We start from the raw sequence: 130,371 nt of genomic DNA on the forward strand, positions 1-130,371 counted from the left end.
TATTTGACGCCGACTGGGAGCACTGGATATGTGGCACGTGGTCTGCGCTGCTCTTCAGTGAACCACTTTGAGGCCAAATTGGGTCAGCGAGTAATGTGCCAGTGGTTTGTTCCGCTCTTCGATGAAGGAGTTTGACGTCACCTTGTGTGACTAGATACGCACCAATGGGAATGTGCCGCTACAGACTTATCTCAAAGGTCCAATAAATTTATGCGATACTCAGCTGAATTAAATCCGCGTCGCGAGAGCTTTTCGGGGACAGCAACCGGGCGCATTTGCAGGCTGCGCCACAAGTTCGCTAGGTATATGCCACTCTTCCATAAACCTCTAGGCAACTTGGGGCACTGAGTATGTGCTTTTGGGTGTTCGGCAAGCGAGGGAACAATTCTTAGCGTTCGCAGGCACCGGCGCGCCATGAGTCTCGTCTCGGAGGCCTCACGCGGACCTCTCGGCAACGTCACTAGATCGCGCAGCTTGTCCAGGAAAAAAGCGAGAAAGAGTAGCCCGGTGGCCGCATGACGCGTTTCTCAGCGTTTATGTGCACCGGCGTGCAACGCACTTCGGAGACCAGGCGCAGCACTCGCGGCGGCGGCGCTACACGGTGCCGATTGTTCTTGGGGATGGACGAAACAGGAATGCGGCTGCTGCATTATACGCCTCATTACTCGTTCGGGTCGTGACAATATGTTCTGTCGCCATATTTATTCGATGCTTAGCGCATTACCGTGGATAGTCATCCTGAGATGGTTTCCGCCGATAACGTTGCATAGATCACGCAAGCAGAATAATCTGACCTGGCACTTTTACTGTGTCCTCTACAGACATTGCTAATCATCATTAACCTTTGTCTCTAAACAAGTTTGCCGGTGATTGTTCGTCGTTTTTGTTGCGGGGATATCCACAGCGACACTAAAAGCCCACTCATGGATGAAAAAGAATGCGAAATACTGGGTGATTAGCCAGCTTATTCAGTGTGTGTGCTGAGAGTTAGGCGGCGCTATAATGTATACGGGGTCTTCAGTAGAGCGCAGTGTTTTCTTATTTCATAGACTTGGAGAAGAAACTGAACGGCTGGTCCAGTAAAAAGCAGAAAAAATTGTCCATATGTGTTTCTTGATATTAAAATCCTGGTAGCCTGCGGTATGCATACAAACCAACCCCGCTTCAATAATGAAACAGAAAAGAAGCGGTGTAATCCACCTCACAATGACTGTCGACTGTAATGCGTTTCACATTGAAGAAATATAGGCACACAACGTATTGCCACCGTCAAAACGAGTGATGTATGAGACATGTAGTGCAGCGAGACTACTTGTTCGAGTTTCCCTAAAAACAATCGTCACCATCTAGCCCCACCGCTTCGAAGCCTGCGCGTGGCATCCAATATGTATAGCTTGCCGGAGTATGTGAACGCTGAGAAAAGCGTCATGCCCACCGTGCTCCTCCCTCACACTTCTGTCTGAACTCGTTTCGCCATCTAATGGCAGTGCTGAGAAGTCCGCAGGCGGCTTCCGAAACGAGAAGCGTGGTGCACCGGTGCACGCCAGCACTGAGAAATCTTTCGTCGCTTGCCGCACGCTCAGTGGCACATACTCAGCGACATAAGTAGGCGACGCGCTCATTGAAGAACGGCACATATGCAGTGAATATGTGGCACAGCCTGATAATGCGTGGGGTTGCTGTTTTTCAGGAACCCTGGTTACGTGCGTTTGATTCCGCTGAGTATCGGATAAACTTACGGGATCTTTTTCATCATTGAAGCCCAGCACAATCCGAGTGGTGCACACCCAGTGCTCCCAGTCGGCGTCTGTTTTTTTCGAACAGATGTACATGCCCTCTACCGCATCTACAAGGGCCAATTACGACATGAAAGAAGTTAGTTGAAGAAAGGCACGCAAGTAGACATTGTCACATACTTTAATTGGTCCAGTGGTTGGTTTCAAACCCTGTTACCTTAGCACAGCAGCTTGATAGGGCACCCGTTCGTGCACGCACTACCCAATGAACAAACTAGGCGGGAAAACAGTTACATACATACCTACATTCATTCATTCATTCAGACAAACACATGTACATACATACATACATACATACACACACACACATACATACATACGTACATACATACATACATACATACATACATACATACATACATACATACATACATACATACATACATACATACATACATACATACATACATACATACATACATACATACATACATACATACATACATACACCCTAGTTACTGTTTACTGCATATCATATTGACCTCTAAGAAAGACGAGGACATGGGAACAGAACACAAAACGACGACATGTGTGAGCATGGAACGGTACTTTTCTTTATTATCGGTCACTATGATATGCAGTAAACACTAACTAGGCCAGACTATATGATATGGTCAAGATGATATGCGTAGTTGTATCGTTCTGAGCTTGACGAAGTGAGCCGTCGACACAGCCAGTGAACAGTGAACACATATATTTATTTATCTACGCTATTTATAGCGCACTCGGTACCTAATAGGGGGAGTGCGTTATCGTACATCCGGCACCAGCAGGCGGACGGCATGCGCATACGGAGGGTGCGCATGCGGATACGATACGAAAAGGGAAGACTTATCGTGTCTTCCCTTTTCACAGAAGTCCGGATTGTTTTAGCGCCTCTAGCCGATTTGCTTGAAATTGACATCATAGGCCAGACGTTCAGGGGCCCTCGATTGCCTTCGCGATCTACTAGGTGGCGTTGTCGGCGGGTTCTGTCGTCTTGCTCTTCCAACGCACACTAATGGAGACGCAGCTAATGGAGTATGTACGCTGCCAGACGGCGGCGTGTCTTGTTCATCGTCTGGCTCACGTGCTGAATGATCTGGAGTGAAGGTTTCTTTTGTGGCTAGCAAGTGCTGGCGGTTTCGGCGCAGTGTCTTCTGGCTCTCTGTGCTGATATAGAGGGAGCGTGGTGCAGCTGATGCCATTACCTTGGCTTTTTCTGACCACGACGTCCTCTTGGCTCGCACGCCAACATTATGCTGAAGGGGGGGCAAGGTATAACGGCTCCGATTTGTTTGCTGGTGCTTCGTTATAGGAAGCACTGGCTGGCGGTGGGAAGTCAGGTAGATGTGTGCGCAAACGCCTTCCTAGAAACAGTTTGTCAGGGCACTCCCCGTCTTCCAAGGGCCTGGCTCTGTAGCTAAGTAAACCAAGCCAGAAATCTTACTTTGCTTCGGTGGACTTTTAAGTATCCTTTTCAGCATGTACAAGCCTTTTTCTGCTAGTCCGTTTGAACGCCGGAACCGGAGACTTGAAGTCACTTGCTGAAAGTCGTACAGTTTAGCGAAACGTGCAAGCTCTTGAATTTAAAGTTGTGGACCATTGTCAGTGCACACTTCCGTTAGGATGTCGTGTCGTGAAAATATCGCTCCGAGCCCCTCAATCACGAAGTTGGTTGACAGGTCACGCTGTTGGTCAACATCTGGAAACTTAGACAAGGAATCGTGAGCACACAGGTAGTACTTGCTGCCGTATCGAAAGATGTTAATTCCAACGCGCAATCAAGCCTGCGAAGTGGTTGATCGAAGCCTTAACGGCTCAGCTGCCTGGTTGCGGGCATGCCTTCAACAAATAGCACAATCTTGTATTAACGCTTCAGTGTCCGAGGTGCACTTTGCTATGCCTAGGTGCCCTGCGTGAATTTTCTGCAAAATTTTAGCCCGAATTCGCGTGGGAATTACAACTTTTGCACCCTTGAGAAGTATTTCATTCACGACTGAAAGTTCGGAGCACGTAGACGAGAGTGGTCCTTCCACAGCTTGTCCGTCCTTTTTATTTTGAAACACTATCTTCAGATACGGTTCACATGCGGTAGTTCTTTCGCTGACGACACCACGCTGATGGCATGTACTTCAACGTCGGTGGTGTCCGTGGCTGTGCAATCTCGCGGAGCTGGTGCCCTTGACAGCATATCTGCCAGGGCCATCTGTTTGCCGGGAATGAACACGCTTGTGCAATCGTATTTCAAAAGTCTGAAAAAGAAACGCTGCGGTCGTGGTGTCATATCCGATAACGCCTTTTTTGTAATGTCGATGAGAGGCTGGTCGTCGCTCTCAGTTGTCACCAGGTGGCCGTAAACAATGCGATGGAACCGTTCGCAACAGAAGAGAAGCGCCAGGCTTTGTTTTTAAGTTTGAGAATAGTGCAGTTCCGTCTCGGTTAAAGATTCCGACGCATAGGCTACCGCTCTCCGTCTGTATTCACATGTTTGCAACAAAGCTGAACCAACACCGCATTTCCAGGCATTTGACATCACCTTTATATTCAGGTTCAGGTCATTAATTGGTAGCAGTGGTGCTGCGCTCCGGGTCTTACAAATATCCCGCCACTCTGTTTCACGGTTATCAGTCTATTCAAACTGTACGTCTTACTTGAGAAGCGACTTTATGAGCACAGTTCACTGTGCCAAGCTTGGTAGACATTTGCTGAAATAATGGATAGTCACAAGCATCTTTGCTATTTCCTGCCTGTCTCCTGGTTTTGGCATCTCTTGGATGCTGGCAATTAATTCTTCATTAGGTTTAATACCTTCGCTGGAAATCATGTCACCCAAGAATGCAATCTTCTGTGCAGCAAACGTGCACTTTCCAGCGTTAAAGGTAAGTTCCGTGATTTCAGCTGCTTTGCGAGCACTTCGTAGGCACATGGTCGCTACGGTCGCGCCCCAGATCAACACGTCTTCCGCATTCACTCGCACACCTGGTAGGCCGTCAAGTATCCCATTTAGAGCTTTTTAGAATACTTCGCTGGCTGCGGAAATGCCGCAACGAATTCACAAAACAAACAATAACGGCCAAAAGGCGTTCAGAACGGGAATTTTAGTTCATTACTCATCCAAATATGGCTTAATCCGACATTGGTGTCTAAACGTGACAGAAATTTCGCGCCAGTTAGTTCCCCCTCAATGTCCTCTCGACGAGACATCTGATAGTGTTCACGTTTCAAGCTATGGTTAATTATCATAGGGTTAAGGCACCCCCTTATAGCTTGCCATGTTTTTTGCGAACGATGACTAATGGGCTTACCCTGTCGTTCCGGCTGCTCATCTTCCGCACGATGCCCGTTTGTTCCATCCGGTACAATTATTGGCGCAGCTGCTGCTGAAGAGACAGGGGCACTCTTCAGCTGTCTGGACGATGGGCATAGCATCTTCCTGAAGCACAATTTTGTATTCCCGATGAAGGCGTCCAGTTCCGTGAAATAGGTGGGAGAACTCCCAGGCTGTTTCTTCGGAAGTGGTTGTGGCTATAGGGTCAACATTCCGCTAAAATTATCCGAAGCGTTCGCTGACCTCTAGTCCCAGAATGGCCTGGTGGTCTTTTTTTCACCACAAAGAAGTGTGCACTTCCCTGCAGGTTACTGTTGTGAAGCCAGCATGTCGTAAGTTCTGTGAGGTCAATCTCACCGCAGCCTACCATTGTTGTGAAGTCGGGGGTACGAGCGGCCGACGAAGTGCCCATCGGTGGTGCCGTGCCAGGTGCCGGGAGGAAGGGTTCCGAGCGGCGTTTAGGAAAATGAAGAGAAAGGGATATATTCATAATAAGGTACATGATTGAGATTTACAAAACGGCTGTAACTATCGGAGCACACTATGGTAGTGATTTAGCATGTCCGAATGTCACACTGTTTCTGACCGTCCTCTTCCTGCCGGCTGGATCTGCTTGTACCGCTGCATTGCCCGGTCGCCTCATCCAATCCGGCAACAGTAGACAGATGGCGTCGGGACACCGACGGCGTCGGGCCACCGATGACCTCAGGAGGCCAGTTGCCCTTTTCCTCGGAAACGCACGCACCTCACTTAGTACAAACAGGGAAAGATGGGGAGCATCCGCTGCCTCCGATTCCGGCTGGTCGTGCCAATTTGTGCAGCTGGCAGGTGTGAAGAAGCGTAGCCTTGCACGGACCTCCACTCCAACGTGGGCAGGCCGATTTGGGCTGCTGACACGTGTGAAGAATCCTACCATGAGGCGTGACAACTGTATGTCGCAGGGGTGGCATCCCCCGCTCTGATGGGCCACCGGGCACGACATTTCCAATGACGAGGGGTGCCGAGAACGTTGCCCCATTGCCACCCTTGCCGGAAGAGGCTCCAAGTCGCCGGCACCCAAGAAGACGACGGAGACCTCGAGATGCTAAATCCTGAAAGAACCAAAGAAAGTTTTTTTCCTCTCTCTCTCTCCCCAGTGCTTGATAATACCGCCGTTGTTCGAGCGCAGCGCAGCGCCGTTTTACTGACACCTACATACTTTTGCGATAAACTGATAGAGGTACGAGGTTCCCTTGGGATCCGGTGTCAACCTTGAATGTGAGGTTCCTTCCACCGATCGTGGCTTTCACAAGCCAGTCACACCCTCTCGGAAGGCTGTTTAGGGCTACATACAAAACGTCGAAGTCATCGCCTTCCTGCTGCACTTCGCCAATATTGGATCTCCCTTTGCAGCACGAGGCAAAATGATTTAGCTTATTGCACAAATGGATAGTCTTGCTGTATGCCGTGCAGCGCCTTGGCGGATGCATTCGGTCGCAATGGGTAGACCTTACTGGCTGACGTGGCACCCTCTTATTCGCAGTCACTGGGTCTACTTCAGGCGCTTCCTTTCATCTTGAACATATCTCCTTTTGGCGAGCTATGATTTCGGCCGCTTGGCGTAAGGCGATAGCACTTTCCATTAATAACTCATTTTCTCTGAGTACCTTTTCGCGCAGCTTTGGGGAATTCGTTCCGAAAACGATTTGGTTCAGAACCATGCCATTCGTTACGCCACCGAAATTACAGACCCTGGCCTGTTTCTTGACTTCCCGTAGAAACTGTTTGAACGGTTCAGCCTTCTGCTGCACGCGTGTACGAAACACGTACATTTCGTTAACTTAGTTTTCTTGCTCGCCGAAGTACCCCCGGAATTTTGCGAAGACTAACTTGTAGTGATGTTTGCTTTAGGTCTCCATTAAGGAAAAATTGTTGTAGATATATATGACATCTCCGCTTGCTACGCTTACAAGGAGTGCGGTTATTGCTGCTTATGACCTTGGTTTCTCTGGTGACGTTGCCTCCAAGAAAATTTCGAACCTTCGTTGCAACAGCTTCCAGCTTTTCCCAGTGTATCCGGATATGTTCAATGGTTCCGGAGGCTTGATGCTTTCCATGACAGCCGAGGAAGACAGAGGACGTCCGTCAGTGGCTGAGCACCATTAGTGCAATTCGCGAAGGGCAGGCTTCACCACTTCCGATACCATGCATTGTTCTGAGCTTGACGAAGTGAAGCCTCAGGGGTGAATCTCCGCATGGCTCCCATTGGCTGTTTGGATGCAGGCGCTCTTTCGACGCTAGCGCCAAGGTACAGTGTACTAGAAGGGGTTATTGGGCTTACTCAGCCGCTTCTCTGACGCTGTTAGTGTCGCATCCAAGAGGTGGCGCCACAAATAACTTCAATAGAAGCTTTGCTTGCTTAGTAACCCCAGCAGAAGCTTTCATTTTGCTTGCTCTGATGTTGATTTCAGCTCGAGGCAGTTCACACTCTTATTTGTTTTTAATCTTGTCACACTTGAGATTCTTTACATATCTTTTGCAAGCACTGTATTTGTCAGGCCACAAGATATATCCAACATTACCTTGTAGAAAATTACGACGCCGATCCTTCGTCGATTTACTGAAGGTCCCAATCGCTAGAATTTTTAAGCAAATAAGTCGCCGCCGACGGATTTTGCTTATCCGCAAGGGGCCTTAACATTTTTCGAATTATCAGGCAATCGTGAAAAAAATTAATTCGAAAAACAGTCTTGTTGAATTACAGTGTCGGTTACCAAGTATATGGTTTCATGTTATGTCAACTTTACCTAAAGTGATTTTGTATCAACATTATGTCCGGTAGTCCACTAGTGAATTAGAGGGAAAACTGTGCGCGCTTACTTCCTAGCCGATCTAAAAAAATGCAGCTACGCTACCCAGACGGGGGGAGGGGGAGACCGAGGGGGTTTAGCCTTAATTTTGAGCAGCAGGAGTCAACTGATTTCTACAAATTAATGACGATAATATATTGAAACAAGACCAGTGTAAATTCATCGGGTGTTCAGTTGCATTCAATAAGTTCAAGTTGCATTCCACACACCGCAGTAGATCAGTGGCCACGGCATTCTATATGCTTAGCCAAAACAAAACTTTATGGCCGAAATATTTCCGTATTTCACTTGAGTTGTTTCACCTGTGAGAGTAACCTTGTGCATTTATTATTAATCATGGCTATGGAGTTATACGTTTGCTTTCGTTCTGTACAGAAATATAAGGCTTTTGTCGATGTTGCAGCATGGCGCAGTCACTGCAAAGCTACTCATCTCTTGCATACTGTGTGCGACAAAAACACTGCAGGAGAAGAAATCACACAGAACGTCCTCTGGTCTTTGTACAGGAAAGCATTGTTCCACTTGCACATCTCGTCGCAGCCCGGTGTCATTGTCAATGTTATGGAACTTGATCATACCAGTATAAACCCTTATCAACCGTTATCGGTCGTTCGGTTATCATGTTCAACAGCGAACATGATCATCATCAGCCTAGTTACGCCCACTGCAGGGCAAAGGCCTCTCCCATACTTCTCCAACTACCCCGGTCATGTACTAATTGTGGCCATGTTGTCCCTGCAAACATCTTAATTTCATCCGCCCACCTAACTTTCTGCCGCCCCCTGCTACGCTTCCCTTCCCGTGGAATCCAGTCCGTAACCCTTAATGACCATCGGTTATCTTCCCTCCTCATCACATGTCCTGCCCATGCCCATTTCTTTTTCTTGATTTCAACTAAGATGTCGTTTACCCGCGTTTGTTGCCTCACCCAATCTGCTCTTTTCTTATCCCTTAACGTTACACCCATCATTCTTCTTTCCATAGCTCGTTGCGTCGTCCTCAATTTCAGCAGAACCCTTTTCGTAAGCCTCCAGGTTTCTGCCCCATATGTGAGTACTGGTAACACACAGCTGTTATACACTTTCCTTTTGAGGGATAGTGGCAACCTGCTGTTCATGATTTGAGAATGCCTGCCAAACGCACCCCAGCCCATTCTTATTCTTCTGGTTATTTCAGTCTTATGATCCGGATCCGTGGTCACTACCTGCCCTAAGTAGATGTATTCCCTAACCACTTCCAGTGCTTCGCTACCTATCGTAAAGTGCTGTTCTCTTCCGAGACTGTTAAACAATACTTTAGTTTTGTGCAAATTAATTTTCAGACCCACCCTTCTGCTTTGCCTCTCCAGGTCAGTGAGCATGCATTGCAATTGGTCTCCTGAGTTACTAAGCAAGGCAATATCATCAGCGAATCGCAAGTTGCTAAGGTATTCTCCATCAACTTTTATCCCCAATTCTTCCCACTCCAGGCCTCTGAATACCTCCTGTAAACATGCTGTGAATAGCATTGGAGATATCGTATCTCCCTGTCTGACGCCTTTCTTTATAGGGATGTTGTTACTTTCTTTGTGGAGGACTACGGTGGCTGTGGAGCTGCTATAGATATCTTCCAGTATTTTTACATATGGCTCATCTACACCCTGATTCCGTAATGCCTGCATGACTGCTGAGGTTTCGACTGAATCAAACGCTTTCTCGTAATCAATGAAAGCTATATATAAGGGTTAGTTATATTCTGCACATTTCTCTATCACTTGATTGACAGTGTGAATATGGTCTATTGTTGAGTAGCCTCTACGGAATCCTGCCTGGTCCTTTGGTTGACATAAGTCTAAGGTGTTCCTGATTCTATTTGCGATTACCTTAGTAAATACTTTGTAGGCAACGGACAGTAAGCTGATCGGTCTATAATTTTTCAAGTCTTTGGCGTCCCCTTTCTTATGGATTAGGATTATGTTAGCGTTCTTCCAAGATTCCGGTACGCTCGAGGTTATGAGGCATTGCGTATACAGGGTGGCCAGTTTCTCTAGAACAATCTGACCACCATCCTTCAACAAATCTGCTGTTACCTGATCCTCCCCAGCCGCCTTCCCCCTTTGCATAGCTCCTAAGGCTTTCTTTACTTCTTCTGGCATTACCTGTGGGATTTCGAATTCCTCTAGGCTATTCTCTCTTCCACTATCGTCGTGGGTACCACTGGTACTGTATAAATCTCTATAGAACTCCTCAGCCACTTGAACTATCTCATCCATATTGGTAACGATATTGCCGGCTTTGTCTCTTAACGCACACGTCTGATTCTTGCCTATTCCTAGTTTCTTCTTCACTGTTTTTAGGCTTCCTCCGTTCCTGAGAGCCTGTTCAATTCTATCCATATTATAGTTTCTGATGTCCGCTGTCTTACGCTTGTTGATTAACTTAGAAAGTTCTGCCAGTTCCATTCTAGCTGTAGGGTTAGAGGCTTTCATACATTGGCGTTTCTTGATCAGATCTTTCGTCTCCTGCGATAGCTTACTGATTTCCTGTATAACGGCGTTACCACCGACTTCTACTGCGCACTCCTTAATGATGCCCATGAGATTGTCGTGCATTGCTGCAACACTAAGGTCCTCTTCCTGAGTTAAAGTCGAGTACCTGTTCTGTAGCTTGATCCGGAATTCCTCTAGTTTCCCTCTTACCGCTAACTCATTGATTGGCTTCTTGTGTACCAGTTTCTTCCGTTCCCTCCTCAAGTCTAGGCTAATTCGAGTTCTTACCATTCTATGGTCACTGCAGCGTACCTTGCCGAGCACGTCTACATCTTGTATGATGCCAGGGTTCGCGCAGAGTATGAAGTCGATTTCATTTCTAGTCTCACCATTCGGGCTCCTCCACGTCCACTTTCGACTAACCCGCTTGCGGAAAAAGGTGTTCATTATCTGCATAATATTCTGTTCTGCAAACTCTACTAATAATTCTCCTCTGCTATTCCTAGAGCCTATGCCATATTCCCCCACTGACTTGTCTCCAGCCTGCTTCTTGCCTACCCTGGCATTGAAGTCGCCCATCAGTATAGTGTATTTTGTTTTGACTTTACCCATCGCCGATTCCACGTCTTCATAAAAGCTTTCGACTTCCTGGTCATCATGACTGCATGTAGGGGCATAGACTTGTACCACCTTCAATTTGTACTCTTATTAAGCTTCACAACAAGACCTGCCACCCTCTCGTTAATGCTATAGAATTCCTGTATGTTACCAGCTATTTCCTTATTAATCAGGAATCCGACTCCTAGTTCTCGTCTCTCTGCTAAGCCCCGGTAACACAGTACATGCCCGCTTTTTAGCACTGTATATGCTTCTTTTGTCCTCCTAACCTCACTGAGCCCTATTATATCCCATTTACTACCCTCTAATTCCTCCAATAACACTGCTAGACTGGCCTCGCTAGATAGCGTTCTAACGTTAAACGTTGCCAGGTTCAGATTCCAATGGCGGCCTGTCCGGAGCCAGGTATTCTTAGCACCCTCTGCAGCGTCACAGATCTGACCGCCGCCGTGGTCAGTTGCTTCGCAGCTGCTGGGGACTGAGGGCCGGGGTTTGATTGTTGTATTCATATAGGAGGTTGTGGCCCAGTACTGCACCAGGGTGGCTAATCCTGCTCTGGTGAGAGAGTGCGTTACCGGTTCTGGTCACCGGGATCAGGCCGCACTCCAGGCCTGTTTGTGCAATTTTCTCAACACACGTTTTTTTTGTATTTTCCGGTGGAGAATTGCGCTGCACCGGGATTTGAATCACGGTCCTTTTGCACTGGAGACGGATACTCTACCGTCCCCGCAGGAGTTAAATTAAAAATTGGAGAATGGGGTTTTGCGTGACAAAACCACTTTCTGATTATGCACGCCTTAGTGGAGGACTCCGAAAATTTCGACCACCTGGGGTTCTTTAACGTGCACCAAATTCTAAGTACACGGGTGTTTTCGCATTTCGCCCCCATCGAAATGCGGCCGCCGTGGCCGGGGTCCGATCCCGCGACCTCGTGCTCAGCAGTCTAACACCATGACCACTGAGCAACCACGGCGGGTCCAGCAGGAGTTGTACGCCTCATTTAACCTACAGTGGTGCCCAATTTGATCAGTCAAGGTGGCCCAATCTGAGCTCGGTTATACCGCATGGATGGCACTCGGCTAGAGAACCTGGTATTTATGACCTGCACATGTGTGGCCACACATAATTGAGGATATATAATTTTTTCTTTTAGGAGGGTTTCCGTACAGTGATAAAATGAAGGAAAAGACATTAAAAAAAAAGAAAAAAAGGGGGAGGGAAGAAAGGGGGGGAAAAAAAGGAACATAACTTGTGATTTGAACTCGTGATCCTTCAATTAAACTTGCCTTATCATGTTCGCGATGTTCGCTGAAGGATCGCGAACATGATAAGGCAAGTTTAATTAAGAGAGAGTTCATTGCGGCACTGGTGCCCACGACCATTGCTGTTAATTAAGTTGAATTTATAAACCACATTTAATTATCGTATAGTTATTTAGACACTCGAGCCGTTAACCTATGGTGCGAGTCGAGCACTCGACCTTTGGTGTTAAGCTGAATTATGGTTAATTTAGCGAAGCTATTGCAAAAAACACAACTACATTTGCTGAGGGGGGTATCCAGTGCATTATTAATGATTCGGATGCTTGTGTTGAGCTTGATCTTTACTGAAACGTATGCCGTTGTGCCTCTTGTATGGCTGATTTCAAAGAATGTATGGAATGTTCGGTTCCCTTTGCGCAGCGCCTTAGCGCCTGCCTTACGTGGGTATGTCCATTCATTGCCTTACGTGAAGGGCAAGTTTCTCATTCGGTAGGCATGGAAATGCTTACACATTTAATACCCACGCGACAACGTCCACAGCAAACCAACGCAGCCTAGTCACTTCGGCCAATGTGCTCCGGTGCAGCGCGGGCCGCTGCGCCGTTACTTCCACTTCTCATGGATGGATAGATGGATGTTATGAACGTCCTCTTTGGCACCGGGCGGTGGGTGGCGCCACCAAGCTCTTTCTATTATACTGCCTAATGTCCTACCTAGGTTAAACAATAAAAAAGGAAAGAAAAACACTGCGAACTCCCACAACCAAATTTTCTGAACCCTTCTAGCGAACTGTGATTTTGTACATCTCCGTTTTTTGTCGTTTCCCGAATTTTCTTTCACCAATCCTCCAATCGCCTCTTACTAATGCCTATTGCGGACATGTTTACTTTTCCACTGCTCCTGCGGAACCCAATGGCTTCAAGGAGGCCAGTGGTGCCTAAATCGCCCGCTGCGTAGACGCCTTCACATTCTAATAAAACATGCTCCATAGTTTCCCTAGCTTTACCGCAGCAAGCACATGCTTCTTGTTCATTGTTATATCTCGCTGTATAGGTGCGTGTTCTAAGGCATCCCGATCTCGCTTCGAAAAGTAATGAGCTTCCCTTTGAGTTATCATCAATTGTTTCTTTCCTGATTTCGTTGTTTACTCTTAAGTAGTTACTCATGGAAAGTTTCTTTTCTGTTGCCGCCACCCATGAGATTCTTTCAGCCTCTCTGACTTTCCGCTTGACGATCCTTGTTGCTGTGTTGCCCACGCTACAGGCGGCATATTGCTGGTAAGCTTCCTAGTTCTTTTCCTCCACTGTGAATCAATGTTTTGCTTGTACAGATACCTGAACGCTCTCCCAGCCCATTTACTTTTTTCCATATTTCTCAGTCGCTCTTCATACTCAATTTTACTTACAGCTTCCCTCACTTCAAAACCAGTCCAGCCTGTATCACCCTACACAGCTTCATTTGTAGTCATCCCGTGAGCGCCCAATGTGAGGCGACCCACTGACAATTGGTTGCCATCGAGTCCTGCTTGTACCCCTGATTTCAAGCAAAGAACCACATTTCTAAAAGTAAGTCCTGGAACAATTACACCTTTCCACCTGCCTCGGAGCACCTCGTACCTATTGTACCACTATAGCGCTCTGGGCTTAATTATGGCTGCATTTCTCTTCCCCTTCCCTGTTATTGTTTTTTACTGTTTCCGTAGATATATTGCCGTCGTGTATCCATATACCAAAGTATTTATATCCTGTTACCGGAGGTATTTCCTGGCCCTGTATCGCCACTCTCTCGTTACTGCATTCATTGAATACCATAACAGCTGATTTTCTAACACTAAATTTCAAACCTAAGTTGTTGTCTTCCTGTCCACAGATATTAGCGAGACATTGCAAATCACTTTGCTTGTTAGCCAGCCACACAGTGTCATCCGCATAAGTTAAACCTGGAAGCTGCTGCTCTACTGCTGTACCCGCCTGTTTGTATGAGATATCGAACCCCCTATTACTTCCTTCTAGCGCCATCTCCATGTACATCCGCGTACATCATAAACTTCATCCATGTGCATCACAAACAGCAGTGGGGATAAAGGGCACCCCTGCATCAATCCCTTGTTGGTATGAACTTCCTCCTCGCTCATCATCCCTTCCCATTCAACGCAAACGGTATTTTCTAGGTAACTGAAGCCAACGTCAGCGCCGCCGCTCGGGCAATAGGAGAAGCACATATTGTCGACGTTCGCGGAGCCACCGCAACGCGTTGACTCCGCCGGCGAGTAAGCTCACTGCCCCCTTGTAGCGCACTGTAGCCAAGCTCCCTTGCGGTTACCGACCCAACAAGACGAGACGTACATTTGAAGGATTGCCAGTCGTTTGTGCGCAGGCGCGAGTAAGAGCGGGCGTGAGAGAGAAAATCTGGGGGCTTTTGCTCCTTTAATATATGACTTTGCCTAGGCTAGGCACTACGAAGGAGGTTTTTTGCGCGTGTTCTATACGTTTATCCCCTAGACATGACGGCATTGTGGAGTGCGGTCGAGTTTGTTTACGCTCCGCCACTGGCTGCCCACACTTCGAGGACGCCCAATTTGGGGATCCCTGTGTCTGAAGCGGCAAGATTCTGACTGGTGCATAATTATAAGTGGTCAATTTTTTCGTTGCGACGATAGATTGCATTTTTTACAAGCACTGTTTCAGGAGGGCACATGTAACCGACAAACGGAGGCCTCAGGAGAGCACCTGAGGTTATAATAAAGAAGGCGGTGCAGGATCTCCAAGGTATCCAAGGGGTAGCGGGGTCATCAAAGCAGGAAGCAGGGCGGCACGTGGGTTGGGGCCGCGGAGGCCGAAGCGTGTTAGGAGGTGTTCGCATAAAAAAAAAAATTGGCTGTATCGCGGACAGCCGATCTTTTACACCCGCGCAGGCCTTGGCGAGTCCTAACCCACTGACCAGTCCTGCTTCTAGTTTTGGTGTCCACGTTGGCGCTTTTATGTACTGAACGCGTCGCCAATGATGCAAAATAATGACACGTGGTCGCAATTAGCAAAACAAACACGATTGAGTAAATATAATTACATCCAGCCGCCGACTTGTGACGCTAAGTTCAGCACTACCACGTCCCGTGACTTCTGCAACACCAGTCAGGGCTCTGCCTCTGAAGGTACGTCGGATAGACTTTCTCGGGCCTGCGGCGCTGGTTCCGAGTCAGTCGTCGTCACTGGCGCCTTTCAGCCACTTGCGTACAACCGCGATTGCTAAGGCGCTCTGCCTTCTAGATTTTCAACATATGGTGCTCGGGCTCTACAATGGTCGCTACTGCTTCCACAAAAAGATCTGTGATGTTATTTACAAGGTACCTCGCCGTAAGATGCGAGAAAGCTATGATCCACCATGACTGACTTAGCACGAGCGCTGCAGTGTCGAGACAGTCCGTCCGACACAGTGGTCGCCAAATCAGGCGCGAGTGCCTGCTTCTTCGCCTATATTACCGCGCCAGCAGCCAGCTTCCGAGTGTAAACAAACCGATCCCACTCCGCAATGCCGGCACGCCTAGGGACGAAGGCCTACAACACGCGCTAAGAAACTTCCTCCGTAGTGCCTAGCCATAGTCATATATTCGGGGAGCAAAAGCCCTCAAATTTTCTCTCTCGCACCGCTCTTAGTCGCGATTGCGCACCAACGTCGGCGATCCTTCAAGTGAACGTCTCGTCAACGACGCAAGGCAGCCGAAATCAATGCCTCCTTTACTATGTGCCTGCCGCATGAGCGGAAAACCAGATGCCAAACCTTCTCCCTTTTCTCCTCTCCACTTATGTCGGTACGAGCGCCACGTGTCGCTGGCGGAACCACTGGGCTCTACATCGCGTGGCTTCCAAAATCTTCCCCAGACGCGCACTCCAATCTCTAAGGCGATTAAGCTTCATCATAGCCAAACGTATGTTTACGGCCATTACAGGTGACGGCTATTCTTGTGCCAGACAAGCAACCTTTAAAACGCACACCCAAATGATTGTGCCGACCATGGTTTTAGGCGTCTGCCGCCCGTGATGATGGATGGATGGATGAATGTTATGAGCGCCCCCTTTGGAATGGGGCGGTGGGTTGCGCTATTATACTGCTTAATGTCCTACCTGGGTTAGAAAAAAAAACGAACGATGAATTCCCATAAGCATGTTTTCTGACCGCCTATTGCGAACTTAGCTATTGTACGTCTCGTTTTTTGTAGTTTCCCTACTTTTCTTCCACCAATCTTCCGATCGCCTCTTACTAATCTCTATTGCGGACATATTTACTTTCCCCTACTCTCGCTGAACCCAAGGGCTTCAAGAAATCCAGCGGTGCCTACACTCTAGAAAAGTTTACACCCTTTGGAGTGCCCCTTTTGCCACACAACGATAATCGTCATCTGCCTTGATGCGTTTCCTTTCTTGAAAACGCCGCGCCAGCTACTTTCCTGACGGGAATGCTATCATGCAGATAACGCGCATGCCGTTCGTTACTCGAAAGTACCCTCTCCTCCCCCATTGCTCAGAGCCTTCAAGTTTTTCCTATGTGTCTTGTGATAAGAGCGCGCAAAAACTGTAGTTCCTTCGAAATTTGGCGTGCAACAACAGAGCTTGCGTTGCACAGCTAGATTTTTGTAGAAAGCACCTTTCGCACGTTACGCGAATATTTTTCCGTGCTTCACTTCAGAAATATGCCCGTGGTTATCTTTACCTTCATTATTATTTTTTTCGCACATGTGACCTTTAAATGAGCTGAAGTGTAGTTGAATATTACGTCTGCCTGCAATTTTCGTCATGGTGTGCGAAAGGTTGGCAACGCAAGGCTCAACAGATGGTTTGTTGGTATCACACAATGGGATTTTCTTCTTTTCTGGTTTACTTCCATTTCAGTCCACAGCTACTGCATTGTTCGCGCGGTTATGCCTTCCACGTAGCTACTCTTGCGAAGTCTCCTTATCTGCGTATTGAACATACGGCGTCTCATGGTGGTGTGATTTCAATATGGCTTGGTTAATGCACATACCTGCGCTTCTGATTCTGAATACATTTTATTGCTGCACGTGGAAGCCTAGCAGCTCTTTTGCTTGGCTTTTTATTCGAAAATTATACATCACCGTGAAAAATACCTGCACCAGCTCAATCTTGTGCAGTTTTTTTTTAAATTGTATCTGCTTATTTCTTCATCCTTCGGTCAGATACGACCCGCCTTTAGTGCCTTGTGCTCAGTGGTGTTGCTGTATCTGCGCGGTCTGCTCCGAAGGAACGCTCGGCGAAAGGGCCGACGAGACGTGGACGCCCCCGTCCACGGGCAAAGTGGCTCCCGTCACAAACGAGGCATCGTCCGAGGCCAGAAAAGCGATGCATCGGGCCACCTCGTCCGGGTTCCCCAGTCTTCCCAGTGGATGCGCGTGCGTGGTCAGTCTCTCCAGCTTCTGCAAAGGCGTGACATTTGCAAAGCGGGAAACAACGATTGCAGTGAACCTTCTACATAGGTAGAAGGGAGTAAAAATTTATCCGCCCTCCTGTTCTCTGAATAAAATAACAATGCTTTCCGCCACACTCTGCTGCCCGAGCTGTATCACCAGACACTGCTGTGCAAGCTTGCACGTGTAACATCTATCCCCTTTTAACAGTAATAGGGAAAAAATGCCTTTCCCCTTGTTCGGAAATAACAAAGGCGCGCAGGGACTCGATTTCTGTGGCCAGGACAGTGTGGAGCTAGGTAAGCACGCTGTCGGGATTAACTGTTGCGGGTTAGACTGCACAGCTAACATATTACGTAACTTTGTGTGGGGGACTGGAGCCGTCGTGCAGTCCCCCGTGCTGTTTCTTACTGGAAAGTGAGAAAGAACGCCTAACTGCATCTCGTTAGATATATTGTTCAATGTCACAATATAGGGAACGAGGCTCGCCTTCATACCGAAGGAAATACATGCGCACTCTGGTGCGTACAAAGGAGTACGCAGCTAATAATTTATGGTACAGCAGTAAATACTGAAGCGACGTAAGATGGTATGACTGCAAACATAGACACCAGTGACATGAGAACGGATTAAGACGTTCACCTAACGTTGAGCTATCAGGAGTTTATCGCAGATGCACGAAAGCAGTCTCAAACTTAATCACCGTCACTTGTTCAGCGCTGCGGATCAGCAAGGCGAGCGGGCGCATTCGTGCGAAACTTCACTGCGGCGAGTTCCATGCTCTGAAATGAGCTTACCGAGTCTTTTTCTATACTGGTGGCCAATCAGCCGACACATTGCAATGTCGCTAGTTTCACCTAATTCACGTGATTTTTCTGAGACATCGGCACGATCTCTCTGACTGACAGGTACCGTTCGTACTTGCGCGGTCGTGCGCACTATTGGTGCTTAGAATTTAAAGATTATGAGTAAATGTACTCTGAAAGAATGTAGCGCTGAGAAATGCCACATGAAACATTGGAGCGTTTCGTCACAGTATTCGCAGGCGGATTTCTCACACTGGTACAAGGCACACTAATACGTATTTAAGGGACATCGCCTGTTTAAAGCTAGGCTTCACTTTCACAATTGGCTCACATGCCACGAAGTGAATAATTAGAAAAATAACTTGTAAAGATTAGCTAGATAACTGTGACCCACTGCGAATTCGTTCGAAAGTAAGAATGGCTTCAACTAATTTGGTTCATGTCACATGACTTCGCTGTATCCTAAGGTCAATTTTTTACAAAGTCTGCTTCCAATTGAAAAAATGTGCGTACGTTCTAAGCACACGCACACACACACACACACACTCACACACATACACTTCACATATATATATATATATATATATATATATATATATATATATATATATATATATATATATATGATTACGTATGAGAAAAACTAAAAACTAAAAATGTATGTTTACTGAAAGCAGTAATGTATTTTGAAACAACCTCTGTTATAATCAGTAGGCGATACAGTGGCCTATGCATAAAGCCAGATAATTGCCACGGTATTACTGTTTGACAAACTTAAACTACCCTTCGCGGCGCTAATCCTTGTGGCTTGTTTTACCAGAATAGCAGCCTGGGATTGTTGGTTTTCCCTCGTGTTCTTAAGAGCGCAAAGCTTTCCGCAACACGTTCCAGCAAAACATTACATTCAAATAAACGTTGTTGAAAGTCAACGCTCGTGGTGTCGTCTTCTCGTCTCGTTACCCGTCTACGTTTTGCGCTGTTAGCACCACGGCTATTTTTGCTAATGAGGAAGAAGCATTGCAAGCATGAGATTTTCCGGAAAGCTTTTGTTATTATTCTAAAAGTACGGGCTCATTCCTGCGCAGCAGGAAACACCCTGACTGCAGAGCGCCTTCGCTATAGTGATCGAAAACGAAAGAACGGTTCATCAGAACACAGAGGCCTGAAGATATTATCTGTGGGACAACGAGGAATGATGAATGCAGGTTTCCTTGTCGAAACCTTGTCTTCGGGGACGTTGCTTGTTCTACCGCTGCTAATTACTTATAGTGGAATCACGTGCAGCATTTTTTACTAAATCGCTTTAAGATATTATATCAGTGTTTTACGAAATTAATTAACACTTCAGTGACGCTGTAAAGGTGGCAAAAAAGGATCCCAAGTGCACCGTATGAGCTTACTGAAGCGTGTAATGTCGTTCAGTGTATCTTCCCACCCGGAAAGTGCGCTGCCTGAGAGGTGGAAAAAATACGTACACTCTAATGAACTTCTACTATTAAAAGCGAACAAAAGCGTAACTCTCTATCACTCACACACTTACACCCTTCTTGTGTGTAAATTGGATCTACGGTTGTGTGCTGACGAATTGAAACATTTTTTCACTTTTAAGGAAGTAAATTATTGTACAGTGTACCACCGTATTATCTTGCAAGCCAGTAACATGCCTGTCAAAACACGGAACGTCCCAGTAAATAGCTCCGTCTAATTGTACTCTGAGAGTTAAAGCATGTTTGATGTATCCACAAAAAAGATATCTCGTCCCCAACTAGCCTGGCTTCATTTGTCATATACTTTAAACTAATAATTCTTTAGCTTTGTGGAAACTGAAGTTTGGTTTTTACCTGAATGTTGTCCTCGAGAGTCGTTCCAGGCTTTATTCCTGTGGCCGTCCTAATTACGCCAGGGCTGGGAAAAAAATGTGCATGCAACCTTTTTGGTTGGGTATATTTCTTCTGTGTTTCAGGGTTTTCACATTTTACTTAGCTCCTGAAAAGCAAGCTCACAAAGGAAATAAGAAGGTACGACTGATTATGACATCTTAGGTTAAAAAATGGAACATTGGTGTCCCACATATAAAAAAAAGAGGAATTGCGCACGAGCCATCGATGACTATCGTCGATGTACGCGAATACCTGAACGCTTCAAGATACTCGATTCTCTAAACCAATATGCACTTTACGGCTATACTTGTTGCAGTGAGTATGGTTAGGTTGCGTTTGTTCTTTCATTGCCTTAGCAATGAAACCAGCAACCAGCACGTTGCGTTAGTGCATGTGGACAGTAAGGGCGTCTGGAAGTTAGCGTCCTGCAAAAAAAAAAAAACGTGCCGCGCCACTTAGGTGCGTGGGAGCCCGCATTCTGTGCGCTAGCGCAAGTTCCCACCCCCGGTCACCAAACAGGCGAAAGGCCAAATAAAGCTATTTCCTTTAAAAGGCTGAGGCGTATACTAATACGTCCTGCAACATAACGTTGCGCTCCACTATCTTCACAGAATGAAGCGCTCAAGATTGCTGAAGTGATATGGACATCACTATATTACAAGAGATAAATCTCTACAGCGTTAGCTACAAGCCCTCCGCGTATTACACCTGTAACATATTTTTTTATTTTCTCGCGTGGCATATATTACCACTATTGCTGCCCTGACGTGGGTTTATGTATAGAAGCTGCATAAGGTTGCTCGCCACTGCGAAAACCTACACAGAGCAGGGCAAGCATACTGAAGTCCCACCATCCACGCTACATTAGTTTGCCATCCCGACGACGTCCACCATCTCGCCCAATCTTCAAGTCGTCGTTCGCCCTACATCGTACCCCAGCGACCTTCGGGACTCTTTATTTGGTTTTTATCTATTTTATTGTCCTGTATTTGTCATTTCTCAGCGCTTAAGATTTCAGCCGTACCTACGTTTACTAAGGATGTGCAGAAATTTCGGGCCCGCGCTATTCTTTCCAACACTTGCGCAGGAATACACGCACAAATCGATGCCCAAGAAATCGGATATACAAGCATAGCCGATGCCGCTGTGAGGTAGGTGAAGCACCTTGTGCGTGCTACAGATGGCGTATAGTCTCAGCGTATGTGCGTGTCGCTCCCTCGTGTCCCTGTTTTCTTTTCTTCTTTTTTGCCTTACGTGCTTTCTTTCGGTGTATAGGTCCTTGGGTTCAGGAGTGACGCAACCAAATATACAAGTTGCATTTATTCACGGATTAGAAAGCTTACACGGTTAACTTATCTAACAGCTACTGGACGTCGTGTGGTGTAATTTTGCAATCGTGTCTGCTCCCTATTCGTAGCTGGTCGGCACGTTTTGGAAGGAGTGTCTGGGCACTGGGACCAGAACTGACGCGGTCACTCTCGCTAGGATCGAGAAATGTACTGATTTGCTATGTTTCTCTGAACACCGAATGAGACGTTAAGTTGAGCTCTGATTGGGCATCATACGTAGCGAAATAGCGGGGTCATCTGTCAACTAACGCGTGCGTGATTGAGTAAAGTCTGGTTTCGTCTACACAAAGGAAGATAGCAAAATGAAATGCCTGGCTAATAAGTTTGATAAACTATGAGTAATATTATTAAAACATATTTTTGTTATGCGCCGTTTTGGCCAACCACTTCCTAGACCGAAGTGGAAAACGTCTCACGTCGAAAATAACTGGCGCAAATTGGCCGTCCCATTGCTGCCTTTCTGTAGGCCGATGGTTCATTTTGTTGGGTTCCTTTTGTAGCAACGTGTATTACGTGCTTTATAGGTCGACCACTTGTGGAAGGAGCCCGCACATGTGGACTGCCACCAGAGCCTTGCGGGAACAACATGAGAAAGTTGCGCCTGCCCAAGGCCGCTTCCAGTGCCACAGTTTCTCAATAGGCAACAGAATTATTTGATACGAGGAAACCACCGCGGCTAACAAAACAACATGGGCTTTATCCATAAATACATAAATATTTCTCGGAAGTGGGACTACTTAAAATGATGCATCAGTTCTGAAAAACGTCGGCGTGATTACGGCATCAGTTTGCCGTGCAGGGGAACTATCAATATCTTTGTCCCTAATTTTAGCGGTTGTACGCTTGTGCTGTTTGTAGTCAGACCTCCACTAAATCTAAACTCATTCTCTTGGCATAGGTAACATGCACATCAATGGGCGGGATAAGCTGGAAAGCATGCTGGCTGCTGTTACCCAACCCTGCTGAAGTAACTATGCCGTCAAAAGGAAGGAATTGGGGTGCGAATAAAGTGCATTCCCTAGAATTCTTAAGTTCCCAACTTCTCTGACTTCATATCGCATATCATATTGACCGCAAATAAAGACGGGGACAGAGGGAGAGAACACATAAACAGCACGGGCGGTAACTTTCAACTGTTTTATTCACAGCAGCCCGTGGGCATATATAGGCAAATCGAACATGCGCAGATCGCAGCAAACAAGAATATACATCAGCTTAGCGTGGCAACCAATTATATGATATGCAGCAAATACCAACTAGGCCAAAGTGAAGTTCTTCTCTCAGTTCGCATTTGAAATTTGATGCGATTAGCATTCTCAGGACACTTCACACACTATCCTCTATCAGCCTGCCCTGCGTACCTGCCTGCCTGCAGCCCGGCCAATCACAATCAATCACAAACAGTCACAATCACAACCTGACATAATAGTTCACACGTATTAACATTTCCACAGACCCGTTCTTTCCGCGAACTATTAGCGAATGTAATGCACTGCCTTCAAATGTTTTTTTTTTTCCAGGACATCTACTTTCTGATTTCGAAAAAAAAAACATCGACCATTTCCTGCAAATTTCGTTCTTGATAATTTCATACTTTTGTGCATATTTTGACAACTCATGTACTAAGTTATGTTTACTTCTTATTTGTGCGCATAGAAGTGATTACACAAAATTTGTGCAATTTTTTCTCCTAGGTAATTTTAATCATGTTTGTTAGTCTATACATGTTTTTGACTACTAGGAAAAGGTGGAGTAAAATGCAACAAATATTTACAAATAATGGATATTTTAAAAAATTTCATTCAATACCATAAAAAACAGGAACATTCCTGTGGGTACAAGGTATGTGGTGCATATACATTGATGTGGTCCTGCTGTTCAAAAGCTTAGGAAAAAAGATACAGTGCCCCAACCTTTGGGGCAAAATGAGACACTGCCTCAGGCAAAACGACCCCGCCTCAAAAAATTTCATTTAGTTAAGTTCTTGCAGGCCAAGCACTTGAAATTCAGAGTGTGAAAATTTGGGCGAGCAGAATTTCACCATGTCTGGCGGATCACGAGCTCACTGACAACAACCACCCCTTCTTTCCCGCAGAATCTCTTGGATCAATTGCGAACATTTACATCAAAAGGAATGGACAACTACCGCCATTTATTGATGAAACATAGAACCATAATAAAATACTTTTTTGTTTTAGATATAGGTGGCTGGAAAGTAAACTTGTCGCTTTTTGCCCCGTGTCTCATTTCGCTCACAGTGTTCATTTTTTGCCCCTCCTGCTTCATCTACCGAGGTCCACTATGTGCTAAATAAAAATGACATTACAAAAACCTCGCAGTGCTTCTTTCCTGCCAAGAAAAGAATCAGTTTACAAGAAAATTGTATCTAAAGGGCCCGAATACCTTAGCCGCAGTTCACATCTCCACCCAACCAAGCAGTGGTGACTTAGCAAGCCGCATCACGAGTGGCGTAGCCAGAAATTTCGGTAACGGGGGGGGGGGGGGGGGGCTTACAATGCACCTCGGCCTCCTCCTAAGAGAAAACATTAGGTCGGATGCTCCCATCAAAATACATATAGAATGAGAATTCGTTTTTCTCGGCAACCACTGCACCAAATTTGATGAGGTTTGTTGCATTTAAAAGAAAAACATCCTTTCAAGTGATTTTTTGTTCCGAATTTTCGATTTCTCAATATTTTATTGAAAAGTGGCAAACATGGAAAAGTTTCAGGAAACGAAACAATGAAGTTTGCAACTCTGTAAATCTTCAATGAAAATTAATATCACAATTTTGTGAATTGCACTTTATAGTACATCTAAAGCGGACAAAATTAATGTTACACATGAGTCTCCAAAAATTAAGTATTATGGCAATACGGCTTTTGCAGAACCCTTGTACATAACACAACAAATTCATCTAGGATACAGATAGATATACCGAATTTGTCCGCTTTGAATAGTGTAATGGATGCCGTTTACAGAACCGCGATATCTGCTCCTGATGCAGAGCTATTAATTAGTAAACTTCGTGCTTCTATTTTCTTCAAAGTTTCGAATTTTTCAAAATAGTTTAAACAATGTTCGGGCCCTAAATTGAAATTCCGCTTCCCACAGACACTAGAATTTAACTTACTCTTTCAAATGTAACAAATTTCATTAAAAGCGATTCAGGAGTTATCTCAGAAAAGCGTTTCTGAGTTTTACATGTATCTGAATAAGCCACGTCGGAGTTGGGCCCGATCTAAAGGTTTCTTTTAAACAATTTGCCTAGGGATGAAATACATGAATGATAACTGCATTGCCATTGCCAAAGATGCTGCAAACGAATTCTTGAACGCTACGCACTGACAATACGTGGGGACGGGCATTGTCGTGGAACAAGGTGACCCCATTCGTCAATTTTTCACGTAGTTTGTTCTTGATTCCGACAGGCAGCCGATCCGGCGTTTCACTATATCGGAAACAATTGATTGTCTCTCAAGATTTAGCAAATTCTATCAGTAATGGTCCCTGTCGATCGCAAAATAAAATTCAACAACACCTTTCCGGCGGAAAAGACTGCCTTTGCTTTCTTTGGGGGTGGTGAATTCGAATGTTTCCATAGTAAGCTTTGCGGTCGTGTTTAAGGCTCGTAGTAGTGGTATGATGGTTCGTCTCTGATCACAATTGCCGACAAGAAATAGTCACCCTTATTGTGATACCGGATCAGATGAGTAAAGGCGGCGCCGAACGTCTCCGTATTCTGGCGGTGGTTCAAAATCTTGGGCATCCATTGCGCACACAAGAGCCGATAGCCGAGACGTTCATGAGTAGTGGTGTGAACTGTGACGGTGAACCGAACCGTGACTGATGTTCACATGCTCTGCCAGTTCATCGATGCTTATCCTCCGTTCTTCTGTCATCAGCTCAACAAACTTTGCAATTTTGTTAGGGGTGGCTTTGGTCCGGTCTGGGATCGTCTTTGCAACTTTCACGTCCTTCTTTGAACCGTTTGTTCTAACGCTTCACAGTGGCCAATGAAATGCAATGTTCAATGTACACGGCAGCCCTACGGTGACTAATTTCTTTTTGGGAAACACCTTCAGCTGTCATAAACCTCGCGGCACCACGCTGCTCAACTTCTGGAGCGTCCAATACGTCACGCAACCGTGTCCAACACAATGTATGAACCCACTAAAGAACATTTATCCTCACACCTGCGTGTCACTTGTGTAAATGAGAGAGCCTGTGTGCTACGCGCAGGCCTTGCAGATAATGAATAGAACCATAATTGCGCAGGGTGAGTAGGCTCACCTTCATTGGACTCGCCCTCGTACATTAGAAATGTGAAGATACAATGGAATATACAAATGCGAAGATACAGCTTGATAAAGGGCAAAAAGTGCCACTGGAAACAAAGTTCACTGCACGTATGCACAAAACCTGGCAACAAGATATCGAAACATACGGACAAGTCTTCAATAAATCTACGTATCTAAGTAAATGTCACAGTATATAATGGTCGAAAAGCGGCGAAATCGCTTTTCGAGCGTCAAAAAGACGTTCCAGACAAAATCCAGAATGATTTCCGGCGCCGTGGGTTGCTTTGGTCGGCGGTGCATGGACAACACGAAAAATTTTCGTGGGGGGAAACGGGTGGCAGCTGAAGCCCCATAAGATTAGCCCCCCCCCCCCCCTCCGGCTACGCTCCTGGCCATCGCCCCCTTTACTGCCCCCGGTGAGCAAAACGGTGTCCGATAGGCGGTGGTTCAGTTTCTTCCACTGAATGCAAACGCGCGGCCTTCGAGAAACTCAGAAAGACAGACTGGTTGATTTGCCGCTTCAGCTGTTCTTGGTCAAGTGGCTCGGACCGCTCGGGCATCCTGTGACATCACCAGGTCGCGAAATTCTCTGCTACTTACAGTTTGTGCGAGTTTTGCGAGCCACCAATACCAGCGCAACACTACGCGATAACGAAAATCGTGAAACGCGATATCGCGGGAAGCACAGTGTCGAGCGAAAATAACATATTTCGTTCACTCGCATCGATGGCAAGGGCAATGTCAATGAGTTCTTTTAGAGCTCAGCTCTTAATGGCCGTTGATGCAGCGAGCGTCGGCGGCGTAACTGAGGGAAGGAGCACAACAGTTAAAAGAAGAAAGAGCGAACGCGGCGCGGCAGGTCAAAGACGCGAGCCGCAAACAGCGAACAGGTGGAGACCATTGAGAGCGGTCCCATCAATGACGTGTGCGCGGGAAACTGGTTTCATGGAGATCGGCCCGACCGCTCATTTCCTGTCATTGTCTGCTCGCGTCAGCTCTCACTCGCGCTTGTTTCGCTTGCTTGGCTCGGTCACGTTCGCGTTGTTTTGATTGCTTTGGTTAGCAATTGTTTTGTTAATTTGATTGTATGCGCGACGCGAATTGTGCAGTACTTTGTGGAAGCCAAGCGGCACCAGCGATTACACTTGAACCTTCGACGAGTCGTGTATGTAAAAACCGATGCGCTTGACCTCTGGTACATGTCTTTCTCAAATTCCTTGCCTCAATATACCGCGAAATCAAAACACGTATACAGCTGCGCTCAAATTTCGCATTAGTGAGTATAGTAATCAGTGAATTTTTTTATAATATAAATAGAACTGGGCAAGCAGCATTTTCTTTCGGCTTACACTGCAATACAATTATATTCTTACAACGAATGGTTGAGTACTAATGGCAGAAGCTAAATGAGCAGTGCCTTCGTAATAGGGCAAGTACTTGAATGTGCCGGGGAAGTCTGTAATCGTGTCCTGCATTTGCCTCAATTTCTCGATTACTAAGGCTCTGTTCCCGATGACATTAACGCGTTCTTGATTCTCCAGCTCTAATCTATCACGTCAGCTTGACTTAATATTTGCCTTTAGTGTCCCTTTAACGTCGACATTCACCGAGTGAAGAGTTCTACAGGCATCTTTCTTCTACAATACGCTAGGCACTACTGGATTAGCAGCGCAGAATGTTAGATGTGGTATAACATATAAAAGAGTGACGGGACGAACGTAGTGCACGAGATACACAGTGGTTCCACTGCAGTTAGCAGGTAGCATCTTGCCAAGCAAGTAAGGTCGTGGTTTCATGTTTCGTGAACTATGGAAACAGTAAACGCAGTGGTTGCTTAGTGGCTATAGCGTTAGCTGCTAAGCACGAGGTTGCGCGATCAAATCCAAGCCACGCCGGCCACATTTCGATGGGGGCGAAATGCGAGAACGCCCGTGTACTTACAATTAGGTACACGTTAATGAACCCAAGGTGGTCGAAATTTCCGGAGTCCCCGGCGTGCACCACAATCAGATTGTGGTTTTAGCACTTAAAACCCTATAATTTAATTTGTTTTTAAAAGCAGGATAAATTCTACTTTATTACGTCAGACTGCAATGAGGCTAAGAACGCCATAGCAGGGCGTTATTCATTGAAACAAGGAGGAAAGGCGAAGCATATTTGACTTACTTGACTGCGTTCACACGTACACCATCAGCCGCATACTCTGCAAAAGGGACAATTAATGCAAGTGATTACGATAACCTTAAGAGCACCTGCGCCCTGGGCGTAGTCTTCTCACATCTTCAACAAAAATATAATCATTGCCAAATAGGCTTGCACACTTATGCACGATGTTCGTAATTTGGAGCCCTCATATATTGAGACTGTAGTTAATGTGTAACTATAGACGACGAACAGCGCAATGCGAACTTAAATCAGGTAAAGGGCTGTGGTCACTTTCTCACAGTGGCCGCGAGCCTCAGACTAGAAATATGCTACTAGACATATGCTGTGAATAATCTCTCACGTTCTATTGAGCTGCTTTGGTCTGACCAGCGTAGACGGACAAAGACTGGTTACTGCGAGGTCCGGTGCCTCTCATCAATCAGTAGTTTACTAGTTGCACTTGGAGATGAACAAACGATTTCCAGTGCCTCTGAAAGGCATGCGACGCATAAATTTGACCACCAGGACGCGTTGAGCCCCTTCACAATCAACGTCGTATTTAGTACAACAAGTAATGGAGGGAACTCTATCGGCACTGTATACGGGAGTTGCAATCGGGGTGTTTCAGCCAGCAAGAAAATCACGGGAGTTACATGAATTTTGCTAAAATTTTTCTTTCTAGCTACAAACGGCTTCGCAACGTTGTAAAGCGATAATTTTCAGCGAAGTACTGTGTCATAAATAATTAGGGAAACATTATCAAAATTGCCCGATGACAGGATTCGAACACAGTAGCTCTACACAAAAATCGGATATTGAAACTATCACGCCACGGATGCATGCACCAAGAAGAACCATACAACGCCCTTTGCCTTTCCTCGCGGGCGTTGCGTTGCGTTTCGATTTGGCTACGTCAACAGGCTGAACCGCTGCAATTAGTAGTGATTGTGTGTGTTCGCAGAGTGTCCTGCACATTGAAAACGTATTGATGGCGCTGAAATGTAAGGCAATGAAGGCAAATAAAGCGTACTAAGCGAAGTCGCAAGAACGTCTGAAGCCAGAAGCACGGAGATTTCTCAGATCCATGTAATTCCCCTCATTCACATGGTGGCTGAACAATGGTAAGCGCCAGAGTACCCTCTAGTAATTATTGTAGGAAACTCTATGGCAATCAACTCGCCTGCGACAATGTGGCTATGTCAAAGGGGTTGGCCATTCTGAGCTATCGGCACATCCGTTGATAGATTTAAAATTTTTGGCGAAACCATTATTAAGAACGCGGTGATCGTAGATGTAGCTGAAAAAAGCACTCTCCTCATACATCATTCGTATGTGTATATATCATTCGTATCTAAAAACAATATATCGTATGAAAGGGAGACACGTCGTGACGCACATTTTCCATCCGCAAGATGCCTCTCGAAACAGGAGTAAATATAGTTTCGCGATGATGCAGCACGGATTTTATTCTTTATTATTGGCACACAGTCACAACACTTTAAAGCTCGTGGCCCTCTTACAATAGCATTGCATTTATTTAAGTGTGCAAGGCAAATTAGTATTATGGCGCCGTGACAAGCAGGCCGTTTAAGCTGGTCTCGCCCGGTAGGATGGATCACTGAATCAGGCCGCAGACAAGCCTGAGTGTCCGAGCTGCAACCTCTTTGTCGTCCATGCGTGCGGCTTGATTCATCGGCACTTAGCCTGAACGTCATGCCCGTCCGCGGACTGAAACAACGATGCGTCCCTTCTCGTGAATCCAGCTTTAGGCTCGCATATAGATTATCCTTAAGACCTGGTCATCCAGCAGCACTCACCTAATGCGGCACACCGTGTGAGGTTGTCCAATGCCGCTTTTGTCAAGCAATAAGGCGTCGCATTCTTAATCTGTCGGAATATATGGAACATTGAACCCGCATCAGAAGCTTGCGAACACGTTTCACGCAATTCGCCTATCCTGAAAATACGCGTGGGTTTACTACCGTTCAGTGTAATGCTACCAGACTAGTATCTTAGTTTGGGCAAATGACTGGCCGTGAGCAGGCCATAATATAATAAAATCAGTTGAGACACCGGGTACAAACATGCGCACCTTGTATAGAAAACCAAGTTGGCGATTGCAATACCATGAGACGGCACTTCGACACAGCAGTTCATATAGCATTATTCGCGATGCAGACAATACTATACATATAACACTGCTACGGATAAAATGCTGCTCGATAGTTCTGTTAAAGCTCGTGTGAATAATAATGACAGACGCATACATACATAAAAATGCAAAGTCGAAGGTTGCTACGTGCTCGGTGTGCCAATGCAAGGGCAGTCTATGTGTTAATTTTCTTACGCATGTCCTAGATCAATCATCCAAAGGCACTATAAACACACCGAAAGTTAAAGCTCGCATATTATTTTTCACACACAACCACAGCTTATTTTTCAGGCGACAACAAAAAGTTTGTCAGAGCACCCTGCACCATATCGCACCGATCCTATGTAAAACCTTATTAATGACAACACAGATGCTAAGTAGTCTCTTGGTCTGCTGTTTTACGTTCTGGTTGATGTTGCCAGCCCACTCCTTTCCTTCTTTACCTGCCTGTACATTCTATGCACACCTTCGAACCGAATCACAGTAAATATAAATGTGATTTCTTAGGTCTTAATAGCGAAAGGTTTCTTTGCGACTCTCGCTGGGCTTTTTCACTGCGGCTACGGCCTGGCTTTTAGATTTCCGAATAGCCCAACCAATCACAGCGGAGTACGCACGCCGTGAGCGTCGCTTGATGGGTTGCAGACAACAACACCAGATGCCGGCCGTGCGGAGGACAAAAACAAAAAGAGCCAGAAAATTCGCCTTCACGTGTCCGCGACTGCACGGAAATGCGGAAGTAAGCGCTTCTTCTAGATTCAACTGATTAGAATTGCGGTACGTACGTATGGGCATGCTGCCTCTGAAACCATGATACGCGCAAGGTGTCCCTTGTGCTCGCCAGTAGTAAGCTACTGTGCTTAACTGTGTGTGTGTGTGCGTGTGAGTGCGTGTGTGTGTGTCTGTGCGTGTGCGTGCGTGTTTGTGTGCGTGTGTGTGTGCGCGTGTGCGTGTGTGTGTGTGCGCGCGTGTGCGCGCGTGCGCGCGCGTGCGTGCTTGCGTGCTTGCGTGCGTACGTGCGCGCGCGCGCGCGCGCGTTTGTGTGTGTGTGTGTGTGTGTGTGTGTGTGTGTGTGTGTGTGTGTGTGTGTGTGTGTGTGTGTGTGTGCGTGTGTGTGTGTGCGTGCGCGCACGTTCGTCTACTCCTGTTTCTACTCTTCATGCATTAACACAAAGCTTCGCTGTATATAGATTCCTACTCGCTGGATCTACTGCGTTTCTGTTCCTTCTGTTCCCACTACGCGCTATTTTACTTCAAGCGTCACACGTTGCGACAGTAGAGAGTCTTCGCCATTACAGGGCTCAACACATGTCATACACATCATCATCGCATAGGCATATGATGTCCATATCTAATACGCATCGCGAGTATGTGCATTGGATAGGTCCGCACACACACATATCGCTGTAAGACTCCCTTGTTTCGTCTACCAATTTGTTTACGCTTGCTCACTTAATCGCAATAAATATTTGGGCCTGGCGTTCCTCCGATGCCATCGACGATACTCGTCCGCGTTCCGTTTTTCTACTTCCTTATGAGTTTCTCGCTGTCCCGTGACCAGCGCCGATATTTCGAGACTACAACTTCTCGCCTTCGTTCATAGTATCGTGTTATTACGACATCGTCACCGCCACGCACCGGTGCCTTACTTCTCTCCATTGCTCGGAGCTTTCTGTGGTGCTGATACGGCTTATCATTCGCTGCGCACGGCGGCGGTAAGCGAACTTGCTTGCCTATCGAACAGGTTGCGCCTCCTTCTGCCATGGAGCCGATAAACTTGCCAGATACCGTAAAATGGCTCATTCAGGCAAAGATTGTTTCACTCTAAATAGCGTGTAGAAAAATCCACAATATATGGCTCAGCGGCTAGGATGCTTTCTCACATGTTGCTACCCACCATACCCGTCTGCTCTTGCGAAGGGGTGCCGAAAGATGGCAATGAGCGAGTCTCAGAAGAAGCATGTCTCCAATTAGCGCGAACATAAGAGAGCCAAATCTGCTGCCTGGATGAGCCAGTGACAGCAACTTTCGAGCCCCTGCGTAATTAACTTGAGAACGCCCTGGTAATTGCGTAATAATGGTGCGTGATATTAGCTACACGCGTGTGATATTTGATTGCTTGAACGAGGCGCGTGGGCCCCATCACTCGGAAAAACAGGAGGAAGAACGAACTGAGCTCGCGCTGTGAATCTAACCGGTGAGCACGGCAACCGCTGTTGTAAATAAAACCTGTAAATAGTTGCTCGTCTTCCTGACTCGTCCTTCGCGTAACAATCTAGTGGAGGGTGCCGGTCCCCGTTCTCGCCACGGAGCTCCGCATAGGCCGACCGTCCTGCTTTCAGCCATGGTTCCCGGTGACGACACCCGGTCTCCTATTCCTGCGACCCCGACAACAATGAACATTACAATTACCAATCTCCGCGACCTTTGAATATTCCCCGGCCAAGATAATGTCGACGTTGAGGACTGGCTCAACATGTATGAGCCTGTTAGCCAAGACAACCTCTGGGACCATACAATATTGCTACCCAAGGTCCTATTCTCCTTGGGCGCAACTCCTCGTGTCTGGTTCCGAAGACACCAGGACGAGATCTCTAGCTGGGATGCTTTCAAGGAGAAGCTCGTCGACCTCTTTGGAAACCCACCGGTCGCCAGCTGGCTGCTCGATAAGAGCTTGCTACCCGAGTTCAGTCTTCTACTGAATCGTATGCCTCGAACATACAAGACGTGCTCGCTCTTTGCAGGAACGTCGACGAGAAAATGGCCGAGGTTGACAAAGTCGGCCACGTACTTAAAGGGATCGCGGACGACGCCTCCAACTTGTTGGTCTTCAACAATGTGTCCACCATCGTCGCCATTTTCAAGGAATGCCGCCGCTTTGAGCTCGCCAAGAGCCGCCACGTCATTTCACAGTCCTCCCGGTTCCCTAACACGGCTGCGACGTCGTCTTGCGTTGACCTTACCGCGCCACCACCTTTTAATGAGGACGTCACACGTAGTGTTCGCCGCGAACTCGAGGCTAAAACTCTGCGCCGTTCCATTCAAGCCCACTTGAAATCACCATTGGGCAACCAGCCCCAGCGATCTCTCTCATCCCGGCAGTTGTACGGCAAGAATTTGCCAACATAAATTTTCCTGCTGCCTGCTCCGTCTCTCGACCTGACGCCCGACCGGTGCCGAAAGCTCCGTCTAACGGCGATCTGTATTCCCATCCCAGATACCGCAACCCTGCCGAGTGGAGAACTCCAGACGACAGGCCCATCTGCTTCCGTTGTCACCGCGCTGGCCACGTCGCTCGCCACTGCCGCCTCTCATGAACATCCCCGTATTCGAGTTCATTTTCCCTTTCTCCTCGCCCATATGCCTACGTGCCACGTTGCTTGCCTCGCCGTATGCCTCCTACCTCTGACGTATCCGTAGATGTTAGTCGTCCTGTTCGATCGCCATCACCTGAGCGCCGTCGGTCGCGCTCGCCTCAGCCACGCCACTATTCGTCGTCGACCAATTCTGGACCATCCCGGATGGAAAACTAGGCCATGCAGCTCTTGGCGGTAGTGCTGCATCACGTTCGTCCTATCCAAATCCTCCATTGACGCTCTTCACCAACACGAACTTAATTGATGTAGGCCTAGATGGTGTTCCGTTGACGGGATTAATTGATACTGGAGCACTTGTGTCCATAACGAGCGCTAACCTATGTCGTCGCCTCAACAAAGTTCTTACGGCTGCCATCGCACCAGCCGTACGCGTCGCTATTGGCGTCACTGTTGCCGTCAGGGGTACGTGCACTGCTCGCATACGAATTGCTGGCCGCCAAGTTCCAGTCCAGTTCACCGTGCAGACCTGTCGCCCTTATCACCTAATTTTCGGGCTCTACTTTCTGACGACGCATTCTGTCGTCATCGACTGTTCCACCGGTACGCTGTGCATCGAGCTTCGTCTTCTTTCAGACGTTCGCCCCGAACAACCGAACAACCTCTGCACTACAAGACAGGGAGCGTGATGCACGGAAGGTAGTTGAAAAGAGACTTGAAGCAGCCGAGGAAAAGCTGAACAGGGCCGCCATTGTGAACGAGAATGTGCGTGACAATAGAACGAAGACCTCCGACGCGACAGGCGAGGGAGTGTCACCAGGGTACGTAGAATTCGGGCAGCGTGATGAAGGGTTAGCTGGAAAGAGTGGCAGCTACCTCGAGGCGGCCGCGCGGAAAAAGAAGCAGCCCATGGGACAATGCCCCTTGTCGAGTCCGAATCACGCGGAAAAGGACAAAGGGAAGCAGGGAGAGGTAGGAGAAACTGAAAGGGTGATTATCGCCGGCGACTCAAACATGGCTAGTTGCGCAAACGCAATTGTGGAGAGGGTGAAAGGCGATAAAAGAGTGGTGGTAGGGACATTTCCAGAGCGGACACTGGGTTCTGTCATGGAGCGAGCAAAAGAAAAGTTCGCGGAAAATGCCCACGTGCGCTACCTTGTTATAGTAGCAGGTGGGCTAAATGACGTCCTGAACAGGAAAGGGACAGGACTAGCCCAGCGCATGGCGAAGGGGGTGGACGACTTGCGCGAGCTATCCCCTCAGGTGCAGATCGTGGTGTGCACGTGGCCGGAGGTGCCTGTGTGTGACAGTCACGTACACAGAGCCGTAATGGCTGCTAATGACGCAATATGGAAAATGAGGCGAGAGAAAGGCCTCGAGGTGGTCGAAGTAAACAGGGAAGTTAGACGGTGTGGTGGTTTTAAACAAGACGGGATGCACTTCATTTACAGTCTGGCACAAGAAGTGGGCTGGCGAATTGGTGGTTGCGCTGTTGCTTTTTTAGGGGGCCCGCGAGCGCTCAGGAGGCCAGAGTAGATAGAAATGAAGAAGGTCCCCTAGGGGAACATCTGATGAGCATCGCCGTCCATAGCAAGAAAAGGAGGAAAGCAAGAAAGAGAGCTCGCCATGCAATAGGCTACATAAACATGCAGGGCGGCAGAAGAAAGGAAAACTGGACAGAGATTGAGGAGCAGTTAAATAGAGAACAACTAGGGGTGTATGCGCTTACAGAAACGTACCTTAGAGACTCAGAAGAGCCGCCAGTTATTGAGAATTATGTTTGGGAAGGGTGCAACAGAACTAAGTCGGAAAGAAAGGGAGGGGGAGTCGGAATACTCATCGATCAGAGAGTCAAATGGAAAAGAGTAAACTCAGAATGTCAAGGGCATCTTTGGTGATCAGGTACAATGAGTGGGAAAAAAAACTTGGCTCGGAGTTACATATTTGTGGACCGGAAATAATTGCACAGAGAAGAATAAAGCGTTAGTGGAACGCATAAGAGCTGATATTAAAAGTTTCGTGAATGGTACTGAAATTGCCCTATTAGGTGACATGAATGCCCACATACAAGATTTAGATGGCTATACCGACAACAAAGGGCAGTCAATGCTGGACCTTTGTGAACAACATAACCTTGTTATCGTGAATACAGGGCCTAAGTGTGAAGGGCAGATCACGTGGGAAGTGGGAAACCGGCAATCGACCATTGTTTACTGTCTGATGACAGAAGGAATCCATGATAAGTTGAGAGAAATGGTCATTGATGAGGAAGGGTATAGCAGCATAGGAAGTGACCATAAACGCATCATAACAAAAAGGGGATATGTAGTTGGGAAAGAGAACAAGGAGCGCAAAATGGCCAGTCCAAATCTGAAGGCTGAACATATAGCAAATATAGTCACTAGAGTCGAGGAAGAAATTGGCAAATGGCCAAGTAAAAAGTGAGAATATCGTGAGCGTCTAAGTGTAATAACGACAGAAATACGGAAAGAGAAACAACATGTTCGTTGGAAAGGAAAAAAGAAAGCGGAAAGCTGGTGGAACAAGGAGATACGAGAAGCGATGACAGAACGACAGAAAGCATCTCGAGAGCACAGGCATGCAACGAAGGCGCAGTTGCCGCAGGATGAAGTAACCAGTAAATGGGAAATATACCTGGAGAAAAAGTCTATGGCTGAAATTCTGGTGCAAGCAAAATGAAAAGGTGAAAGTGAACGTTGGTTGTCAGAAATACGTGAGAAAAAGAAGGCCGCACCTAGAATATTTTGGAACCACATTAATTTATTAGGCAGGAAGTCAACAACGATACAACAACATATCCTAGACGAAGATTAAAACATACTGGAAGGAGAAGCGGCAATAATTTACATCCGAAAAATAACAGCCGAATCTTTCTAAGGCAACGACGAGGTTATATTTGACAAAAAAAAACAGCATGAAAGAGACCCAAGTGGGAAAGGAGCTCGTGCTGACATATTTCAACTGGAAGAAAGCCGGAGAGAAAATTCCTAAGGGCACAGCCACAGGGCTAGACGAGGTTCCCGTTAGGCTGATTACTGAACTGGAACCAAACAGTAAGGAAGCTCGGGTGGAAGCGGTGGAACAAACTTTAAAAGATATACGAATACCAGACAGTTGGCGACAAAGTAGAATGAATTTAATTTATAAAGGCAAGGGCGAGAAAGATAGAATTCACTCGTATAGACCGTTGACCATTACATCGGTAATATACAGGCTAGCAATGCATGCAATCAAATTAAAGCTTCAAACTTGGGCATAGAATAATGGCATTTTGGGAGAACTTCAGAATGGCTTCAGAATAGGTAGGCGTTTAGATGATAACCTATTTGTTCTTACCCAGTGTATTGAAATATCAAAAGTAGAAAGAAGACCGTTATGTGTGGCCTTTTTAGACATTACAGGAGCCTATGACAACGTAGACCGCAACATCTTGTGGGATATTCTGAAAGAGGAAGGCTTAGGTGACGATTGTCTACAATCTTGAGAGAGATTTACCTAGAAAATACCGTTTTCGTTGAATGGGAAGGGATGACAAACGAGGAGAAAATTCATTTTCAACAAGGGACTGAGACAGGGGTGTCCTTTATCCCCGCTGCTGTTTATGATGTATATGGTGGGGATGGAGAGGGTGCTAGAAGGAAGTAATATGGGGTTTAATCTCTCATACAAACAGGCGGGTAGAGTAGTTGAGCAGCAGCTCCCAGGTTAATTTTATGCGGATCACATTGTGTTGCTACCTAACAAGCAAAGTTATTTGCAACGTCTGGCTAATATCTGTGGACAGGAAGGCAACAATTTAGGTTTTAAATTTAGCGTTAGAAAATCAGGTGTTGTGGTATTCAATGAAAACAGTGAACAGACGGTGGAGATACAGGGCCAAAAAATACCTCGGGTAAAATAATATAAATACTTTGGTATATGGATAAACGAGGGCAATAGATATATGGAAACAGCAGATAAAACAATAACAGTGAAGGGGAAGAGAAATGCAGCCAAAATGGAAGCACAGAGCGCTATGGGGATACAATAGATACGAGGTCCTCAGAGGTATGTGGAAACGTGTAATGGTTCCAAGGCTTACTTTTGGAAATGCGGTTGTTTGCTCTAAATCAGGAGTACAATCAGGACTCTATGGGAACCAAAGGTCAGTGGGTCGCCTTGCATTGGGCGCTCAAGGGAAGACTACAAATGAAGCTGTGCAGGGTGATATGGGCTGGACTAGTTTTGAAGTGAGGGAAGCTCGCCGTAAAATTGAGTATGAAGAACGCCTGAGGAATATGGAAGAAAGTAAATGGGCTGAGAGAGTGTTCAGGTATCTCTACAGGAAGAACATTGGTTCACAGTGAAGGAAAAGAACTAGGAAGCTTACCAGCAAGTATGTGGCCTGTAGAGTGGGCCACACAGCAACAAAGACGGTCAAGCGGAAATTCATAGAGGCTGAAATAATCTCATGGGTGGCGGCAATGGAAAGGAAATCTGCCATGAGTAACTACTTAAGGGAAAAAAACGAAATTAGGAAAGAAACCATTTATGATAACTCAAAGGGAAGCTCATTACTTTTCGAAGCGAGATCGGGATGCCTTAGAACACGCACCTATAAAGCGAGATATAAGAAGGAACAAGAAGCATCTGCGTGCTGCGGTAAAGCTAGGGAAACTATGGAGCATGTTTTATTAGAATGTGAAGACGTCTACCCAGCGGGCGATTTAGTCACCACTGGCCTCCTTGAAGCCATTGGGTTCCGCAGGAGCAGTGGAAAAGTAAACATGTCCGCAATAGGCATTATTAAGAGGCGATAGGAGGATTGGTGGACGAATAGTAGGGAAACGACAAAAAACGGAGACGTACAATAGCGCAGTTAGGATTAGGGGATCAGAAAATTTGGGTGTGGGAGTTTATAGGGTTTATTTTTTATTTTTTATTGTTTAACTTAGGTAGGACATTAGGCAGTATAATACGAAGAGCTTGGTAGCGCAACCCAACGCCCTGTTCCAAAGGGGACGCCCATAACATCCATCCATCCATCCATCCATCTAGTCTTACAAAAAGAAGGCAACATGTCGCAGCGATAGTTTTGTTTCGACAAATAGCACTGCGGTTTGTTAGCTCTTACCACGGTTCATATCCAACTTGGTTTTCTCTTGCCTATCCGCTCGTCGGTGATTATCTTTCTTTACGTTGTAGCCGGTATCTATCTGTCCTCCATAGGGCGAATTTATTTTGTGAACCAGAGGTTTATTTGTTCTGAAAGTTTCTTCATAGAAAACAAAAATAATTTTTGTGACCTGGTTTAGCCGCATCTCTTGTTTCCACATTCCCCATAGTATAAAAGGCCACGATTTTATTTATTTATTTATTTGAACATACTGCTAGCCTCACATTTGAGGCTGTGTCAAGAAAGGGGCAGGATACATGTACAAGAGAACACAGTTGAAGTAGGCGCGGACATAGATAACTTTGGGTGAACAAGGCAGCACATAGGCACTCAATAATCATTATACAATTTCTATAACAGGAGCGGGGGAAATGGTAGTAAACGCCATGTTGGAAAGTCTAGCACACAGAAGAACAAAGAAAGAAAATGTAAATATTTTGAATGTGCAATGCACGAGAGAGAAGATTCAGCAGGTATTTATATCAGGGCAGGATACCAGACACTGAGAAGTGAATCAGAATGCCATTGTACGACGCAGCTCGCCTACGTGCAGATCGTAGCTACAGAACATTATTTGATAACTTGGCGATAAAAGTTTCGAGTAATGTGCAGGTGACAACGTCATCAGGCAACATGTTCCATTCACGGATTGCATGTGGAAAGAAAGAGTACCTGAGTATGTTGTTGTGAAATCTGTATTCCTTTAAGTGCTTGGTGTGTTTTGTTCGAGAACTACGTGTATCTGTATAGAGCAAGTAGCCACTCGCATTGATTTTCATACTGCCATTAAGAAGAATGAAAAGAAACTTAAGACGAAGTAGTTGAGCTTGATTTTGTATAGTGGGAAGTTCAGCTTACCCTAATATTTCTGTGGGGGAGTCAGGACGGCGATACTTATCAAAAATAAATCTAATCGCTTTCCTTTGTACGCTCTCCACTCTTGAAATGTACTGCTTATGGAAGGGAAACCAACATACTATTCCATATTCCAGTATAGAGCGAACTAGCGACAGGTATGCTAATCGTTTAGTATCTATTGATGCGGATCTAAGCGAGCGTCTTAACGCGTATAGAAATGCCAGTGATTTATTAACAATATAGACCTTTTTCATGCTTAGAAACATAGCTCCCAGAAGACTTCCAGTTAAACACACCGGAGCAACGCAAGTTACAATAGCCTAAAGATTTATAGGACCCTACATCTGGTACCAGTTTTGCTGCAGAGTAAACGTGTTTGACAAGTGAATTGTAGCGCTAAATGCAACAAAAGAATGCCTATACATGAGCTCGACATACGACGCACGTTTTTAATATCTGAAAACATTAAGAATATTTGCCTTTTTTCTTCTTTTTGCTTCTTTTTTTCTTGGCTAACTGGACTGTCAAAAATGGCTGACCGGATGTTCTGCGGGGTCATGAACGCACTGCCGCCACATTGCGGATGAAAAAATATGTTACCTGCTTGTCCCATTTAACATCTGATCAAATGATGACGTCTAAATATTTATACTCTTATAATTTCTTTAACATCTGTCCTTATACATAATACGGGTAGTACATGGGCTCTCTTTTATTCGTCACTGTCATACAAACAGTTTTTTCTGTGTTAATCACCATCTGCCACGTTTGGCACCATCGTGTTATATTTTCAAGTGCACTGTTTCAGATTATCTGGTCATCACGGCAGGTTATTTCCTTGTAGATAACACAGTCATCTGCAAACATTCTTACTTTGGCTTTAGTATTAATTTGTAAATCATTGATAAAAAGAAGAAAGAGGATAGGAGCTAAAACAGCTACATGTGGGACGTCAGATAGCACATCGCCGCAATCCGAATAGCAGTCTTTGAAACATACATATTGACGTCGACCTGCAAGATAACTTTTCATCCACTTGGTGATGATATCACGGAAGTAGCGCATAAGTTTCTGAAGTAACTTTGGATGGGAAACTCGATCAAATGCTTTAGATAGATCTAAGAATATCATATCGGTTTGAAGTTGAAGTTGAAGTTTATTTTCCTTCAAAGATGAAAGAGAGGACTGCAACAAACGGCGGCAAGCCTGACGAGGTCACAGTTCCCCAAAACTGCCGATACAGCAGTGAGCTACACATAAATAAATATTAACATAGCATGATAGTGAACAACATACATTGCATCAAACGACAGTATTACCATGAGAAATATTACTTTCGATACAAAGACAGTGCTCCACAAATCAAAGGCAGTATATAAAGACGGCATGAGGTCGCTAAAGAAAGCACACTCACAAACAACTTGACACAAAAACAAGAGATGCTTCGCTAAGTAACAAACAAATGATATTGAGTCAGTGCTGATTAGTAACGTTTTGTTGTCTTTCTTTAAATTTTTTCTTAGGGAGACAGAACATGACATTAAAGATGGGTTATTGAGAACGACAGGAATCTGGTAATCGAGTTTTTGTTTTCCGTAATTTTCCCTCGTTTTAGGGACCAAGTCTCTGTGTTGCCGAAGGGGGTATTTAGTAGGAGGGCGGTTTGGAGCAACGGAATACAAACGATTACGATGGATGTACTGTAACAGGCAAAATATGTAAACATGGTTTGCTTTAAGTAAATTATGTTTATGATAATGTGGTAATGATGGTACATTTTCCGGCCTATCATGGTAACCCTAAATAGCTCGCAATGCCTTCTTTTTTAAAAGCAATAACTTCTGAATATTACTTATTGTTGTAGTGCCCTAGACCAGTGCACAATAGGACAATTTGGAAGAAAATGGTGCGTAGTATATGGACACTTTTAGGAAAACGGGCACGACATCGCTGGTCCGGCAAAGACAACCAACAGTTTTATTAAGGTCCGTAAGAAGTTTTCAAATATGCGTGTTCCATGATAAATGTTCTTTAAACCAGACACCAAGAAACTTCTGAGTTGTTACCTGTTGCAGTTTTGTATTGGCGTATATTAGGTTAAGTGTGTAATGAACAAAGGCATTAATAGGTCTCAAAATTATGTACCTGGTTTTTGACAAGTTTAAACTAAACTTATTCGCCTGCATCCAAGCATACAATTTTACTAAATAGGCATTCACGATAGTTTCTAATTCCGGCAGAGTACGTGATGTGAAAAAAAATATTTGTGTGGTCAGCGTACATAACTAAATCTGGAGAATCAGGTATGTTACAGATGCCGTTTATATACAATGAAAACAAAGGTGGACCTAACATAGATCTCTGCGGAACCCCTTGGGTAATGCGCAAACGGTTCGAAACAAAATTATTTCATTTAAAGTATTGTATTCTGGTATTTAGGTAACTTTTCAGTAAGTTTAGGGCTATTCCGCGTATCCCGTAACCGTTCAGTTTACTCAAGAGAATTTCGTGCTTTATGCAGTCAAAAGGTTTCCGGAGGTCTAAGAACAGACCGAGAGTGCATGCTCCGGATTCAATGTTGTCAATGATCTTTTCTTTAACGGCGAGTAAAGGTTGCTGAGACGATTTATTCTTCAAAAAGCCATACTGAGAGGGGTCATTAATGTTATGAGCGGTAAAGAACTTTTCTAATCTACAATTAATGGCTCCTTCGAATACCTTCGATAACACTGATAACACGGAGATGGGACGATGGTTCGAGATTTCATTTCTATTTCCTCCTTTATATATAGGACAAACACGAGCAATCTTCAGTTCATCTGGGAACGTAACACTTGTGAACATCAGATTTATAATATACGATAGAACCTCGCATATTAATGCAGAAACGTACTTCAATGCTATCGCTTTGATGTCATCATGGCCTGCTGAGACATTGTTTTTTTTTTATTTTCCCAATGTAGGTAGCTACTTCTTGCGGGATCACAGGTAACAACGAAATAGAGTTAGGTAATGTGGTAATGAGGTTGCATACGGGAGCATTAGAGAGAGCTTGATCTAATGTAGGCTTGCCAGCTTCAATGAAGAAGTGGTTTATGGTGCTAGCTTGGAAATTGGGTGCAGCGATTTCTGAGTGGTTTCTGCACTTGTGTTTGTTTATTTCGTTTATCTCATTGCAAACTTTCTTGCGGTCATTATAAATTCTGGAGAACCGTTTTGTACAGTAAGCTGATTTTGCAGACTTGAGGTCTTTATTTGGTTTATTCCTAAATTTTTTGAACGCTCTAGAAAGGGCTGCTTCGCGAGTACGTACAAAATCATGATACATTTTATTCTTAATATGTATTCTTTTATATAACACCTTATCGACCCACGGCTTTCTAGATTTCCGGAAGTTGTGTTTTACCTCGATTGCAGGAAACGCAGCATTATAACATTCCATGAACTTGGCAAGAAAAGCAGTATACACCGCGTTGACTTCAGATATGCTGTATACCTTCTCCCAACACATATTCTGAATAAGAGTCATAAACTTGGCGAGATTTTCATCGAAAATCACCCTAGTTACCATGGAGGCATTTTTTTGGATACTGACTTAATGCGTTTGAGAGGAAGAAAACAAAAAATTGGGATGTGGTCACTGATTTCAGAAGAAGGTTTGACTGCATTTGTCGATTGTAAGCGCTAATTTGTGGATTGTCTCAATCAATTGAGTAGTCGTAGACAATCCTTTTCTCAAGCCATGCTGATTACGGACAATGAAATTATTTTTTTCTACGAATAACACTATGTATTTTTGGATTATATGTTCAAGGATTTTGCCGGCCGTACAAGTAAGCGAGATTGGTAGGTAATTTGCTGTGCTAGTAAGGTCGCCGGATTTATGTAAAATGATAATCTTAGCAGTTTTCCATTTCTCCAGAACCTCGCCCATTTGAAATGATTGTACAAAAATAATCAGCAAGAACTTGGACATCCATTCCGCGTAGCGCTTCAAAAATGCAACTGGTATGTTGTCAGGACGACAGGATTTTTTGGTTCAATTTCAAGTAAGAGGGAAAAAATTCCCGATTCGGTTGAGATTAAGTCGTCTGGTTTTGCTGAGTAGCTAGGAAGAGATTGGAGGTTGGGTTGTTTACCGTTGTCTTCTGCAAATACTGCAATTAAGTATTCGTTAAACTCTGTAGCCTTTGCCACAGCTTCAGTTGGTGATGGATTACTGGTCTGACGTGGCTTCGAATTAAGGTATCGCCAAAACTTAGACGGAGATGTTTTGATAAATTTACTTAAGGTGACATTCATGTATTCATCTTTTGCCTTTTTTACGGCTGACTTTAGTGTCAAGGAGTTTTCGCGCATTTTAGTAGTGTAGCCTGGTAGCGGTAGTTTATTTCTCAGTTTCCTTAGTCTGGCAATTTTTCGCTTTAGTTGTATTATGTTTCTCGTCATCCAAAGGTTTGTCTTACGTACTGGTTTATTCTTTGTGGGAATATATTTTGATAAGCAGTGCTGAATGATTCTTTCAAATGTTCACCATATTCCATCTACTGAAACTGTATGATCATTCGGGAACGAACTAAAAGTGGAGTAAGAGTGATCTAGATAATCAATAAGGCTGACGTCGTCGGAACCCGCCCAGTCGAAAATTCGTGTACTCCCTTTTTGGGTAGGCGGAGGTGCGCCTAACATTAAGGAACATATAGTAGCTTTGTGGTCCGATAGGCCGTCGACAACTTCCCATGAAACACTGTCTTCTGCGATAGCATCACTCACAAACGTCAAATCGAGTACATTCCTACTTTTTGCAGTAACATGTGTTGGCTCTCGTATGATTTGTCTCAGGCCAAGATTAAAACATAGATCAAGAAGTACCTCTGCGTGAGTTTTATCAGCAATGTTATCAAGGGAGTCCCATGCAGTACTAGCAAGGTTGAAATCCCCCGTAAGGATTAGCTTTGTAGTATGTGTAAAAAGATTTTCCATATAATTTGCTAGCACTTGTAGCATATCATGGGAAGCATTAGGAGGCCGGTACATGATGCCAAAAAAGGGAGGATTTATCTGTAATGATTTTGCACCAAAGTGCTTCAGAATCAACCATTCCCGGCATAGGTGTGACGTAAATATTTTCTCTTATCAAAATTGCTAAGTCACCACTGTGAGAGGGCCTATCTTTGCGCATGACAGAATAACCCGGAGGGAAGATATCGCTGCTTGAAACATCAGGAGAAAGCCATGTTTCTGTTATCGTTAAAATATCTGGTCTATCTTCAATAATAAATGCCTCAAGTTCTGTGCTTTTGTTCACAAAACTTCTGGCATTTATGTTCACCATCACTAGGCTGGAGGGCGTTCCTGCGTTTTCTTTTCTTCCTCTGTGTTTGTGATTTAGTTTATTATCCAAAGTGAACGCCGCAGGTGGTCTTTTTACTACGGCGAGGCTGCAGAAACGCTGACAATTTGAAACATAAAGAGAAAGAAAGTCAAGCAAATATAACCCTCTGACCAACCAACCAAAAAGAGCATGTGCTTGCAGCGCTGTAATAGATACACTGAATGAGAAACACGAGGGGAAAGTCTACACCTGCCGAAAAGTAAGAATTTAGGATGAATCACGACACTTACACTTTCCAACCGACAAGTCCATCTAAAATTTATTTGTTCATTCCGGAGCAACGAAGCTCGGTTGGTGCGCTCAACGTTTGTGAAGCCATTCAGTCCAGTAGCGAACGCAATCGGGCTAGTAGGTTCCTACCTACAGCAGGACCAGCGCAGGCCAACAGGGCGCGAGAAGAGCGTGCGTCCTATTCTGTTTCGCAATGTTTCTGCTACGTTGTTTCCTCCGTGCTCACAGTGCAATCGCCTGAATTTCTGACAGGGCGTCTCGACCTGGATGTATAGGTGTCCGTCGAAAGCCATATATGCACATTATGCCATACGTCGCGCCTGAGGTAACATTACACGAGACTGCTCTAACTCCCATGTGATGTGACCCACGCACCATTAAGACGCAGTGCGTAAAAATTTCTAATATCTAATCAATACTGACCAAATTCTGCTTGTACCCTCTGGAGATACCCTTAAAGCTCGTTGTTCTAGCCATTACATCATGCTATAGGCCGTGATTTTTGGGCCCTATACGACCAATTCACCGTATTTTATTCTGGGAACAACAGCAGCTGATCGAACTGCTAAACGGAACACGGCAACTAAGTTTCTTTCTCATCAATTCTGTTATGGATGAAAAGTGGTTCCGAAATTATAAATAGGTTGCGCAGGTCACGGAGTCAGCTTATAATGCAGAGAAACAAATATTCATATATTCAAGCAAATTACTCACCGGAATGTGCGATGCGAAGCTTGAAACGTTCACGACACTACCTGAAAAACAGCACGACCCAGATTAACTAGTACTCCCCCCCCTCTCCTGTTATTGTCACAGCAAACTCAACGTGAGAACGGCACGACATAACCTGAAACGTAGTAAGCATTCCTGATAACACCAATCCAATGGAGATTTATGAGTCAGTGACGCTTCACCTAATGTAACACTCTATTCAGTGACAAATATAATAAATACAGGGGCTTATTCTCGGCCCATATGCAGCTCCACTGCTGCCATTATCTGCCATTTTGGCTCTCAGACTGGCTGTTAAGAAATCGTGGGTATTTGAACTTGAACCTGGTTGCAAAACGCAATTTCGCATTTTCATAAAGATGACGTAGAAATCCACACTTTATCGACGAAAGCTTTTTTCGGGATCATATTCATCGACAGCGCTTAACTAAGGAAGAAAACGGCAGTGTGCAGGAACTCTTGCCGTACTTCTACAATAGAGCGAATATAGGGTGCATTTTGAGACAGCCGCCATGCCACCTTGTGGATTGGCGGAAACAATATCCTGTGATCGCCGTCACAGCAAAGGTGGATTCATAAGCGCCAATTTGGTTGCGAAAATTTGCGGTGGATTGCCCCCCCCCCCCCGCTAATGCCCGTCTGTAAATGAATTCAGTTCAAATTTTTGACATCGTGCATTTTCAGTCCCGGAATACCGAAGCACAGAACAGTGCAGCGGCTTAGGAAGAGCCGAGGACGAACTAAAACACCAAGAAAGAAGAACCCAGCAGAAGAAGAGAAAAGAAAAACTTACTGACGGCCCGCGTGAAATGTGCTATTGAGCAGCCTTATGTATAGAATGGAATCCGAGAGGCGTGAATATCGCCATACCTTCGCCGGCCTTTGAGCCCACGAAATGCTTTTGTTCATAAATCGTGCTGATAACGTTGGCATTGCTCTATGGGGCAGTGTTGGCACTTGCGTCTTATGCAATCATTTTTTTAAATAAGCGTTTAGTTGAACTAATATTGGTTGAACGCTACAAGCGTTCTGCGATTTTTTTCGCCTTTCTTTGGGATATTCGTGTTGTAATTAAGAATAATGAGTTTTCATGTGATCCGATGTTATAACGACGGCAGCTCTTCAATTTTGTCATCCCGCGGTGCGAGAGCGCGAGTATAAGGAACGAAGTGAAATAGATAACAGTGAAGGTGCTTGGGTTGTGCAAGTGGCCACCAGTGACTATCGATCATATTTGACCGCTTCTCAGCAAGCCGAATTAGCCTGTGTTAGTTGCGTTTCACCTGATAACAAGAATGCGGCCTCGAACGTGCGACTCTTTACTGAACGTTACAATTTACCACTGATTGGTCGCTTTTGCGAGTTAAGGCAGATAAGAAGGGCGTTAACGCCGATATATGACAAGACATTCCTCTTTTTGGAGACGCACATCTTGGCTAATGTAACAGACGACGGAAGCGAGAGCCGTTTTTAACTGAATAACGGCACTTTTGCATTGGCCGTGCAGCTTTTTTTCATCTAAAAGGAAAACTGTTTTGGCTTATCAGTTACGTTCTATTCAGTGCTCCCATTTTATTTTCATAGGCTAAACGTCAAACATGTGCCACTTTACGAAAACAAATACGAGCCATCAGCGCCATTGTGTACGCCTTGCGCATATAAGTCACGCCTTCACGAACATAGCGGAATATTGGAAATAGAGCGTCAGCCAAAATCAGTGGAGCTATCACTTTTCTATGAAGGATAAATGTTTGGGTGTGCCTACAACCCAGGAGTTAAAAACACAGCCCAGAAACAATGGCGTTAATAGAACAACGACCAGCTTTCTACCGAATAAATGTTAACAATTAATTACAAAGACTACGTATGCTCATGTAGAATCACATTACACCAATCGCACGATTGGATGTGCTAGGTGCTTTTTTTCTTATGTGGAACATTTAAAAAAATTTGATATTCATATTTAAGCTAGGTGGCTCGGCAGACATGGCTCGGCAAAGTGCATCGTTTCCGCTTTTCTTGTACCTAATTTCCTTTACAACATGTAAAAAGCTGTATTTCTTGTTTATTATAAATCAAAAACAGGTATTATACATTCATCAGTACTCGTGCTTGGATGTGCAATTATATGAAAGATAAAACATATCGGCGTGACCGCTAGAACTTAAAGACACACGACATGGTCTGTGCACGCTTTACGAGTCTGTCGCGTGTTCTTGTTCGTCGTCGGTTTGCATGTGCATTCAAGGTGAGTAAACGTTATTGAAATATCTACTACGCGTGAATGAAAAGATTCTTCGAAGGCTTTCTTTCATGAGCTCTTTATCTGTGCAGTAATGACCATGTTTTAAGACAAGGCGCGCTCGAAGCAAAGCTTCGGACCGGGATTCCCGAAGCGGCCGAACGCCCGTTAGGAAACTCGGTGGCGCCCAGATTTCCCTCTATTTAATATTGGAAGAAACTGTATGGTTAAGGGCCTCGTGTCCTAAGTGCTGGACGTCTTTCACTGTTACGTTACCGCAGCTTCTTGCTGTTCCATAAACACGGCGTAAAAGTCCTGCTGACATGACAGTGATACAGGTACACTGCAAATGAATATTTCATTTGAATATTGATTATCAAAAAAAAGCATGATTCCTCAGCCTTTAACATACACGTATCAGGCTCAGCGACAGAATACGGCAGCCGAGGGGTGACTACCCGCGCGAATATAAGTTATAAGGTCACCTTTGGTCCGACGCAAGTGGGGAACAGCATTTCTAATCATTAGCAGAGGACCACGGAAGTTGACGTCCCAAACTCTGGTGTAGTCTTCCAGCGGCACAATTTCAATTTTTCCTTGCATGAAGAATCCGGCATTGTTCACCTGTGTAGCACGGTAATAAAGCGAAATGGCATCATGTTACAAATTTGGTTCGGCAGTATGAACTTTTTCTCGAAGCGGCAGGTTGCGCAAGGAATGAACATATGCAAGAATACATTGCTACCAAACGGCTCGCAATTCATGCTGATTTTTGTTTGTTGCCAATTATTGGGAAAACATGTGTTGAAAACAGCGCAGTCTCGATAGTTAGAAAGTAAACCACTGATGCGAAAGCACAAGACGACACACATACAAGTTTAGACTTCGTTATAGCCTCTGATACCTTCTCTGCGAAGAACACATGGCTCTCACATACTTCTTATGTACAGAAACAATACAATGTTTAACTTGCGCATGCCTATTTAGACCAAACTTAAGCAAAAGTATGTGGTGATTGAGACAACGGTGACGGGGGTGCCTTTGTGATTGGTCTGTCGGTTGTGAGAGACATTCAAACGTACGTTCCCATGACAAGATGATTTGCCTCGTCCGAGAAAAGGCTGTTATGGTAAGCCTGGACTTCGACTTGTCGAGGTGTGAGAAGCGTTCAAGCGGGCGTCCCCATGTCAACATAATTTCCCTCTTCCCCGAAACGGCGTCATCCTTTCATTGCCCGAGCTGACACCAAGGGATGGATGAAGAGACCAAGGGATGAAGACACCAAGGGATGGATGAAGACACGACAGACCGATGGGTGGGAGGCCGTCAACGACAGAGCGTGACGAATGCACGAATGCTTCCACAGGTTTCCCGGGAAGACGTCGGCAACCACAAGACTGCAAGGGATAATTAAAGCCGCCTTAGAAACCGTACAATTTACATGTCAAGTGTAAGAAGCGTTCAAGCGGGCGTCCCCATGTCAAAATATTTGCCCTCTTCTCCGAAACGGCTCCTCTCAATTTTCCCCGCGCTGACACGAAAGGATGGTGAAACCGAAGGCAAACCGAAGGAAAGAAGCTCAACGTTAGAAGATGAAGAAAGCGATAATACTTCCACAGGCTCCCGAAGAAGACGTCGACAACCAAGGCCGTGCTGGCCCCCGTGTTAATTGGAAAAGCTCGACACTCGAATGAGAGTCACCACCATTTACGAATAAAGAGAAGATAACAGTTTCTTCTTTTTTTCATCACCACTATGCCCAGCTTCGTCGTCGTTTCCTGATTCTTCCGGTGAACGCGCATGTCACCCTGTAAAAATCGTATCCGTGCTGCGTCGGGCAGTGATACGATCTGCTGCCAGCATTTCATGCCGGCTGCAGACGTTACTGCCAGCCCTTGATGTACGTTTTCCCAAAGCATGCAAATTAGGAGTGACGTTTTATATTTTTTGTGCAATCCGGAATGCAGCTGAAGACTATTTTATAATGGCTATCTACTACGCTACTGCAGTTTCTCAACTAGCGTCAATAAAATCACGCAAGCGTTAATGATCATTCTTGTTTTGCGTATTAAAGGACAGCGATCTATGCCAGAATAGACAAGTATACGCTATTCATGGGCACTCTTTCGTGAAATTAGGGTGGGCGTTGTTTAAATAGACTGCTATTTCCCATAATAGTAACGTTTTAAACAAAATTTGTGATTCTGTAAGAAAAAGATCCTCTTCGTTATTGCCTTGAATATGTACGCATGTAGCAAAACAAAGTTCTGTTCACAGAAGCATGTTTACCATGTAGGTTCCATTTTACAATGCAAATGTCATTTAAGACCGGATTCTCCACTGACACGAAATCATTATATTCATTGACGAACAGACTTCATCACTGGTGCTCATTTGTAACGATTACCTAACTAGGAATTATATTTAGGCGGATATAATTACCTTAGCCCAAGTAAAATCACTCACGGCGTCCCAATAGGAACGTCCTGAGCAAGCCTTCAAATCGACTTTACTATATACTGCTCTAATATGCAAATGATCTGTCAATTTGAGTATGAAATAACATATGCAGATTAAGAACCACAGACATCTGCTACGATAACAAACTAGTGTCGAAACGTATCCCGAGAGAGGCTAAATAAAGTCGCATATGCGTTCTCAGTTCCCCAGGACTCAATTAAAGTTCTTGTCATGTCATGGGTTCTTTTCATACATAGGTGATTCTGCTTGGACGAACTTTTCGTACGATTTATATTATTCAGCTTACACAATGATACTGAGACTCCCGTTACGCTTTCAAGATGCACTTACTAGAATGTCAATTTTCCCAAAGTGCTTCGCGGTCTGGTCCACCACAGCAGCAACATCCTCCTCCATCGATACGTCACCTGGTAGAACCAGCACCTGCAATGGGTTGAGAGTTCCAGAATTGAAAAGTCGACCATCCGTTATATGAGCTGTGTGGCTGGCGATCGAAATATTAGATACAGCCGTGGGAATATTTGTTCTTAAAGATAATTGTTAGAGTTAGTTTGACGTTCTTACCTTGTAACAAAGTTAGAACCGATGTTTTATTGAGAACGAAGCAGATACTGTCTCTACGTAGTGTTTGTGAGATATAGGCGAAATGTACTGATTAAGTAACGCGCATTACCTGCCCTCCCGCGTTCTGGTTGAATTGCCACAGTGTGTTTCTTCACTGCAAGTAAAGATAATGCAGGGGCTAGTCGTGAATGTTTGTTAAAAGTAGCAAAACAAACTTCCCAAAACCCATTACAATCACTCTGCATTAACAAATTGAGCGCAATATAACAACTAGGCACTTAGGGCAATGCTTATTTTGACATCTCGTGCCTGGTAAAAAGGCGGACAACATATGAACCAGAAGGCTCCTTGTTCCGTAATACCATTTTTAATGGATTCCATAAAGGTCTTTCACGTTGTTGAAACGCAGCCACGTAAGTAAGCGTTTCATATAAGCTTTTCACCGAGCACAAGTAGGTTTTTTGCCTATTTTTTGAATTAGCGGGGAAGAAAACTAATGGCAATGCTGACCTGAATCTTGAATTGCATGCTACGTGAACTTCATAGACGGGGTTGTGCGTGCTTGTATACCATTCTGCTCGGTGTTGCTTTGACTTGCCATAATATTCACAATAATAGTAAGTAGTAGCAGCAGAAATAGTAGGTGTAATGGGCTGATTTGGGTGCACTTGATGTACAAGGGGGTTTCGCAGCTATTTCCAATTAACCATGCCATTTTTGAACTGGCGCGATCTTTACTAGCAATACTTGTGACACCAACGAGTACCTTTGCTTGGCAATCTCGTCGAGCTTTGAAGTGGATCGTCGGTTGTGGGTTTATCGTTTAAACGGCAGGCCCCATGACCGGCAATGTAGTGCTAGCGAGCGTAATTCTACTCGGCGCAATCAAACAATGAATCACTAAAATGTGGCCTCCCCAGGTACTACATGCAAACATATTCAATCTACTGCTACAGTAAAAAGTACAGCGTTGAATTACGCACACAAAGTAACTTCGGCTTTCACCTGCACATCAGGCAACGAAGTCTACTGTCTAGGATATGGTGCTTGTAGCAAACAATACATAGGTGAGACTGGACAATAAATTCATACAAGACTCCACAGCCACCACGCGGACAGAAAACCCAATTTACCTAAAGCAGTAGCCAGCCACTTTAATGAACAGGATCATATATTTGACAAAGCAAGGCTTTATACACTATAAACAAATTTTTGTTCACCTCGCGATAGGAATTATATGGAATCATACCTCACACACAAGGTTAATTGCCTACACCCGACGGGAATTAATTTGGCACGTGGCAACTTATAATCATTAAAAGCGGCAACTTAAGTTTGAAATTCTCATATCATCAACCGAAACACAAAACACATTATGCCACCAGCTAACCTTTTTACTTAAGCTCACCTATTCCTCCATTTCGAAAATTTTCTCCAGCCTACTACTCAATTTAATATACTCTTTCATGCTTATATCGACTGTAACCCCCATTTCCCATGTACACTTGTCCCTGCCCGCTTCTGCGCAGCCACCCTCCTATTTGTTATTCCGGTTTTGGTTCCCCCCCTCTCTTTTCCTTTTTTATATGTTTTTTGTAGCACCCTCACCAAAACATTCCGAAGTCCCAGACGTCAGCCTGCCTTTTTCGGCGCCTCAGCCACACAGGATATCGTCATTTCTGTATACTGTCGTAACGACACCTACGTTGAGCCACTGGGGCTAATCTCCCTTGAAAGACCATGCCGCTGCCTTCCAGTCACTCCATACATTGCGCCGCATACTTCTTGTCACCATCTTAACTACTCCAAATTACTCGACGCATTTCTACAATGCTTGTCAAGACACTCTTTCTACTCATGTCTTCTTTTTGTCTTTTGTGTTAATCGCGTACTGACCGCCTGACCAACTCTCCTAATGCAACAAAAACATGCCGCCAACGACACCCCTGAATGCTCCCCAACCTCTCGCTTCCCCAACGATCTCCCATGCCCTCTTCTCTCTTTTTTTTTCTTGTTCTTTCTCTTTTTTTTCTCTTGGTGTTCCCCCTTTTCCTTTTCTTCTCCTTCTCTTTCTTTTCTTTTCTCGCCGCCTTCCCACTCTCCCGCTCTTGTCCCCTTGTCTTGCGAACGAAGCTCACAGACGTCAGGCGACAGCGCTCATTACCTCTGAAGTCTCTCCCTTTATAACCAACTGCCACCGACAACACTCACACGGGACGTCACCGCACTAACCCTTTAAAACTAACATGCCGATGATGACTAGGCCGCCTTTGACGAAGATAGGTCCTCCTATCAAAACGTTGGCCAGCCCTTCTGAGGCACCTTATCCCTGATTACAAACTTTATACCACAGTGTGCTGTTCCATCTGTCAGCCCCTTTATTGATTTTGAAAATAAGAACAAGCAACTTGTACAGATTGTTAGCTCAAATTAAGGTACAAGGCTTCCTTGACTTCATTTAATTTGTTATCGGCAACTTCGTTCCTAGGCTGCTGGCTATCCCCGTATCATCTGACATATCATCTGAAAGTAGTGCCAGTGAGGTGCGGCGAAGTTATTCGTAATACAACAATACATCACGATATAAAGCATGGACATATAGTGTCGGCTCATAGACGAACCTATGAAGCCTACATTCTATTCTCCATTCTACATTCTATTCATTCATCCTTACATTTGGTTGGTATGTGCCACTGGGCACATGGCGATATCCTAAAAAAATGATTATGCGCCCCTGTAGCACAAAATGCATAGAAGCCTTAAATGCATATAGATTAGCTTCGAACACATATCCTCCTCGTTAATTCTTCCACAAGTGCCATGCATTGCCTTTGTTCTCCTGACATCGCTGCTTCGTCTTACGCTGCGCATCAACCTGATACGGCGTTTGCATTTCCACATCGCATGCGTATAGCGCATGAACATGGGCATTAAGATTGTGATAAAGACGATTCGCGTCGAGTTTATTTGTATGCTATGAAGTTATAGGCACGTCAGTAAATATTCAATAGATTCCATTACATGCAGTCGCTCTGCGTACTCCTTTCACACTACCTAATTCGCTGTCGTCGTGGTCTCTGTTTTCGTTTTCTTGGAACCTATTACACAAATGGACCATATTTGTTTACCTCCTTTAGGCACTGCATGACTTGCCCGACTCAATATCTTGGCCCGAGTCTCAACTAGAATATACAGCATTACCTGCACCCGAATACGGAATTTGTGAAACATGAGAGCAGCATTCCGGGCAAGTTGGTAATCCATTGCTTAAATGATATTGCGCGACATAAAAACGACACGGACGTGAAAGTGTGTCGTGGACGTGTGTCGTCTTCTTTCACGTCCGTATCGTTTTTATGTCGCGCAATATCATTTAAGCATTGTGAAACATAACCTTCTGCCTGTGATTTAATGGTACGCCTACCATTATTTCGCCCCTCAGCCATTTAGGGAGTTTCCTTGTCATGTTATTGTTTATCAAGAAGCTTTCAGCAGGAAGGCCCAAGTCGCCTTCTTGCATCTGTTCTGCTGCATAACTTTTCCTAGCCCTAAATACTTGATCTAAACTATATCGCGGGATTTTGCGTGCCGAAACGACGATTTGGTTATGAGGCACGACGTAGTAGTGGAGGGCTCCGGAATAATTTGGGCCGCCTGGCATTCTTTGAGGTGCACCTTAACCCAAGTACATGGGTATTTTCTCATTTCGCTCCCGTCAATGTGCTGCCGCCATGGCCAGCACTCAATCCCGCGACCTGTGCTTAGCAACCCAACGCCACAGCCACTAAGCAACCACGGTGGGTAAATATTCAATCTGATTGACTAACTTGCCTATTACTCACCACTTTTCGGCGCATGGTTCGCTTTGTCTGTTTTACTTAACACTACTACCCCATTCGTTTCAAAGAGCCCCCTTCTGCATTCAGCTCAATAAGCTTTCGAGTATACTTAAGCACAATCCAGTGCCGCATTCCCCACCTTGTCCTTAGGAATCCCTTTTGCGTAGCAGGCCTGTGCGACCCTCTCCAGAGCATTCTTGTTCCTTGCGGTCAGAGAAAGCCAGCAACCACGGGAGGCAAAATGCAGAGCCGTTGCTTCTCCGATGCCTGACGACGCACCTGTCGTGAAAAGTGAAAGAGTGGTCACTTCAATCTTGCAGCTCAGGTGTGCCGGTTGAGAAGGAAAACACATCGTTCACAAATTTTGTAACGCATGACGCTGCTCGGCCGCGCTAAAAAATGTGACGGGAATTCTTTCCCAGTCCGTGATAACTGGCGTCGTGTAACAGGGAAGTACTATATTGCTGACGACTGCTGTTGATAGCTGTTTATCCGAAGCTGTCGTATATTCGAGCGACTGCCACGATAATATACTCGGGCTTGCGCATTTTGAGCTGCATTCGCTTAACAAAACATAGATCCAAAGGCCACCGGCTAGTGATTGCCTGATAAGGTCGCCTGCCTAAGAACTTCATTTTGTCTGTCGGCGTACTACATTGGTGTTCAAGGCGGCGAATGGGCGCCTCCAGGATTGTGTCGAATATCTGCAACCACGCTCCCCAAGTGCTACTGCACGCGTTTCAGGTTGGCATTCGTTTTTTTTTAATTATTTTTGGCTGGTGCGTTTGGCACTTCCCGCTAGAGCCGCCTACACTTGTGGCCGCTCCGCGTGGCAATAGCTTCAGGTAACGTCAACGAATCGTCCAACTAACCCGGAGGACGCTATGCGACCCATGCTGCCACTGAGCTATCGGTCTGGATTGAAAGTCTAATACACGTACCGTAATAGTACAATGGTCCTTCGAGCACACTTTGGTGATAGCCTTGCAGTTATATACAGAAATAACTGTACAATTTTAGTTGTACATAGGAAGCCTTGTTGCCGTGAAGAGTTTGGGAGGCTCGGGCAGCAATTCACGTACACGTGGTAAATGAAAGAGTGTTATCACTTTGCCAGTTTTTTATAGGGTGAATGTTTGTGTGGAATCTGGTACTTAACGCAGTATTTGCTTGGATGCGAGAATTTACGGAGCAAGCAACACTATATTTAGAGGTGGGCGAATGCCTCTTTTATTTCGAATAAAATCGGATACGAATAGCAGCTATCGAATATCAATAGTCAAATGCAGACACATATACACGCATTTACAGAGGGAGTATATATACTGGTGTTTTTACGTACCACACCTGTAATGACTATTGCAAGAAAGTCAGCTAACTACTCCGAATAGATGATCAGTGTTATATACAAGATCACCGATTGTCATTAGGAAAACTCGGCAAGTCAGCAGCCTCACACATGTAAGAAAGACAAGGTTATCGTGGGTGCGTTTGTGCAGTGCGTGTTTTGCCTTAGGCTGTACGATGTCCGAGATCGGTAAACATTTTTTAGTATAGCCACACTTATGGTGTTGCTTTTATCTGTGCGCAGTAATATTCGTAGGCTAACTTAGTGCTTATTTTTTCCTTTGAAGCATCATGACACAAAAAGGCCTCAAATCGCCTAATTTCACGAGAAAAAAAAAACGTGGTCAGATACCCATTTCATGCCAACCCCAAACTGATCGCAGGTCTCCAAAGAAAACCGTCCCTTCAAAACTGCATGAACGGCCTTTCAACAACCAGAAAGTCTGGTTCCAAACAAGCTTCCAAAGTAAGAATGCCTGCTGTGTGACCAGCTTCACGAAATCTCTAAATAAATATGTGCCAAAATAGTACCGGAAGGTGCGGCAAAAGATTAAATAAGAAATACTGAAAGAATTGTGCGCCGTAGACGCGTATAATGGGCCAGATGCATGGAAAACATCGCATGGTTGTAGCGTAAGATATACAACTTCTACATAGCTAGACGGCAATAGCACTACACCCAAAATCACAGGCTTTCTCCGCAAATTCTAGGCTTTCTCCACGAAAGAAAAAAGCAAAGCTTGCATTGCCAATTTAATTGCTGCCGTTCTTCAAGAATTTGGCGCTGTGAGATCTTTCATAAATAACGAAGCGTTGTTTAACAGACAAAGAACAGCAAGCGGACTTAGACAGCCGGTTGTGAAACAGTTAGTCGGTTGCGAATATTCTAAAGAACCGATTAATTCATTTTCAAATTCAAATCGAATGGTACGCACAAAATATTCACATTCGTATTCGAAACTTCGCATATTCGTCCACCCCTACAATAATCGAAAACGGTTTTGGAAGCTGGTATTGAAATACTTTCACGTTTCCGTTACCTGCGTTGACCTTTATGCTTAGCATGCAACAAAAGCGTGAAACCTATGTTGAGATTAGAAGTTCACTTTTGCACGATGTTCCCATGGGTATATTGATCTGAAATATAATTAGACATTCATGGTGGCAAACAAACCTGTTCACATTTCACGGTGCCACAAAGATCTTTGGTTTGCGTTTTTTCTTGTGCAAACTTTTTCTATGTGCACCAATCAGATATCTCCAGGTTACTGAGGTGGCCACGGTAGCGTAACCATAATTGACAAAGTGCCCTTCATTTCGCTTTTGGATGTTTACCAAACACCGATATTTCTGCGAATCCGTGTTGAATTTTTCGTGTGATGTTGAGATTTAAGTGGTGTAAAAGTTTAGGCTGTTTTGTATAGCATTGCCAAGAATACACAGGACAGACAGTACTCGTGCTGTGCCGTCTTGCTCTCTGTCATGTGTATTCCGCTACCTTATCCTTGACGTCGTTTACGTTTTAAGAGTTGCGTGAAAGGACTACTTGTATATTAGTACTTGTTCGAGTAGGCTTATTTAATTAAAATGAAACTTAATGACGTAATCGAGGAAATGTTTGCAGAGCCGCCCAATTTTTTACATTCGTTTCTCAGTGGTCGCAGGCGTGCATCCTTAACTGCTGTTTTCTTGCAGCATGCCATTTATGAATAGTAATCATTGCCGTACTGGGTTCCTTATTGCTTAAGACGACGAGTTAGTTAAAAATACATGTTCTGGTGCGTACAAGTAATTTCGGAAGGTATGCAAGGTGAATTTCTGACGTGGTTGCATGGACTACCTTAGTCATATACCTGCTTGTGACTGACCTATCAGTAAATTAATAGCTACTATACCGAATGACCGAAATGTCAATATCAAAAATGTAAGCTGTTCATTCCGGTTTTCAAGACTAATTAAAAATAATCTGAGGCGGATGATTGCAAGCTATTTGTGTGGAAACTCACTATTTAAATGCTATCCACATTGTATAGCTTTAGTGAAAGAAATGTGGATCATAATTACAGGCTGTCAGAGGGCGCATGTATGTCAAGATATTTACACATAACAGGAAATGAAGCGATGTGGCACATACAACAATGACAACATGCGATGGACCTTAAACAAAGCATGAAATACAACGTCTGACTCGGGCAAGAACATCTTACATAATTACGAAGGTTTTAAGCGTTCGACTGCGATAGATCCCGACAGCTGACTATAATGTGCTGTACATAAGACGCTGTGTTATCGTAATGTTACCCATCGCAACCAGTACAAATTGAAACATAGTAAAGCAGAAGAATAACAGGTAAAATTGTCATCCACCCGTATGTTACAAGAAGCTGCAGAGGATACCCACACGGGTTTCCCAGTAACAAAGATTCGTAGTTCAGGAAACGTTCGTCCTGGTTCGGGATCCCAGACCAAGATGAATGTTTCCTAATCTAGGAAGCTCTGTTTCTCCGAAACCCGCATGAGTTTTCATTGTAGCTCCGTGCTGCATACCCACCCGCCGCGGTTGCTTAGTGGCTGTGGTGTTACGCCGCTAAGCCCGAGGTCGCGGGATCAAATCACGGCCGCAGCGACAGCATTTGTATGCCGGCAAGTTGCAAAAAACAAACTGATGCCCGTGTCCCATGCATTCAGAGGACGTCAATGATGCGCTAGTGGTAAAAACTAATCCGGGTTCCCTTCTACTGCGTGCATCATAATCAAATCGTGGTTTTCGCATGAAAAAGCTCAATAATATAATTGGTGCTACATGCGGGTGGATAGCATTTTCTCCTTTCTTGAAGATTCCTCCACCTTGCGCGATTCCGCAAAATTCGTTTTCCACAAAGCATGAGCAGTTCATGAACAAGAAGATCAAATTATAGAATTACGCCAATGAATAAATTTGTGGTATAATCGTACAAGACACTAAGGAGAAAAAAATATTGACACATTAGCATATTTACATATTTACAATATTAACATATCCACAAATGACTAAGCATGCGAGGTACTAAGCATAAGTACTGTATGTTTTTGAATACACAGTAATTGCGCCTCGTTACCAGGGCATAGGACAGAGGCTAAGGTTAGTTGAGGATCTGGTGCCTGACTTTATTATTTCAGTGAACTGTTGGAGGAATCCTGATCAGTGAAAAATAAGGAGGCGACTGAGGAGTTCGTAAGATACATTGGCCTTGTACAACGCCATCGCACTTCTCATTCTAGTTGAAGTTTGCTTGCAAAGAAGGTAGTGCACAGCCTGACATGAACCCGCAGGCAAACTGCTTTAAGCTTGGCGGCTGTTCAGAGACGAATTATTTAAAGAAATCAATTATATTTCCTTCTGCGTACTTGTATTTCAACGCACTGTTTGACTGCAGTTCTGTAACTTCTAGTTGAAAGGATCCTGACAGTGCATGCAAACACATGCCCGCGAAGTGCACTTTGTTACATTTGTAGATTCTTTTTCTTGGCGTCAAGGTCACAGGCTCGTTTGTAAAGTTGCGTGTGCAGATCTCCCAGGATTCCGGTCACAAATATAAATGGAAATCTTTAGCTTTGTCCAGAAGCCTTTGATGTACACGTGAACGTTATGAATGAGGTGGGCCTCTCTTGGGAGCTTCACATAGAACCAATTCATGTGGTCCGTTTAGTTGACGTAAAATGCCAGTTTCCAAGGCCAATCGTAATTAGACTGTAGGGGCTGTTCATGAGTATTCTGGACAACCAACTATTCAATTTCCCCGAAAGTATCATGAACCAGGGTCAACTTTTTCGCAGCTCAGCCATCACACTGTCGTTCACATATCAACGAGAAGAAAGGGGGTTAACCGAGGGGCCCGATTTCTATTAGTCACATCAGAAGCCAACAAACACTGACACCAAGGGCAACACAGGGGAAGTTGCTTGTGCTTAATAAGTGAAATAAAGAAGCGATAAATTAATGGAAATGAAAGTGGATGAAAAAACAACTTGCTGCAGGTGGGGAACCATCCCACAACCTTCGCTTTTCGCGTGCAATGTTCTACCAATTGAGCTACCGCGGCGCCGTTTCTCCTATCCACATTCTTGGGTATTTATGTTTCCTAGTACAAGCATGGGAGTGTTATCCAGCGCCACCGCCCAGAAACCTTGGTGGTGAATATGGAACACGCTTTTTGCCGCAGGCGTTGAGAACGTGATATTTTTTTTTTGGGGGGGGGGGTGAAGGCAACCGGTTAATAAACCCACACATGCTACCTGAAGGCATCAATCATACCGGATTGGAGACCCCGTTTATGTAACGAACGAGAAGAAAGGGGGTTAACTGAGGGGTCCGATATTTATTAGTCGTATCATAAAAAGCCAACAAACACTGGCACCAAGGACAACATAGAGGAAATTATCCGCCATGTTGACTCTTTGATCGAGAGGTCACGTGTATGGAAATTTGTGCCGGGAAATGGAAGTACTGCAAAATGTAATTTTGCGTTTTCATCACGATGACGAAACTTGACATGACCTCCAAATTTTAACGTATAATACATGTTTTTGCTGTTTGGCAGCTATATTGCGACGTTACCGCTTCAAAAAAAAAGTGAGCGGTAGCGTACAGAAGCCAGTAAAATGACGAGACGTTCATTTGAGCGATCGCCAGTCGTTTGTGCGCAGGCGCGAGTAAGAGCGGGCATGAGAGCCAAATTCTGGGGGCTTTTGATTCTTGAATATATGGCTCTGCCTAGGCACTACGGAGAAAGTTTCTTAGCGCGTGTTGTATTCGCTTGTCCCCTAGACATTCCGGCATAGCGAAGGGCGGTCGAGTTTGTTTAATCTCCGCCACTGCCTGCCCGCACGGTGAGGAGTGAGCACGGACGCCCCATTTCGTGATTGATGTGTCTGAAGGGGCAAGTTTCTCACTGGTGTTGTATAAGTCGCGGGTCGCTTTCTTTGTCACGACGATAGATTGGCGGAGACATGTAACCGACAAATGGAGGCATCAGGAGAGCACCTGATGTTAAAATAAAGCTGGCGGTGCAGAATCTCTAGGGCACCCAAGGGGTAGCGGGGGGACCAAAGCTGGAAGCAGGACGGCACGTGGGTTGGGGCCGCTGAGGCCGAAGCGTGCCACGACGCGTTTGTATAGAAAAGTGGCTCTCTGAGATAGCGGACAGCCGATCCTACATACCCCTGGCACGCGCAGGCCTCGGTGAGCCCAACCCAGCCCAGCCTCGTTATCCCCGTCCCTATTGCCGATTTGGTGCCCTGAAGGCGCCGCCAGTAATGCGAAATAATTACGGGATGTTGCAGCTAGTAAAAAACATGATTGAATCAATATAGTTACGTCCAGCCGCCAACTTGTGACGCCAAGTTCGGCATTACCGCGTCCCTAGACTTCTTCAAAACCAATCGGAACTTTGCCTCTGAAGGTACATCGGACAGACTTTCTCGAGCCTGCGTCGCTGGTGCAAGGTCAGTCGTCGTTACCGGCGGCCTTTCAGCCACTTGCGTTCAACCGCCGTTGCTAAGGTGCTCTGCCTTTTATATTTTCAATGTATGCGGCCGAGGCTCTACTACGGTCGCAAATGCTCTCACATAAACATCTGTGATGGTATTTACAAGGTACATGGCCGTAAGGCGCGAGAAAGGTACGATTCGCCATGACTGAGTTTCACCTACTTTACCACGCCGGCAGCCAGCGTCCGAGCGTAATCAAGCTCGCCCCCACTCCGCAATGCCGGCACGCCTAGGGACAAAAGCCTACAACAAGCGCCAAGAAGCCTTCTCTGTAGCACCTAGGCTGAGTCATATATTCAAGGAGCAGAAGCCACCAGATTTTCTTTCTCGCGCCCGCTCTTACTCGCACCTGCGCACAAACAACTGACGATACCTCAAATGAACGTCTCGTAGTAAAATACATCTGCAATTTCGCGAATATGTGGTGGCGATGGAAGTTAGGCGCCATGCCAGCTTGCTGATTGGTTGAAGTAATATGCCGTGGGGAGCGTCACAGGAAGGGCTGTTTCGTAAATGTCAATTTGACGTTGCGTGACGTTGCGCTGGGTCGCGATTGCAGAAATTTCCCGCCTTAATTTGTGGTGCAACGAGCCGCGCGAATTATGCTAATGAGCAGCCATATGCAATGGCCTCCGAGAGGAGTGCGTACCGCCACATTTTCCCCACCGTTTAGTGCCATGAAATTTTTTTATTCATAACGGGTGCTCGTAACGTTTGCATCGCCCTTGGGTGGTGTTGACATTTGTGCTTCGGACCACCATTTTCCAAAAGAACGCGTTTACATAAAATAATGTTGATTTAACATAGAAAACATTCTGCAACGTTTTCCACTTTTCACTGCTGCGTTCATATTGTAATCAAGATTATAGCCCTTTCGCACAATAAGTGATGATAATGGTGTCTTTTTAATTTACAAAAAGGAATGTCCGTAAGGTGGCGCGTAAAAGTTTCCTTACGCGGTACGAGTAACTAACGAAGTGAACAAGAGATGGCAGATCCGGCGCTTGCGTCGCGCAAGGGGATATTTATGGCGTACGCCTTCTAAGCCAGCCGAGTTGGTCTGAGTCACTTGAGTTTCACGAGATAGCAACGACGTGGCTTAGAACGTGCGCGCAACCACTTGTAGGCTGCGTGCGTTGGCGCCAGCAGACGATGACTCATTCCGTTTCCCGGTGACACGCATCCAGCTAATGAAGCAGACGACGGCTTGTTCGCAGCTGACGGCGGACGCGAGAAGCTTTTTCGACGGATAATCATGAACTTTGAGCTCACTGCTTTATTTTTACTGTAGATGAAAACTGTTTTGCTTTACCGAGAATTTTAATTTCAGTGCCTTCATTTCGGTTTCTTAGGCAAAGCGTCAAGTTTGCGTCACATTACGAAAGCAAAAGGGGGGCATCGACGCCATTTTGTACGCGTCCCGTCTACGTCACGCATGGAAGAAAGTGGCGGAATGTCCAGAATAGAGCGCCTGCTCAGATGGAGGCCTCCATCGTTGCTCAGCTCCTCCGTCTATATCATTGGTCGCATTTTTCTCTGGATGCTTGTTCCACTTGGGTCGTTCCCTGCAAGGCATGGGTTCTGCACATTGGGCGAGTTGTCAGAGGTTCATAATCCAACGTCAGCACATTTAGGCTACAGGGATACTTTGGCCGAACAGACCGTTGTCAGCGATAAGAAGCGACATGTGTTCGTCACATTTTTGACCCATGCCTTGCCCGTGGGTACATTGCCCTGTTATGCGGGCTTCGTTGTCGATGTATCAGTGGCATTTTACGCATGAGGGTTTGCATGCATGTGATTGTGCATGAATGTGATCGCATTGAGGGTGCGTAGTCATCCTTGCATGCCAAACGCGGTCGAGCTTATTGGCTCAGATGACGCTGACTCCCGCAAGGAATGGTGAGTTCCATTTGCTAAGGGCGTGCTATGCTGTTCTCTGGTGAAACGCGGAGCGTGGTCATTTTATTTGCTCCAAGGAAAAGCACCAGAAACTTCAAACAGCGCTTCTTCCAGCTTTCAGAGTTTGAGACCCATATACGGCCGGGTCATGCGGTCTCTGCCGCTATGTTCCCAAGCACTGACCTTGCTTCGAACACTGCGTACTGCGAACACAAACAAGCGGTAGGTCATCGGACGATCTTATCACAAAAAACTAGGAGGTTTTACGTGCCGAACCACAGTCTCATTATGAGGCACGCCCAAGTGCAGGACTCCGGAAAATTTTTGCCCCCCCCCCGCCCCTGGAGTTCTTTGACGTGCACCTGGTCTGAGTACCCGGGTGCTATCGCATTTCGGCGACGTCGAAACGCGGCCGCCGTGGTCGGCATTCGATCCTGCCATCTCGTGCTTAGCAGCCCCACACTCTGCCCACTAAGCAAACACGGCGGGTAAAACATGCATCGGCGAACAAAAGAGAAAGGTGCACTCCAACTCAAGCTAAACTTTGCTTTATCTCTGACATGAGAACTGACCCCTTTACAAAACAGTTTTTAGCCTCCCTTTATAAGTGAAACATATGCTTGCTTAGCTTCTGAAATGATAACAGACATTACTGTGAAATTTACTGCAACACGAACCGCAGCGCACACTTATCGCAAAAGCAGGCAGCAGAGCAGCAACACCGGGCACCTTTCGGAGGGGCCTGCAACACTTGCCTCTAAATTCCAATATGCTTGAGAGGATTTCTCACTCATGCGGTTCGCCCAACGGACACGCATAGCGCTACACCGCGATTCGATGCCACAATCCAGAAATTTGAGTGCGGCATTAAGCGAATGTGCCGCGGCGATAGCGAAGCTTTTCTTTATTTACAGAGCTTCAAAGGGTTTCGAATGTGTATCGAAAAAAAAAGTCAACCGGGAGTACTAAAACCTACCGCGTACTTTGACGTTTTTATCATGTGTTGGGCCATCACAAGGGATTCGATCGCGTTGCAGCATGCTCCCTCCTATTATTTCCTTCCACCATGCTTCTATGCAAGTAGAAGGTTTCAACGAGGCAGTGGGTTGGAAGACACTCTCCGGAAGACGAGCGAAAAAGGCTGGCCCTGTCTCCCCTCCTGTCCCGGGCTCCAAGCAAGGAGTCCTCGCTCGCGCGGGGCCAGTCACCGCACGTGGCCGGTTTTATAAGATTATGAATCGGGTAGTAAAGGCTTGGCGCATGCTTCCCACGCCCCAGGAGCACATTAAAATTGTGTTATGCCCCAGAGGCGGCTTGAATTAGGGAGAAAGTTGGTCCCACTTCACGGGCCAAAGCAATCACCAAGGCGGCAGGCCTATGGGTGGAGCAGAAAATGGATGATGTTTGTTGGCCAAACGTTACTCAAAACATTTTGGTGGCCAGCACCTCCCCCCCCGCCCCCCTTAGAGAAAACGGAGAAATATATGTGAACAGCAAATCTATTACCGTGCCTGGTAAAGCCCATGAAGCCAACGCCTAAGAAACTGCTCCTAGCGATACGTGCAAGGGGGTTATTAGAACCATGGACATGGCCGATGGGTCGGGAGCCCTTGGAGAAACATTCTGACCGCAACCCGCTAGTGCTCTGCGTCAAGAGAATCAAGGATCCTGGATCAGTTATCATCGTCTGCGACGAGCTCCGTGTGCCGAACTTTGTGAGATACGGACTGTATTGGTGTGTTGTTGCGCTGTTTTCTATACCGCAAACAATTTGATGTATGCTACACTTCTGGCAAAATTGGTTATCAAGCAGACGTCGGCCTGGCGCCTGGAACTACGAAACGTAGGGGCTGCGGTTTCCGTAACCCAAGTGAATGGCTTGTGTGTGAGGCGAAATAAAAGTTGTGCGGTGGCTCGCATAAAACGGCTGAGAAGGCGTGCAAAAAGCAGTACTAAATTCCATACGCGGTCCGAGTGAGACGTCAGGAGCGCGCGAGAGAACAGCGTACGAATACACAGGTGACTGAAGGGGAGCAGCAGGTGGCGAGCGGTCACCCCAAATCCAGGGAGCGCTCTCGCTCGCGCAGCCGCTCCCGCTCCCGGCAACGTGCGCCATCTAGACTACGAGGACCACGCAGAAGCAAGAGCGGCTGCCGCTCCAGGGGGCCGCAGGTGCGCTTGTAGTCTGGTGGAGGTGCTCACTTCTGGGCCGACAAGGTCGGAGCCAAGAGAAAGGTGCGGCCCAGCTGTCGGAAAGAGAGATTCGCAGTCCAGAGAGAGACAAAATTGCATCGTTAGAAAAATAGAATAACAGCCTGAGGGCGGCGATGGATAGGCTTACACTAGAGCTACTTAAGCTCCGCAGACAAATCACTCGTAACACAAGTCCGCTTCGTCTGAGCGTCCATCGGCTAAGGAGGTTCCGAAGTCTATGGACGTGGTAAAGCTAGAAGTCGGCGCCCACGAGTGTCCGGGCCCTCGGCCAGTCGAAACATTTGCGAACCAAGGCGAAGCCTGAGATGAAGGAGGCTCTCTTTGCCAATAACGATACCATCAGAGAAATCAACGACCGCCTTAGTCACATTCAGTGTAGCAAGGAGGAATCGGGAATCAGGCTGCAGAAGATTGCGACGTATCTTAATGGCCCAGTCAGGCACGTATCCAGGATTTTTTTGGGGGGGAAGGGGGGAGGAGGGGGGGGGCAACCCTAGGTAACTTTTATAAGAAAATGAAGGGGGGTGACCTTTACGTGTACAAACGTGAGTAATGCCTACCGTTTGCCATAAAGACGCGTAAACCCGAAAAAAAGAAATGACATAAGATATATCTCACATGTATACGGCTGTCGCAAACACATCTCTTTCGCATGACAAACAAGAAACCGCATCAAGCGGACTCACGCAGGAGAGAAGTGCAGGAAGAGCCCTGCCAAGCACAACTAAGCAATCGAGTCGAAATCAGATTTATAGTAGCGTTTCTTGAATTAGGTGTGGAAGCTGTCTGGAGAAATATATAGTTACGACAAAATCACACTTCTTTTAAATCTCTCGTTTACTGCTGCACCAAACACCAAAACTGACTCGTATTGGTATTTGGGAAGGTGCCTAAGGATGCGTGGCCGCCGGTCCCGCGCAACCACGTAGAACGCCGGATGTTACGGTTCTATAAACTTACGGCGCCCATCGCAGGAGGTTAGAAAAAAACCCACATCAGCACAGCGTAGAAGTGGCTACGTGAGGCGGCTCGACTGATAACTGTAGAAGCGTCACCCAAAACACAGGGAATCATTCTCCACTTCCGGCGGCGTTTTCTCTACTTCATTTTAAATAAAAGATGTTGATCAATAAATATTTCTAGAAACAATGGGTAAATTTGTTAATTTTTCCTTTTTCTGCATGCGTGGCTTCTGCCTCGGCTGTGTCCTTTAGTAGGTGGTGTAATTTCTGAACTCCTTGCGACTCGTGTTTCTAGTTGTCAACTGGCGCGAAAAGTTCTGTACAACTATGGAAAAGCTAGACTAGGTAACGGGTGATATTCATATTGCTTTTGGGATTGACGGCTATTGCGGGGTTTGACGACGGACGCTGTTTGGCATGATCGAACTTTCCACCTCTCTAACTCATATCATAGGTATACGCATTCGAGGATCTGTCAGCGTCATGGCGAGCCGTCACTCAAAGAAGTAATGAAGCAAAAGGAAACGTTAAACGCAGCTGGCGTTTTCTACCGCAGCAAGTCGTTCCAAGAGCATACATATCAGCTTACTACCAACTAAATCCCTTTCCTAATCTCTGGATGAGTCTAAACAAAGAACGTTGCACTAACGAAGGAATAGCGAGGCGCGTGACCGTTGCAATAGATGGTGGCAACTGAATGCATCTACAGTTAATCGTGCGGGCACCGATCGATGAGAAAACTGGCCTTCACAGCCCAGGAGATGCGAATAACTACCGACATCCAAAAGGAGTAAAAGAGGCAGCAAGATATTGACCGCCGAATAGCTGACAAATCTCTAGCTTGATTTGGCAGCGCTTAAGGAATGTGTGTGAGGAGTGGTGGCGCGGATGGGGGGCGGCCCTCCCCCCTCTTCGGTACACTCCTGTATATGGCAGTTCCCGTAACGGAGAAAATCTGCCCCAAAAAGCTACCAATGCCGGGCAGGTCACGCAGTAACTCTCAATTGAATATCTCCACATAATCAGGATGGCGCTAGCAAATAGGGACATCAGAGTTTGGCGATGGAAATGCCGGCGAATCAGTCCCAAAAGGCTGCCGTCCTGCAGGTAATTTAATCGGAGGCTGACTGCAGTGCGAGCACTTTTTCACTACCTGAAGGCAACAGACTTGCGTGCCCCACTATGGACATCCTACACCTAACTTTACTCTCTCTCTATTTCACTCCCCATTCCCCTCCCCACGTGTAGGGTAGCAAACTGGACTCAGCCTGGTTAACCTCCCTGCCTTTCCTCCTTCCCTTTTCTTTCTTTCTCTCTCTCTCTCTCTCGGAGGCTTACAAACAGCACGCATTTATGCTACCTGAAGCATTAACGATCGTTCCTTCGCGGGCAACAAGGTGGAGTCCTTTCGAAGAGATAGAGGCAGGGGCATCGCCATTCCTATAAACAGGAAGATTCCTTACATCCGACATGGGCTAATATTAATCTAAGTTAGTAATATTGAATTTATTGCGGTTGAGATTGTTTCTCACAGTTAAGTAGCCAATAGCAGCAGCAGCATATTTCTCCTCAATTTTTACAGCCGTTAAAGATTCTAGAAATTGTTTCAATTTCATCCTAGCTAAGGTTACTGAACTTGCTAGGGAGACTCCTCTGCTTGTTGAGGGAGGGGGACACCAAGGCACATCATCATGTGTGGTGATAAACCTTTCTCGACCGGCAAGGGGGACAGTCTTGTGGACGCACGCATCGGACCTTAGTCTGACTCTTTTTACAGACCTCGAACACCCAACTAGACGTGGTACCTCCTCGTGCAGGGACTCTACTCCCGACTTAACTTTTGTCATTGGGTCACGGAGTCCATTTGGGACGATACCAACATTGATCTGGGAAGTGATCATTACATTAAAACAGTCAAACTAAAGATAGCTGCTATAAAGCTAAGGGAATATAAGCTGACTGATTGGTACAAATTCCGTAAATTGAGATCGCCCCAAAACTCACCCTCAGCTACGGCTCATCCGCCGCTCGAGAGCTGGGTACAGAACTCGGATCTCAAATCAGCGCGTCGGAGAAGGTTATTTTCACCGACATACAAACGGATCAGATGGACTCTAGGCTCGCTCCCCTCCTCGAGACCAAGCAATCGATACGAGTACGGTGGAAATGTCAACGGTTGAACAGAAGACTTAGGAAGAGAACAGAAATATTGAATAAGGAAATTGAGGAACGCTGTAGAGTTCTATGCAGAGAGCAGTGGGACGAGGTGTGTCTCTCCCTGGATGGCAGACTCCGCAAAGGTGGTGGCTGGGGCTTCCTGAAACAACTCTTGGATCAGGGCGGTTTCAAGTCCAAAGCCATTCAATGGTCACTACTGCGCAAAATTTTTCACGAGGTGAGAAAAGAAATGATAGATGACAAGCTGTTAGCTGATCTAGCTAGTCATTACCTCCCGCTAAACAGGACGCAATCGTTCACCCCCCTTTCGGTCGAATACTTGGAATCTCCTAATCACGCCCTTGACGGAGATTTCTCGGAGGGTGAAATCCGCCTTGCGATTCAGATACTTAACATTAGATATGACGCTGGCTCCGATGGGGATCTCCAAGGGACTTCTGCGCAACTTCGAAGATAATTCTGCCAGTTACCAAACCAGGCAAACCAATAGAATTTAGAAAGAGGGCCGCGTTCCGAAAGAATCGAAACACGCACGTACGGTAGTCATTCCTAAGCCGGGTAAACCTCTTGGGCTTGCAAACCTGAGGCGGATCTCGCTGACATCATGCCTCGGTAAGGTCGGGGAGCATGTCGTGCTCAACCGGCTCTCGAACCATGCGGAGGAGAAATAACTTTTCCGTACCCCATGATCTGATTCAGGCCAGGAATTTCGACCCAAGATGATATGCTTATAATTAAGAAAAGGCTCATAGAAAGGATCACTCGCGGTACAAGGGTCATACTGGGTCTTGATGTAGAGAAGGCTTTCGAAACTGTACGCTACATGACAATGTTTCAGGCCATTTCGGATCTGAATGTTCTTGGTGAACGCTTTTTGCGCTATATTCAACCTTTCTTGGCGGCAGAACCGCTTCCCTGCACATTGGGGACTTAAAATAAGAATGTTATCAGCGAGGAGGCAGGGGCACTTCACAGGGCTCGGTATTGTCTCCCTTCCTGGCCAATCTCGTAATGGCCAAGCTGGCCAAAACCTTGTTGCTCACTATGGGGGTTGAACACACCATTTGTGCCGATGATGTTACTCTATGGAGCGCGGGGGGCAGCGAGGGAGAGTTGGAGGCTCGAATGAAGAAGGCGGTTAGGGTCACGGAACTCTGCATCTCTCAAGCGGGCCTGAAATGCTCGTCGAGGAAATCAGACTTGCTCTTTTACCATCCTTCCAGGCCAGGACGAAAACCCAAGGGCTGGGAGCAAGATAGAAGGCGCCATATGGTGCTCTTTGACATGTAACCGCATCCCTGAAGTAGGGTTGATCAGAGTCATTCGACTAAATATTCAAGATAACGAATCCAATGGCTAGATTATGCAAAAAATAAGTGGCAAAAGGGAAAATGGAAATGTTTCGGCGCATTCTTAATAGAAATAGAGCCATGATAGAGGAACGTGCCATTAGGCTCCTTCAGGCTTTTGTGGTTTGTCATAGTATGATCCGGCTATGCTCGATTGGAAAAAAATGGAAGATAAACGCCTCGATACCACCATGTATCGAGTCCTGAAGGTAGCGCTGGGGCTACCGCTCAATGCATTCATCCAGCTCTTTTTGAAGCTAGCAGCACACAATACCCTTGCTGAATTCGCTGAGGCTCAGCGTACAGCGCAGGTCGTCCAGTTGTGAGGCGCCATAGCGGACAGGGACATCCTGGTCACTCTGGGAAGTTCTACAGAACGCGAAAAGGATAACGTCAGACATCTTAGCAAAAAATCAGGGACGAGATTGTGGTTCGTCCCTTTTGCAGGAACGTCCACCATGACTTTATCGAAGGAAGAAGGCTCGCCCGCGCGAAGGCTATTTATGCTGAGGCTTCTGCGGATGCTGTCTTCGTAGACGCCGCCAAGGGGGTCAGTCGCGGTGCTTTTTCAGTAGCCGTAATAGACGCCCACGGATAAGCCTGCAACGTACTCCCTGTTTACACCAAGAATCCAGAGGTGGCCGAACATGGCCATTGCACTCGCTATGCTAGATCCACAGCGCTCGTTAATCTATAGTGATTCTAGGGCAGTCACTCGCGCCTTTGCTAGGGAAGTGGTAGATGCGAAGGTTACCATGTTATTTGAAGGTAAATCCAATAGTACCCACTCTATAGTTTGGTTCCCAGCCCATATGCGTGACTTCGTTGGAGGACAGCGGAATCTTACCGAATCTTCTCATAGGGCCGCGCGAGGACTTGCCAGTCGCGCTCCGCTGCAGACCCCTCGCCTCCGCCTAAGGCCTTTAAAGATTATTTTCAGACATACATGTATAATGACCTCACGAAGCGCTTCTACATAGGACGTACAGAATTCTCTTTTCCAAACAAAGGGACTTAACAGGGCGCAGTCTGTCACTCTTCGCTTACTACAGACGAACTATTACCCCAATCCTTGGCGTATGAGCCGAATCGAGCCGGAGTACAACGGATCATTCAATTGTGCACAGTGTGGTGGGCGTGTGAACTTGGGACACATGTTGTGGGGATGCCCGACGCAGGCTTCCAATCTGGAGGACAAGAGCAAGTAGGACGACGCTCTTAGGAGCAGCGAGCTACAAGAGCAACTCTGCGCCGTCCAGAAGGTCCGCGAAGCAGTGGAGAACCTAGGACTCCCCGTCCTGACGTGGGAGGTGCCCTCTACACCTTGACCTTGTGTCGTTCAGGAACCTTTAAAAAATAAAGTTCCACCTCCACCACCACCACCCTAATCTTTGATTTAGGTGCATGTTAGTTGCACTCGCACCGCGGCGTTGGTGTTCTTGGTTACCTTTAGGCGAATGCATCGTACGAACCAAACTCGGAGGTAACTGTCTTCCATTAATTAGTCGATTAATCACCAGGCCATCTTTGCGTGTGACGTCAATAATGACGTCATAACTTCCGCTTTCTACTTCTGGGTTCCCAGGAGCACCACATATATATAGTGTCGAGAAAGCCCTCCTCTCAATAATTCGACATCTAGCGATTGAACGCGAAATACTTTTTTGTCCTTCCGTAATGCAATGCCTTGGTTGGAAAAGAAATTAATGTAATATTATGCGACCAAACATGGTGCATGAAAGGAAAGCCGGCAGGGGAAGCAATTAGTTAACTGAATGTTTACCATGTTGTTATAAGCCACTGTTTTACCAGTACGCCATCGTTACCATTTTTGAGAGCAACAAATACATGAGTCCAAATAATTGCATGTTGTTAAAGGGCAGATTTGATAGATAAACCGAGCAGTTCAGCCTATAGTGCTCGTTGACTAACGTCTGCTAATTCAAGAGTGTTTTTCTGAAAAAAAAACCTTAGTAGCTCAACGAGATAATTATTTGACTACATGTGGGTAAATGTGAGTACGACAGCGGTACCAAAACCTGTGCGGCCCATTCGGCTTTGACCCCTTTGCAGCCCCAGTTCCTGGGTGCGTATTGTCTGTCAGCCACATTAGCGGATATGAATATCAATCTCAATGGACATTCATTGCATAACTCAGCGAATAGAATAGCCCTAGGGCAATTTAAATGACGCACTGAACAATAAAAGGAGGAATAGTCTTTGAAGTTATCGATCGAAGAAACGGCCCCTGTTGAAAGCAATACACAGCGTGCGTAGCTGACGCCACGGGACGCCCATTGGGGTGATTACGAGGGTCCAGCTGCAGTATGTGACTTTAGGATCCTCGTCTGTATATTGTCTCTTACCCATTTATTGCATTTAAAGAATAATAAACTGAAACTGAAACTCATTACCTAGCGGCTGTGAACAGTCTGGCCCGATGGCACGCGCTTGTGTATCTCCGTAGTCGCTACATGTGAAGCCAGTGTTCCTTTGCACGGAAAGTCTGATTTCTTGAGTGGCATGGCGACGGATGACCCGCAGTACGGATGTAGATTTATTGTGAATGAAACAGATGGGGGGGGGCGGCGAATAATTAACGCGTAGGTGGTATGGGTGCTGTCCAAATCCATGCCCCTGCGACTGCTCCCTTCGAGTAATAGAAGAAAATATGGAAGGCCATTCCTTGCTAAATAAATGTGCGGAAAGCAATAGCACAGCAAGAAACACGTCACTGACGTCATGTTTTAGACGCCAACTAATAAATAAAGTGAATTGCGGAATCCTGCCTGCGTGCTAAATTTTATCGTGAACGAGGCAGTTCTTTATCAGGAAAACTCACGTATACCTGAATCTCTTTTCTACAGAACACATCTGTCAAAAGTACCTGTCATGTGCCTATATAGAAGGCACTGCACTGAAGACCCACCATGTGGACTACAAGTCCAAAGTCACTGGTACAAGCAAATAATGCTTCATAATCAGTTGCGGCCACAGGACGTGTGCGTTCATCAATGCCCGTTGCAGAAGCGGAGCAATGACCGCCGAGGACGCTGTCGTGGTGGAAATAGCGTTTAAGAATGTCGGTGGCCCGAACCGTATGTCGAATTCAGCTTACAACCCAAGGCACACACTGCAATGGGTGAAATATACATCTTCAGGTCTGTAATAATTAGACACTGGCGTCGTTTTCCCAGTTCCTTATCTAATGGCCCTCTGTAAATACGACATTCGGTGCGTGAAACTTCGTTATATCTCTTGCAATAGGCTATCCCAGTCGGTTTGTGAATATTTTCTCAATATTGTTACGGAAAGGAAGAAGCGGGCGTCTATTTACAAATGGCTTTTATTGGCTGGGCGAACAAGCTTAGAGCAGCTATAAAAAAAAACTACCCTCTTCCTCGTCATCTCTCAGACCACCATCATAGTCCCCTTCTTCACACATTACCGACTGTGACATCACCCCCGTCGGAAAAAGCACCTTATTGGTGTGGCTCATCTGTCCGAGAAAGGTAAGGTTTGAGACGGCTGACGTGGATGATGTCAGAGAGAGGTGAATGCACCGTGGCATCCAGCGGAAACACTTCATATGTGACAGGGGTCACCTGGCGAGGGATGCGGTAAGGTCCATAGTATCGCGAGAGGAATTTCTCTGAAAGACGAACACGCCGAGTTCTATACCAGACTAGCACAAGAGCACCTGGTTCGTAATGCACGTCGTGATGGCTCTGGTCGTACCGGCACTTCTGGCGTGTCTGTGAAGCAGGAAGGCAAATGCGGGCAATCTGGCGTGCTTGGGTCGCTGTGGTTATGACATGCCGAGTGTACTCTGTCGGTGAGTCGAGCGTGGTCGAGAGGAGTGTCTCGAAAGGCAAAGTTGGCAAACGGCCGAAGAGGAGATAGAAGGGGGAATAGCCTGCTGTGTCGTGGCGTGAGGAATTGTAGGCGAACCTGACAAATGGTAGAGCAATGTCCCAGTCGCGATGATCGGAGGAAACATACATTGCTAGCATGTCAGTTAATGTGCGGTTCAGGCGTTCGGTAAGACCGTTAGTTTGAGGATGGTAAGCGGAAGTAAGTTTGTGTTTAGTAGCACATGATCGAAGTAGGTCGTCTATGACTTCGGAAAGAAAGTATCTGCCGCGATCGGTGAGAAGTTGACGAGGTGCACCGTGGTGCAAGATAACATTGCGAAGCAAGAAATCAGCGACGTCTGTAGCGCAGCTGGTCCGTAGGGCTCTAGTAATAGCATAGCGAGTTGTATAGTCCGTAGCGACGTCAATCCACATATTTCCGCCATTAGATATAGGGAATGGTCCGAGAATATCAACACCAAAGCGAAAAAAAGGGACGGCCGGTGTATCCAAAGGCTGCAGCAGCCCGGCCGGAGGCGCAGCTGGTCTTTTCCGGCGTCGACACGACTCACACGCGGCAACATAGCACCGAACGGAGCGGTTGAGACGGGGCCAGAAAAACCGTCGCCGAATTCGGTCATAGGTCCGCGTAACGCCAAGGTGTCCAGCGGTGGGAACGTCGTGCAGTTGCTGCAGTACAGTCTGTCGCAGATGAGACGGAATGACGGTTAGGAGCTCGGGCACGTCGGGGTGCATGTTGCGGCGATACAGGATGCCATTTTGTAGTACGAACATGTGAAGGGATGGGTCAGACGGATCAGAGAGGAGGCGTTCGATAATCGGGCGTAACGACTCATCACATTGTTGTTCAGCGCCAATGTCTTGCAAGGCAGAGAGCGAAAGAACGCAGATCGGTGCGACATCCACTAAGCCGTCCGGTATATCGACTGGATGACCAGACAGGCAGTCGGCGTCCTGATGTAGACGACCCGACTTGTAGACAACAGTGTATGTGTATTCCTGCAGCCGTAGGGCCCAGCGACCGAGGCGTCCGGTGGAATCCTTAAGGGAGGAAAGCCAACAAAGGGCGTGGTGATCGGTTGTAACTGTAAATGGCCGACCATATATATAGGGTCTGAACTCGCCCACTGCCCAAATGAAGGCGAGACACTCGCGCTCAGTAATCAAGTAATTGCGCTCTGCGGGAGAGAGGAGGCGGCTGGCGTAGGTGATGATGCGGTCATGCCCACATTAGCGTTGAGCTTAAACTGCGCCGATGCCGTAGCCACTAGCGTCAGTGCGGATTTCTGTCGTAGCGGAGGCATCAAAATGGGCGAGAACAGGAGGTGTGGTGAGCAGCGTGATTAGCTGCGAGAAAGCAGACGCTTGTTCAGAGCCCCAACAGAAAGGAACGTCTTTCTTCAGGAGCTCAGTCAGGGGACGGGCAACATAGCCGAAATTTTCCACAAACCTGCGGAAGTACGAGCAAAGGCCAACAAATATGCGAACATCTTTGGCACAAGTTGGTACGGAGAAATTCTGCACAGCGTGAACTTTAGCGGGGTCGGGGAGAATGCCTGACGAATCGATGAGGTGTCCGAGCATGATTATTTGGCGGTGACCGAAGTGGCACTTGGACGAGTTGAGCTGCAAGCCAGCGGTGCGAAAAACAGAAAGAACAGACGAAAGTCTTTCAAGATGAGTCGCAAAAGTTAAAGACAATACGATGACGTCATCCAAGTAGCACAAACAGACGGACCATTTCAAACCACGCAAGAGCATGTCCATCATCCGTTCAAAGGTCGCCGTGGCATTGCACAAGCCAAAAGGCATTATCCGGAACTGATATAGGCCATCTGGTGTGACGAATGCGGTCTTTTCACGGTCCATTTCATCCACGGTAATTTGCGAATATCCAGAGCGAAGGTCTATAGATGAAAAATAAGTGGCACCGTGGAGACAATCCAGAGCATCGTCAATGCGGGGAAGTTGATATACATCTTTCTTGGTGATCGTGTTTAGATGACGATAGTCAACGCAGAATCGCCAGCTGTTATCCTTCTTTTTGACGAGAACAACAGGGGACGCCCACGGGCTGGAAGAGTGTTCAATAATTCCTTTGGCAAGCGTCTTGTCAACCTCGCTCTGGATAGCGTGTCGCTCAGAAGGCGACACCCGGTATGGGCGTCGGCGAACAGGCGCTGCATCGCGGTATTTATACGATGCTTCACGACCGTAGTTTGACACAAAGGGCGATTGTTCAGGTCGAAAATGTCGGAGTAGGACTTGAGGAGGCAACGGAGCTCTGCGGCTTGTTGGGTCGAGAGGTCCGGTGCAATCATCTTTGTAAGGTCGTCGGTCGGGGCTGATGTAGACGGCGGAGAATGAGCATTAGTCGAAGACGGCGCAACAGATAGAGCGGAAATGTGGCACTCGTACGTCGGTGACAACGTGGCAAGAGACATGCCTCGAGGAATTACTTGTGGGCACTGTCCGAAATTTAGGATGGGAAGGCATGTCTGATTGTCCGCAACAGAAACGATGGTGTGTGGGAAGGAGACATTGTGAGAAAGCAGGACTGAAGTCGCGGGAGTAAGAACGTAGTCACCGTCAGGTACAGGTGGGCAGGATAAGACAGGGAGGCAGGTTGCTGCAAGAGATGGCAGGCGTATAAAATCCGCGGAACAAAGCTGAGTTGCAGATTGAGCAGGAAGGTCAACGGGAACAGGTAGAGGTAGGTCAAGTTGTACAATGCCGGCGGAACAGTCAATCAGAGCAGAACAGGCGGCCAGAAAGTCGAGTCCGAGGATCACATTGTGAGGGCAACGTTCGAGCACACTAAACAAAACGGACGTGTGGCGACCGGCGACACTGACACGAGCAGAACACATTCCAAGCACAATCGGAGTTCCACCGTCGGCGACCTGGAGCAGTCGAGTCGGAGCAGGAGTCAGTACTTTCTTCAAGCGCGTTCGAAGCTCCGCACTCATAATGGAAATTTGGGCTCCAATGTCGATGAGTGCTGTGACGGGCAAACCATCCACGTCCACGTTCAGAAGGATCCGATTAGTAGGCAGGGTGAGCAGAGGAATTTCAGGCCGGTGTTATGGAGCAGCGTCACCTCCAGGAGCTGCCCCAGTTAGTTTGCCGTCGGAGAGCGGCTACGGTAAGCTGGGGTTGGAGAGCGACGCAGCTGGGGCGAACGGGAGCGGCGACTATGGGTTGATGATGGTCGGCTGGTCGCGGTGGCTCGAGCGTTGTCAGGTGCGTCTTCAGCCTCGGTGGAGATGGATGGCGGGTGGGGATTCAGTGGGGAGCGGCGGTAGGCGGGAAAGCTTGGTCGAGAGTGGGCTGGCCAGGAACTTCGACAGTGGCGAGAGATGTGGCCCACACGTCCATAGTAAAAGCAGATGGGTCTATCATCATGGGTGCGCCATTCGGCCGGGTTGCGATAGCCCGGATATGGACCGTATTGGCTCCAGCGAACAGGGGCAGAGGCAGCAGACGAATTAAAGTCAGGACGGCTGGCGGAGCAAATGGACGGAAGACCTACATTGGCATGTTCTTGGCTAATGACCGACTGAATCAGTGACACAAGCGGCCTGGAATCGTCAAAGCACTGCGTCACAATATGATTCATAGTCGTAGAAATATGGAGAGCTACTGCGTAATTTTTATGATTGTGCACTTTCTCAATAATTACTGTCGCCATAGTAGTTTTATGGTAAGTCTGTCATAAATCAAAATTATGGCATCTATTGATTTTCAGTGAGCACCGTTATTGTCATTCCTCCACTAAAATAACCTATATGCGACATTGGTATTGTAAATTCTTTCGGCGGTACTCAATCTTGACATCGAGTTTTTGTCGTCGATTGTATTGATAGAGGAAACGAAATGGTTTGATGCGCGCAAGTTATATAGAGTATATTGTTAATATTTGAAGTCTGTGTACTGCTCTTTTTTACCAACACTTGCTACACGTAAGAACGTAACGTAAGAAGTCAGTATTTTTTTAATCAGCACAGGGAAAGTATAGCTGCACCCACCTGCTAGAAGTCATCTTTATAGGAAATATATAGCGCGAAAATTACTTTCTACGCCCCCACATTTGACGAGTGTATGCAGCAAGCAATAGACAATCAGGCTGGCGTTGCGAACGGGTGGCGCCAATTTGACTGCGACTGGGGACGTTGTCGGTTTTGTATGAATGGCTACGACTGCGAAGGTTCTGGCTGCAAATATGGCCAGCGAAGTTCTCGTGTGAGCATGTGTCACTGAGGACAGAGATCTAATATTACAACAATATACAAGGATCTTATTCATACATACGGGCTGTTATAGATGCTGCGCTGTTATATAAGCATGGAGATGTTGCCTTGGGGCGCTGCACATTCGCGATGTATTTAGCTGCAGTTTGTCTAGATTTATTGCGGAATCTCGTACATTGGCTTTCAGTTTTAGACAAGGGCACATACGCCGCCAGTGGTTGCAAAGTGCGAGGTCAGGCGCTTTCTGTCTGCTTATGCAGCAGAAGGCGTGCAGTCTTCTCGAATTGGCTATAGCCCAGTCAGCCAATTGTCGCATACCATGTCATAGCCTCTGCCGTGCACTACACTACATTGCAGGAGCCTGAATGAAGTGTAGGAGAAAAAAACAGACGTAATTTGTGTCCCCGCTAATTGAAGTTTGTCGCCGGCTCCTAATCAGTAGCAAAAATATTTACAGCTTAACGTTTATGGAACATCGCGTTGCACCTTTATATTTCAATCTTCACGATGTAGCTAAAACCAGTGGTTAAATATCGTCGATGAACGTTACTCAGTCAAACATTGGCGCGTGCAACTAGAGTGTTTGAAGATATCTGTACCATGGTTTTAGATTGATAGCCTAGAAAGAGAATGTGCAGTGCAGTACACGGCTTACTCGACGTATAAAGCAATTATGCCGGCTAGAAGTCTATCTCTGGCAGTGGTATCCTCGAACAACAAATTCACATCACCATCACCACCAGCCGATTTTTATGTGCAGTGCCGGAGCCCTCCAGGACGCAGGTCATCTCACTGAGTTCGCTAATTGCTGATTTCCTCCGTCAGCTCATCTCATCTTATGCTTGCAAATTTGCTTAGTTCATCCATTACATTGTTCTCAGCGGGCGTCCACTGCGCTTCCGTTCCTGAAAAACCCATTCGGCAAATATACTGAACCGTCCATTATTTTCCCATCCTTATTTTTAATTTTACTTTCAACTATAATATCGGCTTCGCAAGTTTGCTGTCGGGTCTTCACCGCTCTGTTCCTGTCTTCTAATGGTATGCCTATTATTTTTCGTTCCACCGCTTATTCAGCGTTTCTTAGCCTCTTCTAAAGCTTCTCACACTTTGTCCCAAGTTGTGGCTTGAAATTGACGTAGAGCATCGAGTTTGCAAGGCTATGGACCAGTGTTTACGATGACGAAGTTTCAAGAGGACAATGAACTTCCGAGGCTAGCACGGGCTGCTGCCTCTTGGCCAAGTGCGGCGTATTTGTTTGTAAATACATCTGCATGTAGCTTGTAGTATGCGTCTTCCTACGCAATACATTGGGGGGGGGGGGTGGACGATCCCTGCACCCCATCACGGAGCTTCGCAATGGACGGTACGTCGAGCCTGCCATTATGGCTCCCGGTGACGACTGCTCGACTGAAGCGACTCCGACACGTGCTACCACTTCGGCGACCTATATCGTACTCTCCGCTCCCCGGGATCCTGGCATATTCTAGGGAAAATATGGGGAAGACGTCAATGACTGAATCAGCCTGTACGAACGCGACACTACCAATTACCTGTGGGGCCCTACTATCATGTCGGCCAACCTATTATTTTACCTGGGTGGCACACCTCAGTTTTAGTCTCGGACGCATGAAGATGAGCTCACCAGTACGTGTACACTTAAGCAAAAGCTCCTCAACTTGTTTGATAACCCTTACGGTCACCAACTTGCCGCGAAGAAGGCGTTAGCCAGCAGCGTGCAGACGTCAACAGAGCCCTGCGTCACGTAGATTGAAGACGTCTTGGATGTATGCCGCAAATAAGACGCACACATAACTGAATCAGACAAAAGGTTTCGCACATTCCCAAAGGCATTGCCGATGACGCCTCCAACTTGCTAGTCTTCAACAACGTGGTGACGGTGGACCCAGTTATCAAAGGGTGCCGCCGCCTGGAACTCGCAAAAGCCGACTTATCGACCAACAGTTCGCCCGTTTTCCAAACGCCGCGGCGACATCTCTCGGGGCCGACGGTACTCGTCTCAACAACACTGGCGATGTTACCAGGATCATCCAGCAAGTGATTGAAGCTGCCTTTCCGGTTGTCTTCCACACCAGCTCCTCCAACTCACCTGCTGTGACGGTTTCCTTGATCCAGGCAGTTCTCAACCCGGAGTTTGTGAACATGGGTCTCCCCGCCGTGTGCTCGGCCCATCGCCCTGATGCCCACTCTGATTCTTCTATTCCGCCCCGTCCCACATGTTACTACCCACCAGGTTTCCGCAACGTATCTTAATGGCGCCTTGCTGACGACAAGCCCATTTTTTCTCACTGCCGTCGAATCGGGCACATTTCTCGCCACTGTTCCTGTGCTGAGCGCCAAGTTAGTCACGCATAAGTTTGCAGATTGCTTGCCAAGAACAATATTGAACCGTTGTGTAGTCCATATTGTACTGGTTAAAAAGAAAGATGGCTATTTTGCGCGGGGAATCGGCACCTTAACAGGGTTACAATAACGACATGTATCCCGTAACTCGCATTGATGACGCCCTTGACTGGCTCCACGGCGCTCGCTATTTCTCTGACAGATTGCTGAGGACGATCTAGAGCGCGAAAACACTGCCTTTTGAGCACCCGAAGGTGTTTATCAATCTCATTGATGCCATACGGTGTATGTAAATGCTTATCATATTGACCAATAATAAAGACGAGGACAGGGACACGTACCGCCCGTGGCATCGTTTTCTGTTCTCTTCTCCTGTCCTCGTCTTTATCGGCGTTCAATATGATATGCAGCAACCACCAACAAGGCCAAACACAAGTTCTTCTGAGGTATATGTAACACTCCGGCACATTTGCGCCCATGATGGACTCTCTCCTTCACGGTTTCAAATGGTCCAGCTGCCTGTGCTCATTGGACGACGTTATATTATTCTCCCCAACATTCGCTACGCTACCCTCAACAGTCCTGGACGCTCTTCGTCGAGCCGGTCTGCAACTCAACGCGTCTAAGTGCCACTTTGGACGTCGCCCAATAAGCGTCCTTGGAAATCTTGTTGATGCAAACGGAGTGCAACCGGATCGAGGCAAAATCCGTGCTGTTTCGCACTTCCCTTTTCGGAAGTGCATGAAGGATTTGCACGGCCTCATCGACGTTTGCCATTACTTCTGCCATTTCGTGAAAAATTTCGCGGTCGTAGCAAGGCCACTAACCGATCTTTTGAAGAAAGACGCCGCTTTTTCGGTGAGGCGATAACGAGGCCTCTGCGTTCTCGCATCTAATCGACCGGCTTACAACGCCACCCGTTCTGGACCATTTCTGTCCTTCTGTGCCTACCGAATTTCGTACTGATGCCAGCGGCCACGGAATCGGCGCAGTACTAGCACAACGCCACCGTTGCAACAATCACTTTATCGCTTACAGCAGGTTCCCCGCATCCTCTGAGCGCAACTATTCCATCGCTGAGCTGGAGTCTCTAGCCGTAGTTTGGGCGGTTGCGAAGTTCCTCCCATACTTGTATGACCGACCCTTTTCAGTCGTCACAGATCATCACGCACTTTGCTGGTTGTGCTCACTGAAAGATACTAAAGGAAGATTTGGTCGCTGGGCGTTACGCCTCCAAGAATATTCGTATTCTGTCATCTACATATCTGGCCGTCTCCTCTAGGACGCTGCTCGCTAACATTGCCGCTGAGCAGTACAGGGACCTATCGCTGCTAGAACTCATCAAGCGTTTGAACTGTTCACCTGCCGATGCCTCCGTTTGCCGATATGTACTCTAAGGTGGTATTCTGTAGCGAAGGAACTTCCTCGCTGACAGGTTTGATCTTCTTCTTGTCATGCCAAAACACCTGCGGTGAACTGTGCTGTTTGATTTCCGTAACGCATCCTTGGGGTAACTTGAACGTACGAGCGCGTTCGCAGCCGCTTTTAGTGGCTCCGTCGCCCTCGCTCAGTCCGACGCTATGTTGCTGACTCCTGCAAGCGCCGAAAAGCACCTCAGGTGCTATCAGCCGGTCACCTCCAACAGATCTCCGTTCCTGCGGAACTGTTCTTTTGTGTTGAGTTAGATCTCCTCGGCCTCTTTCTCACGTCATCCTTTAGAAAAAAATTGGAGGACGTTTAAGATTTGCCTTCTAGAGTGGAGCGCGATAGCGTTATCGCACCCCGTTCGCACCGCCCATTCATTCGCTCGGCATGCTCTTGACGAGACGAAGGCGAGAAGCAGGCGAGTGGCTCGTCACCTGTCAGGGCTGTGCCGTACATTGCGAGGAGGGGCTCTTCTGTGTTTTCCATAAGATAGCTCTGCGTGTGCGCCAAGCGCAGAAGAAATGTAGCGGAAACGTATTTCGCTACTCGTTTAACTGCGACTTCTGTAATTTACATGCTCATAATTACCAATATACACCACAATACAACTTTCTACGGCACATTTCGAAGGAACTTCCTTTGAAACGTGTCTCGCTTTGAACCATCGAACTCATGGCTGAGTGGTAGCGTATCCGTCTCACACTCCGGAGACCCTGGTTCGATTCCCACCCAGCCCATCTTATAACTTGTTTTTATTTATGAATTGCCTTCTGGGATTTTTCGCTCACGGCCAACGTCGCCAACGCCGACGACACCGGCTTTTCTGCGGCACGAACTCCTTAACGCTGTCGCGTTAAAAAACGGCTAGCTGTTGCAACTGATTACGCGACCGGGTACACCATCATGCGGGCTCACCCGACCAGTTGCGTCCCTGACGTCGCTGACTTTCTATTGCATGACATTACATTGCTTCATGGCGCCCCGAGAGAGCTGCTTACTGACCGTGGTCGTAACTTCTTATTGAAAGTTATCACCGACATTGTGCTCTCCTGCCACACTCAACACAAACTGACCACCTCATACCATCCTCAAACCAATGCGCTGAAGGAGCTGTTTATGCATGTCTGGAAGGAGCAACACGACTGGGACATTTCCCTTCTTTATGTCGCATATGCATACGACTCTTCTCGGCACGACACCGCTGCATTTTCTTCATTTTATCTATTTTGCGGTCGCGAACCCGCATTGCCCCGGGATATGGCACTTCCTCCTGCTGAGACCTCAACGACCGAGTATGCACACGCCGACCATGCGCGTCAGCTTGCACGTACTCGACTGACGGCCTCGCAAACCACTCAGAAGCGTCTGTAAGACGCCCGCCATCGTGGCGCACAGTTTTCGTGTACTGCGCTCGTGCTCGTGTGGTCGCCCTCTCGTCATGTCAGGCTTTCAGAGAAAGTCCGTTCGCGATACACGGGCCCTACCACGTGCTCCGCCAGGCGACGCCATTGACGTACAAAGGTTCTCCTCTCAGTTCGACCTCCCTCTCTACTCTGTCATCCAGTAATATGGTGCACGTCAGTATGCGTGTGGCCTACTACACTGTTTCCGAGCCCGGCCTTCAGTTATTCCGGGACAGGGTTTTTGCCGCCGCGAGTAGTGCTTCGCACAAGCATTTACGATGACGAAGAGGCCAGTAGTGTGAAGACGCAACGAGAATTAGAGTTAGCGCGGGCTCTTGCCTCTTCGAAAGTACGGCATATTTGTTTACAAAGATATCTCTATGTAGCTTCTCGTCCGCGCATTCCTATGTAACAATAAGCTCAAGGCCCGAAGTTCGATTGCTTGTCCAGGCCATTATGTTCTTCATGCTAGGGGTGGCACAGGATACCGCCAAGAAAGAAATTCCGAAAGCCAGCAGGACCATGCTAGTTCAGCTGCAATTAAATTAGGAAGCCCGTAAGTTGTAGTTATTGCCAGTTATTGCAAAAATTCCTCACCGCCGAAGCATTCTGGCCTCGGCTTTCATCACGAATATTGAAATTTACACGTGGCCTTCAGTCCCTGGTGGCTGAGGCACGCCTAACCGAGGCCACGGTCAGACTTCTGACTTTGCAGAGGATGCTAAGAACATCTAGAAAGAAACTGAAACTGGCAATGCTCAACGCATGAACCCTATCAAGCGAACACCGCTCCGATGAGGCTGGCCATAACGCGTATTGCCTAGCTTCCGGAAATGCAGAGAACCCACCTGTTATCAGGGCTACTTTGCCTTTCAGGTCCGGCATCCTACGCTCGAGAGAAAGCGAGCACTCAATGTCCCAGCGGCGGGCTTGAAGTGGTGCGCGAGGCGGGGCCTTGTCGCGTTAGCTGACGGCTTTGCGGTGGCCACTAGAGCCGCGCGACGACCGAGCTGACAACTGTCTGTGGCAATTAAGGGAAAGCTACTGCGCCAGAGCGCGCACAAGTGAGAGCGCTCCCGAAAAGAGTCCCGTGTTTTCATTCACGTTAATTTGTGCTCGGGAAGAGAAAACCGAAACACCTTATTCGCAACAGTTAAATAACATAAAACACACTATTGAATGTAAAACGTTAATTATTTTCCTTTACTTATTCCAGCAGGCGGCCGTATCGGTTACCAACGACGTGGCAGAGGCTAGAGCCATGGCTAGCAGCGCGTCGTAGCGCGTTGCGACCTAATTATTTTCTTTCTATTTATTTTAGTCGCTTTCAACCGCATGAACGAATAACAGATGAGTTCATGTTGGCGTTGAAGCCGTAAATAGCTGCAGCGCGTTCGTAGCGTCCTATTTCATTTTGCATTCTTTCTTTAATCATGCGTCGCAGCGTTTCCGCTGCCAGCCATGTTAGAAACATTGACGAGGTTGGAAAAAAATAGAAAATAAAATAGTTCCTTTAAAAAGGCGGCCTATGAACACATGTACATCGGTGCAGGAGCCTTTTTGCTCATTTCTTCAAAAAGGTCGCGCGAAGGAACTGCTGGAAAAAGAATGGCGCAGCAGTTTTGCGAAAAAAAATGGGCTCTTTCGAAAGCCAGGCGCGGCAATAATTTGATTTTTTTTTATGTTGAGCAAATAGCACAAGGACATAGAAGCAAAACAGACACACAAGTGCTAATTACCAAGAAGAAGACGAAAATAAACTTTAATAAAGAAATGGTCAGGCGGTTTTGGTTGTGGTGGCCTCACGTGGCGGCTCGATGTCCTTGAACACGGACGGCACATTCGGCTCGCCGGACGGCCCAGAGCTGGTCTTCGAGCTCATAATTTCTGAGAGCCGTTTCTCAGCGGTGGTGTCAGTTAATTTCCAGCACAGATTTATTTCCGGTACAGATGCCACTTTTTATACCCTCCTTTTTTCTCCAGCTTTTTTCACAAGCAAGTGTCTACTGACAAGGTAACAGAGCACATGATAGTACAACACACGTGCAGATTAGGCATAGGCTATTACGTTGAACGGATGCGCTAGAAATCAATTCCTGTTTGACAGTGACAGGGACGATTTGCTAACACAAGCATCACCAGATTCTTCAATGTGAGCACTTTCACTGATAAGATGAGTTAATTCGCATTTGCTTCTCCCAGTATGAACTATGTATTTGACGCGTAAACGCCCCTGCACTTGTGATAATGAATTGGGAGGAAGTAATCCGGCGAAGGGTTGTTAACTTGATTGAAGTGCTCCCTAAGCCTAGCATTGATGCATCTGCTGGTTCAACAATATATAGGTATTTCCATGGGTCCACGGAATTCTGTAAATAACACAGGTCCTGCAGTTAACGTACCCTTTCTCTGCTGCTTATCGCACGTGTCTCTCATTATGCCATAGGACCTTGCTTTTCCACGCAAGCCGATAAGCTTGTTCGTAGCTGAGAATACTATGTAAACCTTTCCACGTAGTTCTATCTTCTTCAGGTTATGTGATAGGCGGTGAATGTATGGAATTAGAGCGAACGTTTTCTTTTAACAGACTGTGCGCTAGCTGACGTCAAGAAACTAGCCTTTCCAGACTGCGTTGCTCTGAGCAATGCTTCAGCAATTGACACAATCTATTTATGTGGAACCCAGCCCCGCAATCAATTGTCACAAGTGTAGACGCGTTCCCCGGTTTAAAGATGCAGTTATCAGCGCGAGAAGCAAATGTGAATTAACCCGTCTATCGTTTAAAGTGTTCGCTTTGAAGAGTTTGGCGACGTTTGTGTTAGCAAATCGTTACTGTCACTATCCACTAAGGAGTAGGGAATCTCGCGCATTTATTCAACATAATAGCTTTTGCCTAGTCTTCAAGTATTTTATACTATCATGTGTTCTGTTAGCTTGTCCGTAGACACGTGCTTGTGAAAAAAAAGCGAGAGGGAAAGTGAGGGTATGAAAAGTGACGTATGTCGCGGATATAAATTGTTGTTGGAAGTAAGCACCTGTGGGTTTCTCTTCAATGTCCTTGAGCTAGTTGCGCTATAGAAAAAAAAACTTCAAAATGTTACACGAACAATCCCAAAGATCTACCCTGTAGTATTTGCAGTATAGAAATAATGCGCGCACTCTCGACCTTTTCTCCTTGATCATACGTTTTCACGCATTCTACGTATTCTACCTACTGCACGGATCTGCACTACTGTTTCCTCAAAATACGCTCCACATCCAAAGGGCATCATGAATCTACAAGGACAAATTCTCAGTAATGAGAAGACAATTCCACGGCTTTGAAGAGAGTAGGTGATGACCCCGGGCACGGCCGAGGGCTTGGCTGTGATGCCAACATCTAGCACACGCCTAATGAAAGACTCACTGAATTGCACATTAGAGCAGATGATGCTGGTGTGTGCCCAATTGTTTATGCAGCTGGACCGAGACAGGCTTTAGGGCTCACAACATTTTTTTGTCACTCAAAGAAGAACAGGTAGCAGTTATCGTGTAGCAGCCTTCAACCAGTTATCTAATTTCCAGCTCCAAAATGATTATAAACTTGCCATTTTCCTTGGCGCGCAACCATACAGTTAATTTTCGTCCCCTAAATAAATGTCCTTATTAGAAGCAAGCAAATAAACAGCGTTACATACATACTTCCTAAGAAAACTTCCTGACTAAATTTAGTGCCGACATGTTCGTTTCATTTTTTCAATATCACGATATTTAATGAATTTCCTGTGTGTGTTATCCCTGTGTGAATGCTCATTGCACGTGCGCAATTTATTTCCGCGTACCCTTCAAGATGTGCATTTCGCAGTTACTTCATATTTTTATTCGTGCCTTGCCCCTCTATTCACTCACAACTTTGTTGAAAGAACGGCTTGACGGCGATGTTGTTGGTTAAGGCAGTCCAGCAAGGTCTCTGATAATAAAAATTGACGGAAAACTTATGTAGGATACAGGAACAGCATGTTTACATATATATATGTATATATATATATATATATATATATATATATATATATATATATATATATATATATATATATATATATATATGTACTGTGACGTCCCAGTGAGGGCTGGCCTTTATTGAGCCTGAGAGTCGCGGCGAACGACCATCGGCACAGTCCACTATGATGATGCCCCTACCCGCACAATAAATAAGGGCACACACATGATGATAATACTATACAGATGACGAAGTGCATAATAAATGCCCACACTAATTTCCTCCGCATTAGAACGGCCATCGTGGCCGCAGCCTAAACATACGGGGAACGCCGCGTGAAGGGGTTCATACGAGAAAGGTGGACCACTTCGGTAGAGCGGCAACGGCGGCCACTTGACGCAACAACAGGGGTCACACGATAATTAACGGAAGAAGTCATTTACAGGACCTTGTATGGGCCAAAAAAGCGGAACTGCAACGTCTCACACCATCCAGGAGTGTGAACTGGTGTCCAGAGCAGCACTTCATCACCAGGCTCGTAGAAAACTATGCGATGAGATGCGTAGTTGGATACGATTAATCGTGATGCTATGGGCACAATCACAGCACTGCCCCGCATCACTCCGATACCAACCTTACAGGAACATGCCCAGCTCAACACAATTGCAGAGCTAAGTTTGCAACGTGAAAAAGCACGTGAAATAAAAAAGCAACTTATTCCGGCTGTCGCTGCGTTGCATGCTCATTTTCACCGCGGCTCTCGGATTGACAGTCAACCCTATACAATGCCTCCCTGGGAATTCACCAGCATCACAACTAATAATCCAACGAAATTACGACGCAGCGATACAACAGGTACTATTGACGAACACAACATCGTCGATGCATCATGCGTTAACACATGCAAACTCTATACGGATGCTGCCATTCTCCCAGACGGCGGAAGGACATCATTCCTGAGTACTACGCATTATTTCATCAGCGGCCACCAGCGCTATTTGTCTACGGAAGCCAGCGCTTTAGTAATGGAACTTCAAGCCATTCACGACGCTGTGCAGGATGCGACATCTAAGCTGCCTACCATCAAGCAACTAGATATCTTCACTGATTCTTTAGCGGCTATTCAGGAACTCAAGAAGGTTGATAAGGCGATGGAACTCTGCGAGAGAATACACACTATGAATAGTAAGACAGCTACTTTCGTCAAGGTACACTGGATTCAAGGCCATTCAGCGAACCCTCACAACATTGCTGCTGACCAGCAGGCACACTGCCCTCCTAATACTGATCCTCCACCTATAACCCCTCCGACCCCAACCCCGTCACTCGCTGCGAGCCCGTAAAAATGTTCTCCGGCAGGACACACGCGCACTTATCCCACCGTGTGTCTGCTCCCTCCTCCTTCACCTTACTAGGGCGGAGGAAGTTGTGCTTAGGAGGCTTCGGGCCGGGGTGGCCCTTACACCGGCTGTTGTCTCAAGGTGGAACTGGTCGCATTTACCACTGCGTTCTAGGTGTCCATACTGCTCCGTTCCTGTGGTGGAATCAGATGCCTACCACCTAATATGGACATGTCCGGGTTTACAATCGGAACGCTCGCGTCTCCTACTGCAAGCCGGCCTCCGCTACAGTGTGAAAACCAGCTATGACCGCTGGATACATGACAACAGATTCCACAAAACACTGCTTCAATTCATACACAACACAGGCCTCACAGCACACCTATAATACAGATATACGCTCCACAAATTATGCCTTAAAGGCAAGCCTTCATCGCAATAAAAAAAAAGATGCGTCATAATGATCCTTGCGGTCCTCTTGCCTGCCTTCGGTGTTGAAGCGAGCACACTGGCGACCATGGTCTAGGCGGGAAACATATTCTTCGCAGGAAGATGGAGATTGACTGACAGGGGCAGAGAAGAAAGAAACGCCGAGAAAGGAACTGGGCGAACGGCCATGAACAAGGTAGAATGGCAAGTAACCGGTTGTGCGTTGAACGGCGGTGCTATACGCGAAAGTCGAAGGGCGAAATTGCGTCCTAATTTCTGTGATCTGGTTTAAAATAGGCGGCCATGAAGTCAGAGACTCATGTCAGGGGCCTTACGACGAAACCGCTCAGTCAGGTCGTTGGTCTGAGGATGGCAACCTGAAATAGGCTTGTGAGTTGTGCCAGAAGCTCTGAGAACTTCGCCTGCCAGTTCTGCAATAAATTTCTTGCCGCAGTCGTTCAGAAAGACACGAGGGGCGCCGTGACGCAGGATTATGGCTTGAAGAATGATGGTAGCAACGTCGGAAGCATATGCCCAACTGATCGACATAAGCTGTTTCGGCATAGCGCGTGAAGTGTTCGACGGCTTTATCTATCGACTAGCGGCAGGAGTCGTGGGAAGTAGCGCATAGAGAACAATTCGAACAACCACAAATGGTTCCGCAGGATACGAGACCGGTAGTGGCTGCCCAGAAGGAGCTTATGGTGGCCACTTTCGACGCTGATAAATGGCCCAGGAAGAGACGTATCTCGCCACACTGGTAGAGAGGCCAGGAAAGTAGAAACGACTTCGTATGCGGTCGTACGTTTTCAAGACGCCAAGGTGGCGAGCATTCAAATTGTCATGAAAGCCTGAAGGACACGAGCACGAAGGCAGAGAGACAGTACGGGCACCCAGCGTTGTCCGTGTTCACCCAGCCTGGCGTGAGGCGGGCCCGAAGCTCCGCGAAGGCGGTCTATAATACATCGACAGTACGAATCGGCGAGCGGTTGAGACGAAAGTGAATAATGCTCGTCTGAAGGGAGATGGTCAAAAGTGGCCAATGACAATATCGCTGTTGAAGAGACGTCAGTGGTTCCGTCCCTGGAGGTGGTTGCGCAGTCATTGATGAGTGCGGCTGTAGGAAGCGGGCAGCAAGAAAGACCGTCTGGGTCTTGGTGCTTTTTACCAGACTTGTAGATGATATTCTTGCAGACGAATAATCTATCCACCAGGACGTTCTGACAAGTTCCTGAGTTTCCAGAGCCAACATAAGTCCGTAACGATGGTAAAATGGCGACCGTAGAGACAAGGGCGAAAGTTCTGGACGGACCAAGCTAAAGCTAGGCATTCCTGCTCGATGATGGTAAAGTTCTCGGCAGGTGTGAGTAGGCGGCTTGCATATGCAACGGCTGTCCCCCGCAAAGAGGTGCTTTGCTGGAGGAGGACAGCAGCAATTCAATGGCCTCTAGGGTCCCTATGCAAGAGTGTTGGTGCAGTCTCATCAGAATGACAGAGCACCGGTCCCGATGAGAAGGTGCCCTTCACCAAGTCAAACGCAGATTCACATTCCGGTGACCCCACGAAGACAGCCCCAGAACGAAGCAAGTTGTGTGAAGGAGGAGCTATAGAGGCGAAGCCGCATATAAATTGGCAAATATAGGAAGCGATGCCAAGGAAACTGCTGTTTGGAAAATACTTTAGTTCTTTGGTCTTTTCTGGTCGAGGAAAGTGAAGCACCACCGAAATTTTGTCATGATCAGGTAGAATATCATCCTTGCTCACAATTTGACTTAACACATTCATCGCCTCACTGGCAAAATAACACTTTTTGGTGCTGAGCTGAATACCAGCGTTAACGAGCCAAATGGGAACCTCGTCTAGACGTTGTAGGTGCTATATATAGGCAAACGTCGATTAGAAAATAACGATATCGTCCAGATAGCCCGAGCATGTTTTCCACTTCAGGCCACGCCGAACAGTTTCAATCGTGCTGTCAAACGTTGCCGGAGCATTGCAGAGGCCGAATGGCATGACGCTGAACTCGTAAGGGCCATCTGAGCTTGCAAATGCTGTCTTTCTTTTGTCGTTCATGTATCGGAATTTTCGCGTAACCCGAACACAAATCGAGGCTGGAGAAGTGCTCTGCAAGTTGCAAAGAATCGACGGCATCGTCAATGCGAGACATAGGGTATGCATCCTTGTGCGTGATTTAAACAAACTTAGTAACTGTTGCGTCTGCGAAGGGATCAAGTAGGGGCTGATTACGGCTGATTACGGTCGGAGGTAGAGGAATAATGTCTAGCATAAATGATTTCAGGGGAAGCAGCCTTAAGGGAGAGACAAAGAGATGCTGGAAATCAACAACGCAAGATACCCGCCGTGGTTGCTCAGTGGCTATGGTGTTAGGCTGCTGAGCACGAGGTCGTGGGATCGAATCCCGGCCACGGCGGCCGCATTTCGATGGGGGAGAAATGCGAAAACACCCGTGTACTTAGATTTAGGTGCACGTTAAAGAACCCCAGGTGGTCAAAATTTCCGGAGTCCCCCACTACGGCGTGCCTCATAATCAGAAAGTGGTTTTGGCACGTAAAACCCCATATATTATTATATATTATTATTATAACAACGCAAGACAAAGTGTCCCCTTTAGGAAGGAGAATTTTCTCGAGAAGCGCAGACTCATTATCAGATCTAACTAGGCCTGATATAATGGCTATCTCCTTTGTGAAAGAGCGCACAGAAGGTAACACTAATGCATCGCCATAGTCGATGACGTAGGACGTGATGGTCATAATTTGCTGACAGCCTGGCGGTAGCTTAGTATCTTCTGCAGCGAGCAGACGAAGTGGGTTGTACTTATCATCGCCAAGCGAATAATCAGTGTCGGTCATATATACGACACATTGCCTACAACATGTAGCAGCAGAAGCAAGGGCAAAGAAATTCCATCCTAAAGTGAGCTGGTGAGAGTATGACGACAGCGCAACCAACTATATGTGGTGGATAATGCTGTCGACAATTACACGCACAGTACAAAACGCGGAAGGGCGGATAGTGTCCCATTGAGCTGCAACCAGCAGTGATCCATCGTAAGACGTCGTAACTTTCCTGAGACGCTTAAACAAATCAGCATGCATAACGGATGAAGTGGTACCGGTGTCCACCAATGCTTCAACTTGCACACCCTCATAGAACGCAGACATCGTATCACAAGGGCGCGCTGGAGGAAATTTAGTCCAGTCGGTAAATGCACTTTTTTTTCAGAAAACTGCATTACTTAGTTGTGCAGGCCACGGTCAGAGGTGACAGTGGCAGGCCCTAGCGGCGAGAAGGAGCGGCGGGAGGGCCAAGGTGAGCGGCGCCTGGTGCTACGGTAACCATTCGGTGTCTCGGTCGTTGCGGGCGGAGACGTTGAACGGTGCGGACGGCACGCGTAACGCCGTCTTAGAAAGAGGCCACACCACAATGAGCATGGCGTTCACAGATGTCGTACCCGCGATGCCCATCTTGTTGGCGCTTGCGGCAGAAACGTGATATGTGGCGGCGATAACCACAGTAACAGCATCTAGGACGAGATGGTCGATAAGGTGGGTAGTAGGGGGCGTTCGATACGCTGGGAGATAGTGCAGTAAGATGGGGCGATTAAGGCTCAAGTGGTATTGGCCGGAGGAGCGACGCTAATCTGCGCTTTTGTGGGTAGATGCAACGCTGAACGGACGCGGGTTGGAGGCATGGTAGCAACCTTCGCGTATGTTGGTAGGGGGCAAAGAGCAGGAGGGTCAGCGTGGGCAGAGTAAGTCATGGACGTGAGCGTTTCATTGATGACGTCGCACAAGACTGCACCAGCAGGCTGAGGAGGAAGGACCAACGGATATTAAAAGCCAAGTGATTCAAGTTCCTCGCGGATAATCACCAAAATAATTACACGAAGGTTAGAGTCCACCGTAGAATGGTGTTCACAATCCGACTGCAAGCGTGCGGACTCAAGTACTTCGAAGCGCTGGAGCATCAAGACCGTGTCAGCGACAGTAGTCGGGTTCTTCACGGCTAGCGCGTTGAAGACTAAAGTCCCAATTCCTTTAAGTATATGGCGTTCCCGCTTCTGCTCAGACATAGCATCATCGACACGGTGACATAGTGCAGCGCATCCTCGATGTACAATGAGTTAGAATCACCGAAGTGTTCTTTGCGAGCATCGAGAGTTTTCTTCGCAAGGGCGGAGCGAACCGCCGGTGTTCGAAATACTTGTCGAAGCTGCTGCTTGAAGGTGGTCCAATCGGATAAATCAATCTCATTGTTGAAAAACCAGGTCTTCGCCACACCCGTGAGATACAACGAAACATAGCGGAGCTTGTGGAGGAGGTCCCAAGGATTAGCAGAGCTTACGCGCTCGTAATCGTCCAACCAGTAGTCCACATCTTCATCGCGCATACCAGCGAAAAGATCGGAAAACGCCGGTGGCCCCTGATGATCAGAGAAGGTGCGGCTTGAGGTGGCGAGATGATTACGGTAGAAGCGCCAGACTGCTCGTCCTGCGACATGTTGGCAGACAGTCGGCACAAGCGACGGCCTGAACAAAGCGCCAGGCAGTGGGCCAGGCGTGTAGAGGACGGGCAACCAAGAAGCCGCTCCAGCACTTGTGACGTTGCAGTAAGGGCCGACCTTTATTGAGCCCGAGAGACGCGGCGAAGGACCCTCGGCACAGTCCATTACGATACTGCGCCCACCAGCACAGTGAAGGGCGCACGCATGCGGATGATTGTGATGACGCACTGATGGGCAAAGGTTCGTGTTCTCAATGGTTCGGTTGGTTCTCTTAGGCGGAGCCTCCGAGAACCCAATTGAGGACGAAGCCGCTGGTTTGGACGCACACACAAAGACGTTTAATGAAACAGAAAAGGCAAGAAGTAAATAGAAAGAAACAGAAAGCATGCATAAAATAAACACTCAAGAAAACATTGCAGTAAGGAACACACTTATAGGGCTTGCACGAGGTTAACGAGGGCGCGAGTCCGGGCTTGCCACGAGGGCGGGGACGCGTCGCAGGGTCGACGCGGCAACGCGGCGACAAGCTGGCAGAAGGAGTGGCGCCGGTCTCACCAAAGGTCGCGGCGTAAGCTGACTGACCGGGCGCCGGGAGCGCGCCAGCTCTGGCGAGGCGAGGTAACGCTGGCGGCTGGGTGGCAGGAGTGGACGGCGGCGGCGTTCTGGCCGGGCAGAGAGCTCGGGCCCGTAGCCAGACTGCTCCCCTCTCGCCCACGGGCACGGAAGCTCGAACGCCGGCCTCGGGCAGCAGGCGGCACGACAGATGGGGCGGCGTTCTGGCCGGGCAGCTGGCGTAGAACTCGGGCCCGTAGCCCGACTGTTCTCGTCCTGCCCACTGGCGCAGAAGCTCACCGGCCTTGAGGAGCCGACGGCACGCTCAGGTAGACGGGCGACGCACAAGAACAGGTTGGCAGGAGGCCCCGGGCGGGTGAAGTCCTGGTGGGCTCGGGTCCGGAACCCCGCCGTCTCCCTGCGTGTCCTCTTGCGTGTCGCCCCTTGCGTGTCGCCCCCTTCTGCCAGCTTGTCGCCGCGTTGCCGCGTCGAGACTGCGACGCGTCCCCGCCCTCGTGGCAAGCCCGGACTCGCGCCCTCGTTAACCTCGTGCAAGCCCTATAAGTGTGTTCCGGACCCGTGTGTATAAGTGTGTTCCGTCGGGTTCGGGACGCCGCCGCCGTCCACTCCTGCCACCCAGCCGCCAGCGTTACCTCGCCTCGCCAGAGCTGGCGCGCTCCCGGCGCCCGGTCAGTCAGCTTACGCCGCGACCTTTGGTGAGACCGGAGCCACTCCTTCTGCCAGCTTGTCGCCGCGTTGCCGCGTCGAGACTGCGACGCGTCCCCGCCCTCGTGGCAAGCCCGGACTCGCGCCCTCGTTAACCTCGTGCAAGCCCTATAAGTGTGTTCCTTACTGCAATGTTTTCTTGAGTGTTTATTTTATGCATGCTGTCTGTTTCTTTCTATTTACTTCTTGTCTTTTCTGTTTGATTAAAAGTCTTTGTGTGTGCGTCCAAACCAACGGCTTCGTCCTCAATTCGGTTCTCGGAGGCTCCGCCTAAGAGAACCAACCGAACCATTGAGAACACGAACCTTTGCCCATCAGTGGGTCATCACAAATTGGCGTCCGCGACAGGACAAAGCCGTTCGTTTGGATCCTTCTTCGAGAGGTTAGGAACTATGGCTAACACAAGAGACTTGTAAGCCTTAGCCGAACGCATGGGCCTAGAAGATGCAGAGTTGAGGGCATGGCTGAACGAGCAGGAAGCGCGTGCGCGAGAAGAACGGGCAGCGGAACGGGAGGCGAAAAAGCAGGAGCTTATATTAGAGGAGAGAAACTTACAGTTACGACTTAAAGTCGCGGAAGCTGAGGGCAATCGTGGCGAGACGAGCCAACGGCAGCTAGAATTGGAGGAGCGAACGCTTCAGTTGCGCCTCCAAATGGCGGCAATGGACGCTACAAGGACAGCTGACCGAGGACCAGGAGGGAGTGCCCCATTCAGCGTGAATCCTCACAGTTTGATGCCGGGATTCAACGAAAGCCGGGACGACTTGGACGCCTATTTAAAAAGGTTTGAAAGCGTCGCCACCGGACAAGAATGGCCGAGAGACAAATGGGCCACAGCTCTAAGTTTATGCTTGAGCGGAGAACCTCTGAAAGTCTTTCGACGTTTGTCTCCAGAAGACTCCCTCGACTACGATAAAGCCAAGTTGGCGTTGCTCCAGCGTTTTCGGCTTACGGCGGAAGGCTACCGGGAGAAGTTCCGACAGAGCAAACCCCAAGATGGCGAAACTGGAAAGCAGTACGCAACTAGGCTACTGAGTTTCTTTGATCGGCGGGTGGAAATGTCCAAAACCGAAAAAGAGTATGTGGCACTTCGCAACCTAGTGGTGACGGAACAGTTTCTGAACAACTGCCATCATCGGTTAGGACTCTTCCTGCGCGAGAAGAGCTACCGCCATCTAGCTGACATGGCCGAAGCTGCCGATAATTTCCTAGAGGCTCAGAGGCAGCCCAATCTGTTAGTGTTCCGGCAGAAATCGGAAGGCAGTAACCCTACGGAGAAAACCGGAAGCCCATCTGAGAGAGTTCCAATGCGATGCTTCGTATGTGGAAAACTGGGTCACGGGGCGTCTGACTGCCGATCTAAGCAGAGGCAACAGTTCTGCGGGTATTGCCGTAAGCCCGGGCATGATGTCAAAACCTGCACCAAGAAAAATGATCCCCCAAGGACGTCTTGCCTATTGTCCACAGAAGAGCGCCTGGAAGAGTCAAGCGCAGTAGTCGTTGAACAAGACGTAGTTAGCACGGTGAAGACTCCCACGAGGAATGTGGCACGAAAGATGCCAGTGCTAAAGGGCTTCGTCTTCGGACAGACCGTGTCAGTCTTGCGAGATACGGGGAGTAACACGCTGGTCGTGCGTCGTTCCCTCGTACCAGACAAGGCTTTAACAGGTAACACCGCCAAGCTGGTCCTGGCGGATGGCAGCAGCATTGAAATTCCCGAGGCCAAGGTTGAAATTAATTCACCTTATTTTTCTGGTACAGCGATTGCAAAGTGTATGACAGCTCCTCTATACGATGTTATTGTCGGAAATGTACCAGGCTCACGAGAACCTCATGATCCAGATAAAACCTGGACAAAAAGACCGAGGAAGCCCATCGCAGATAGTATAGCAAGCCCGAAAAAAACCAAGGGAGAAGAACATTCCCCGGATGCTTGGCTGGTCGGCATCAAGGGCCGAGACCAACAGCCGAAAACATCCACTATCAATATCAGCGCCTTGAAAATAACCAGGCAGGACCTTACCACGGCCCAGAACGAAGATAAGACCTTAAAGTCTTGCAGGAACAAAGTGGGTCAAGCGTTCCGAGGCAAAAGATTGGCATCCTACTCATTCGAAGTAGTAAAGGAAGTGCTGTATCGTCATTACCGGCTACCCTCGGGCAAAATGACTGAACAAGTGGTAGTACCACAAAGATTACGCCGCCAAGTGCTCGCTTTGGCACACGAAAACCTTAGGTCAGGGCACCAAGGACTTAAGAGAACAACTGATCGGGTTCTGGAATCTTTCTACTGGCCAGGAGTCCAAGAAGCAGTGAGAAGATACGTACGCTCTTGTGACACTTGCCAGCGAACGTACCATAAGAGCAAGATACGCCAGCTGAAAGTTGGTGACCGTGCCCTTATCCTGCTTCCAACGACGACCAAAAAACTGTCGATGCACTGGAAGGGGCCTTTCTTGGTCACAGGAAAGAAAAGCAACTATGATTACTGGCTGGACTTGGGACACACCACAAAACTGTTCCATATTAACATGCTGAAGCGTTATGAAGAGCGTGAACCCGAAAGTTCCCCACCGTCAGCATCATGCATCGTGATGGAGGAGGGCGAGACGGACACCCCTATACCTACCTGCACAACAAGTGAGGGCCCGGGTACAGAAGCAATTAAGCTTGGCGATGATCTTCAAGAAGGTCAACGTGCGGAACGTCGTGGGGCGGACTACATGAGTAGAATACAGGGGAAACTACAACCCTGCGCCTCTAGAGGTTATTGTTACCGTTGCAAGGTTATGTCATCGCAATGCCCTGCTGTTAGTGTTTGATACTAGTTTCTTGGTTTTTTTTCCCTTGGTGTGCTTTATTTGAATGTGTTTTCCTTTAATGTCTTATCTGCGTGCTCAGTGAACTGTGCATTGAAACATTACAGTGCGTTCTTGTGAACGGACAATGACTGTACTGTTGTGAACTATGTCGTGCACTGAGCGGCAGTTTTCTTCAGAAAAACTTGTGAAAAAAGGGGCTTATATGTGATGTGTGGTGCGCGACGTGGTGCGGGGCTCGGGACGGTCGAGAGCAGACGACGCTGAGTGCACGCACGCCGAGCTGGAAGGAGGAAAAACGACGACGCCGAAGAGCGCCCGGCACGTGAACGCGCGGCGCAGGAAAGACAACAAAAGAAAAAAAAACAACCAATTAGAATAGACCACGGGGCGTCGGGCAGCCAATCTGAGAATGCCAAATCGGCCAGACCACAAGAAAAAGCGTGGTGCGCCGGCAGAAGGGGGCGACACGCAAGAGAACACGCAGGGAGACGCCGGGGAGACGCCAGGAGAGTCCCAGGAAACGACGGCAGGAGGAGGTCAACCACCGGAGCGGGCGTTGAAGACGGGCCGTCGGGTTCCGGACCCGAGCCCACCAGGACTTCACCCGCCCGGGGCCTCCTGCCAACCTGTTCCTGTGCGTCGCCCGTCTACCTGAGCGTGCCGTCAGCTCCTCGAGGCCGGTGAGCTTCTGCGCCAGTGGGCAAGACGAGAACAGTCGGGCTTCGGGCCCGAGTCCTACGCCAGCTGCCCGGCCAGAACGCCACCCCCGTCTGCCGTGCCGCCTGCTGCCCGAGGCCGGCGTTCGAGCTTCCGTGCCCGTGGGCGAGAGGGGAGCAGTCGGGCTACGGGCCCGAGCTCTCTGCCCGGCCAGAACGCCGCCGCCGTCCACTCCTGCCACCCAGCCGCCAGCGTTACCTCGCCTCGCCAGAGCTGGCGCGCTCCCGGCGCCCGGTCAGTCAGCTTACGCCGCGACCTTTGGTGAGACCGGCGCCACTCCTTCTTCCAGCTTGTCGCCGCGTTGCCGCGTCGAGACTGCGACGCGTCCCCGCCCTCGTGGCAAGCCCGGGCTCGCGCCCTCGTTAACCTCGTGCAAGCCCTATAAGTACGGACCCACACCTGGACCCACACCTGGACCACACCTGGACCACACCTGGACCCACTCCGGACCCACACCTGCTGGCAACAGCTCACGTGGACCTGACAATGCGCATCGGGCGCCACCTGCAATTCCGCCAGTGCGCAGCTGCGACGTCAACGTCATCACGTCTGGAAAGGATAAGACCAAGCATCGAACAGTATCTCTCCAGTGGGCACGGAGGCACGATGAGTGGAAGAACCAAAGGCTTAGGCACCTCTTTTTTCGTCCTGCAGTTCGTCGTTGTCTTCGCGGCCGGCGCATCGGTGGTTGGCCTTCGGGATAACCTTCCACCCTTGGACGGAATTTGTGATGCCGCCTCTGCTCCGGACCCACACCTGCTGGCAACAGCTCACGTGGACCTGACAGTGCGCATCGGGCGCCACCTGCAATTCCGCCAGTGCGCAGCTGCGACGTCAACGTCATCACGTCTGGAAAGGATAAGACCAAGCATCGAACAGTATCTCTCCAGTGGGCACGGAGGCACGATGAGTGGAAGAACCAAAGGCTTACGCACCTCTTTTTTCGTCCTGCAGGTTAGTTGCCTTTCTAAATTACCTTGTCGTAGCTTCAGATCAGATGATCCATTCGCTATCGTGCTTCCGTGCCCTGAAGCCGTCCTATTGCCTTTTTGCTCCTTGCTGCTTCTTCTTTGTGGGGATGTTGAAAGCAACCCTGGCCCCGATAATCTTGCAGAAGTCCTGAAAACGATGAAAGACTTGAATGAGCGCACAAAGAGAATTGAATCCGTGCAAAAAACAATATTGGAAACAGTAGCTGAAGTAAAGCAACAGCAGCAGTCTGTTTCCGAAGCGATGTCCGAAATAAAGGACAGACTAGCGAAAGTCGAAACTCAAACTTCTGTTTTCGAGCAGTGCCAAAAAGATATGAAAGAATTGCATGCCACGGTAGAGCGCCTCAAAGAAGACACGAGTGCGTTTCACTCACGTCTTGATGACGCAGAAGATCGATCTCGCAGAAATAATCTGATCTTTTATGGTATCCCGGACACCGCAGACGAAACTTCATCAGAATCGGAAAATAAGATACTAAACCTGCTGACTAATACGTTGAAGGTTAACATAACCGGTTCTGGCATATGCCGGGCGCACAGAATTGGTCGTTTTGATTCAGCGAAAACTCGACCATTAATAACTAAATTTGAAACCTATAAAACCAGGGAGCTAGTCTCTTCAAAGCGGGGTTTGTTAAAAAAACACTGACACAGCAATGAGTGAAGATTTCTGCCAAGCCACTCGTAACATAAGGAAAAAATTAATAGAATATGGCAAATCGAAAAACACGCTTTTCAAGCTAAGATATAAAAAAACTAATGTTGGATGGGAAATGCTACGCATATGACGAAGCCAGTGAAAGTATTTATGAAATGCGCAGAACGCATACACCTGGTACAACTCTTCGTTCTGGCCGTAAGTTACAGCCAAGTTAGGGCCATCCGAGGGGAGGTGCCTTAAAAGATTGCGGGTGTTCAGTTCTTTTTACTAACATTCGTAGTTTTTTTTCCTAAGAAAGACGAATTATGTGCTGTTATTAACGACTGTAATGCTGACATCATTGTACTCACAGAAACATGGTTAAATAGTAAAATAACAAACCCCGAACTGTTTCAGTGCGAGTACCAATACGTTGTTTACCGAAGTGACCGAACTGGTAGAATTGGTGGTGGCGTTCTGCTCGCCGTTAAAGAATGTATTAATTGTTTTTTTGTGACCATTGATACCAATTTAGAGCTAATTTGGTGCTGTATAACTATTAGTTTTAAAAAAATAATACTAGGTGTGTGGTACCGATCCCCATCAAGCGACTCATCCTTTTGCGATGACTTATATGATTGTTTAAATAAGATTACCATGCGTTTCCCCGGAACTGAAATTATACTCTTAGGCGATTTTAATTTTCCTAACATTGTGTGGTCACATGTCAATCCCTTTTCTAATCCTTCGTCGGCCGAGGCCAATCGGTTCATTTCCATTTGCCCTGACTTCGGCTTATCGCAGATCGTCAGACTTCCAACACGTGTAGCACATAACACATCATCACTCCTGGACCTCATTCTAACGTCATCGCCCGATAACTTTTCTGCGGTGACACACATGCCCGGACTGAGCGATCATGACATCTTGCATTTTACACTTACAACAACACAACAAAAAACATACCGACAGCGGAAAAAGTTCCGAGATTATAAAAAAGCTAACTATCAAGCCATCAACAGAGAACTATGCATATTTCTAGACACTTTCCTACCACTTTATCTGCAACGCTCCATAGAAACTAACTGGTCTATCTTCAAAAATAAAATAAGTGAGCTTATCACCAAACACGTACCCCTTCGATACGTCTATGCTAACAATAAAGCACCATGGTACAGCACATATCTTAATCGGTTATCGAACAGGAAAAAACGTTTATTCCGTACAGCGAAACATTCCTCAAAACAGACACATTGGCTAGCATATAAACACGCAGCAATTTCATATATTAAAGCCCTAAGGTCAGCCAAATTTTCATTCCTTAATTGTACACTTCCAAATTTATTGAAGACTAATCCAAAACGCTTCTGGGAAGCCATACGAGGAAACAACCATAAAACTGGAATCTCATTGCTAACAACTTCTGGGGACCCAGTACCTGACCTATTGTGTTCTACCGTGCTTACCAATACCTTCACTCAGTCATTCTCATCACCTCAGACCCCTGATCCGATGCCCGAGATAAAATCAACTAACTACCATTTCATGGATCCCATCGCTTTCGACGCAACTGGTATCAAAGCCACAGTACAAAACTTAAAACCTAAAGCATCATGTGGGGTAGATGAAATTAACACTATATTCTTACAAAACACAGCGGAATACTGTTCAATCCTACTAGAATGCATTTACTCACAATCTTACAACTCTGGCACCTTACCGTATGATTGGAAAATTGGCAAAGTAATCCCCATTCACAAAACCGGACCAACCCATGATCCACACAACTACAGACCTATTTCACTTACATCTGTACCGTGCAAAGTTATGGAGCATATAATATACACATATCTGGTTAATTTTCTTGAAAATAACTTCTTCACAGTTATGCAGCATGGATTCCGTAAAAACTTCTCTTGTGATACTCAGCTTATCCTCTTCACTAATGCCCTACATGCCAATTTAGATTCTGGTTTTTTAACAGATTGTATATTTCTCGACTTCTCTAAAGCATTTGACAAAGTGAACCATGCATTGCTTCTTCATAAATTAGGCGTTCTAAACATCGACCCCTCCGTAATTAATTGGATTCGCGCGTTTCTGACATCACGTGTTCAATATGTAACCACTAATGACGCTAACTCACCTTTAGCCCCAGTTGACTCCGGCGTCCCGCAAGGGTCTGTGCTCGGTCCTTTATTATTCCTAATTTATATTAATGACTTGCCCACTCACGTTTCCTCGAACATTTGTCTTTTTGCGGATGACTGCGTCTTGTATCGTAAAATAACTAATTCTTCAGATATTCTACTAATTCAGGAGGATCTCAATAACATAAATGAGTGGTGTCGTACATGGCGCATGGAATTAAACATTAGAAAGTGTAAGACTATGAGGATTTCTCGTACTAACGTCATCTGCCCCACCTATACGCTAAATAACATCCCACTAGAATGTGTAACGTCATATCGATACTTGGGGGTTCACATTGCCAGCAATCTATCCTGGAAAACTCACATTGATCACATAACATCTAAGGCCACTCGCACGCTGGGATACTTTCGTCGAAAATTTTCTCAAGCACCATCATCACTAAAACTCTTATTGTACACAACTTACATTCGCCCACAACTAGAGTACGCGTCATCAGTATGGGACCCCGGTCATGACACCCTCATACACTCTCTAGAGGCAATACAGAATCGATCAGCCCGTTTCATTCTCACCAACTACCAAAGAACTGCGAGTGTCACTAACATGAAAGCTCTCCTTCACCTCCCGCTGTTATCAACCCGTAGAAAACTATCTCGCATATGTCTTTTCCATAAAATCTACTACCATAACACATATTTACGCTCTATCTTTGTCCAACCACCACCATACATTTCATCTCGCATAGACCACCGCCAAAAGGTAAACATTCCGCACTGCAACACCGTCGGCTTTTCATACTCATTTCTTCCCCAAACGAGCAAAGATTGGAATAACTTACCCGCATTACTTACAAGCATTATTGACACCAATAACTTTATAAGCACACTTCAAAGCTTCATGTTATAAATAATTGTTGCGTTTGCTTGTTCTGTATAATAACTGCTTTTATGCCATTGTTTTACATTATTGCTTGTATTTTTATATCTTATGTTCTTTCCTTTCTTTATTTTGTTCCGCCATGTATTTTTGCCACGCTCACAAGTTTCTATTTACCATTCTTGTTTTGTATACGATGTTTTTTGCCATGTTGTTTGCCTTCCCTCCTTATTTTGTGATTGCCTCTGTATTTACTTACTTTGCCCCTCCCCTCTTCAATGTACAACCGTACCTTGAGGGTATGATAAATAAATAAATAAATAAATAAATAAATAAGTATGTCACTTACCGCAATGTTTTCTTGAGTTTATTTTATGCATGCTTTCTGTTTCTTTCTATTTACTTCTTGCCTTTTCTGTTTGATTAAAAGTCTTTGTGTGTGCGTCCAAACCAACGGCTTCGTCCTCAATTGGGTTCTCGGAGGCTCCGCCTAAGAGAACCAACCGAACCATTGAGAACACGAACCTTTGCCCATCAGTGGGTCATCACAATGATAATATACAGATGATGAAGTGCACGCTAAATGCCCCCACTATACATACATACATACATACATATATATATATATATATATATATATATATATATATATATATATATATATATATATATATATATATATATATATATATATATTATCGGTACTACCGGTAACCCCTATTTTTGGGCCACGACTGGAAATACTGGTTTCACTAGTTTTAAAACATAAAAGCGCAGTGAAGCAAGATCTGCAGTCGAGATTCCATGCACACTCGAGCTCTCGCAACGGCGACCTACAGTCACTGTATCAAAATATCTGAGCTCATTGAGACCCTATCATGAGAAGAAACCTTACAGAAGTTTAAAACCGGAATGGAGCCCACACGACAGGTTATACCAAATCCTGACTGGGAGCTTACCACTGTAGCAGGGAAGAAAATTTTACAACCATGGTATTTTACCCAGCGCTGACATGTGGCGTAGGAACTTATGGATTAACAAATAAGCTCGATAAAAAGTTCACCATGCAAAGAGCGAACTCTAATGACGAAGGTAGTACCAGCGTTGCTGTGGCTGCATGGCTCCTGAAGTGCGGAAGACAAAGACCAAAGTGTCGTTGTCGCAGGACCCGACGTAATTCCCGTTAACCATAAATAAAGCTCGTAGCATTTGGTGGAGATGCGAGGTAACTTAACGCCTCGTGTTGGGATTCCGGAGCCCCACTCTGCTCACGGCTACCGTTAAGACCTTGCAAAACGACGCCGGTGAACGACCCACTTCGTCAACTGGACCAATCGCTTACAGTGTTGTTCGTAAACGAAACCCAGCTTTTTTCAGTAGCCCCGCTAATACTTACGTCCACGACTGGCTTTCGTCGTACGAACGCATGAGCAACCACAACAAACTGGACGATCCGACAAAGCTCACCAACGTTATTTTTATCTTGCGGATGTCCCCAACCTCTGGTTTCGAAACCTTGAGGCCACTGTTGCGGCATGGAATGACTTTCAGACTGCTTGCGTGGCGGTATTTGGTCACCCGACCCTGCGAAAACTTCGCGCCGAACAACGCCTCTACCAACGATCACAACAGCCGGGCGAGATCTCTGCAACCGAGTAAGCTCAACGATGACTGAGGAAGATAAGAGTAAACAACTCTTCAAAGGAATTGAAGACGACGCTTTTCAAATGCTCCTGGCGAGGAATCCTGCTACCATTGGAGCCATAGTTACCTGCTGCTAAAATTCTGACGAATTACGCCAGAGGCGAGCGCTCGCTCGCATAACTGTTCCTCATGTCCCTCCCTCGTCCAGTTTGGCGACTGCTCCCGCACAGACTGATGGCGAGTCTATGCTGCCCCAGCTCAAAGCCTTCATTCGTGAAAACAAGGCGCGCCAGCTCTGCGTGCTCGCTCTCACCCAGCAGCTTTTTCAACATTTGCCCTCGGCCATGTAGAAGGCCATCCGCGAGCAGATTGCAGAAGCTTTTCCGCTAAGCCAACAGCATGCCGAAATTGCCGCACCGCTGACGTACGCTCAACTTCTGCCGCGTCCTAGACCAACGACACTCCAATACCCGACGCCGTCCCCGCGTCCAATGCTTCTCCCTGTGCCTTAATTTCCCCCGAAGTACTTCAGGCCACAAGCTTCTTCGCGCACGCAGCACAATCGACCGATATGCTTCTCCTATGGTCTGACGGGACATGTGGCGTGCTTTTGTCGCCACCGCCTGCCATGTCTGGACCTTCTTCGTTGATCTACACGTACCTGAAGCCCACCAGTGTGCTGATTCGAACCCGTCGCCGAACTTCTGGACTGGTCGTCAGAATTTCAGCAGCCGTCGTTCAGTATCACTGCGTCGTGGTTCGATATCGCCGATGTATCGTCGCCCGCCTTCTAAAGAGGGAAACTTTTTGCAACAATACCTTGATTTGGGGGAGTTGGTTCAGCTTGACATTTTTCATGAAAAGCGCTAAAGACGAAGACGAAGTCGAAGGAACACATACTCAAAGGCCAGTCGTTGTTGTTGTTGTTGTTGTCCTGAGTGGCCGTGGCACGTACCCACAGTGGGGGATTGGCCAAGAATCGGGTGGTTTCATTGGTTATGGTATGGTATGGTATGAATAACTTTATTTAGGTCCTGAGGGATTAGGGGCATAAAAATAATAATGATAACAAGGGAGTTAACAATTTGATCGTGTGAGCTTAAATGTAAACGTTTTGTGTTTGGAGAAAAAAGGAAATAATCAGATGAGAAGCGGGTATAAAATAATAATAATAGTAATAATAATAACAATAATAATAGTAATAGATAAGAAATAAAAGAAAGCTATGACTGGGAGGGAGAAGGATCAATCTAACATGGAAATCGATTGGTTTAAATTAGGTAATTTTGGATCGCCAAGCAAACGTTTATGTGGCTGAACCCAACATGTATGTATGTGTTCCTTCGACTTCCTCTTCGTCTTCGGCCCTTTTTTATGAAAAGGTAAGCTAACTGCTGCTGCTTCGGAGGCAAGAACTGCACGCTTGTCGAAATGCGCAAGACCTCTGCTATCGCCGCAAAACATTATAGAAACACAAGTTGAAGGAGTAGCTACATTCGCGCTTGTCAACACGGGTGCTGCTACTTCCGCACTACGTGAGAGCTTTTATTTATTTATTTATTTATTTATTTACAACTACCCCTATCTCACTTAGAGACAGCATATGTGGGTTACATAACTTATGAACACAATATGTCCACCAACATGGTTAGGCGGTTCTTTTTTATAGTGATTAGTCGGCAATGAACGCAGAGGACCATCATTGTTATTCCATAATTCAACGGCGTGTGGTAACAAAGAAAACTTATAGCAATCTATTATGGGAACGAAGGGATCTATGTTTATTGGGTGAGTACGCCGGGTTACTCGCGCATTAGGCGTGATTAGCGAGATAGGCGCTTCAATGTTAGTCGATTCATGTATGATTTTGTGCAGCAGGATTAGACGGTTACACGTGCGGCGAAACGACAATGGGTCCAGTGATAAAGCGTGTGCGTGGGATGACGGTAAAACATACGGTCGTAACGGCCATAAATAAATCTAACAGTTTTTATCTGAATGGATTCTAATTTGGAAATATCGTTTATGCGATAAGGCCACCACACTACCGAAGCACACTCCAAAACAGGTCTAATTGCTTGCACTCTTTTGTGCCGTGTTTTAAAGTTCATTTTAGGCACCCTAATTTTCGCACCGCTTAGAGCAGGCGATATTGATGTGATTATGCCAAGTAAGGTTAGTTGTGATAGTGAGTCCAAGGTATTTGAACTCGTTAACTTCGTTAATACTATATCCTTGTGTGCTGTACGTAAATTTTAGGGGCTGTTTCTTATCAGTAAAAGACATTGCCACAGTTTTGCTGAAGTTAATGCTCATCTGCCATGTGTTACTCCAGTCTGAAAACGATGGAAATACGTTATTAAGCACTTCTTCATCACGAAGAGTACGAATGTTAGAGTAGATCACACAATCGTCTGCGCAGAGACGTATTTTCACTTGTGTTTCTGGCTACTTCAATAATGTCGTTACATATATGATGAATAAGAGTGGCCCGAGAATTGAGCCCTGCGGCACCCCTGACTTGACCTGAGCTATAGAAAAGGTTTTGTAATTCAAAGTGACGAACTGGAATCTGAGGTGTAGGTAATCGGATATACAGTCAATTAGTTTGTTACCAGGAACGATTGCAGCAAGATTTAGAAGCAATATTTTATAGCTTACCGTGTCAAATGCTTTTGAGTAGTCGATAAAGATGGCATCAAGCCGACCGTGGTTATTTAGTGATGTGGATATGTCATCCGTGAACTCAAATAATTGCGTTGTTATAGAAAATCTTGCTCAAAAACCATGCTCCTGTGGGGACAGAAAGTTATTTGCCGATAAATATTGAATGATGTACTTAAGGATGATGTGCTCGAGAAGTTTGCAACACATGGGCAGCAACGATATAGGCTGTAGTTAGTGATTAGCTGATTGCTGCCAGATTTGAAGACGGGAATAATGTTAGGTTGTTTCTAAACGCGAGGAACTGTCGGCATCTCAAGATATTTGTTAAATAGAACTGTCAAGTACCGGGCGTTCCATTCAGAACTTTTTGTAGTATCAATTGTTAGTAATAAGTTGTGAACACCAGCGAATGTTATAACCAGTAGAAAGCTCTGGTAAAGTGTCGTTGACGCAAAAAGGGGGACCCACGCCGTCATCCTGAAAATACAGACTGAAAATGAGTGTTGAAAGTTTCGGAAATAATCACCGGATCAGAGCAAGAGCGCTAGTTTATGGTGAATGATCAAGTGTCGCGAGCAGCCGGAAGCACCGTTTTCCAAAACTTTGATGGGTTTTCTTTCAAGAATGTTGATAACGTGGTGTCGAAATAAAAGTGTCTGGCTTCCTCCATTTTGGTTTTCAATTCGGACTGAAGCAGGTTGCAGTATTGAGCATTGGTTGCTCCGACTCACGTTTTTACGTTTTCGGAGCCTCTTGATACGCCTGATAAGATGAATAATGTCCCGATTATACCAAGGGTGCTTCGTGTTGCGTTTCACACACTTGGGAACAAACTGCGAGATGCATTTCTTAACAATGTTGCAAAACCTATCAAACAACTCATCTACACTGCATATGCTGCTAGATTGAAGAAAACCGTCATAAGAGGATGCTATAATATCAACAATGGAATTGTCATCAGTGTGGGAAGAATCATTAACAATCCGAAAATCAGGTATGTTGCGCTCATAAATGACATCAACCTTCAGCAGAACTCCCCAGCGATCGGACGAGCCTTCTATGATTTGGCAGTCATATCCGTTTTGTAGTAACTTCTGGTTAAGGAAAATCAGGTCTAGGATCGAGATTTCGCAGGTAACGCAACTAACAATGTGTGTCAGATCTAACGACAAAACCAAGTCAATAAGCGAGTCTCAAATCGGCCTGTCGCAACCATACGAAGCCAATGTGCTCCAGTTAATACAAGGGGTATTGCAATCACCAGCAAGGATCAATTTACAGACGTGAAGCTTGTGTTTTATTATATAATCGCAACAATCTGGAAATATATTTCTTTTTCAGAATCGGGAGGCCGGTATAAAGCGCCAGCAGCCACCACAAGATCACCTATATATTATTTGCACCATACCGACTCGGTGTTAGGAAGACTCGGTAGCACTACCAGATCAATGCCTTCGTGAATAAATAAAGCTACTCCGCCACCCCTACCAGCTAATCTATCACATCGAAAACAGAGTAATTACGAGGCACGAACTCGCCTGCCGTGAGGGAGTCGTTTAGCCTGGTCTCAGTGACACAGATCAAAGACGGTTGATGGCATTCAATTAGCCGATTGACGTGAGCTATTTTGTTCTATAGGCTGCGTGCCTTTGTATTCAAAAGTGTTAGGTTGTGTCTATCCCGAAGTCACTCTGTGCTGCTAGTGAGCATGTTGCTGGAAGTTTTGATAAGCGACTTGCTAGTGTCATAACACGAGTAGCGGGCGCTGTCTACTATCACGGTGTCAAAGCGCAGTCGATTCTTGTTCGCGTTCTCCCTGAGCTCGACTGAATTATCCCACAAAGCTTTTCGAGTCTGGCGCACACAGAAAGAAAAATCCTCACTGATATGAGTATCTGACCCTATTAATTTAAAAGCAATTCCTTAGTATCGAAGTCTTCACTCTGAAATCAGGCAATTTAAGCATGACAGGTCTTATCTTCCCATTTTTTTTGCGCACCGAGCCTGTGACAGCGTCCAACACAGTTGCATTCTATTTTCGATTTCGTGGAAAAGAGCTTCAGCACAGCGGCAAGCAGTTGCTCAGGTGATTCAGCCGATGGCTCAGGCAAGCCATAGATTATGAAGTTGTTCCGACGTGATCGGTTTTCTAAATCGTCATCTTTTCTGTGCAGTAGTTTGATGGCCTTTCTAAGGTCGTGGTCTGTTTCCTCTAAAGTATGCACATGGTGGTCGACGTTAGCGGTGGCCGACGCCAACGCTTCTATCTTCGAGATTCTATCTTCAAATGCATCAATTTTAGCGGTCAGACTTACTAAGCCTTTGCTTATTCTTGTTTGCCCCTCTAGCAGCTCCGTGAGCATACGTTGAGTTTTCGTGTCTGGGCCACGGTTGGACTCTACATCACCCGACATAATTAGCAAGATTCTCAAGGAATGCAACAAACGAAAAGAAAGGTACACAAAAGGCACTCTGGGTCCGGCAGGAGCAGCAAACAACGATCGTCACTTCTGAAGCGATGTACACAGTGTCTATTGCTTAACTGCAAGATGAAGCTAGCAAAGTTCAGACAGCCGTTCGCCCTGCAACTACCGGACCCACTGAAGAGCAGAAGCAGCAAGTCTGGCTTTATATCGTGCTGTGACCACGTTAGCGTTCCGGCAGTAGTCAGCCATCCCCTGTTTGACCAGCACCGATGAAATTCGTCGTCGTCGATAATCAGGTTCTCATGTGATACGAAATCACACGTGCCGTTGAAGGTGGAATCCAAGTTCAGACGTGCCGGAATGCCATGCAGTCGACAAACGCAAAAACCACAGACCTCCGGATAGTGGCGGCCTACGCAAGCAGAGATCTGCAACATGAAGCCTGCAAAGATCAGACAGCCGTTCGCCATGCGGCTACCGGACCCACTGACGTAAGAACAGCGAAGTCACCACATGACTTTTTGGCCTTGAGCTCCGCGCTGCCACCACCGAGCCCGTCGAACCTTCAGCCGCAAGCACCGCCAAGATCGTTATTCAGGACGTATTTTACACGATTGAGTTCCTGCTCTCATGACGTCATCCTGGGATGAGACTTTCACTCGCGCAACAATCGGGTCATTGATTCCGCAATGCTGAAGTTGCTCTGACTGTCCTTAACAACACTCTGCCGGCCACCTCTCCTGCTCGCCTAAATATTATTGTTGCCGTCGATACTGATCTGCCGCCAAGCACCTCAACATCAGTCCTTTTATGTTGTCCGTCCGCGCCCTACGTCAAGGTACTGTTCACGCCTTCATCTGCTTTTCTCCACCGCACTCTTCTACCACTTCCATTCGCCGTTCTTCACGTAGCCACTGGTACAACAAATTTGCTAGTGCACAACCCACTCGCATATCCGCTTCCTCTCGTTTGCGAAGAGACCTTCCACTGTGTCGAGGCCATTCACATCTCTGAGAGTTCGGACTTGCCGGGCTCCTCTTCCGGATTGTCCCTCAATGCCAGGAGACCCTTTCCGGTGAACTCCTAATTGCATAACGAGGTCTTTGATTCGTACCTTGACACAAATCTTTCCCTTGAGGACAGCGAGCAGCTCTCGTCTCTCCTAAATATTTTCCGCACTTCCTTCGACGTTATCAAACAAGCCTTGGGTGGACGCACAGTGCTTCCCACCACATTGACACCGGATGCCAGTCTCCGCTCAGACAACGCCCTTAAAGCGTCTCATCAGCGGCGCGTTATATAATCAAAGACCAAGGGAATGACATGCTTGAGCGTGGCGTCATTCAGCCATCCCAGAGTCCGCGAACTTCTCCAGTTGTCCTAGTGCGTAAAAGGAGGGTTGTATTCGATTCTACGTCGATTACCTCCGTCTCAACAAGGTAACACGGAAGGACGTCCGCCCATTATCCCGAATCGAGGATGGACTTGATTGTTTACAAGGTGGCGAGTACTTCCCATGGTTGCATGGGATCGTCCTAAGACAGCGCTTGTCAACTCTGATGGTCTAAATGAATTTAACTTCATGCCATTCGAACTCAGCAACGTGCCGCGAACTTTCGAGCGCAAGATGGTTAACTTACTTCGCGGTCTCATATAGAACATCTCTCTGTGCTGCATTGATGACATGTCATGTTTTCTTCAGATTTCTCAACGCACCTCTCTAGTCACTACCAAGTTTGGACATGTCCTAAAAAGGCTGGTCTTCAGTTGAATATAAAAAAGTGTCGCTTGGCAGCTCGCACCTCGACAATCTTGCTCCAAGCTGCATCCGAAGACGGCGTCCTCCTTGATCCTGCGACACCTAGAGCTGTCGCCGAAATCCCTAAACCGACGTCACTGAAGAACCTCCGAAGCTTCAACGGCCTTGCTTCTTATTTTCGTCACTTCGTACGCATTTTGCGACCGTAATCGCTCCTTTGACGCGGCTTCATATCATTGGCAGCGGCATGTCGAACTGGTCTCCTGAATATGATGACGCATTCCAGAGGCTACGCCAGCTGCTCACATTTCCTCCGATACCCCGGCACTACGATCCCAGTGTGTCCACAGAGATGCACGCGCTTGTAAGTGGCATGGGCCTTGGTAATGTGCTCGCGCAACGCAAACCTGGCTGTAACGGGTATGTTGTCGCCTACGCGAGCTGAACCTTCACAAAAGCCCAGACCAACTATTCAATCACTGAGAAAGAATGTCTGGCTATAGTCGGGGCTCTTTGGGAAGTTTCCACCCTACCTTTATGGCGGATTGCTGGTTGTTGGTAATGGCCGGTTGCTTTGCTTGTTGTCGACATTGAAAGACTGCTTGGGCCACCTCGGTCGCTGGGCCCTGCGGCTACAAGGATATGATACCCAAGTGGTGCACAGTTGTGTTCACAACACTCTGATGCGGACACCCTTTCTCGCTCTCCTCAACCCCATGATAATGCGTCTTTTTTGGCACAGTACGCTGCTATCTAATCGCTCAACGTCGAGCCCATTCATTCGGAACAACGGAAGGACCCGTGGACTGTTGCCCTGCTCAACCTTCTGTCGGATTCTACCGCCATTACGCCCTCCCGTGCGCTCCGCCGTCAAGCCACTCGTTCTACCGTACGGGACAACCTGCTCTATCGCCGCAACGATAGTATAGCAGATGATCGCAAGTGGCTTCTCGTAATACCTCGTCACATGCGCTCTGAAATCTCCACTGCTTTTCATTTACGGCTTCGTCCTCAAGTATATCCGTGCGTGCTAAGCCTGCCAACAACACAAGGTTCATAGGCCACGCTCGACCGTTGCTCTCAAGCCCTTACCTTGCTCTGAGCGGCCTTTAGATCGTGTCGCTATCGACATTTACGGCCCACTCCCGCACACTAAGTCTGGAAACCGATGGATAATCGTTGGTGTTGACCATCTCACCCGATATGCTGATACAGCCGCTCTTCCTGTCGCTATAGCACGCGACGTTGCTTTCTTCATCCTGCGCAATTTCGTGCTTCGACATGGCTCTCCTCGAGAACTCCTCACTGACAGAGTGCGTGTCTTTCTTTCCCAAGATCTTGAAGCCCTACTAGCCGAGCGCCACGTCATATACTGTGTGTCATCCTCAGATCAATGGATTACTGGGCGTTTTAATCGCAGCCTTGGCGGCGTGCTCACTATATACTTTAGCAGGGAAGAAGTTTGGGCGTGTTGGTGGGATACATACGAACTGGGATACGTAGCGCAACAAAGACACAGAGACAAGCAGGAACACGGGAGGGGCGCTATAGCGCCCGTCCCGTGTTCTTCCTTGTCCCTGTGTCTTTCTTGCGCTATGAATCCCAGGTCCCTATATACGTCGCGTCGAGTCACTTTCACTAGGACATGGTTCTCCCCTTTGTAAGCTACGCTTCAGCATCATCATCATCAGCAGCAGCAGCCTGGTTAAGCCCAGTGCAGGGCAAAGGCCTCTCCCATACTTCTCCAACTGCCCCGGCCATGTAAAAATTGTGCCCATGTTGTCCCTGCAAGCTTCTTAATCTCACTCATCCGCCCACCTAACTTTCTGCCGCCCCCTGCTTCGCTTCCCTTTCCTTGGGATACAGTCCGTAACCCTTAGTGACCATCGACTATCTTCCCTCCACATAACACGTCCTGCATGGCATGCCCCATTTCTTTTTCTTGATTTCAACTAAGATGTCATTAACTCGCGTTTGTTCCCTCACCCAATCTGCTATTTTGTTATTCCTTAACGATACACTCATCATTATTCTTTTCATAGCTCGTTGCGTCGTCCTCAATTTGAATAGAACCCTTTTCGTAAGCCTCCAGGCTTCTGCCCCGTACGTGAGTACTGGTAAGACACAGCTCTTATAGACTTTTCTCTTGAGGGATAATGGCAACCTGCTGTTCATGATCTGAGAATGCCTGCCAAACGCACCCTAGCGCATTCTTATTCTTCTGATTATTTCAGTCTCATGATGCGGTTCTGCGTGCTCTACCTGCCCTAAATAGATGTGTTCCCTTACCACTTCCAGTACATCGCTACCTATCGTAACAGGCTGTTCTCTTCTGCGACTTAAACATCACTTTAGTTTTCTGCAGATTAATTTTTAGACCCACCTTTCTGCTTTGATTCTCCAGGTCAGTGAGCACGCCTTGCAATTGGCCCCCTGGGTTACCAAGCAAGGCAATATCATCAGAGAATCTCAAGTTACTAAGGTATTCTCCATTAGCTCTTATCCCGGATTCTCCCCAATCCTGGTCTCTGAATACCTCCCGTAAACACGCTGTGAATAGCATTGGAGAGATTGTATCTGCCTGCCTGACGCCTGACGCAAGCTACGCTTACAATACCGCAACTCAAGCGACCACAGCTTTTCGCCTTTGTTTTTGTTGTACGGACGGGAACCATTGTTCACGCTCGATACAGTATTGCCATACCAACCCGAACTGAAGACTCGATATTTAGGCCCATGTAAGAAGCAACCAAGTCCGCTGAAGAATGTCGCCTACTTTCCCGTACCTTTACGACGGAGTGTGAAGCTTACCAGCGGAATCGACATCACGACAACCTACGCACTACCACTTTCTGCGTCGGCTACGTCGTTTGGTTATGAATTCCGCCTCACGTTCCCGATCTTTTGTCTAAGCTCATCGCCTGTGTATCTTCTGTATTCTGTGCGGTCGAACCTCTGACGCCATCTGACGAATTGCGGCGTCGCGGTCATGAAACGGTGCACGTCAGCCGGCTTAAGCCATATTGTGGTCCTCTTCTATTGTCGTCACTGTGTGTGACCAGGAGGGTTATTCTTTTGTGAGGCCACTGTAATGACAAAGCTAGCAAAAGCGTCGATGCGGCCTCATGGCTCCGGAAGCAAGGAAGACAAAACCGAAGGGTTGGTGTCGCTGCTTTTGTTCGTGATGGCCCTTGGCTGGTACTGCTAGGCTCCTGTCTGCGCTCGACCCCACGTAACAGGGATTCCCGCTAACCGTCAATAAATGACGTACCAGAATGAATGAAAAAAGTGAGGCGTAGAGTTAAGGGACAGGAAGAGTGCGACGTGGATTGCAGAGTAAATGGAGATAGCCTCCTTTCTACTTGGCATCAGGAGAAAGAACTGTAAAATTGCTCATGTTTATTTTTGGGGCAAGTGGGGAGAATCAGCATGCGCATGTTCACGGACAACTTTTGGTGGTAATGAAGGCGAGACGTGATAAGACCTCGCAAAAAAAAAGAAAATGCAAGCGCGCCTCAAAAATATCACACATTCTCATCCACGCGATTCTGAGTTGGCGAAGAGAAAAGTTACACATCCTATTTGCTAGATAAAACTAACACGAAATAAAACAGACTGGTACATTAGACAATATGCACTGCTTTCGTTTTGTGGTGATAGGGCAAATGCGACACGGTCTCACGAGAATGCAAGGGTGGTACAGGTGACAGAAAACACTGTCAAACACCGCAGGACTAATTGACGCAGTATACAATGCGTATATGCTCCGTTTCGTTTCCGCAGTACGTTATTCACCTCCATGTTGCGCAGCATTTTGAAGAACATTGCGATAGTGAGAAACTGAGCGAAGGGGCATCATGCACGGATATGCTATCTAATGCGAATGGCATTCTTTGCCTTCTCGACCCATTTATAGGCTGTCTGTCTGTCTGTCTGTCTGTCTGTCTGTCTGTCTGTCTGTCTGTCTGTCTGTCTGTCTGTCTGTCTGTCTGTCTGTCTGTCTGTCTGTCTATCTGTCTGTCTGTCTGTCTGTCTGTCTGTCTGTCTGTCTGTCTGTCTGTCTGTCTGTCTGTCTGTCTGTCTGTCTGTCTGTCGACTTACGCCGGCCCAGTGGTCCAAGTTGTTTACCAGCTTGGGCCAAAAGGTATGGGCTCCTAGTCTGGATGCCATCGTCACTGCAGCTTTATGATCTGACTCTCAGCAAGCGGGCGTCACGCCGGCTTCTACTCTTACCCAATGAGCCAAGTTGTCTAATAATTTTGTGCAGCGCGGTATTAGCTCGACGTCATGACGCCGTCGTGGCCACTCCATTGTTGTCCCTGTAGAATTGTCGTACGACACTTGCCGTCATGCCGTCGTCACCCCGCAGGGGTGACGACGGCATGACAAGTTTTGATGGCATGACAAGTGACACAGGCGACGAGCTTAGAGAAAAGATCGGGAACGTGAGGCGGAATCCATAACCTAACGACGTAGCCGACGCAGAAAGTGGTAGTGCGTAGGTCGTCGTGATGTCGATTCCGCTGGTAAGCTTCACACTCCGTCGTAAAGGTACGGGAAAGTAGGCGACATTCTTCAGCGGACTTGGTTGCTTCTTACATGGGCCTAAATACCGAGTCTTCAGGTCGGGTTGGTATGGCAATACTGTATCGAGCGTGAACAATGGTTCCCGTCCGTACAACAAAAACAAAGGCGAAAACCTGTGGTCGCTTGAGTTGCGGTATTGTAAGCGTAGCTTGGGTCAGGCGTCAGGCAGGCAGATACGATCTCTCCAATGCTATTCACAGCGTGTTTACGGGAGGTATTCAGAGACCAGGATTGGGGAGAATCCGGGATAAGAGATAATGGAGAATACCTTAGTAACTTGAGATTCTCTGATGATATTGCCTTGCTTGGTAACCCAGGGGGCCAATTGCAAGGCGTGCTCACTGACCTGGAGAATCAAAGCAGAAAGGTGGGTCTAAAAATTAATCTGCAGAAAACTAAAGTGATGTTTAAGTCGCAGAAGAGAACAGCCTGTTACGATAGGTAGCGATGTACTGGAAGTGGTAAGGGAACACATCTATTTAGGGCAGGTAGAGCACGCAGAACCGCATCATGAGACTGAAATAATCAGAAGAATAAGAATGCGCTAGGGTGCGTTTGGCAGGCATTCTCAGATCATGAACAGCAGGTTGCCATTATCCCTCAAGAGAAAAGTCTATAAGAGCTGTGTCTTACCAGTACTCACGTACGGGGCAGAAGCCTGGAGGCTTACGAAAAGGGTTCTATTCAAATTGAGGACGACGCAACGAGCTATGAAAAGAATAATGATGAGTGTATCGTTAAGGAATAACAAAATAGCAGATTGGGTGAGGGAACAAACGCGAGTTAATGACATCTTAGTTGAAATCAAGAAAAAGAAATGGGGCATGCCATGCAGGACGTGTTATGTGGAGGGAAGATAGTCGATGGTCACTAAGGGTTACGGACTGTATCCCAAGGAAAGGGAAGCGAAGCAGGGGGCGGCAGAAAGTTAGGTGGGCGGATGAGTGAGATTAAGAAGCTTGCAGGGACAACATGGGCACAATTTTTACATGGCCGGGGCAGTTGGAGAAGTATGGGAGAGGCCTTTGCCCTGCACTGGGCTTAACCAGGCTGCTGCTGCTGATGATGATGATGCTGAAGCGTAGCTTACAAAGGGGAGAACCATGTCCTAGTGAAAGTGACTCGACGCGACGTATATAGGGACCTGGGATTCATAGCGCAAGAAAGACACAGGGACAAGGAAGAACACGGGACGGGCGCTATAGCGCCCCTCCCGTGTTCCTGCTTGTCTCTGTGTCTTTGTTGCGCTACGTATCCCAGTTCGTATGTATCCCACCAACACGCCCAAACTTCTTCCCTGCTAAAGTATATAGTGAGCACGCCGCCAAGGCTGCGATTAAAACGCCCAGTAATCCATTGATCTGAGGATGACACACAGTATATGACGTGGCGCTCGGCTAGTAGGGCTTCAAGATCTTGGGAAAGAAAGACACGCACTCTGTCAGTGAGGAGTTCTCGAGGAGAGCCATGTCGAAGCACGAAATTGCGCAGGATGAAGAAAGCAACGTCGCGTGCTATAGCGACAGGAAGAGCGGCTGTATCAGCATATCGGGTGAGATGGTCAACACCAACGATTATCCATCGGTTTCCAGACTTAGTGTGCGGGAGTGGGCCGTAAATGTCGATAGCGACACGATCTAAAGGCCGCTCAGAGCAAGGTAAGGGCTTGAGAGCAACGGTCGAGCGTGGCCTATGAACCTTGTGTTGTTGGCAGGCTTAGCACGCACGGATATACTTGAGGACGAAGCCGTAAATGAAAAGCAGTGGAGATTTCAGAGCGCATGTGACGAGGTATTACGAGAAGCCACTTGCGATCATCTGCTATACTATCGTTGCGGCGATAGAGCAGGTTGTCCCGTACGGTAGAACGAGTGGCTTGACGGCGGAGCGCACGGGAGGGCGTAATGGCGGTAGAATCCGACAGAAGGTTGAGCAGGGCAACAGTCCACGGGTCCTTCCGTTGTTCCGAATGAATGGGCTCGACGTTGAGCGATTAGATAGCAGCGTACTGTGCCAAAAAAGACGCATTATCATGGGGTTGAGGAGAGCGAGAAAGGGTGTCCGCATCAGAGTGTTGTGAACACAACTGTGCACCACTTGGGTATCATATCCTTGTAGCCGCAGGGCCCAGCGACCGAGGTGGCCCAAGCAGTCTTTCAATGTCGACAACAAGCAAAGCAACCGGCCATTACCAACAACCAGCAATCCGCCATAAAGGTAGGGTGGAAACTTCCCAAGAGCCCCGACTATAGCCAGACATTCTTTCTCAGTGATTGAATAGTTGGTCTGGGCTTTTGTGAAGGTTCAGCTCGCGTAGGCGACAACATACCCGTTACAGCCAGGTTTGCGTTGCGCGAGCACATTACCAAGGCCCATGCCACTTACAAGCGCGTGCATCTCTGTGGACACACTGGGATCGTAGTGCCGGGGTATCGGAGGAAATGTGAGCAGCTGGCGTAGCCTCTGGAATGCGTCATCATATTCAGGAGACCAGTTCGACATGCCGCTGCCAATGATATGAAGCCGCGTCAAAGGAGCGATTACGGTCGCAAAATGCGTACGAAGTGACGAAAATAAGAAGCAAGGCCGTTGAAGCTTCGGAGGTTCTTCAGTGACGTCGGTTTAGGGATTTCGGCGACAGCTCTAGGTGTCGCAGGATCAAGGAGGACGCCGTCTTCGGATGCAGCTTGGAGCAAGATTGTCGAGGTGCGAGCTGCCAAGCGACACTTTTTTATATTCAACTGAAGACCAGCCTTTTTAGGACATGTCCAAACTTGGTAGTGACTAGAGAGGTGCGTTGAGAAATCTGAAGAAAACATGACATGTCATCAATGCAGCACAGAGAGATGTTCTATATGAGACCGCGAAGTAAGTTAACCATCTTGCGCTCGAAAGTTCGCGGCACGTTGCTGAGTTCGAATGGCATGAAGTTAAATTCATTTAGACCATCAGAGTTGACAAGCGCTGTCTTAGGACGATCCCATGCAACCATGGGAAGTACTCGCCACCTTGTAAACAATCAAGTCCATCCTCGATTCGGGATAATGGGCGGACGTCCTTCCGTGTTACCTTGTTGAGACGGAGGTAATCGACGTAGAATCGAATACAACCCTCCTTTTACGCACTAGGACAACTGGAGAAGTTCGCGGACTCTGGGATGGCTGAATGACGCCACGCTCAAGCATGTCATTCCCTTGGTCTTTGATTATATAACGCGCCGCTGATGAGACGCTTTAAGGGCGTTGTCTGAGCGGAGACTGGCATCCGGTGTCAATGTGGTGGGAAGCACTGTGCGTCCACCCAAGGCTTGTTTGATAACGTCGAAGGAAGTGCGGAAAATATTTAGGAGAGACGAGAGCTGCTCGCTGTCCTCAAGGGAAAGATTTGTGTCAAGGTACGAATCAAAGACCTCGTTATGCAATTAGGAGTTCACCGGAAAGGGTCTCCTGGCATTGAGGGACAATCCGGAAGAGGAGCCCGGCAAGTCCGAACTCTCAGAGATGTGAATGGCCTCGACACAGTGGAAGGTCTCTACGCAAACGAGAGGGAGCGGATATGCGAGTGGGTTGTGCACTAGCAAATTTGTTGTACCAGCGGCTACGTGAAGAACGGCTAATGGAAGTGGTAGAAGAGTGTGGTGGAGAAAAGCAGATGAAGGCGTGAACAGTACCTTGACGTAGGGCGCGGACGGACAACATAAAAGGACTGATGTTGAGGTGCTTGGCGGCAGATCAGTATCGACGGCAACAATAATATTTAGGCGAGCAGGAGAGGCGGCCGGCAGAGTGTTGTTAAGGACAGTCAGAGCAACTTCAGCATTGCGGAATCAATGACCCGATTGTTGCGCGAGTGAAAGTCTCATCCCAGGATGACGTCATGAGAGCAGGAACTCAATCGTGTAAAATACGTCATGAATAACGATCTTGGCGGTGCTTGCGGCTGAAGGTTCGACGGGCTCGGTGGTGGCAGCGCGGAGCACGAGGCCAAAAAGTCATGTGGTGACTTCGCTGTTCTTACGTCAGTGGGTCCGGTAGCCGCATGGCGAACGGCTGTCTGATCTTTGCAGGCTTCATGTTGCAGATCTCTGCTTGCGTAGGCCGCCACTATCCGGAGGTCTGTGGTTTTTGCGTTTGTCGACTGCATGGCATTCCGGCACGTCTGAACTTGGATTCCACCTTCAACGGCACGTGTGATTTCGTATCACATGAGAACCTGATTATCGACGACGACGAATTTCATCGGTGCTGGTCAAACAGGGGATGGCTGACTACTGCCGGAACGCTAACGTGGTCACAGCACGATATAAAGCCAGACTTGCTGCTTCTGCTCTTCAGTGGGTCCGGTAGTTGCAGGGCGAACGGCTGTCTGAACTTTGCTAGCTTCATCTTGCAGTTAAGCAATAGACACTGTGTACATCGCTTCAGAAGTGACGATCGTTGTTTGCTGCTCCTGCCGGACCCAGAGTGCCTTTTGTGTACCTTTCTTTTCGTTTGTTGCATTCCTTCAGAATCTTGCTAATTATGTCGGGTGATGTAGAGTCCAACCGTGGCCCAGACACAAAAACTCAACGTATGCTCACGGAGCTGCTAGAGGGGCAAACACGAATAAGCCAAAGGCTTAGTAAGTCTGACCGCTAAAATTGATGCATTTGAAGATAGAATCTCGAAGATAGAAGCGTTGGCGTCGGCCACCGCTAACGTGGACCACCATGTGCACACTTTAGAGGAAACAGACCACGACCTTAGAAAGGCCATCAAACTACTGCACAGAAAAGATGATGATTTAGAAAACCGATCACGTCGGAACAACTTCATAATCTATGGCTTGCCTGAGCCATCGGCTGAATCACCTGAGCAACTACTTGCCGCTGTGCTGAAGCTCTTTTCCACGAAATCGAAAATAGAATGCAACTGTGTTGGACGCTGTCACAGGCTCGGTGCGCAAAAAAAATGGGAAGATAAGACCTATCATGCTTAAATTGCCTGATTTCAGAGTGAAGACTTCGATACTAAGGAATTGCTTTTAAATTAATAGGGTCAGATACTCATATCAGTGAGGATTTTTCTTTCTGTGTGCGCCAGACTCGAAAAGCTTTGTGGGATAATTCAGTCGAGCTCAGGGAGAACGCGCACAAGATTCGACTGCGCTTTGACACCGTGATAGTAGACAGCGCCCGCTACTCGTGTTATGACACTAGCAAGTCGCTTATCAAAACTTCCAGCAACATGCTCACTAGCAGCACAGAGTGACTTCGGGATAGACACAAGCTAACACTTTTGAATACAAAGGCACGCAGCCTATTGAACAAAATAGCTCACGTCAATCGGCTAATTGAATGCCATCAACCGTCTTTGATCTGTGTCACTGAGACCAGGCTAAACGACTCCCTCACGGCAGGCGAGTTCGTGCCTCGTAATTACTCTGTTTTCGATGTGATAGATTAGGTGGTAGGGGTGGCGGAGTAGCTTTATTTATTCACGAAGGCATTGATCTGGTAGTGCTACCGAGTCTTCCTATAACCGAGTTGGTATGGTGCAAATTATATATAGGTGATCTTGTGGTGGCTGCTGGCGCTTTATACCGGCCTCCCGATTCTGAAAAAGAAATATATTTCCAGATTGTTGCGATTATATAATAAAACACAAGCTTCACGACTGTAAATTGATCCTTGCTGGTGATTGCAATACCCCTTGTATTAACTGGAGCACATTGGCTTCGTATGGTTGCGACAGGCCGATTTGAGACTCGCTTGTTGACTTGGTTTTGTCGTTAGATCTGACACAGATTGTTAGTTGGGTTACCTGCGAAATCTCGATCCTAGACCTGATTTTCCTTAACCAGAAGTTACTACAAAACGGATATGACTGCCAAATCATAGAAGGCTCGTCCGATCGCAGGGGGGTTCTGCTGAAGGTTGATGTCATTTATGAGCGCAACATACCTGATTTTCGGATTGTTAATGATTCTTCCCACACTGATGACAATTCCATTGTTGATATTATAGCATCCTCTTATGACGGTTTTCTTCAATCTAGCCGCATATGCAGTGTAGATGAGTTGTTTGATAGGTTTTGCAACATTGTTAAGAAATGCATCTCGCAGTTTGTTCCCAAGTGTGTGAAACGCAACACGAAGCACCCTTGGTATAATCGGGACATTATTCATCTTATCAGGCGTATCAAGAGGCTCCGAAAACATAAAAACGTGAGTCGGAGCAACCAATGCTCAATACTGCAATCGGCTTCAGTCCGAATTGAAAACCAAAATGCAGGAAGCCAGACACTTTTATTTCGACACCACGTTATCAACATTCTTGAAAGAAAACCCATCAAAGTTTTGGAAGACGGTGCTTCCGGCTGCTCGCGACACTTGATCATTCACCATAAACTAGCGCTCTTGCTCTGATCCGGTGATTATTTCCGAAACTTTCAACACTCACTTTCAGTCTGTATTTTCAGGATGACGGCGTGGGTCCCCCTTTTTGCGTCAACGACACTTTACCAGAGCTTTCTACTGGTTATAACATTCGCTGGTGTTCACAACTTATTACTAACAATTGATACTACAAAAAGTTCTGAATGGAACGCCCGGTACTTGACAGTTCTATTTAACAAATATCTTGAGATGCCGACAGTTCCTCGCGTTTAGAAACAACCTAACATTATTCCCGTCTTCAAATCTGGCAGCAATCAGCTAATCACTAACTACAGCCTATATCGTTGCTGCCCATGTGTTGCAAACTTCTCGAGCACATCATCCTTAAGTACATCATTCAATATTTATCGGCAAATAACTTTCTGTCCCCACAGGAGCATGGTTTTTGAGCAAGATTTTCTATAACAACGGAATTATTTGAGTTCACGGATGACATATCCACATCACTAAATAACCACGGTCAGCTTGATGCCATCTTTATCGACTGCTCAAAAGCATTTGACACGGTAAGCTATAAAATATTGCTTCTAAATCTTGCTGCAATCGTTCCTGGTAACAAACTAATTGACTGTATATCCGATTACCTACACCTCAGATTCCAGTTCGTCACTTTGAATTACAAAACCTTTTCTATAGCTCAGGTCAAGTCAGGGGTGCCGCAGGGCTCAATTCTCGGGCCACTCTTATTCATCATATATGTAACGACATTATTGAAGTAGCCAGAAACACAAGTGAAAATACGTCTCTACGCAGACGATTGTGTGATCTATTCTAACATTCGTACTCTTCGTGATGAAGAAGTGCTTAATAACGTATTTCCATCGTTTACAGACTGGAGTAACACATGGCAGATGAGTATTAACTTCAGCAAAACTGTGGCAATGTCTTTTACTGATAAGAAACAGCCCCTAAAATTTACGTACAGCACACAAGGATATAGTATTAACGAAGTTAACGAGTTCAAATACCTTGGACTCACTATCACAACTAACCTTACTTGGCATAATCACATCAATATCGCCTGCTCTAAAGCGGTGCGAAAATTAGGGTGCCTAAAATGAACTTTAAAACACGGCACAAAAGAGTGCAAGCAATTAGACCTGTTTTGGAGTGTGCTTCGGTAGTGTGGTGGCCTTATCGCATAAAGGATATTTCCAAATTAGAATCCATTCAGATAAAAACTGTTAGATTTATTTATGGCCGTTACGACCGTATGTTTTACCGTCATCCCACGCACACGCTTTATCACTGGACCCATTGTCGTTTCGCCGCACGTGTAACCGTCTAATCCTGCTGCACAAAATCATACATGAATCGACTAACATTGAAGCGCCTATCTCGCTAATCACGCCTAATGCGCGAGTAACCCGGCGTACTCACCTAATAAACATAGATCCCTTCGTTCCCATAATAGATTGCTATAAGTTTTCTTTGTTACCACACGCCGTTGAATTATGGAATAACAATGATGGTCCTCTGCGTTCATTGCCGACTAATCACTATAAGAAAGAACCGCCTAACCATGTTGGTGGACATATTGTGTTCATAAGTTATGTAACCCACATATGCTGTCTCTAAGTGAGATAGCGGTAGTTGTAAATAAATAAATAAATAAGTAAATAAAAGCTCTCACGTAGTGCGGAAGTAGCAGCACCCGTGTTGACAAGCGCGAATGTAGCTACTCCTTCAACTTGTGTTTCTATAATGTTTTGCGGCGATAGCAGAGGTCTTGCGCATTTCGACAAGCGTGCAGTTCTTGCCTCCGAAGCAGCAGCACTTAGCTTACCTTTTCATAAAAAAGGGCCAAAGACGAAGAGGAAGTCGAAGGAACGCATACATACATGTTGGGTTCAGCCACATAAACGTTTGCTTGGCGATCCAAAATTACCTAATTGAAACCAATCGATTTCCATGTAAGATTGATCGTTCTCCCTCCAAGCCATATCTTTCTTTTATTTCTTATCTATTACTATTATTATTGTTATTATTATTACTATTATTATTATTTTACACCCGCTTCTCATCTGATTATTTCCTTTTTTCTCCAAACACAAAACGTTTACATTTAAGCTCACACGATCAAATTGTTAACTCCCTTGTTATCATTATTATTTTTATGCCCCTAATCCCTCAGGACCTAAATAAAGTTATTCATACCATAGCATACCATAACCAATGAAACCACCCGATTCTTGGCCAATCCCCCACTGTGGGTACGTGCCACGGTCACTCAGGACAACAACAACAACAACAACGACTGGCCTTTGAGTATGTGTTCCTTCGACTTCGTCTTCGTCTTTAGCGCTTTTCATGAAAAATGTCAAGCTATCAAGGTATTGTTGCAAAAAGTTTCCCTCTTTAGAATGCGGGCGACGATGTATCGGCGATATCGAACCACGACGCAGTGATACTGAACGACGGCTGCTGAAATTCTGACGACCAGTCCAGAAGTTCGGCGACGGGTTCGAATCAGCACACTGGTGGGCTTCAGGTACGTGTAGATCAACGAAGAAGGTCCAGACATGGCAGGCGGTGGCGACAAAAGCACGCCACATGTCCCGTCAGATCATAGGAGAAGCGTATCGGTCGATTGTGCTGCGTGCGCGAAGAAGCTTTTGGCCTGAAGTACTTCGGGGGAAATTAAGGCACAGGGAGAAGCATTGGACGCGGGGGCGGCGTCGAGTATTGGAGTGTCGTTGGTCTAGGACGCGGCAGAAGTTGAGCGTACGTCAGCGGTGCGGCAATTTCAGCATGCTGTTGGCTTGGCGGAAAAGCTTCTGCAATCTGCTAGCGGATGGCCTTCTACATGGCCGAGGGCAAATGTTGAAAAGGCTGCTGGGTGAGAGCGAGCACGGAGAGCTGGCGCGCCTTCTTTTCACGAATGAAGGCTTTGAGCTGGGGCAGCATAGACTCGCCATCAGTCTGTGCGGGAGTAGTCGCCAAACTGGACGAGGGAGCGACTTGAGGAACAGTTATGCGGGCGAGCGCTCGCCTATGGCGTAATTCGTCAGAATTTTAGCAGCAGGTAACTATGGCTTCAATGGTAGCAGGATTCCTCGCCAGGAGCATTTGAAAAGCGTCGTCTTCAATTCCTTTGAAGAGTTGTTTACTCTTATCTTCCTCAGTCATCGTTGAGCTTACTCGGTTGCAGAGATCTCGCCCGGCTGTTGTGATCGTTGGTAGAGGCGTTGTTCGGCGCGAAGTTTTCGCAGGGTCGGGTGACCAAATACCGCCACGCAAGCAGTCTGAAAGTCATTCCATGCCGCAACAGTGGCCTCAAGGATTCGAAACCAGAGGTTGGGGACATCCGCAAGATAAAAATAACGTTGGTGAGCTTTGTCGGATCGTCCAGTTTGTTGTGGTTGCTCATGCGTTCGTACGACGAAAGCAAGTCGTGGACGTAAGTATTAGCGGGGCTACTGAAAAAAGCTGGGTTTCGTTTACGAACAACACTGTAAGCGATTGGTCCAGTTGACGAAGTGGGTCGTTCACCGGCGTCGTTTTGCAAGGTCTTAACGGTAGCCGTGAGCAGAGTGGGGCTCCGGAATCCCAACACGAGGCGTTAAGTTACCTCGCATCTCCACCAAATGCTACGAGCTTTATTGATGGTTAACGGGAATTACGTCGGGTCCTGCGACAACGACACTTTGGTCTTTGTCTTCCGCACTTAAGGAGCCATGCAGCCACAGCAACGCTGGTACTACCTTCGTCATTAGAGTTCGCTCTTTGCATGGTGAACTTTTTATCGAGCTTATTTGTTAATCCATAAGTTCCTACGCCACATGTCAGCGCTGGGTAAAATACCATGGTTGTAAAATTTTCTTTCCTACTACAGTGGTAAGCTCCCAGTCAGGATTTGGTATAACCTGTCGTGTGGGCTCCATTCCGGTTTTAAACTTCTGTAAGGTTTCTTCTCATGATAGGGTCTCAATGAGCTCAGATATTTTGATACAGTGACTGTAGGTCGCCGTTGCGAGAGCTCGAGCGTGCATGGAATCTCGACTGCAGATCTTGCTTCACTGCGCTTTTATGTTTTAAAACTAGTGAAACCAGTATTTCCAGTCGTGGCCCAAAAATAGGGGTTACCGGTAGTACCGATAATATATATATATATATAGTGGGGACATTTAGCGTGCACTTGATCATCTGTATATTATCATCCCCATGCGTGCGCCCTTCATTGTGCGGGTGGGCGCAGTATCGTAATGGACTGTGCTAGGGTCCTTCGCCGCGTCTCTCGGGCTCAATAAAGGTCGGCCCTTACTGCAACGTCACAAGTGGTGGAGCGGCTTCTTGGTTGCCCGTCCTCTACACGCCGGGCCCACTGCCTGGCGCTTTGTTCAGGCCGTCGCTTGTGCCGACTGTCTCCAAACATGTCGCAGGACGAGCAGCCTGGCGCTTCTACCATAATCATCTCGCCACCTCAAGCCGCACCTTCTCTGATCATCAGGGGCCACCGGCGTTTCCCGATCTTTTCGCTGGTATTCGCGATGAAGATGTGGACTACTGGTTGGACGATTACGAGCGCGTAAGCTCTGCTAATCCTTGGGACCTCCTCCACAAGCTCCGCTATGTTTCGTTGTATCTCACGGGTGTGGCGAAGACCTGGTTTTTCAACAATGAGGTTAATTTATCCGATTGGACCACCTTCAAGCAGCAGCTTCGACAAGTATTTCGAACACCGGCGGTTCGCTCCGCCCTTGCGAAGAAAACTCTCGATGCTCGCAAACAACACTTCGCTGATTCTAACTCATTGTACATCGAGGATGCGCTGCACTATGTCACCGTGTCAATGATGCTATGTCTGAGCAGAAGCGGGAACGTCATATACTTAAAGGAATTGGGACTTTAGTCTTCAACGCGCTAGCCGTGAAGAACCCGACTACTGTCGCTGACACGGTCTTGATGCTCCAGCGCTTCGAAGTACTGGAGTCCACACGCTTGCAGTCGGATTGTGAACACCATTCTACGGTGGACTCTAACCTGCGTGTAATTATTTTGGTGATTATCCGCGAGGAACTTGAATCACTTGGCTTTTAATATCCGTTGGTCCTTCCTCCTCAGCCTGCTGGTGCAGTGTTGTGCGACGTCATCAACGAAACGCTCACGTCCATGACTTCCTCTGCCCACGCTGACCCTCCTGCTCCTCGCCCCCTACCAACATACGCGAAGGTTGCTACCATGCCTCCAACCCGCGTCCGTTCAACGTTGAATCTACCCACAAAAGCGCAGATTGGCGTCGCTCCTCCGGCCAATACCACTTGAGCCTTAATCGCCCCATCTTACTACACTATAGCCCAGCGTATGGAACGCCCCCTACTACCCACCTTATCGAGCATCTCGTCCTAGATGCTGTTACTGCGGTTATCGCTGCCACATATCACGTTTCTGCCGCAAGCGCCAACAAGATGGGCATCGCGGGTACGACATGTGCGAACGCCATGCTCATTGTGGTATGGCCTCTTTCTAAAGACAGCGTTACGCGTCCCCTCCACACCGTTCAACGTCTCCGCCCGCAACGACCGAGACACCGAATGGTTACCGTAGCACCAGACGCCGCTCAGCTAGGCCCTCCCGCCGCTCCTTCTCGCCGCTCGGGCCTGCCACTGTCACCTCTGACCGTGGCCCGGAAAACTAAGTAATCCAGTTTTCTGAAGAAAAAGTGCATTTACCGACTGGACTAAAATTCCTCCAGCGCGCCCTTGTGAAACGATGTCTGCGTTCTTTGAGGGTGTGCAAGTTGAAGCATTGGTGGACACCGGTGCCACTTCATCCGTTATGCATGCTGATTTGTTTAAGCGTCTCAGGAAAGTTACGAGGCCTTACGATGGATCACTGCTGGTTGCAGCTCAATGGGACACTATCCGCCCTTCCGCGTTTTGTACTGTGCGTGTATTTATCGACAGCATTATCCACCACATATAGTTGCTTGTGCTGTCGTCATACTCTCACCAGCTCACTTTAGGATGGAATTTCCTTGCCCTTGCTTCTGCTGCTATATGTTGTAGGCAATATGTCGTATATATGACCGACACTGATTATTCGCTTGGCGATGATAAGTACAACCCACTTCGTCTGCTCGCTGCAGAAGATACTAAGCTACCGCCAGGCTGTCAGCAAATTATGACCATCACGTCCTACGACATCGACTATGGCGATGCATTAGTGTTACTTTCTGTGCGCTCTTTCACAAAGGAGATAGCCATTATATCAGGCCTAGTTAGATCTGATAATGGGTCTGCGCTTCTCGAGAAAATTCTCCTTCCTAAAGGGGACACTTTGTCTTGCGTTGTTGAATTCCAGCATCTCTTTGTCTCTCCCTTAAGGCTGCTTCCCCTGAAATCACTTACGCTAGACATTATTCCTCTACCTCCGACCTTACAGCCGTAATCAGCCCCTACTTGATCCCTTCGCAGACGCAACAGTTACTAAGTTTGTTTACATCACGCACAAGGATGTATACCGTATGTCTCGCATTGACGATGCCGTCGATTCTTTGCAACGTGCAGAGCACTTCTCCAGCCTCGATTTGTGTTCAGGTTACGCGAAAATTCCGATACACGAACGACAAAAGAAAGACAGCATTTGCAACCTCAGATGGCCTTTACGAGTTCAGCGTCATGCCATTCGGCCTCTGCAATGCTCCGGCAACGTTTGACAGCACGATTGAAACTGTTCGGCGTGGCCTGAAGTGGAAAACATGCTCCGGCTATCTGGACGATATCGTTATTTTCTAATCGGCGTTTGCTATATATAGCACCTACAACGTCTGGACGAGGTTCCCATTTGGCTCGTTAACGCTGGTATTCAGCTCAGCACCAAAAAGTGTTATTTTGCCAGTGAGGCGATGAATGTGTTAAGTCAAATTGTGAGCAAGGATGATATTCTACCTGATCATGACAAAATTTCGGTGGTGCTTCACTTTGATCGACCAGAAAAGACCAAAGAACTGAAGTATTTTCCAAACAGCAGTTTCCTTGGCATCGCTTCCTATATTTGCCAATTTATACGCGGCTTCGCCTCTATAGCTCCTCCTTCACACAACTTGCTTCGTTCTGGGGCTGTCTTCGTGGGGTCACCGGAATCTGAATCTGCGTTTGACTTGGTGAAGGGCA

The 130,371-nt window shown here is 47.0% G+C and overlaps 2 protein-coding genes across 2 annotated transcripts; one reads left to right on the top strand and one right to left on the bottom strand.

Moving 5' to 3' along the window:
• Positions 1–17,333: 17,333 nt before the first annotated feature.
• Positions 17,334–84,981, bottom strand: LOC142574367 (meso-2,3-butanediol dehydrogenase-like). The gene is made up of 9 exons (XM_075683468.1): positions 84,833–84,981; positions 55,326–55,465; positions 51,114–51,206; positions 48,788–48,926; positions 46,043–46,083; positions 30,020–30,089; positions 28,224–28,260; positions 20,369–20,432; positions 17,334–17,730 (listed from the first exon to the last, which is right to left on the bottom strand). Exons 1-9 carry the CDS (start codon positions 84,867–84,869, stop codon positions 17,521–17,523), a joined length of 831 nt encoding a protein of 276 aa, XP_075539583.1. The 5' UTR covers positions 84,870–84,981; the 3' UTR covers positions 17,334–17,520.
• An 11,218-nt stretch (positions 84,982–96,199) lies between these two features.
• On the top strand, positions 96,200–97,853 carry LOC142574958 (uncharacterized). Its single transcript, XM_075683939.1, has 2 exons — positions 96,200–97,292; positions 97,774–97,853. The coding sequence occupies exons 1-2, from the start codon at positions 96,200–96,202 to the stop codon at positions 97,851–97,853; spliced, it is 1,173 nt and encodes a 390-aa protein (XP_075540054.1).
• Positions 97,854–130,371: the final 32,518 nt, after the last annotated feature.

The sequence above is a fragment of the Dermacentor variabilis genome, chromosome 3, assembly GCF_050947875.1.
Source record: "Dermacentor variabilis isolate Ectoservices chromosome 3, ASM5094787v1, whole genome shotgun sequence".
NCBI lineage: Eukaryota > Metazoa > Arthropoda > Arachnida > Ixodida > Ixodidae > Dermacentor > Dermacentor variabilis.

What these genes read in the sequence shown, in the direction of transcription:
- LOC142574958 (XM_075683939.1), top strand. Translation starts at nt 96,200, where the DNA reads ATGGACGCTACAAGGACAGCTGACCGAGGACCAGGAGGGAGTGCCCCA. An exon ending in TAATTCACCTTATTTTTCTG is followed by an intron (nt 97,293 to 97,773) that starts GTACAGCGATTG and finishes CGAAAACCTTAG; the next exon opens with GTCAGGGCACCAAGGACTTA.
- LOC142574367 (XM_075683468.1), bottom strand. Translation starts at nt 84,869, where the DNA reads ATGCCGGACCTGAAAGGCAAAGTAGCCCTGATAACAG. An exon ending in CAAAGTAGCCCTGATAACAG is followed by an intron (nt 55,466 to 84,832) that starts GTGGGTTCTCTG and finishes TTTTCACGACAG; the next exon opens with GTGCGTCGTCAGGCATCGGA. An exon ending in CACACGGTGTGCCGCATTAG is followed by an intron (nt 28,261 to 30,019) that starts GTGAGTGCTGCT and finishes TCCCTTTTGCAG; the next exon opens with AGTATGCGGCTGATGGTGTA.